The sequence below is a fragment of the Ruditapes philippinarum genome, unplaced genomic scaffold (genome assembly GCF_026571515.1).
Source record: "Ruditapes philippinarum isolate M1 unplaced genomic scaffold, ASM2657151v2 ctg964_1_1_1_1, whole genome shotgun sequence".
NCBI lineage: Eukaryota > Metazoa > Mollusca > Bivalvia > Venerida > Veneridae > Ruditapes > Ruditapes philippinarum.
The window spans coordinates 17,658-149,564 of NW_026866351.1; the positions used below are offsets into that span (position 1 = coordinate 17,658).

A 131,907-nucleotide genomic window follows, 5' to 3' on the forward strand; every position below is an offset into this window, starting at 1 on the left:
TCTAGTCTTTTTTCTCGCTAACTTATGTAACAAAGCTCTGTCCACAGACTGCAACCTTTTTGTTCGTTAGAGAAAGAAGAGGCTATATACCGCCTCCGTGGTCGAGGGGTTAGAGTCGATGACTTTAAATCCAGTTACCTCTCTGGCGTTGGTTCGATCTCCGGGAGATGCTTTGGTAGTTTAGCGCGGAGGAAGGTAGTCTAGTACTGGTGGAACTCTCCAGGAACGATTGTTGGGAAACTACCCGCCTATATGACTGAAATACTAGTACTGTTGGAAAAAGGCGTAAAATGAAACAAACAGACAATCAAACAATATCACATTAGATAAGATAAAAAATTTCCATATCTATACAGTTTGGATGCCAAAAAACGTAAATATTTTTTTTTTTTAATGAGACACGTGTGTTATGACATTAAGTTTGCACTTACCACAATCGTCAATGAACACGCTAAGTCAAACCGAGGCTGCAACATATAAAGTTTTGCCGTTTTCGGTGTTTATATTTTATCTGCAAATAAAATCCCTTTCTTATGTGTCCTTTAAGTTATGGCGGGAAGTAGAAGATGATAATGATGATGATGACAACAGTTATTGATTTACAACATTTATCTTCTTTAGACTAGCAATACAGCAAACACAATTATTCAGAGCATGATTCGAATCATATAAGTGTTATGTACTATAAATCAAATACCTAAATCTAATTTCAACGTAAATCATCGTCGAAACATGTTTTCGATTCCGATTTATGTAGCTTAATCAGCTATTCTTTTTAAGTGACTATTTAAACAGATATTCTAGTAATTTCAGTGTTTAATGTTGGTTGTTACGCCGATTTTAAGACATTTTCAGTCATACCTCGGCGGATGATCCACCTAACTGGCTTTCCTTGGTTACTCACCAGTAACAACCAGCTGGCCAAGTGGCCAACAACAAATCCCTTATGACTTCTAAATCCTCAGTGAGAGACAAATGGCTTTTTGGCTCAAGCGTCACGGGAAAATTTCGCCTCTTCGGAGGATCGTAATAGCGCCACCTAGATTACAGAATTAAGCGGGCGGACTTTTGTTTGGGTATCATTGATTCTAGTGTTCAAAAATGAGTACCTCTCAAGCCGGTGCTAGGGGCCTTCAGGGATCCTGTACTTATCTATTATCTCTCATGTACAAACTCAATCAAACCGAGTCTGTAATTTTCATGTAATGTTGTTGGCATCACTCTTTCCCTGTCTTTTTTTAGCTATAAGATGTTATTCAGTGATAGGGATCTCCCGTTTACACATGTTCGTTGGTTCTTAAATTTGTGGACTGTTTATTTATCCATAGGTGACATGTAAATTGTGCTAAGCAAAATAATCTTACGGCACACGAAATGAATTTTCGGCGGATTTTAAATTCTTGGATTGACCCATCAACGAAAATCACAAAAATAGTGCCCCATGAATAATAATGACTTGGCCGTATTCTTATTATTTAGTTTAAATGTTTTTTGTTCATGAAGTTATGGAGAACTGAATTACATCCCGGAGTCAGAGAATAAATAAGGTAGCGTATATGTGTTCCCAAACGATGTACATTTGCTGCTACATTAACAATGAATTGTGAATCGCGGAGGTGATAATAAATAATACATTCTGGTCAAAGCTTACGTAAGCAAAAAAGTAAACGCAAGCAATAGACAATGGTTATGGCATATAATCTTAAAGGTACATTACCCCTAAAAAAGGAATCCTTTTTCTCATTACAATGCACAAGTATTTAGAAAGGACCATTTCAAGGTGAAATATAGCCCAAAAAGGAATAAGTTTTGTCTTCTTTTGATAGGCCAAAATGAGTTTTAAAAAGGTTTATAAAGTTTGAATAATGGTTTTAGTGCATGCAAGATGCTGATTACCTAAAGAAAGTAGCGCTAAATGTGAAATTAGTTGTCGTAAAAGTAGCAAATGTAAACGAAGTGGTATTTTGACTGTCATATAATATTTTATACCTAAATAACTGAACTTATTCCTAGAAAACAAAAGAGCTAATTATGCTTCAGGTGATTGGTCAATGAGTAACCTTTGCGAAACTTTAACAGGACGTCAAAAACAAAAAAAGCTTGTCAGCAATAAAAATAAAAGCATTATCGAGGCATAATGAGCCTTTAAAGTGCATGTGCCACTCAGAAAGTCCTGTTATAGTGCAACAATGACTTGTTTACTTCATTGATGCTAATTACGTAAAATGACAAGTTTATTAAAACATTTTAACATAACACTGATGCTTCAGATATTAAGTACTTTTTTAATTAGTTGCATGGCTGATTTAATTTCTTGATCAAGAAAGCAGTACTTTTAAATGTCGCTCGGGGAACGAAAAAAAGAAATAATAATGATACAGTGAACGCTTTCTGAGTGTCTATGTCAGATAATTATAACCTTAATATACATTTTAACATGACTGTTAAGATGATTTTACCCGATGAAAAAGTGGTGTTTATTAACAGGCTGTTTCTTGATGAACCATGCCTTCAGGTAAATTCAGTTTATTTTTCACATAAAGAAACATTTTTTCATAAATGTAATTAAAATTTTTTGTTACAATAAAGATGAAAACTATTACAATTTAGAAGAGCTCGTTTTCATTAAGAAATAGAGAGCCGTATCTATAGAAAAAACAATAACAACAAAACAACGCGGTATCGAATACTGGCGGACATGTTTAACAGTAGCAGTTTGGATTTACGGCGTGTCAACTGTATTGCATATCGTTTTGCTGTGAAAAACAAACAACAACAAAAAACAAAACAAAACAAAACAAAACCAAAACAATCGCTCCGTCGCAGCTTAAATTATTGCGTCTGAAACAATCGTCGTATGATTTTAAAGTGTGAACGCTTTTTAGATTTCTCTTATTGATTTTGAGATCAGTTCTGCCGATAAAACAGTATTTAGTTATTCTTTTCACGTTTATTAGCAGTTATGACTCGTATATCCCGTCAGCCGACTTAAATGGTTTTGTATTGAGTTAAGCACAGCACCGCCAATATAAATTAACAAAACCCCATGTCAATTAAACGATGAAATATTTAAAATTTAACGGAATACTTTTAGCAAACCTATTGTTTAAACGAGTTTCCCTAAGTTCTCATTTAAATGCATGATTTCTCATGAATTGTTAGATCGAAGACCGATCACGAAGCTTCAACTCCGAGATCATCAATGATTAAATGGTTTTACCCACGTCCCTGCAACCCTAGAAATTACCCATTAGAGCGTTCAAATTGCCAATTTAAATCCATTTAATTCTACAACGCTTCATTTTAAAACGTTGGTAGCATTTCGGTTAATATTTTATATGAATTATCAATCTTGAGCAGTTAATTAATGAAATGTAACAGCTCTCAATACACAATTGTCATAAAATGCTTATCGTACCTTTCGAGCAAAACACATGTATCTCATATTATTATTTTGAACGTAGTTATCATTATATTGCACACAATAGTTGAAACTTATACCACTAATGATTTATCATATATTAGTAATAGTTAATGCGTCTACTTTGTTTTGATTATATTGCGTAAATTTAGGCGTCGACTATCTGTGATGATACGATAGCTTACAAAGTAAGATAAACAAGTTTAAATAAATAAGTGATTGCTGGAATAAACTCAGAGGAAAAGATTCAATTGTCCATAAAGTCATTACTTTCCTATGAAAGTGAATATTTATGAAATATATAGGTAAATTATTTAAGTTGAAAGTGAAATATAAATTAATAATTATTTTGAAAATGTCTGATTCTAAGCCTTGCAAACGTTACAACTGTTATGTCATTAAAAATCTGTCTAAAATGCATTCATTTCAATTAAAAGTATCAACAATTCTTTCAAGTTTAGTTCAAGGTAACAATGGCGAATGCCTGCATATTGATGTCATAGTGACGTCATCAATGCAATTATTTCGACACACTTCACACACATTACCTTTTTACCACTATATTTTTATGGAAACATATTTTCATGACTATCTAATGACCAAATTAAGAGCAAAATTAATCGACTTAATGAATTAATTTTATTGCTTTTTTCTTATTATGAATTCAGGAAGAATTAAAAATCAATATTCTGTAGAACGCGTGAAAAAATGAAGAAAAATGTTAAAAAAATATATCGGATAGTATCTGACTAATTTATTAGCGTATGTGTAAAATAAAGAGCGAATTCGTGCATACTAGTATAAGCGTCAAGGTCTTTAGAAATGAAAAAAGTAATTCTTTTATATTTGAAAACTTTATATATCACATCGACACTGTGATATTTTAGATTAGTCTAGTTACCCGAGGTTTGTTTCAAATCAAAATCTATCCGGGCCACATTGGCATTCTTCACAGCTACTCATTTACCGAGGTACTTTCCGCAAAAGAAAAAAAAAAAAAAAAAAAAAAAAAAAAGAAACGGATGTTACCTTCAAACAATAAAACATACCTATTTTCTAGCACTTGACTGACTAAAACTTTTATTTTTTAAAAATTATGACTTTGCAGAAAGTAGTTTTAACTACTTGAACAGTTTGTAAACAAGAAATTTATTTGAATCACATAAGTACCCATTGCCAAATTGGTTTTATTTTCAAACTCATCCTATCTCGCCAAAGCACTTGACCAAATTGAAAAAAAGGGTTTGTCAAATTAAAAAGAAACATGTGGTAGTAGGTGGACTTGAGAAATACAAAATCAAACCCAGTGCACATATTTCATACATTCAATTGATTACTTAACCATAATCCGTCATATTGTCGAATATGAATAGGAAATTTTAATCCTCATTAGGATTGAAACATTTATTAAATTTTACTTTTCAACCGGTGGCTAAATTGTCATGAAATTACTTCCTTTAAAATTCACAGCGATAATCTTTTTCTTTGGTCAATTAAGATTCTTTCTCCTTTCGCCACAAGAAATCTTTTACTATACCCCATACTTGACGCCTTAGGTCGCGCTGCCAGATGAGCGAACGAAAAAAAATACTCACTGTGTGTTCTGAATAAAATGGTTTAATTCACTTACCATGCAATTGATGTTATTAGTCAGTCATAACCATGTTTATTTTTTCACAAGAATTCATTCGGTCACAGTTCATAGGTAATAGTAATCAAATATTACTGCTATAAACGGGGGTTTTATCCGCTGACTTTATTTAAAAACAAGAAAAAAATATTGAAGACATTCATTCTACTTCAGTCTGTAGCATACATGATAACAAGCAAACACAACAAAAGCGTATGTATGTGTGTATATGGAAATAAGTCTTCGTTTGTGCCATTTCTGTACTCAACTATGTCCATGCTAATCACAGAGAGGTTTCTGACTAAATAAGTTTTCATTTATGCCATTTCTGTGCTCAACTATGTCCATGCTAATCAAAGAGAGGGATTTCTTATTTGACTGTTTCTTTAGTGTAACAAATTGTATTTTAAATCCAGGGGCGTTGATTAATATTTTAACTTTATTGACGTTTCATTCAATTCTGTCATTTTATTGAAGAAACACAAATTGGGTTCTTTTAGCTATGTTAGTTGGCCACTTAATAAACTTGTTTCCTTAAAACACAGCATTTCTGAAAACTTTTAAAACATTCAAATTAACTTTGTTTAAGCCGTTATTAATATTTTTATAATCACGTTTATAAGGCTCATAGCTCCTGTCAAATATTTTAATTTCAAACAGTCAACATTCATATAACCTCAGCTATACTAAAAATGGATAACATGTGATTGTAATAACGTGTATACTACATAATTAATATTATTATAAGGTTCATACCTTCTGTCAAATATTTTAATTTCAAACAGTCAACCTTCATATAACCTCAACTATACATATAATGGATATCACATTATCACGTTCACTTGTGTTTAGTTGTATCAATTTTATGTGTCATAAATGTACTCAATTTGACCGTTTTATTGGTATTAAAAATATTCTAAAAGTTTTGTTGTTTTATCTGTTTAATCTGTTTTTCAATCTTCCCAACCCGTATGTTAATAAGATTCTTAATAACTGGTCGAAGCAACCAATACAGTGTAATGCATCTGCCACGGATTCAATTAGAAACGGATAAGTAACTTGTAAATTGACTCATTCTAATAGAAAAACTGATTTACAACGCACTCCCGTGTCATATCTATGACAAACCTTTGGAAAAAGATTAACATGGCTTACTGCGAGGAAGTTAATTCCCACAAGGGCACAACAATGGTCGCTATGAAAGGTATTTACCTGTGAAAGCACAAGTCAAGCATCATCTTTATATCGGCAAAGAAACATCTGTGTACGTTGTGGCAGCGAACCGTTTTAATCGGTGATTTTAATGCAATATCAGGCCCGTCATTTATACTTGGTGATATGAATAGTATTCAGTGGTTATTTTTCTTCCCTTTTTTGTAAAATTGATTATTATTATGGTTTTTGGTGAACGAGTGGATGAAATGAATTGAAATGAAATTTGTCAACAAACTCTTGTAATTATTTTTTCGTTGCGGTGTATCACACAAAAAAATAAACAAAAATATGAAGGCGTGTCTTAAATGGTCGACATGTTTTTCATTTTTGGTATGTTCTAAATGTCATGTTTATGATATTCTTCTTGCAATTTTTCATATGATATCTGAATGTTTGTCTCAATCTCATTGTATGCATTCCTTCTATTTGTAACATTTAGTATAATAATGAGATAGATTATTTTGATAGGTAAGGTTCTACACTCTTGTGAAATGCGTCATAGTTCCAAAAACATACATTTAAATAATACCCGATGATAGACCGTTTAAAAATGAATTATCTTCGAAAATGTAAAATATTTACCCCCAACAGACCGAGATACAAGTGTTAAAATTCTAACAACTATCTATGTAATTATTGAATATTAGTTTAACCAACAACCCTCAAACAGATTAGTCCATCAAAAGACCGGCGACAACGAGCAACTTTATTATAATTTTATAAATGACTCTTCCTAAAATTACTGTAATTTTGTTATATATTTACGCATTGTCCGTTAAACCGTTTAAGCGCCAATGGAGTAATTACTTAATTTTGTAATTTTGAATTTCCCTTACATTGTTTAGAATGATTGTAGATACTTCGATAAGCGACACGCAAACCCTTTTCAAGTTTTTTTTCCGCCTGATATTGTTTTCATTCTATTTTCACTTCATGTAAAGTGTTCAGTAATTCATTGCCTTATAATTGTGATTCTACCCAACTGTGCGCCGCCCCCGTAAAATCCAATATTCATTCAATTCGCTGTTAAACTCTTTAAGGCGGACCTTAATTTGGTCGATGACAGCTGAAAACACTGCGCATTGTAATATCAATAGGAAGAACTCGCCATCTAACGTGAAAATCGATGCCATGCCAATAATACTGCTTTAGTACTTGTGATTACAATTATTACGGGTGTCATCTACTCGAAACCTATCGCATTTTTAAGCTGATAGTATGACAAGTTGGTGACTATTTTAAAACGCTGATATACGCATTGCGGTAGTTAACTATTGTCAAACAATTGAAGTAACTTCAAAGATTTTAAAACTAGATAATCACAGTGAAGAAGGTTAAAGTGTTAACATATTTTGTTCAAATAAGGTGCAAGTTAGGGACATAAGACATTCATCACCTGACAGTGCGAGCGTGAACATCGAGGGGAAAGTGTTTGGGTACTTAAAAGTTTAAGACTATAGAGGATACAAAGAAAGTGACTTACTGACTAAGTTGTTTTGATTAATAAACAATGATACACCGGAAAGTGAGAATGAATTCTACAAATGTGTCCGAGGAATCGGACAGCTACTCTGAAGTTGAAGATCACGTTGATGTCGAATCAGATGGACAGGACGTTTCTGGAACGGCGACTGATCTTAGAATTCAAGAACGTCTCCATGGTGTAACGGATATTCAGAACAATCACAGCAATCCTACCAAAGACTCAAATTGTGACATGTTTACTAAACGTTCCGAAAAAGTTACTAAACCTGCAGTAAGACCATCATTTTTAATAACAGATATTTTATCAGACAATAAACGTACAGATTCGGAGACGGACTCGTCAGTTGGAAACACACCGTGCACGCCCTGTACGCCGTGCACACCATTAACACCAGTATCACATACAATTGACATTCAAAAAACAGCTGCAATATTAGCCCAAAGACAGTCGTCTGCATCTTCAAGACTTTTATTGTCTCCTTCTGAAAGATGTGATTCTCCGGACTCAGATGATGGTAAGTTCATCTTATTATTATCGTACTGTTTCTTATTGCAAAAAAAAATATTTATATAATTTATCTTTTAAAATATACATGGGTATATCACAGTATTCAAAATGTTATATCTTTATAAAACATACCAAAAACAGAATTTTATTACGTTATACAATACAGTGTCCCATAACATAAAACATAGATATATATGGTGATGAAAAAGTCGTATCGTTAAGTAAGAACATAAGATGCCACATATATAATATATTAGCATGATATTGATATGCAACGGGATTCAACTTGTATTGTATAGTTAAATACTTTTTACCATTAACTTTTGTATTTACAATCAACTAAACCATCAAAATTTCGATTTTCATTGGAACAATTCTATGCTTGAGTACTATTGTAATTTTAGTTTTTATTACCTTATCAACATTTACGAATTATAAGTTTTATCTTAATAAACATTCACCTTATCTTAACTGTGCCTCTTGTAGGGAATAGGCATTAGACACATTCTAATATATGTTCATACTCGAGATGAAGTCTCTATATTTTCTATATTTTATGACTCAATTGTTTATTTCTTAGACAAATTGTCATACTATGTTTGGTACGGGCACTATCATTTAGACATAAATATCATATATTTATCATAAAACAACATTTACCGAATAAAAAACTCGAAACTTGCTACTCAGATTTTAAAAGAATAAGATAATCGTGTTTTGAGCGTGTATTATGTCTTTCTTTTCATATTACACACTATTTGATCGGAACCAAAACTTTGGCAATATTGTAAACAATATACAATTGTAAACTATATAGAATGTGAATTTTTAAATGATACCTATCCAGTACATTCATGTTAGTTTAAAGGTTTCAAAGAGTGAACAAGTAAAAATAATATGAATTCATTGTACACCAAAATGATGGAACCCTATTAACAAAAAACACCACTACCCCCGACAACAACCACAACAAAATATATAGATATATAAAAAAGTCAACAAATAAAACAACTCATAATAGAAATAAAATTGTCTAGCGGACGTTCATTTTCAATTAGGCCATGATTGTGAACGAAATAAGAGAACAGTAAAGATACTAATTGAATTCTAATTCATCAAATAAAAGGAAAAAAATCGTCTTCATCAATTAAACATGACCGCTTTCATGTTACCACATACGTTCACCATGTATTAAACAGTCAAACAATAGAGTGAATTAATTGACTAATAAAAAAAGTAAAATAGTTTTTCTTCTAATGGGTTAAAACAAGAGACTAAAATGTAATGGAATAAAACAATTGTTTGGGAGGGATAAATATGCACAATGCTACATATGGCTAGTATGCCGGCGAAGATCATTTTGCATTATGGTACAAAACGCTTAATTAAATATTTAGGACTTTCTAATAGTATTTACACATTTCATAACTTTCTCTTGTCATCCGTTGAAAGGTAATAATTTATTCATAATTAAACCTTAACAGACAGTGAAATTAAAATGGACGGCGTAATGGAACGCTTTTCAAAAAGTGCTTGAAAAAGACGCAATAGAAATGATGTTTACGCGGGACAAATTATGGCATCAATTAGGTACCACGCAAAACAATAGCCATTTAAATTTATGAAACTTGTCAATATTCATTTCATGAAATATTTGTTGAAAATTGGTAGCAAGAAACAAAGCAACACAATTGTAGAACATTTTTTTATATAAAATATATATCATAAATCATTTATCAGTTCTACCATAAAGCATCTGTAATGACATGAAGTAAAATACATTCTTAAATAATTATAGAAAATGCACATTCAGTTAAGTAGTTACATGTAATAAGGAGGGTTGAAATTTATAAAAAAAAACTAACAGATTTGTTGCGAACAAAAAAACCGATTGTTATCAATGCTCTTAAATAGTTTCTTTTGTCAAACAACATTATTGTTAAAAGTTGCAAATTTACGAACATCAAGATCGTTGAAAGATTAGACACATAAGATAAATGTAACCAAATCAACTCCTGATATAAACAAAGGCAGTGACGAGATAGACAAAACCATCAGCTAATGCGGCAGTAATTCTAACAATTCAGCAACCACGTAATTTGATCAGGAAGAATTAACCTTTACAGGGTATTAACGAGCTGTAAGGAAGACCTGATTATTTTGCGTATCCTCCCATTGTGTCCCTTAACCACAAATCGTATTATAATTTACTCAGCCGAATCCCAAATTGGCGACAAGTTATATCGACGTCGGGGTGTTTTTCCGACTGCCTGAATTTCTATTGTGATGCTGAAGATATCCTTATCTAAGTCCCTCTCGTGATTTCCCGGGGTCTTCCACAATTTTTGGGCTATCATAAATCCGGGAGAATGAGCCTTTTCCCAATAAATGTTGCACTTAATTATTTTTTTCCCATAGAAATTAAAGATCATTTTCGGCATTTGTATTGGTTAAAACAAATGAATCATTTTTTTTATCATTCTTACCTATCAAATCACATATTTATTTTTTAAAAAACAATTGGAATATCAAAAATGACACATATATTGTGCCAGTGCCAAAACAAATCTATCGGAAACGTTTTAAGACATTTTAAAATGCGTAGAATATGATGAATGTTACAACTTTGTAGATTAAATCAACTTTTTATCATAAACTATTATCAAACAATCATGTGGTAACAAAATTGAATACCTTTGTTGTTTTTCTTTTGTTTTGTGTCATCAGTATTATAATATTTTTTTTGTAGTTTTTAGTTTTATAAATGAATATAGTACAAACAAACTATTGCATATTTAAATAATAAATAATAATAGTAAGTGGAATGAGATATGCAAAATGATAGAATTACTGGTGGTAAAACAAAATTTAAAAAGCATCTAGTAATGTTTAAGATAGAAAACATAAATGCGTTTTGTTGCAAATTAAAAAGCGATTTTAGGTATCGATATGGACAAATTAGGCGAAATGAAAAAATATAAAGATATATTTCTTATATGTTTTTTATTCAGACTTATTTCAGAAAAAAACATGCAATACACGGTACCCCCAACTTGCACCCTTAAATTCATTATCTATTTACACGATTTCTTGAACAAGATGAGATAAAGGTATATCTTTTCAAGCGGTGGAACAGTAAACAAATAATCAGAAAAGGAGCACAAACACAAATACTATCTCGTTAAAGGTTTTGTTACAGTTAAAACAATACTGAGACAAAGTTAATTGTGAAGTGTTAAAATAGTTTCACATAAACAATTAGTGTTATCGTGCTGATTTGAACTGTTCATACACGTTCGTGTTTTGTTACACTATCTCAAGATTGTTACTTAACCCTGTTTAAACATTGGACAATACAACTGCCACGGGTCGTGCGTCCATTGCGTGAAACTGTATCAAATGTAACAAGAAACACCCAAACAGCCCAAATTTTGTTAAAAATGGAAACATTCTTCAGTTTTAAAACCACAAAATATTTCAGATGAAATAAATAACTTTCGGTTACAAGATACCCGGAGTATTTGTGATCCGATGATATGATACAATGCAGAAAGATGTTAAACAGTTTTGCTAAAATTGTATCTTTTTTTAAGGACCGATAAAAGATAATTCAATTTTCAAAAAGAAACAAGCAACGTCATTGCCAATTAAATGGAAAAAACTTACTGCTAACGAAGATACCATTATGATAAAAACAAAAAACACAGAAGTTATGATAACAAAGTGTGGTTTAAATTAACGCTAAGATGCCTTAAACGATTAAAGATAGAATATTTTAAGTTTATTGTTGAAAGTAAGTCATATGGGTCATTAGAATTGTACACATTACTCAAATACTCTAGCGTCGTCGTTAAAACGTTATCGTTGTACACAAAGTATGAGAGAAAATGTAACGCAGCCAAAATTTTCGTTTAATCTTTGTCTTAATTAATTTGGTTTCTATTACAAGATGAGAAAAAGGAGCAAAGAAATGATAAACAGATAAAAAAATTACCACAGTACAAATAAAAAAATAAAGCAGACTGAACTCTTAAGATGTCCTCAACTTATTGTCACGTGTGTATTTACGATATATGTATCAAGAGAGTTTACCTTATGCAAAGCAAAGGGTCTTTTATATAAAATGATTTCCGTTGATACTTTAAACAATATTTTATTTCTTTATTTACAGAATCAAGAGACGGAAGTCCTTCCCCTGGATCAGAAAACGGATCTCTCAAATCAAGCAAGAAGTCACGAAAAGCAAGAACTGCATTTACAGACCATCAGTTGAATTCTTTAGAAAAAAGTTTTGAGAGACAAAAATACCTCAGTGTGCAAGACAGAATGGAATTGGCGGCAAAACTGAACCTTTCCGATACCCAAGTTAAAACATGGTATCAAAACAGAAGGTAAAAACATTCACTTTATAAAATAAAAGTATTTAATCACCTTTCTCTCTTTTTCATCTAATGTACTAGGAAATATTTAACTTACATTGACATCATTTCTAGGAATGCATAGAAACTAATATTTTTTTAGCAATAACGATCATCATTTGCGTTTTCTCCAAAACTACCTTGATTTTTTAATGAATTTTAGATGAAGTAATAAAATCATTCATGTTGGAAAACATTGTCGTGTTTGTTTCGAGTTTTCATAAACGGTCACCAACCTACGACATAAGGTTTCATTTGACTATCTCGAATTAAACGATCGATATGAATGCATGATTAAAGTGATGCGCCCAGGTTAATTGCCTGGAGGTGTGGATAATATTTGATACCGATTCTATCAAGGAGAACTGCTATTAAAGAAAATAATTGTACAGTTATAATTTGCACGACATATTGCCCGACATATGGCACCGTTTACCTGTAGAAAGCAGTTTCCTTTTTCCTGTCACTTAATTCTTTATCTATTCTCATTGAATGCTATTTTTTAGGCAAAATTTATTCATCAGTTATTAATGTCTTGGAGGAAAATAATAAAATGAAATTAATGATGGCATAAATTATGATAGTTTTAAAAAAAAATGGAAAAAGGCAAGCAATTGTTTTTGCAGTTATCAGTGATATTTATGCATAACAAGGGCTTTCCAAGGAGAATACAATATCTAATAAATGCGTCATGATGAGACTTTCATCGCCGAAATAACAAACAAAATTGCGTGTTTTTTTTGTAGCACATAACAAATGTTCAAATTTTCATATAATTTTGCATTTCTAAATGAAATCGGATATTAGGTATAATTACATTTCATATTTACGCTAAATATCTATATTTATTTTATTTTAGATATTCGAAACATAATAATTATGATCTGTTTCTCTAAATTCAGAACAAAGTGGAAGAGGCAAACAGCAGTTGGTCTAGAGTTATTGGCAGAAGCCGGAAGTTACTCCAACATGCAGCGCATGATCACATCAAGTCCTTACTGGGCGTCGTACCCTGGCTCCCACGGACACAACCCCGCCCTGTTATCAGGCATTGACTCTCTTTACTTCAGACAGGGTGTATCACCCTTGTCTTCACATAGACAATTGGTGTCCAATCTTTATTTACAAGGAATGGGCCGCATTTGATTTGATTAACATTCTTTCTGGTTCAAATGTGCCATTTTATTATGTATTTGATACTATAGAAGACTCTACAATGACGTTGTATGTATATTTATATTGAAAGAATAGAAATAGTGCCATATTTTAAAATTGAAAGAAAACGTCTTTTAATAGTATCATGACATTATTGCATTTTTTATCGCCTTTTTAAATACCAAAACATTTCTGTTCTAAAGTGTTCAGCCTATATTTAAATTTGTATATTTTATTCATCATACCAGCAAGTAAATTCTACGGCATTTTGTGCAATTCTTTATAAATTCGTTATAAATAAAAATAACAAATTTGTTTTTGCTATAATTTAATGCATTGTGTTCTCAGTTCTCATCAAAACATTTTCATCTTTATTCAGTTTTTGTAATTTTAAAAGAACGAACATTTTAATTTCTATATCGCTAAGTATGGTAACGGATTAATTAAAGAACAATACATGATGATATGTTTTCGTTGAAAGAAAAACACCTTATATTATTTATGAGTTTAACCTGTTTTGGTATATTATAAAGTAGTTTTGATATTTTGACGAAAGAGAAATTTATTTTCTTGACATTAGCATCCTTTTTTTTACTATAACTTTATATTTTAAACTTGTAAAAGGCAGTATAAAATCATCAGTTACATGACTATTACAAGATATTGTAAATCAGTAGAATTTTATGAAGTTTTTGAAAAATAAAAAGTTCACTATACGATTCACTTAGTACCTTATGACATACATAGGGCTGTTTTTTTTTCTAAGTGTATAATGTTTTTTCCTAAGTGTATAATGTTTTATGTTTTATTAATTTATGTGCTTCTCAATCATTAATACTTTGTTGTTGTTACTTGAACATTATTTTCATCATGGGAAAAGGAAAATAAATCTATAAAACTGAATTCTTTGTTTCTTGTTTTAATAAGGTCATAGAAGGATATACCGTTTAGATAAATAATTAAAGAAGGTCGAAACGAAGCAAAGAATCATTTTATTAAAGTCTGAATAAAAAAGCCTAAAGGTCCAAACATCTAAAAAATTCATCCGTAACATCAAACGTGAACCTGTAATTTTTAATTGTAACGCAAAAACCTCTAGTGCCGCAGACAACAGTCTGGAAAGTTTTTAAGAAGATTTAGTGTTTAATTTGTTATTTTCGAAGAAGTGTTATGCACATATGGTTATCATGTGGAATGATACCGATCAAAACTTTAAAGGAAAGAATAACCTAAAACAAGACAGTGGTTCACGTATACTGTACACAGAATTAAAATGTATAAGTCCATAATAGGCACATTTTCATAAGATTTTCAAATACATGTATTGATAAAACAATGTATCATTTGGATATTTTTCGTAAGAAAATTTCTAAAGCATAAAGGTATTGATAGTGTCCAGTTTAGTTTAATACGGATATATATATATAGTTAATAATAATAATCTCAAAAACCACAAAAAACAACAACAACAAACATATTAAAGGGACTTGTCAATGTGAAAAATACACCAACATCGTCTTTTTACAATGTATTAGAGAGTAAAAGACAAATGCATTTACACATGATATTAATTTCTTAAACAAAAGAAGGAACAAGAGACTTGGTCATAGTTGATGATGACATAGAACAAATAGACCGAGCATGACTGCACCAAAAGTTTGAAAATAAAACTTGAAACAAAAGGGTAATGTCCCTCTTACCAAATTTATTATAGAACAGAAAATTCTTTTTGCATATATCTCATTTGAAACAGAAATAATGAAATGTGATAAACAGTTAAACAGATGAACTATAAAACATAATCTAATAATAAGGACTCTGATCAAAGGAATTATTGATTATTGATCAGAATGTAACAGACTACAGCAGAACATTGAAATGCTTCAATGAACAAAGATTTGAACAAACGATTTTGTCCTATTGCTTTTTCAATTAGTGTGATGATTATGTTTTAAAAAATATGTAATACCATTTAATTTCAAATCAACTTAAATGCTATAATGTATACAAAATATTTAAACACAAGCCTATGATCAAGAAAATATTTTTTGTATCATCACTTTAATATAACGCTTCATGAAGTGTAATAATGGTATGCAACCTCATCCTAAAATGCTGGTTCATTTTAAACAAAATTATCACATAAATACAATAACGCTTTGAAACTGTTTGTCAATATCTGTCACTTTAAGTTGCTGCTAGTCAAAGCTGAAAATAAAATCTTGCATAATCAAAAGATAAGACATGAAAAAGTATTAATGTAAAATTTAAAACATAAACTACAATATAAGTGTTAAAAACGAGTATTACCTCTGGTTTAGATATAAATTATGTTTGTAATAGAAAAGCAATCTTGCAACATATAAACATAGCTCTGTAATGTTCAAGATCCGTCTGGAGATTTTGGATTTATTTTATATGAGGAAGCTATCCAGCTAGTTTACGGAATGTCGGTGGTTTTATATTGATGCTCGCTCGTGTCTGAAACAATGCACGGAGGGGCACCTGTGGTTTTTCTCCACCAGTAAAGGTGAAAAGCCGCCATATGACCAGTACTAGGTTGGTGAGAGGTAAAACCCAACCAAGAATGTTTTAGATAGCTACCGACTTGCAAAACTGACTATAAAAAAGCAATCTCAACCTATCAAAATCTATATTTAGACAGATCAATGTATCCTAAAGCTACCGTAATAAAGATGGGTTAATGTGAAATCCAGGCTTCATAACCTCTGAACCCTTTCAAAATTCAATAATGTTAAGTTAAATCCGTTATTTTCTCGTTTTCTTTTTACTATTGGACCATGATTCTACTTAAGCCGTTGCTAGGGGGCATGGACGGTAACCTGCAAATACCACTTCGTTCCATGTACTGGCTAAATCAAACCGAGTTTGCAACATTTTCATTTGTGTTATTTTTGTGCCTCCTTTAGGGATGTAAGTTCATATTTCAATGACTGTTAAATCTTGCGTGCATGTACAAGGAAAATATTATCTTGAACATTTTGATGAAATCTCTATACTCGTAATTGATCATAAAACAAATGACATTCGTCAGCTTACAAAAGAAAAAAAACAAGCTATGTACTTCATTTGTTTTCTTTTTACATCCCTAAAGTTATTACATTTACCTACACAAATGAATGCAAATTTTCTTTAAAGAAAAGGCAAAAGTGTTGTTTGCTAAATTCTTTTACTTTAGAAGTAACAAAACAACTGAAACCTAGTGGTATTTCATCTACTATATTAAACATTTAACTTTTTCTTTAACTTTTAAAAGAGTCATAAAACGAACAATTGTTCAGCAAGATGGTCAATGAATACAATTTGAGAAACTGTAACAGAAAGCCTAAAATACATTATGTTTTGAGAAAATAAAATTAATGGTCATACAACGCATCCTTTTTCATATCAGTCTATAAATGTCTTATATAAATTATTACAGCATTATTTGATTTGACTTTAACTTGTCTTAAATTTGATTAACCACTGGTTGCTAGTACTACCTTGAAGTCATGAGAAAGTTGAAGATTGATGCATTGATATTGACGTCATGTATTGTTATATTGATGGAAAGCAAAAAACAAAAAAAAAACAAAAAAAAAACAAATGGTTTGATGCAAATTAGCAAGCAATCTGACTTTATACTCTGTTGGTCAAACATCCGAAAAAAATGAAAGCCAAACAAAACAAATTTTTATTTCGTGCTATGCCGCCTAATCACTCAGTCAGATTAATTTTCATAAATAAAATATAGAAATCAAATTTGATGCGACCCGAAGTTGAAATTTATTGGTTTGATTCGCGTTTTTAAGCAGAATATTGTCACTTTATATCAACACAGTCTCAGAATATTGACACAATCGCCTGCCATTCTTAAAAAAAGTGGTGAACTCAATAAAAAAATAAGGAGACGCCTGATGTTAACTATTTTGTAATTGTACACACTAAAGTCTCCTTTAATAGAAAACGCGAAGATCCTGCAAATAATGTTTAATTAAGGAATCATTTATACAGCAAAATAACTTAAAAAGTACATTGAGACCATTAACCAGAGCAAGGTTCAAAATATCTAAATGTCGGCTTGCCGAGAAAAAATACGGTAATGTTAAATCTTTGACAATGATTTGCATACACAAAATAGTATTTGACTGTAAGCTTGAACGATATTGTCTTTGTTAAAATAACATTTATATTTTCATTCTTATCAACTGTCCTTGTGGTTAACCGATAATTGTATACAGTGTGGTAACAATTATATGATTTTGTACGAAATGCATTTGATTTGAGGTGCATCAATTAGTGCTTGGTGTTGTGTTAAAATATAGTTGAAAACATACAATCAGACAATATAATCACGTCAACAAAATGTGTTCACGAGAAAGTCTATAATAAAATAATATGTGTAATATGTTTATTACCAAAAACAATGAAACTGTCTGTGCTATAGGAAAGTTCATGAAATACTAAAAAGATATATCCTTCTATTTGAATACAGTTACATCGTCACACAAATTTATATAGCTATGGTTCCAACTATCTGTATGCAGTAATCAAATATAGACGTTATCGATGCATGGAAATGATTATTCACACAAAAAAGACGTAAACTGTGTTATTAATATAGCATTGAAGATGAATTTTATTACACGTCATCGTTTTATACCATCTTCAGCACTGCTTAACCGACACATTTATTCTTCATCAACGCAGTGTTTATATAGTAAACATACAAAGTGTCCTGCATTATGCAAACATAATACACAATGCTTCATTATTGTTCTTTGCGTTTAGAGTACATAGTCAAAGAAATGGTTTTAAGAATGACATTACTTGACACTTTGAATGCATACCCAGTGACCTTTCAAGTATAGAAAATATATCAATTAATCATTCTGAACTATCCATTGACAAATCCAATGCAATGAATCAATCAAAAGGTCAGACAGTGAATCTTGTATATTCAATATGTGGGGAAATTATACCCATAAAATACGGTTCACTTTGTCTTTAAATACCGTCAATTTGATCCGTTTTTATCATAGATCTACGCTTATCGAATCACTTCACAAGTTATATTAAAACAATGAAGCCACTTTCTCGCTTGGTGGTTATGTCCGAATTATCAATGTTAAAATCAGACAGAAATTAAACGGTGAACAAAGGTTAAAACGCTTAATACTTCATAAACCATTAACTGTTGGGTGTAGTTTTATACAAAATTATAATTACTAATATAATTATCAAAGAAGCGAAACTTGAGAAGAAAAAACAAACAAAACAACCTTTAGATCCCATTAATCTAGATATGCACTGCAAGACCTTTTTGTGCTTAGGTTCGTCTCAAAGTACTTAAAACCTTAGAACATGAGAGACATGCAATAGTAAAAACCACATTTGAAAGCGTACCAACCATTTAAATTATCATTTAATAAAAGGATGTTTAATTTTATTTTTATATACAATAGATAGAAAGGAATATTTGCTTTGTAGTAAACTTGGGGAAATAATCAAATGATCACTCTCAAACTGAAAAAGAAAACAACTTAATATAAATAATGTTAATAGTTTTTCGCATTGCTGAAACGCAATGGACAAAATACAAAATTTACTCATTCAAAATGCTTTTTATTTTCATTTTCCATTTGCCTTACAAGACTTATCTTGTACTTTAACATGGCTTAATATAGTCACGTTACTACATACAAACTTTATTTCAAATGTCTTTGTCCAATGCTATTGTAAGTTTACTTGTCTATTTCAGTCTGGATAAGGGGAAGATCCCCCGAAAACAATAGAAAAAGTTGAAAGGTTTAAAATGCAGTTTCGTTTGATCGAATCTGTTCATGAGTGATTCGGAAATGTGCAAAAATGTGTCATGTCCAACTGGCACCGGTTTTACAAGTATTCAATCTTCAAAACATTTAAGCATTGTAATCACTGACACCAAAGGACCAGAACGGCACCGATAAAAGTACGAGGTAACGTTTAAAAGCTGCCGCATAGCTTTTACTTACAAGGGTTCAAATCCACACACGTTTTATATGTTTTCAATATTCGTCGATAGATCCATACGACGGTGTGAAACAGTATACATTTGTCTTTCCATTTTTAATAATAACTATGCTGAAATTCAACAGCTTTTATGGAATTTATATAAGTGAAAGAGTTATTCAATAACTTGAAATTATCCTTTGTTCTACAATATATCTGGACTGTTTTTAATCGGATCTCGTAATATCAATTTTTCAACGTTCACATCCGTCCGATATGTGCATGTTATCAAATAGTAAAACTTTGCTTTATATTTTTTGTATTTATTTGAGTAATTGGTATTAATTCAGAGCTTACAATCTAGCCAGTGTGATTTGCAAATTATGTAATTTCAATCATTACATTTCCTTGCATGGAAAAAGCCTTTAAAATCATTTTAATTCTTAATCTCTACATATAAATGTTATTATTAAATCTGAACAATTTTATTGCTTCTATTTTTCTCCCCGTTTTTTTCCTGCTCTCTAGATGTTGGCTGCACATGGTTTGTTCTTGTCATTTTTTATATTCTTTTCTCTGTGAGCATGTATAACCGATATGTTTTCAAACTATAACAAGTTCGTGTTCAAACAGATACAAATAACGATTCATCTATTGACACAATATCAATGAATAAGAATAAAGATTATTCATATCAAAATTCAAATTCCTTTTTTAATAATCAAAAATATGTTCACACCTGTAGAATCTATTTAGAGTTTTTGAATGTTAGTCATTTGAAACTCGGGCAAATTGGTCTTATTAATATCAATAATGAATCATAAAACGTTTTTTTCAACCACAGCTTTGATGGGTAAAACATGGAATGAAAGACATTCATATGAAAGTTACAGGTGTATAAAGGTAGATCAAATGTTTATTGCGGAAACTAATGGTTGTTGTAATTCAGGGTCATCATTAAAGACAAGATATAATAGCAGTTGTTTAACGGATGGACTGAAGAGATATCTTAATCGTGCAATTTAATGCAATGCTTACCACCCATTTAACTTTTATGACTTTGAAAATAATGCGATCTTTAGTGATGAAATTACCGTTTTACAAATGTTTAAACCTCCCGGTTTTTATAAAATGGGATATAATTAATATCGAAACAATTTCACCAACAAATTGCCTGGGAACACGCTATGGTATTTAAAGTTTACGGGACAGGAGCGTAAGAATTTAGCAAATGTCATTCTGAATCACCATGGGAAGAAAAGACATCCTTGGCGGACCCTGTTCAATGGACATAAATATGATTATTCTTCTACCGTAAACAATATTCATCAAAATCGGTCATAAGCCCAATTTTGTTATGAGAAAAAAATCCTAATAATAAGCATACATTTTTGTGGCTTTGTACAGACAGTATTTAATTTTTCTGTGAAATAATGATTTTTTTCTTTTGAAAACAATATGACATGCATAGTGAAAATTGCCTTTTTATTTTATGTTGAGACAAGTGTATTTATGTATGACTGTTTATCTATTACAGCAAAGTCTCGCTTTACGACCAACCGTAAATCGCAGTCCCGATTTTTTGTATAAACAAAACGTGTAAGTTCAGGTAAGAGAATCCAAAATCTGTAGTGCGGTAAGCTCCTAAGAGGAAACCTTCTAAAATTCTGTAATGAGCGGATCCAGTTTGAATTTGATTTTAAAGAATACATGTATTTGAAAAGTGTATTTTAAGCATAGAAATTTAGCCGTAAAAAATAAATGTAAAATGAAAATACAAGAAAGCTAATATCATAAGCGTACGTGATTTCATGAACATATACGACTTTGAAAATAAATTAATGTCGTTAGAAAGGCGTATTAAAAATGTTATAAAATTATTTAAAAGAAACCATAAGTCGGTGCTAGGGAGCGTAGGCGGTATCTTGTATTTATCATTAATCATTATCGTAAAGATGCAACAAAACAAAAACAATAAAACGGACTTTACTTTGATTTTACTTTTATCTTCGACGCAATAAACAGAAACATTTTTATGTCGAAATTTTGAACTTCCAACATGAATGACAGGAAAATTTGCAGGCGAGATTTGATTGAGTCTATTCGTGATTTGTATATGTGAATGAGTCTCTCTAGCAACAAATATACAGATATCAACACAAATGTAAATATAAAAATGGTATAATTTAGAACTATCCCCATGTACAGCGGCTACCAAGGATTCTTCAATGTCACACTTTCGTGCCATTCCATGTAAAAGAGCGTGTGGTAGTAAAATAGAATAATTCGTGGGCTTGAAAAGAATTTCTGTCAGTCTTTTTAATGTACTAAATTCATGCTGTTGAACATGACCATATAAGGAAGGATTTTCAAATTTATCATAAGCAATTTTGCTATGGTCAATTAAAATGTCCCTTGAGCATTTGTATGTAAATGACACAATAAATCGTAAATGTTAGTCTTACGAACAGGTGTGTACAGACAGGAAATATCACTATTTAAAGTTGGTTATACTAATTTCTTCGATTGTTTCCAAATTTATAGGTTTTTATCTAATTCCATAGTAAAAGCTATGGGATGAAATTGATCACTTAAAATTACCAACTTATAAACATTAAAAAGCATTCGTGATCATATTGCCATGAAATTGACTACAGGTGTTTGAGCTACGAAGACGTTGTATAGGCCTAACAAGCGATGGTCCACGTGAAACCCGAGCAATGATAATACATTTATTTCCTTCTTTTGCTGAAGAGCTATTGCTCCGTGAAATTTAAGTAACATACGAGATTCATAATCAACGTATTCGAGATGAAAATTAATGCGCCACAGTAAAGTATAATCACAGGATAAGATATGTCAAAATAACAGCTTGTCGATAAGATGCGAAGCATTCCGAAACTACGAGAAGTAATCGGGTTGAGATGTGATTTATATTAATTTGTTTTTATCACTTTCATCTCCCTAACATTTACTTTCACCATGGCGTTGAAACCTTAAATTACAGCTTTTGTTGGGGGATATTTCAAGAAACCTAAGAAATTAATGAGAGAAATATTCGGATAACTTTGGGCGGGCGCAATGTTTTGTTGTGCCCGGATTTTTATTGTCCGGGTATCAATTTGGTATTGATTTAATTTTAACTTCCTAAGTGGAATATTTAGTTCTTCTGAATGCAAGTGCTTTTGTGTCTTTACCTTTTTATCTTCATTGCAGGGCAAGATAGTTGGCTTTCTAAATAAACTGTAATCAAGTTTTAGGTTCCGAGCATCTTTCTTGTAATTAAATACAATTAGCTGGTAACTTAGTAACAGAAAAGAAGTTTAAACACAATGATTACTTGGCTAATATAGAAATATAGTCTGCGTTAAAACCACCCAGACAATTACAAAACCGCATAAATCGTCCTTTAAATAGAAGCGAATTTAATAACAGACCAGAAGAACAGTTCCGTTCTGTTCTTATTTTAAAAAAGAACCAAAGTCTCAGAAAAGGCAACTCAAAACAAATGTTTTTTTTTTAATGATTCTTATCATAAACCGTACTTTTTATTTATCAATATTTCAGATTTAATTTACTTTATATGTACTAATAACTTTTGCATGCATATCTCCTAGCTTTACAGATAGTTATACTGTTAAAATTTCTGTCATTACATAAGTCATTATTTTTTTTTAAACAATTTGTACAGCCGTTGAAAAGTTTGCCCATACTTCATTTCATTGCTATGCATTTCTGATTCTTCGGGCTCATTGATTCCAATGCCTTTAATGCTGAGTATTGCTTAGGGCGGTGCTAGAGTGCATATGTGAAGTGTTTTTTATTACAAAATATATCTCATGAATAGACTCACTTGTCAACTCATTTGTTTTCATTGTCCATTATTGTGTACGTTTTTTAAGTGAAATATTTGATAATTTTGTGTGACATTTCATTAAATGTACCTCAACTCAACACCAAAAGTCACTAAATTATGTCTTCAATTGAGTAAATGGTCCTAGGTTGACAACCCTTCATATTATTTCAATCTATGAATAGGAGATTTAAAGATGTGAACTTAATTAACATGTAATAAAATATGAAGAATATATTATGACGGAAAACTGAACAGGTTTTATTTTTTATTTTCTACTTCTTCATCTTCTTTCTCTCATTTTCTTCTTCTACTTCTTCTCTTTCGTCTCCTTCTTCTTTTTTATATTCTTCTTATTCTTCCTTTTTTCTCATTTCTTCTTTTTTGTGTTCTTCTTCTTGCATTTCTATAACATACATTATAAACAGATCTTATGACTCAATTGGTTCTCTTTAATACAAAATAAGGATTTACAATTTAAAAATGACAAGTAAAAGTCGTAAAAATTTGAATCTTCTTTCATTGCATAAACTACTCCAGTCCACTACCTTGATTGGTAATAAGTATTTTTTAAACAGCAATCGTTTAAATTTTCTTTAAATATTTTTTCGCTTTTCTTCATACTACCAAGGACATGTGTTATCTCGGTGAAGATCGGGTCTTGCCTATTTAACACGTGATTATAGCCAATAATTTAAAACGTGATAATTTTCATTCCTTTTCGGTAATCATCGGCCTTCAAATGTTAACAGATAGCGCCGTTTTGAAAGAAATTATCGCCCGATTAGAAGAAACAAAGACGAGAAAATGTGCCTAATTTTCCCTAATTTTAACAGTTAGGCCGCCGCGTTGGTCCAAGGAATTTGCTATTTGTTATCTTATCTCCTTCAAACCTTTTTAGACAATTCGTTTTAGGAATCTTACTAACTAGGTCCTGGTTTTATAGACAATGTCCAATTAGTTTAAAGAACTGAAATAGTCCAGGTTATCTGCCATTTGTGTTCCTTTCATCTTGCGTGATTCACAGCTCTTACGTACTAATAACTTCATATATATATAGTATAGTAAATAGTTTTTAAAGTCTCCTTAAATTATCGTTAAAAATAAACGTATTTTCTTTAATTTTAAGGTAAGTGAATAATTAACAAAATGACAATAACATGTTTTACTTGCCCTATAAATACTTTTTAGAAAATTAGCAAAAATTATATCATGTTTATTGCCTTTAAAGTTTCAGAAAAGACGGACAATACATTTCTTTTTGCCTGTGACGTGTACAAAAGAGTACATGTGCAACAAATTGACATTATTTGTGCCAAATAAGATATTCGTATTTTATGAAATAAAGCATTTACTTTCAAACATATAGGGTTATATTTTGGTTAAATGTATTTTTTTATATCTGGCAGTACTAAAATTGTTTCTGATAATGTAAAGCAATTTTATAATCTAACTTATTTATTATTAAGATTTGTTATTATTTTCACACAAGTTTAATAACTACAATAAAAATAAGTTTTTTTTATTTTTTTATCATGTATTTTGTGTAATTCATACCTCTTGTCTAAGTGTTTGTGTATTTTTATGATGGACCATGCATGTTTTCTCATTGCATATTCAAATAAATCACTTATTCCCAGTATTGAATTTGATTAATAGCTATTTTCCAATATTATTTTGAATCAATTGCAATTTCGTTAATATTTAAGGAAATGTGTGTTTCATTTTAACCATAACAAAATACAATCATTTTCATACACGTTAGGTGCCAGTTGTTATGTATTTCCGTTATTTTTGATGTTGAATTATTGTAAATTCGTGTTTTACTTTAGCATTTGCATAATAGACAGGCAGACAGACTTATACTTTTATTTACAATTAGGTTCTACATTACATATATTTAAAGATCCCTGGAATTCTAATGAATGGTCCGAAGTTTGCTATCATTTAGGTTTGAAAATGTAAAAGTTTTCCGAAGACTCACATTTTGCCCAGTTTTTTATGCATCACAATAGAAGATGTGAAGTGCTTTGTGGCAGCTGTAAAAAGTTGCCCTGCACTTCACTTCGGTGTTGTTATATTTTTCTGGTCCTTCGAGATCATTGAATCCAACACATTTAGGTTTTGAAAATTGAGTGCCGCTCAAACCGGTGCTGGGGGGGGCGTGCGGGAAGTTGCATTTGTCATATTATCTTTCATGAACAGACTAAAACAAAGCAAGTCTGTAATTTTCTTGTAATTTTATTTTGTTGTGACAAATGCGTCCGAGGGATCATATTTTGTCCAGATTTGTAAATCCTAGATATATCAATTATGAAAAATACTTGGACAAAATACTACAAAACAATTATTATGTTATTAAAAGATAATTAATAAAAAAAACACCCAGAAAACCGAAGGTTAATGCTGAATCCACACCAATGTCTCATCATCCCGGCAATAAATTCATGGTGATCTAATTTCCTATGCCTCGCTAATAATCAGCGGGCGAACAGTCTTCGTAGAGTCTTTTAGATTTCAACGTCCATTTATGTTAAATACAATTTGTCTCAAACGCTAAACTCGGCCTCTCAGCGCCATTGTTTCGCCGACAAGTTACACAAATACGGCCTCAGATCTGCTTTATTTAACATGACGATTTCGCCGTAATGCCTTTTAAAATGTTTCCAGAGTTATCCAAGTGTGGTGTTCCTAGATTAATTCTATTTGTTTCGCAGAATGCGCTGAATCCATTATTGGTACAAAAACGGGATAATTCAGTTATTGAAAAGTTTTGTTGGATAAATTCATTCGCAATTTAGTTTCAATTAAAGCAGCATGACACTTTTTGGACGTCATTTACAGACGTGAAGTCCCCGGATGTCGAAGGCTTGTTACATTAATGGCGGTGAAACATCTAACGTGAGTTTGAATTAATGAGGCAACGAAAGGATATGGTCCATACAAAAGCTTGGAATCTTAATTAAAAGTTGTGAAAAAATAATTGCCTTTATACAGTTTTGTACATACATGTGAATTTACACAATAAATCAAAATAGAAGTTTAAAACTATTTCTGATAAAATATACGAAGTTTAGACAATATCATTTGGTAAAGAAACAAAAGAATAAATCTAGTATTGCTACAAACGGACCAAATTTAAAGGAAAAAAATATGAAATGAAATGAAACGAAAAGATATTTCCGCAACACTAACTGTCATGGAAATTTCTTTTCCAGATTCCGAATTTGTTTTTATTATTCCTTCAAGCAGAACAGTTGAAAACCGTTGACGAGGTTTGAGTATGGTAGAATCAGTGGGGCAAATTACTTCCTGACAAATGAAAACAGTTTATATATCAATGAACATAGTATATGATGGTATAAAATCATATGTTATTATTTATATAATGTTATCTTTTATGCTTTTATGTTAAGCTTTTTTAGTTTTTACGCCGCACCAAATCAGTATAGTTTATACATAAATGGTGAGTTTCCAGCTCTGGTGGAGGAAGATCTCATGTGCCCATCCGTGCATTTTTTCACCACCGACGTTCGAGTAAGCTGGATAGCTTCCTCTCATGAAGGATCCCGCAGCGATGAGGGGCTAGTGGTTTTAAGTTTGTTTTTGCTTTGTTTTGTTTTTTGTTTTTGTTTTGTTTTTTGTTAACTGCTAGTCACCAAGGCAGAGTAAGGACAAACATTTGCTGTTTTTCTCCTTCGTTTTAGAGACGACATCAAAATTAATCCCATATTTGCCCGATCTTACTTGCAACCTATACCCAATTAGATGAACTATTTAAATACATGTATGAGAATTCTCTGATTCCTTGATTGGGAGCCGTCATTGCATTTTAAACGACAAGATTCAGTTTGAAAAATTTTATACTGTTCATAGGTTCCAGGCATTAAATTCATTAAAATAGTTGGCAAAAAGCAGCATATCTTGTTTACCAGAGACATGTGTTTTGTTGATGAAAAACAAACTACACGTACAATCAATTTTGAACAGAAAATAACATGAAGGATATTTCAACATAGTGAATATGCGTTAGTAAATATATATATAATGCCATACAAAAGGCTATTTCCTTTTGAATTGTATTTTGATTTCGCTTTCAATAGTATCGTAGAAATCGGAGTAATTGTTTAGATATCGTAATTTTGAAAATAGAATCTCTAAAGATCGTCAAAACATGTAATTAGACTAAGGTGCGATAAAAACGATTTCTGTTCCATTATCAGTGAAAAAATAGACTGACATCGGCTTTAACCTGTACTATAGGTACAGACAGACCTTTGCTGAAGAGACAACCCCAAAAGAAAAGCCATTGTATTTTATTTAATATGTATTTATAAGATGATGTACTATGTGCAAATCTGAATTAATTATCTGTTCTGTTCTGTTCAGTAATGATAATGCAGTGAATGGTCTGACTAACTTGTTTTAAATGCTATTTATGCATATGTGACAAAGATACAACAAAAGTATAACCGTTAAGCAAAGGTTCAAGTTTCTGCAGTTTCGAATTCTCCGTTTATATCGTCGTGATGTACACTTGACTGCATTATCGCAGACCTCTCATATGCCCGCCTACTGTTTTGGAATGAGCACTGAATTTAGAAAATTCCAGCCAGTGTACTAAAACAGTAAAAAAAAGTATACTTTGAAAGAAAATTTCTTGATTTTAATCTCTTTTTGTCTTAAGAAGTTTTACAACTATTTTCATTTATTTTATTTTTTGAAAATATATGTTGTTTTTGTTGTAAAAATAAATATTATGAATGTTATTTTGACAGGGTTTAAATTTTAGCTTTTTTTCTGCAATATGAATAGGTTAATTTGTTCAAACAGCCTAACATGCATCATTTTCACCATCTTTAACCTTTCTGTTTCCCCAAATAATTTATGAATTGGATTGGATTTTGCAAAGCACTGTTTAGCAGTATTGTATAGACATCAGCCTTGTATAGACGGACAGTCGGTGTTTTAAAGATCCAGACACACAGAAAAAATAAATAGTAAACCAAATTACAGTCATGCATTATCAAGTAAAGTAGTTTTAAAAAATACAGTGATTTACGGTTAAATATCTACGACCAAACTGTCGCAGAGAAAATTTAACGGGACTCAAAAGACAACGCTTTTTTTCTCTCAAGAGAGAAATTGGTGACGCTTTAATAAGAGAAAACGATAGAAATGATCTGTTAGTAATAACTCCTTTTCTTCGTTTCTGTATGATGGTTTTATTAAACAGGTTTTACAGTAATCTTTTTTTTATTTCATTTTTATTCTGGGTGGTAATAACTGTATCTTATAGGTACATCAAGTAGTACAAAATATGCTTTTATTAAATTGTTTCTTTTATACTACAATAAGCGCATATTTTTCATACTTAAATATAAAATAGAAAACCACCGATATAGCTGTCAAACCCCGTGCACTTTAGATCTTATCATCTGCCGCCCTATTTATTAGGGTAAAATGGCGCAAAATGCAACAAAAATAAAAATTGAAATTTAAGATGCAACGATTAAAAATTTCAATAGTTTTCCTTGAGTTTTAACGTCCAAAAATTACTTGATATTGATCGCAAAACGAACCGTTTTTCAAAGACATCCCAGTCTTTGAAAAAAACTGACAAAATTACGCGAAAAATCATGATGGAAATCTATATTTTATTTTTTGAATATTTAAACGTTGTCAATACATCTAAGCGTGCTATTTAGTAAAGAAATATTGCTCCACGACACTCTGGCATTAAAGAATGAGTCACGAATAATTATTTGAGTAATTATTGCAATTATACAATTATTTTATCACCACTATATCTGCTTAAAGAAATAATCACAGTTAAGTTTATAAAGTGATTTCCAAAATAAAGAAGAGAGAAAAAAAGAACAGTTGATTAACGACGACGCTCTGTTAAAATTACAAACCATTGTGCGTCTTTTTAACGAAATGAGTATGAACAAACGAAAGGAATTTAAAAATGCGTTATTATTATCATCAATCATTTTACATGGTTTAACTCAAAATAACTTCTTTAACATTACTTGATATATCCATTAAAGTACACATTGTTTTTTATAGTAGACGTTATGATGAAAAAAATACATATTAAGTTCAAAATATCTTACAACAGAACAATTTATTTCTTGCTTTATTCTACAACTTTAATACATGTATTTTTTTGTAAATATTTGTTATCCTGTGAACTAACTTGTTCTTATTTGAATTTGGAATTCTTTATGGGGGTATTGTTTATCAAAATATCAAAATCAAAGTGGAATCGTCTACAACGTGTACATTTTCCATACATTTTTCATATATTGATAAAGAACAATATAAATGATAATTCAGATATTCCTATAAACGTTGTTTTGAAAAAAAATGTTGATATAGTTCTAATTGACTAAGAATGAACATTTATATAATCATTAATAATATTTTATTCCAGGACATTCTATTACATGTATTTGCTTTATAAATATAGTCATATATGGTAATGTATCTGACACTTACCAACAACATTCATATTATAGTTCTTACATGGTGTGTTGTTATATCTGATATTAAATACTTTCAAAGTAATAATTCATTGTATTACATACCTTCCATTACAGACCAATTCACTTTAAGCTGCCAGCTATTTTAAGAAAAGTAAAACGATCCAAGACGCAAACAATTATTTACATGTTATATCATGTAAATAAAAACTTCAAACTCGAAATATATGCGATTAAGGACTGATTTTGATGTATTTATCAACATTTTACTTCTAACATAGTAATAACTATTATTTGGTAATTTACGTGGATTATAATAAAGTGCCGTTTACGATGTGTAAATAACTATCTTTATTCACTTCACAATATTTTACTATTAAATACATTTTTTTCACGCAATTTGGCATGCTTCTTTAATGATAAATATGATCATTAAAGAAATGTTTTTTAAACAGTCAATCTTAATAATTACCCTTTAGAATAAAACATATGATATATTTAAATATTCAACGTGTAAATAATTTGCAAATATTTGCAAAAGGTACGTATAATGTGCAATGCGTTTGATGATATCCCATGTTTGTGTCTTTCTTATTTTCTACAAATATATTTTTATTTAAAAATAAAGACCAATATTAAGTTTAATTCAAATCAACAAGTCTTATTTAGAAAGAAACTATGAAAATATCTTGAGAACTTGAAATACTTCTTCCCTTTATTTCCCGTTACGTTGCTTATTCGATAAGTTTGAACTCGTCTGTTATTGTAGCAAATATAAAATTGCGCTGTACGAATTACCTCCCTTAGAACAGCTACATCAAAGATAATGAAAATGACTTTTAATTTGTAATTTAATTAGTCAATCCTCGCAAAAAAAGCTTTTTTGTTTAACTCATTGTTGTAAACACATTAATAATATCATAACCAAAGTGTGCAATTTATGCCTAACAACTCAGTTTTAGAAATTAATCACTTTTCTGTTGAACATTTTGTCTTTTTTTCAACCATATGCGGTAAAATCACATGCCCAGAGGCCTTTTCCGTGTTTTTCTTTGTGTAACATCAATTAACCATAGCGTTTCTAACCATATTGTGAGTTTTTTCCTCCTTTCTGAAGAGCTGTAATGGACAAATCACGTGATCAGGTTCGTAGACCAGACCACCCTAAAAGCGTCAGTACTTTTTGGGAAAAATTGTCTACGGCAAATTAGCTGTTAAGACCCCAAAATGTCATCAAGTAAATTTATTCATGTCATTTGTACGCAAGAAGTTCAGCAGGTAACATTCTATTCAAAGTTTTTAATATTCACTCTTACTTACAAATATGACAGCTTCCGTCAAGTATGAATACATCTGTTATGAACATTACTGCTTGGGTCCAAGTGAGTCTGATAAAACATGACCTCCTATGAATGGGGGTACATTACTCGCTAGGTTAGGATGCTATTCAAGCATTTATAAGCGGTTGCTTAACAGTATCGATTCGATTGAAAAGATGGCAATGTATTTGAAATATGTCAGTTCAATTTATGTTACTATTTTTAGATACATTCTTCATTGCCCGGATAATAACACTGTCTACAATGTAATCATGTGTAATCTCTAATTATTATTTTTCTTTTCTAGGGGATGTCATCAGCTGGTGTTTTCTTGTTTACGTTGTTGTTGTTGTTGTTTTTATTTTCATTTAAGGCGACATGCCTCTAGATAAAATAAATAAGTAAACGAATAAATGAATAAATGAATGAATAAATGTATGAATAAAATAAAATAAAAAATAAATAAATAGCTCAATCAATCAATCAATCAATCAATCAATCAATCAATCAACCAAACAATCAACAAATAAATAAAAAATATACATGAAAAAAAGAGAGGAATAAATGAATATATATTTACGATCCAAGAGAATCTTTGAATAAGTTGTGCAAACATAATTTGCAGATTTAAGTTACCAAGTTTCTACCACAGTAGTAACGTGATACGAGAAACGTCTGCATATTTTGACCAGTTGTAAATTTGGAGGCTAGGCGTGCTGGGCGTTCTGGGGAACATTTTACGAGATTAAAAACTGAGCATCATCATGATCATCATCATCATCATTATCATCATCATCATCAGCAGCAGCATTAACAGCATCAGCTTCATCATCATTATCATCATTATCATCATTATCATTAGCATCATCAGCATCATCATCATCAACATCATCATTATCATTAACAACATCATTATCATCATTATCATCATCAGCAGCAGCAGCAGCAGCAGGAAGGGAGGAGAGGAAGAAGAAGAAGAAGAAGAAGAACAACAACAACAACAACAACAAAGTTAAGTCCTTGCCACAAGATCAAGATAATAAAAGAAAGAAAAGAAAAGCTACCTTATGACATCAGGATGATAAAAAACAGTCATTTTTCCTTGTATGTGCCCTATACGCCCTCTAATACTATACTCCCCCGCTTAATATAAAATTAATATGTCTTTCAAAAGGGAAATTTTTATATCAAATTTTTATATTACAAATCAGTACATTTTAGTACTATATTACGGATTTTATGTTAACCTGTAAATCCTATGACGTCTTTTCAAAATCAGAAGGATGTGTCTTTTTTAGTTTTTATATTTTTTTCCACAAAACAACAACAACAAACAAACAATGTAATCATCATATCCTCCATAATTTTCAAGGAACAAAATACGTTTACCATCAATGATTAAATGCACGTTTTTTGTGTGTAAAATTGCTTCGCAACAGTTTCCGCATTCGCCAGTCAAATTCTTTTAAAGGAATTTATTCATTAATGTATTGTTTTAGCTAGAATGTTTGAAAATAATTTACAATTCTTGACTTTAGTGCAGTAACGGGATAACTCCTGCAAAATTATTATAGGAGTTAACGAGTTACTGCACTAAGATGACAATATGTCTAATTTTTTTTTATAAATCTGTTGATATGATATTTGATTATAAAATGGAAACGCTCAAAAGGTTTTCTTCTTTTTTTATACAATACATCAGGGATGCGTATATCAGGGATGCATATGCTCACATTTAGATTAAGCGTCATATATATAACAAAGGTGAATCTTTTTTGTTTGTTTATTTGTTTTACGTCGCAAAAAGAATAGGTCATATGGCGACTTTCCAGCTTTACTGGTGAAGAAAGAACTCGGGTAACATTCCGTGCACTATTTCAGGCACAAACGGGCACCTGAGTAGAACCACCGAGGTCCCGTGAGCTAGCTGACGAAACAGTCCTAAATTCCAAATGTCCTTTTTTTTAAATTATTTAATTTCGTAACGGACTCTTTACTTTAGTAAAATTCATGCGCAAATATTATGTAACAAAATAGCTTTATTTTTTCTTCAAATTCTTGGCACACGAGCCACACTTAGTCATGTCAAGGAGGAAAACAACTGTTACATTTTTTAATCCGAACATTTCTAGGGTAATAACACATCTAAAATAAAGAATTCCGCTAAGGTAATACGGCGAAAGAAAAGTAAAGATTTCATCAACAAAGTTATTATATTCACACTTGTCACACTATGGTCCAAAGAAGTTGCATGAATAGGAATGCCATACCAAGGGAATTGCCATTTTATGTAAAAGCTAACATGTCAACATATATTTTCTTTTTGAATTCAGCATAAAATTTTACTTTCTATATAAAAATGAAGAAAATTCCATGAAAGAAATTCTGCGATATCTACAGAATTAACAGAATTCATGTTTATTTTTCTCATTTTTGTTGAGTTAATTGTTGATTTATGAAAAACTAATTTTGTAAATTATTGTTTGTTTCATACATAATCAAAAGATAAAACTATCTATGTAAAAAATCATGATTGTTGTTTGTATTTTTAAAGTATTTTTTTTAATCATCTATAAGAAATTATGGCTATTTGACAGTTTTTATACGGTTACCATTGAAACTACATTTTACATAAAATCCAACATGTCAACATATATTGTTCTTGTTAATTTTGAATACACACAAATTAGGAAATTCTATGAAAGGATTAAATTTTCTTAAAACAGAAGGGATGAAATTTTCTTAAAACGGTAGAAAAATGTCTTTAATCATCTATTTCAAAGTGTTCTAAAAGACCATCATTATCAGAATGTTATTCTATGATTGGGATGTGAACTTTGATAATTTACATGTTGCAAAATATGTATACTGTGTATATAAAGGATACTGAATGAGTGTATGTTTGATAATGAATTTATTGAACGATTTGAATAAACTCATATGCGAGCCTCTGGCGAGCATAATATTTTTTTTTATTCAACGAGTTCAATAAATTTAGTAATGAACTTTCACGAATTAAATATTCTATTTATTACATACCAAAATTAAAGACCTAACGCTTTGTTTATGTAACGCAAATGACATCACGTCAAAATATATGTACGGCCGTGCAATATCGTTTTTAAGGAATCGCAAAATCGGCACGGGTATGTGATAAATATTTTTATGAGCCAATGAAACGTTCTTCCTCTTCTTAATAGATGTATGTTCTGCCTCAATTGCTCATATTTCATTTTTCTATTTTACAAGTTTGGAAAACGTTCAGAATAAAATGAGTTTTAATTTTTTTGAATCTTTCAGTAATTATTAGGCAAGATGCGTCATCCATTTAATTGTTGCAATTTCATTTTATTCGTTATGAACAGTTTTGCTCGACAGATTTTCTCGAAAGGAAATCAAGTAAATTAGCAAACAAAAAGTTTCTTGCGTCAGAACACTAAAGCCATCAATAAGCTTTGTTTGAGTACTTTGAAATTAATTCAATATTAACTAATTGGTAAAAGAAATTAAACATAAGGTGTCTTCGTAATTAAATGACCATCCTGCAAAAAGTCATCACAAAAAATAAATCGGCCAACAACCTTTCTTTAGATCGTACCCATGTCAAACAAGCGAGAAAATCCAAAATGTCCTTTAATTACTTTAAAACGTCCATTAATGTTCATATTCCACACGCTTCATTAGATGTAGGGAAGTTGATTATTTATTACCAATTACTGTTAAGGTACTCGTTACGCTTCATTTGCTATTAGTTGTGTTTTTATAGTGACAATTGCATTACGTGCTGCATCAAAATTAACCCCAAGAGGAAAAAATGAAGAGACCCATTTTCTAACATCTGTGATAGAATGAACATCACGTAGATTTGTGCGTTTGTTGATCTAAATTAATTACTTTTAACTGTTTTTCAAATGAACATGAAGGGTAACTGGGGAATTCAAACCATAAAGTGGCCATATGTACCTTGTCTGATTGCCATCAAAAGTTACATTCATACGTCCGACCATCAGGTGATTGTTCGGGAAGTTCCCACAAAACGTACAAAAGTCATCTAGTCTAAAATGTTCACTTACTTTTAGTTAATGCTGTAAAAACGTGTTATAAAATTGATAGAAACCTGAATTTGCAAAACAGTCAAAGGCCAGCTCTTTTTAAGTACTTTGATGTCATCAGGTGTCAATCTAGAATAAATATGTAACAAAAATTAAATGCATTAAGAAGTCAAAATGATGAAAAGCTCATACATGTCCAAACAACTATCTGTTACTGTTATATATTGGAAGGAACATTAAACTTAATAAACATATCTCACCAGTTTTGAAGACATAAATGCATACGATTTGGTAACGAAACTTCATTTCTTATTTTATATATTATACTTAAACCTTTGGACAATTCACAAGTGTAAGGGAGACAACCTGAGTATAAATGTTTATCTTATATATTTCTTTCCCTTTACGCTACAGCATATCTATTGATTTTAACTTAAATGGTCTTCCATACAAAACATACTCTCAAATCTGAGAATAAGTAAATGCCGGAACATTTTTTTCGGTGTTCCTTAAAGGTTTATTATGTCTAGAAATGCTTTTACGTATTTCTATTTTTTTTTAATTATTCTTATTTTGGTTTCCAGTTTTTTTTATCCTTTTAGCCACTTTGCACTTGATTTTAGTAATAAGTAGATTTCTTTTATGTGTGAATGATTTTCTTGTCTCTTGTAATTCTTATATAGAATAGCTGTGTACATGTCTTATGATATTGTTTGTTTGTAATATACTATATGTACATATATGAGACACAAATAAACAAATATAATATATATATATATATATATATATATATATATATATATATATATATATAACATTGTCCAGTTACCTTAACCACTGTTTGCTTATGATGTCTTTGAGTAGTTAGTAAAGATAAAGTGATTTAAAATCGTGTATGGAAGTCAAAATACTGCTCTGTTTACGTTTTGATTCTTTTTTTATTTGGACAAATATGTTCCGCGCAACTTTCCTAATGCTTTAATAAATTCAATATAAGCATCTCACATACCCTTTTTTTAATAAACGTTAAAAACTCATCTTTGCTTTTCTTAAGAAGATTAAAATTGATTCGTTTCTGAGACATAATGTGCCTTTTAAAAATCGAAAAGAATTATTGTACAGATCGCTGAATTTTACCTAATTTTAGATATGCATGTTACAAAACATGATTGGTTCTTTGCTACACATGTTCAGGCTGATACCATAAGCACTGTGCTACTTAAGCAAATAAAGAACTAGAACAAACAAGATTTTCCATAGTTTCAAAAAGAATAAAATTAAAACAAATTAGAACAATTATACGTTTCTTCACCCCTATCACGCCAAATGTTTTTAATGGACATACTAGTATTCATTATTCATTCTGGACAAAACCATTAATCATTTTTAGGGAAAATTTTATAGTCGCACAGTTCGATTCTGTTACTGCCAGCAGTCTAAGGGTTAATCAAAGAGAACCACTTTTTCTTAGTTTGATTTTTTGTACCCTGAGTTTGTATCGTGTCGCTAAATAATTGAACCCCAGACTGTCAGGGTAAGAAGTTCGATGCTCATATTTGTTTTTTTTCATATATTTCATATTTGAAGTATAACAATACAAACATACACATAAACATACAATTCATAGACTCACACCTATATTTTCAAAAACAAAAACACTACAAAGTTTGAACATCCATTCACTCCATATTTCTACCATATATTCAGTCATTTCGAATCATATAAAGCATATTTAAGATAAAAAAATGAAAATTTAAAGTTTATTCAAAGACATTTTAACATGTTTTGGAGAAAATAAAAAGAGAGCGAAACAAAAGAGGAAAATTCGAAGTATATTCAATAACATTTAACATTATTTGGAGTAAAAAAATGCTCATAATTGATACAGAGTCTGCTGGATGATTTTTCAAATTTTGATAAAAAAATTAAATCCCTAAAACCTGTATTAAATGAATATGTTTATATATTTACGTTTGAACTTTTTTAAGAATCGATCATAAGATTATGGAGAAAACCCCGTAATTTTACCATTTATAAATTTCAAAAAATATTTATTAGATAAAGCTTTATACCTTTAAAACCTATCCATATTTTCATTACATTTGTTCATTTTAAAATAATTTATATTCAATATTCATTATTGTTCATATTGACGTTTGTTTCGTCTCGACAATTTCTTTATTAGTTAGGAACATGACATGTTTAATAACAGAGACTCTACTATATTTTACCAAGGACATATTTCATATTGTTCAGCCTTCATACTTGACAACTTTCATTGCAGACAAACAATAAAACAATTGACAAGCAATAGTCTTATTTTTAGGTACACGTGTAGGCACGTGCCCATTGCTATGATGAAAATTTATGAAAAGAGTTACACGTGCTTTGTCTTGGAAACTTGAATAGAGTGTTTCCTTTACTATGGTAACCTTAACGGGATGTTTCGACATCTCAAATGAATTAGAACTTCAGACTAATTAAACCAAGCGTCTAATGTTCACATTTGGATTGTTACAAATTTATACGAACTAAAACGCGATAGGAAGCACGACAGATCTTTGGTGATTTAATAAGCGCTTCAATAATGCAGATTAGCCATCAATCGCCGGATATGAGGCGAATTACAAGCGTAACAATACAAGTTATTTATAGACTTCCAGCCAATCAGCGGCGATTACACTAAGACGCTTGAAAACCGGAAGTGATAAGTGTTTTAAGCTATCTTGATAAGCAATAAACGGATTGTAATACTGAATCCTGAAGAAATGTTTTTTGTGTGGAGCACTCGTTAATTTGGTTAGATTTATATCATTAGTAGCTAATTAAGGACGTTCAATGGTTTCTCGGCAGGACGTCTTAAAATCACATCCAGAAAAGAAATAAAGTGAATGTTTAAGACAGTGATAATGCCGGAAGTACATTAAGGAGCCTTTGCCCTTCTCAGGCAGTGTAAATGCGTGCAAGTGAGAAATTGATAAAAAAAAAACAACTTAAAATGACAATTATATCGCGCACGATATCCCGCAGTGTAATTTTACGTTTGTACCAATCCATTTTCAAAGTTATATCTTACCGATTTAACTATAATATAATATAAAATAAAAGATCAAAATGTAATTAAGTAATTAATTAAGTAAAAGTAATAAAGTTCATCATATATAATTATATATATGTATATAAAAGTAATCAAGTTCATTATTTTGATAACAGTGAAATTATCAAAATAATGAAGTTAATGACATTTATATACATAGTTTTTAAATCGAAAAACTTTTGATTTAACAAAGATGGTTATTTTTTCACATTTTCCTCCTTTTTAAAAGTTAAAGGCACATTATGCCTCAGAAATAAATAAATATTTCCTCCTTTAGAATTGACAAACTTGAATTTTATAATGTTTAAATAATGGTTTAAGTGTATGTTAGATACTTGTTACCTGAAGAATGTAGGGATAAATGTTTAATGGTATGTCATTAAGGTAGAAAAATGTAAACAAATTAATATATCGACTTCCATACAAAATTGTAATTCACTATAACAGTTTTTACTTTACTTATTGCCAAAAACCAACAGAGGAAAATGGTTATTGGCCAATGAGTAACTTTTTGAACACTATATAAGTACACCAAAAATTAAAAGGCTTTTGAGAAATAAAAATTAAAGCATTTGTGACGCATAAGGGGCCTTTAAGGACATAAGACAAGACTTACACTATTTAACACAACTATTTCAATATTGATATAAAAAGGTTGTTCGAAATTTAATTAGAACATTGCTTTAATCGTGACGAATCTACATATATATTCAGCTCTTCGTCACAAGACCTACACAAACAAATAATTCATTTAATTCGTTTCCATTTGCAATAATTTAGAATAATTTAGAACAGTCCCTTTTTCCTCTTAGCCTATTTTTGTTTTGAATGAGATGAAATATAGAGAATTGTCGTGATTTAATTGTCGACAAAATATCTCAGCTATTTTGTATCCCTTGTAAACATGGCGACAAAGAATCAGAATTACCACGGCAAATTTAATGGGTAGAATCACTTTAAGTGACGGTGCCTTACCAAAATTTCCTGTTTCCGGTGTCAAAGATATTTGAGAAGTGGAAGCCATGTCGCTTAGTCTTCCAATTTCCGAAACAAGTTGTGCAAATCGAGAGAAATCGTGGAAAATCATCTTTAACATTCACGCTATCATGCAAAAACCTCGAAATTATTCACGAAGACGATTATTTGAGTCTGTAAAACAATAGATACTGTTTAATTCGATGATTATAGTGCCGTAAATGCGTAATGTTAAACCAGAAAGACTAAAAAGGGCTGTAATTAGAATTTATAGCCAGTTTGTTTGTCTAAGAATTGACTGTCTCTTAGCCATCCGACTAAAATGACAGTATCATTTATGAAGAATATCCACATTTCGATGTTCTTAATGGAGTTTTGGAGAAGCATCAATGCCTATTTGACGCTCCCGCAGAGGATGATTAAGTGGGGATTGAAAAGACAAAATATATCAACTTGACAAGATTGTATAATTTCTGATGTGAAAAAAAAAGATGAAAAAAGTGTACAATTGTTTAGACTGTATAATTCTTATGTAAAAAATAAGATGTAAAATGTTTACAAATGTACATGTTTAGCCTGTATGATGTCTTTGTTGTCAAGTAAAAAATAAAAAAGGATTAAATTTGCACCAGTTTTGTATTCCACTTTATTTTACTATTTTTATTGTTGAAGTTTTTAAGTTGTTTTTTTTAGCTAATTTAGATTTACATATATTACTCTTTTATAGATTTGGTGTTTACAAATGATTTAAACAGCACGTGAAAGAAGAAAAATAAAACAAATTGGCAATTGAAAGATCATCCTAAAATATGAACTAAGATTTATAGGTGTGTTTTTACTTCAATGAATTCGATTAAATTTTATCGGAATTAAAACATATTTTTACAGCTAATTACTTTCTGCAATCAAATGGAAAAATTAATTATAACAAAAAAACACCAAAAAAAAAAAAAAAAAAAACCAAAAAAAAAAAACAAAAACAAAAACAAAACAAAAACAGAAAACAACAACAACAACAACAACAACAGAATGACCGTTGAGACCAAACTAAATGTTTTGTGTGCATGTTTAAGACTTTTATGGTAACACTGTCTAACTTCAAATCCAGGCCAAGCTTATCCAAACGAAGATACCAATAAGTCTTTCAAACCGAGGTGAAACCGAGGTAGACCAATGTCATGAAATGGTGTATTTTCATAACCCGTTACATAATCCCAAAAAAAACATAAAATGACTGTTTTCGGAAGAAAGTTGCACATATTTTGAGTACACTTAGAATTCAAATTTAAAATACATTTGTTAAAAGAAATATTAATATCTAAAATATATAATTTTAAAGTAAATATTAAAATGTTCCGATGGGATTGACGTTAAAGAAATGCGTGCTATTATGAAGTGTTGTTTTTATATTTCAGCTCAGAATTAAATTTTCATCTTAAGGTCATGGCAAAGATTACAAGGTCAACTAAACATTTGTCTGCAGCAAGCTCGCACTTAGAACAACAGGGCTGTTTGGAATGCAATTATTTTTTCTACTAACGACATAATTCACGTCTTGTTACGCACTTACAAACGCCATCTAATTTTGAAAACAATTATAAAGTGCATGAATCCTCATCAATTATTTTCTTTGAATGATGTTAACATCTTCAAAACACACATCATATGATTCAATAAATTGATGCACTGCTTGATTTGCGCGGAAGAATACAAACTTACGGTCTCTCTAGAAACCGCACTACTTCATCTAATATCCATCCGCGGGATTTGTTCTCTAAGATGTTCTGAAAGCATCACAATCGAGCAAATTTCTATGGTATTTTGAATCTAATTTTCCGACAGAAAGGCTTGCTGCCCGATTAAGTTTCTTATTCATTGTTTACCAGGTTGGAAGTGCTTCGAAAACTCGAATCCATTATGTACAGAAAATATCTTTTATTGAAGTAATGAGGAGATGATGGCGATTTGAATGTTATTCGGGAAAATATTAGCGTATTATTGCATGGCCGAATGGCGAAATAATTGAGTCACGACATTTTCCACTCAGACTTTAAAGGCACTGTAAGACAAGCAATTATTCAAATTTTCGCTTTTCTGTCAGATTTACTTAGCGTAAGCGATAAAATTTCATTTATAGGCGAAATAAGCAATGCGTTTGTGATTAAAGATGTTTATTCGATTTACATTTTTTCCAAATGGCTTTTGTGACTGTCTAAGAGTGTTTGTGGAGATTTTGTCATGTATTAAGTCCAGTAAAGAAATATGAGCGTCTATTGTTAATTCTATGTTTAATACAGTCTGATGTTTTGAACCAAGAATTACCGTTTTCTTTGCCTTAATGTTTCCAAGTGTTTCCGCAATAAAAGAAAAACATTTTCGAGTTTATTTAAGAAATAAAATTACAATTTAATGTCCTCGCAAATTGAAATATAAAATAAACACGTTATATCAAGAAATATACATAAACATGTATACCCTTTTTGCTGGAAACCGTGATTCGTGTGTTTAGTGTGCATTAATAGGTTTGTGTTGAATGCATTCAAATAAGTGACAGTAGAAGAAAACGCAGGATACAGAAATTACGCATAAAATGGCAATACACAAAAACAGTGAGGATACATTGACATTTCAACTGAACTCGTGAAGTTAAAATCGGGAATTCGTGAGGTTAAAATCGTGAATTCCGTGAGCTGAAATTGTGAATTGATAAAGTTAAAATTTTGGATTCAGGAAGATGAAATCGGGACTTCATATTAAGTTGAAATATCCCCACAGGTCTTTCGTAAATTTATAACATACTTTTTTTATAACGTACTGTATATCTTTGTTATATATTTCTCTACTTTTCTACTTTGTATGAAATAATTAAATTGAATAATGAAAAAGCCATTTATAACCGTATTATAAGACACTTGTTAAGAAGCTTACATACATGTGCATTGTATTTATTTGAACGTTTTTTTCTTCTTCAAAACTAGAATAGTTTGGCTGAATATATTACAAGAACTTCTAAAAGAACCCAAACGTAGATCAGAATTATAGTTTTTACTTTGATGTTAGGTCAATAGACCCAACATTCGTTTCTTATGAAAACGCTGAACAACTATCGGCTACCATAAATGTCATTAAAAATTCAAATATGCAGAACGATGTCTGTTTCACGAAAACATCATTAATTGACATTGCGCCTGGTTGCTTCATGGTAATTACCAGGGCAACTTTAACAAGGCTAGTTTGTAGCGGCGCCCATTCAATTGTCACATTTTAACACATCAGGCTCGCATCATTGGTCAGTGATGCCAGCTAATGTGTGAAGGAAATCCGCTAAACTTAATCAAATGTTGATTACCATCTCGCCATGTGCGAGAATTCCCGAGACCTCATCAAATTTATCGGTAAATATGAGTTTACGATGCGTAAGTTTAATTCCCTGTTGCCTCGTTTCTGGAGCGAGGCATATGTTTGAAATGGTCTGAAAATGAGTCCGCCGGGAGCATATCAAAGAATTGTGTGGTAAAAGAGTCCTAATTAGTCGAAAATGTTATTCAATATTCATTATTTCATCCTAAAGCAAGGTGAATACTCTAAAACAGAAGTGAAATTTGTTTTTTTCTTGGCATTTTAACACGAGTTTTACTGGAACTTGCTAAAACAATGAAAAAGCAATCATTGGTCATTATCTATATAGTTTCCAAACATGAAACAGATACTCATCTCGTTTGGCAAAGCAACTTTAATGTTACATGCATAGAGTTACCCTTTAAGCTATGCTACACCTTTGATGTTTATTTTCAGTCCATCTTTATGTAATGAGAAAAACCACCATGCGACCTTGTCTTTGATTAGCTATCAGAATCAAAGATGATTTTATTAGATAGTTGTTATTCTAAATATGATATGCTTAACTTTAGACAGAAAATTTTATGATTATATCCTCTTTGAAACTTATCATTGTGTTTTGACGATGGTAAGGACAATGCAATGACAAGTTTTACATGTATATTATTTTATTGGTCAACAATTTTGTAACATTATTGGACCGTGATTTGGAACTAAGCCATACTGAAGAGACAATTTCAATTTCGAATACTTCAACAGCACCTTTATTTCTAAAAAATATTTGCTTTATTATACATCCCTTATAAATATTTCTGACAGGTAATATGGCCGTATATAAACGGTTGTTTGTAATATAATCGTTTATATAGGGTCATATAACCTGTCAAAAATCTTTATAACTAAATATATATATATAAGGAAACGCTTGTCTTTAGATGTGCAAAATAAAATTTTGAAAGAAAAAAAAACGATTGAGAGGAAAATATGTTTGCATTTTCAAAAAAAAAAAAAAAAAAAAAAAAAATAATAATAATAAAATAATAATAATAATTATAAATAAAATCAAAAAAATCATAATCATGGTGAAATTATTAATGATTTAAACTAGTACAAAAATCATTGTTAAGCAGCAGATAAACCTCTACAATTACTTTATACATTGTATTTTCCTTTTCTAAACTTTGAGAAATATACTCTGATATATATATAAAAGCTGCAGTAAAAAAAGCAGGATACTCGCAACTGTAAATATTATAGGATGTGATCTTGTGTTTGGATTTTTTTTTTTCATTTTTTTTAGAATTTTGATAATTTGTCATCCTGCTTGTTTCTTTCGACATTTATTGTTGTAAATTTTGACCTTTTTCTGAAAAAAAAAAAAAAAACAACACCAGCCGGTGAGAATACGGAAGTGTACGGAATATTGCGAAATTTAGCGATTGCGACCTTATTTTTTTGTATTCTGTGAAGCAAACAGGAAATTTATGAAAACTCACGGTAATGTCAACATATCATTTAATGATAAACAATGCTCAAATTTCATATTTGAGAAATATTGCTAGTTGCTACACAGTCCCTTTGTAAGCATAAAATAAACATGTTTTCCCTTCCACCAGTCTACACATTACATCTGGACACAATAAAAACACAGGCAGCTTTTTTTACAGAAAGGACTAACTTTACCTGACCCGTAATAGGTAATGCAGCTTCCCATATATAATGTGTATGGTCTTCTAATCAAATTAAAATTACATAGATTTCATAAAAATATTTTACTCAAATATGAGCATAGTATATCTTAAACCATAGTTAAAATAAATCTCTTTTTTTCCTTTTTTGTTCGACGCATGTACTATGTTGTACATGTATAAACCTTATGTAATACCTAACCATCATTGTACTAAAATAGATGCATGAAAACAATGATGAGTTAAAATGGTCAAATTAATTTTTATACAAACAAAAGAAAAGTCCAATAAAACGAGAAATATTTTATTTTATTTTCTTGATCATTTCAAAGCTTTATATCAAGTTATATTATTTTGAACTTTAGGTCCAGACATCCTGTACATAATAAATGTAAAAGTTAAGATAATTGTATGAGTATATTTCGTGCTCTCAGATAAAACATTCAATACTCAATAACACTTAAAATTCTAGCCTTTTTGAAATTACCAATACATCACCATTTGGTGTTATTGTGAAACTTGGAAGAATAAAACGGCGAGAGAACGCGATATACAAAAAAAGCTCCCCCCAAAAACAATTCATTCTAAGAGAATGACGATTATTTTACATGCCATTCTCAATTTACATGGAGTTTCAATAGCTATTAATTACCATTAGTGAGTTACTTAAAGATATGGCATCCCCACCCGCACATAAATACTAATATGAAGAAACAAGCTAATTACCGGAATTGAATGGCCTATCTGTTTGAATGATCATTCCAATTGGCTACAGATATCGACAGTTCTCCATCAATATAAAACCATTGTTCGCCTTTTGCCTAACAAAGTTAATTTATAAAGTGGATGAATATCGCATTATTTCGCGAATAATTCTTGATAAAAGAGCGCCATTTGGGACTATTTTATTCCGCGGAAGCTCAATTTCATTAGTTCTGATTAGTCAGTAATGAATAATTGATAGGCTCCGTACAATATGTTTTGCTTGTTCTTATACGAAAATAAACAAGATAATTACATTCTTTAAGGCATTACTTCGGATGTTCTAAATCACGAGATTTCACTGCTTGATATGACCTCCACACACAACATTGTGTAAGAATATAGAGCACTCTTCAAAAATTCTATATTAAATACCAATGCACAAGAGCTTAAAGTAGTTCTATATCAGCCATTACGTGAGCTCATCATAATCAATTTGTAGATCCGAATGAGCAAAACTCGTATCAATCTCTATTAAATCTTGTTTTTAAATTAATTAGCTTCACGAGGAAAAAATAAAAACGTATGATGTTCAATATTAAAATAGGAGGCGGAGCCATCTCGATGTTGTTGGCAAAATGGATGTGGAACCATGTACGTGTAGATTTCTTTCTTTTATGAAACGAATGCGCAAGGACGATCAACTATAAATTTGACTTGACATGTTACGTCCAAAACAGTCAAAGTTTGCAAACTCATGTTACAAATAGATATTTTAACCTGACAAAACTTTGCTGAATATTTTTGTTATCTTTGCCAACACTTATTTCAGCTAATATAACAACATATGTTCTTGTGGGTATCAAAAATTGTAAAACTGGTAGGAATAGGAGTTTAGGTTGGAGTTCGATTCCGAAGATATTATCTAGTAGTCAACCGAAACGCAACTCAAAGCATTTCACCAATAAGTGCTTAAATGTGCACAGTTCATTACATCATTTGTTTCAATATTTGAAAATGTTATCAAACAATACATTTGATTCTAAACCATCTAAGAAATGTTCATTCTCATATCAATCTATGGTTTGTCATCTGACTACACAATTACTAGTTTTATGGATAAAGCATTCAAATTATCATCTACCTAACAAGATATGAAAACGAACTTTTGTGAAACTGTTTTACGAATAAGTTAATAGTTTGAAGTTTTCTTTAATGATAAACGTTCATTCTGGTTTGAGCCAAAGCGGTGTCTCTCAGCCCCGTCATATTTCTTCTATGCATACAGTATGTGACACACTACTTGGAAGAGGTCATATGGAGACTTTCAAAGTTTCACTGGTGAGTAAGACTGAAGGTGTCCCTCTTTGCATTATTTCAGGCACGAACGGGCACCTGAGTAGAACCCCCGACGGTTTTGTTTGTGTTGGTCTAATTTGTCTTCGATATTGCCCGCAGCATGCCCACAAGTCCTATACGATGTTGTTAGATATAGTCATTATTTAGGACAAGTAAAGCAAAACAAAATAATATTGTTACAGATTGTAACATTACGAGTCCTTATATCTTGTTATTGTATATGATTGATAAAGGCATTAAAATTTTGCCAGATGTGTTAGCTGAGCATTAAAACTTAAAAAAAAATCCACTAAAAACAAAACACAGTATTTCAAGTTATAATGTTTTAAAAGTGCATTGATATGTATACATTGAGACTAAAGAGTTAAATAAACTTTTCGTCGTTTTACTATTTAATAGGGCTGTAAATAGATATGGTAATATTTGATAATTGGAGGCTTTATCCTATAAAGGTATTGCAATAATTTGAAATCCATCACCTTATTAATAAATATGAAAATACTACTTGATTACATATCTTTATAAAACAATGTAAAATTTCAAGGTAAGGGGCGTCCGTGGCCGAGTGGTTATAGTTGTTGATTCCCTCACCGGGTTCGAATTCCTATAGGTACTTTGGATTCTTTCATGCAAGGATGCTATCCAGCAAGTTTAAGGAACGTCGGAGGTTCTACTCAGGTGCCTGTTCAACCCAAATTTTGTCATTTATCATTAAAGATGTTCAATAACTACAAAGCGCTTAATCACACTACATCAGTTATGCGAAGGACGGTCAGAAAATATCCGGACTTTTCATGCTCCTCTTTTTCCACGTGCAGCTATATACACACATCATATATTGGTGAAAACTACATTCATTCGCCATAACGTGGTCAGTTTATTTTCAATGATAGTTGTGTATACACAGTATTTTTCCCTCTGATATATGATAGGTGTTTCGTCTATCATGGACTCTTTGTTAGAGGAACAACGCTCTGTAATAACGTTTCTGGTTGCAGAAGGTGAAAAGCCCTGCCACATCTTTCAGAGGCTTAAAAAAAGATTTTCTGATAAATGTGTAACACGTTCAACCTTCTACAACTGGGTTTCTCAGTTCCGTGAAGGCAGAACAAGTGTTTGTGACAGGCCTAGGACTGGGCGGCCAGCTGAGGCGGTGACCCCAACAATGGTAGCAAATGTTAAAGCTTTTGTCAACAAAAATCGTCGAGTAACTTTGGAGGAGGTAGCCATCAAGTTAAGCATCGGTAAGGCATCGGCACACAAGATTTTACACGAACACCTAGGCATGAGCAAGGTAAGTGCCAGGTGGGTGCCTAAACAGCTGTCCGCAGATCAAAAGGAAACTAGAGTAACCAATGCAAAAGAACATTTAAGTCGTTTTAATCGTGAAGGAGATAAGTTTTTGAACCGCATTATCACTAGAGAAGCAGTGGAAACGAGCTGGTTACCCACCTCCTAAAAAGTTTAAGCTGTCTCCTTCGGCTGGCAAAGTCATGCTTGTTGCCTTTTGAGATTCACGAGAAATGATACTTACTCATTTCATGCCAAAAGGTCAAACTGTCACCGCCAAGTACTATTCTGAAGTAATTCTGAAAAATCTCACAGAAAAGCTGAAGCAAATGCGTCCCAGGTTAGCACAGAAAAATGTCCTCCTTCACGATAACGCCCCCCTCCCATACCGCCGCAGATACAGTGGAGGTTATCAACTCTTACAAATGGCAATTGTTGTCTCACCCTCCTTATAGCCTAGACCCAGCCCCCTGTTACTTTTACTTGTTTCCAGAACTGAAAAAAAATTCTTGCTGGAAAGAAATATAAGACCAGGGCGGCTTTGATATCTGCTGTTACACAGTACCTAAAACATAGGTCTACGTCATGGTTCACAGCGGGAATACAAAAGCTCCCACGGAGATGGCAAAAGTGCGTAGACGTAGGTGGAGAATATTTTGAAAAAGCGTGGAAAGATTTTTTTTAAAATGTTAAATGGTTTTCGAGAACGAGTCAAAAGTCCAGATATTTTCTGACCATCCCTCGTATTTTTTGTAATTAAATAATATCATATACATTTAAAAGCGGACAAAAGAGTTAAGTTTGTACATAAGTTAAATGCAATTTGATTAGAAATTATTACTAATAAACGTCATTGTTTTCTATTGCAGTTATAATTATGTTAACTGCTTTTAAGTCATTATTCACTTTGCTAATAAATTCTAGGACTTCTAACGAAGCACGTGCTTTGACAATGTTTGAAAACAAATTGAAATCCACGATTAATTGGAAGAAATGGAACCTTGCAAAGCAGCACAAGGTGTTGCCCTTGAAACACTAAAACCTAAATTATTAAGAAATTGTTAAATTCTGTAATATTAGTTTCTAATTAGTCAATGCAATTCGCCTCATTTAGCAACTTTCAGGCGCCATAAAATACGGCCGATTACGAACGCTTTGACATGAGCAGTAGGAACACCCTCTGTAGAGTAATATTTTATCAGAAATTGGTTCTTATCAATAAAACACTACCCCATTGTTGTCACACGTTGCCATATGTCCGGGAGACATTATCAACGCTTTCTTCATACGTTTCTTGTTACCTGGGAAATACTTAATCTAAATGACACGTGACTTGAAAATAGAGCACGTGTTAATTAACGCGAAACAAGAAGCAATCGGCTTTCTTACAGAAATGTTTTTACACCTTGCATTAGATAATTTATTTCTTCAAAAGACGGTCCCCCTAATCTGATTGTGGCGGTAAACGCCATTAAATATAAAACATATCTAAGCCAATGTTGAATCACGTGTCAAACTTATAAATCGTCTCTTATAAAAGCACGTTGTTACATTTAATAGATTTTTTTAATGGTTAAAATTATACAGTTTTCTAGAATAAGTTGTAAAAGGTTGCTCCGCGTTATGAGCATTTTCAGTCCAAAGAAAACAGTTGACAGTTTTATAACAAAGAACAGACAACCTTATTTATAAATTCAATAAAATCATGCACTCATTTATTCATTTCAGTTATATGTTTAGTATTGTTTACGTTTAAAATAAATTTCTTGAATAAAAAAGACTGGCTTGTCTGTAACCGGTTAAATAACTGTTTCATTGTAATACAAATCATATAAAATAAATCTAATTGAATACAAAATGATGTTCTTAAATTTCCAACAAAACTGATGACACATGAGCGAATTATGACTTAATTAGCTACTAAAATAGCAGTTAAATGTTAATCATATAACGTTCGATTTAGGGGTCTATTTAATCTATAACGTTACATGTCATTTTTTTGTCAGTGGCTAAGTATAGCATAAGACTTTTAATACTACCTTCCATGTGATTATCATGGTATATTTACCCTATATTATATAACTCATTGATATATAATAAATCATTTGTATATAATTCTCTGTTAACCATGTAGTTGCCCTTATATGTTTGTATTATATATTGAAATGGCTATAAATGTTGTAACATTTAATGCTGAATAAATATTATGTTATGTTATGTTATATAACAATATGCTAGGAAAATACAACTCGTAAACCTAGATAGTTTTAGTAATGTTTGTAACACAATTGATGTTGAAGACGAATACTATTTCTATGTATTACTTTAAATTATTTCGGCGTATATTGCTATGGGTCTGGCCCTCCGTCCATCTATCAGCAATTTCGTGCTCGATCTGTACCTTTTGAACTGGTGTAAGGACTCTGACAAAAGTTAATTTCGGTACTGCTTTAGTTGTAGGCGGGATGTTTCTGTCCGACCCTTAAAAATACTCTCACTTTATTCGGATTATCGTCTGCCAAGAGGCTAGGCTTCTTTGGTATAGACTTTGACACTTGAAAATCTCGCTGCAGACTGAATGACAAGTGTCGATGCGGCGACATACTATTATGCAATATTAAATATATCGGTTGATGAGCAACGAATCTCTGTTGTATGGCATAACCATATAAATATGCTAATATCATCATAAAATTTGTCTAAGTCTGATTTAATATCAGGCACGGAACAGCCAAGCAATGTACGATCTTTACAATATGCTCTTTGCTCTTCTTTCAAAATCGTTTTCCTTGTCAGTGTACAGAGCCTTAGAAGTTTCATGTTAATCGTAAGTGAATTCCAAATTTATTGTGCATATACATTAAATATTATATACATGTAGCAGAGAGTGTAACCTTTCTTGACATATGTAATACTTGCCCGATAAGCACCAAATAGTGATAAAAATTAAGACTGATCAAAATATCACAAATGTCCAGTGACGGGTCTCTGGTATTTCAACAAAACAAAATGTCTGTTCATAACCATGTACACTGTGTTCTGTTCATTTATATATTAAGTACTTTGTTTTGTTATCCAATTTAGAATGCCAGTATGAGTAAAATAATGCAATCATAATAATCAACGCTTTACAGACCGAACAGACGTGTTTTTATTTATTTATGCGCACACAATACAGTCAACAGCTCCCAATAAATTGTCGCCTTCCCGACCATTTGCCAGTAATAAAAAGTTCATAAACTATCATTATTTAAATTGTTCCCGCTTCAATGCTATATCTGCAAATGTTTTTTTTGTTCGGTTAATTCACAGTTTCCAGAGAATTGGCAGAGTTTTATTACCATAGATTTATCTTTATTGTGCAAGTTAAGAAAAAAAATCAATTTCAATTAATTTTAAACTTTAACCATACAACGGTATTGTCACGAAATCTATCTGTTGAAAATCTATATATGGGGAAAATGTTGTGTATGTTCTCACAATATATTTTGCTAAGAAAATTAAAATTGTTTATATTTATATTTTATGCTAGCAATAACCCATCAGCTAATCACTGTTATTTACAGTGTTTTTACAAAAAGAGCACTAATCAAATAACATTATCTTAAAAGTAGATAAATAAAATAAATTTAATGACAGGCATTGTTTTTTTAAGTACAAGTCGACACATTTCCCTTTTATATTACAATAACAATAGCAACAACAAACAACAAATAACAACAACAGATTTTCATGGAACTCAAACTCTATTGCTGACAGGAGATATATCAAAGACAAAATAAGGGAAAGTTTAAACATATTTGTTTGTCTCGTTATAAATTAGAGTCTTTGTTAATCAGCACATATGAGCTCCCGCGGTCAGCTATCCTTAAATTTTTTAGTCAGATGCGTTAACCACTCGGCCACGCCGCCAAGATTTAGTTATCCCCTAAACTTTGAATTGGCCATTTTATATTCAAAGCAGAACATATTCATATTACATATAAAACAGTGATATTCATTAATGGGTAGGGCGTAGAATGGACTCGGATGCAAAATACTGGCATTTTATGTCATGTGCGCCGTTAAGGAAATTATTATTAAACCCATACAATGTATCAAAGTAATTGCATTTAATTTCAAACAATATGTGTATTTGAAAAGAAGTATAATAACAATTTCAAATATGATGTAATTTTATTTTTGAACGACGTTTATTAAAAAATTTCTCATCCAGTTTTTGTCGCAAGAAGGTCTACGAAATATGTTCACATTTTATCAACATTCAACAACGGTCGGCACTTGCTCTTTGATCTCTGTTAACCATTTAAGAAGAAAATACTCAAGCTCTTTAATATTCTAAATCAGGACATGCTGTATTGCAGTATTTAAAAGGGGAGTCCTTGACGCAAAGTGCAATTCACTTTGGCTTTTAACAACTTTGTAAAGTTTGCACTGAATATACCTTGTATAATTTGCTGTAAGTCTTCACAAAGTGGGGGATACAACTTTCACCTAAATAGCCTTTTCTTTTTAAAAGAAACAAGACACATGTGCACATTAATGTTGTAGTCCGATAGTAAAAATTGACATTTAGAAAATTAACATTTAGCGTTATGCTTTAAGGCAAATTCAGAAAAAAATGATTTGTCAAAAATCGTAAATTTGAAAGGCTTTAAACCTTTTATTGGACGATCGTTCATAATGTCATGGCACACGAAAAAACGATAAAATTACTGTAAGATATAAAACTAATAACAATAAATGAATAAAAAAAAGATAAAAGATAAAAAATAAAAAAAAAAAATAGGAAAAATGTATGAAGAAAAAAAGTTACAAGGATCATGGTCCGGTGAGAAAGACGAATATGAAAGCTCTGAACAATTTTAAAGACAAACCTTAAACAACAAATTATGTTCGAAAGTGGCATCATCATGTATGGGACTCCGTTCCCTTGAATACACTATCGTGTAAGACACTATCGTGGAAGAAAGTGAACGTTATGGAACATTTGACCGATGCACAGGGACATAAGTATATAAAAAAACTTTAGTCAGTCAGCAGGTCTAGGCTTCAAGTGAATGTTCCTGATTTTAAATATATCGTCACCTTAGTGCAGTAACGGGTTAACTCCTTATATGATTTCATAGAAGTTAACCAGTTACTGCACTGAGGTGACTATATGTCATTTTTGTGTGGAACTTAAACATAACTGTACAGCCGCCGGCATAATAATTGAACAGGAAGATAAGTTTCTTTTACAAATATAATATAGAAAATTTTGAAACCTTACAAGGCTTTAGGTTACAATTAATGGCTTTACTTTACATACTTTACAATCATGTATACTATACTTTTCTTTTAACACGCCCTTGTTGTTTGTAAAAATAATGTATATCACAATTTTATTGCCAGTTTGAAATTTGAAAATTCAGAGATTTGTATACTTAAGCTTCAATATGTATTACAGTATTCATTTAGAATTAAGTAAGCAATACTTAAAAGGACATTTATTTAAAAGATTACTTGTTCATATACATGTATTAAAAAACTTAAGATCATCCAATAGTCACTGTTCAAACAAAACAAGAATAAAGAAATAAAAAATAAGCAACTCTCTCAGTCCAAAAATTGTTTTTAATCGTAGAACGATAACAAAGACTGCATGGTAGTTAGCTTGGAACATGTTTCGAATTTCAAACATTACTGTAAAACATTAATTTTGTCTAAATGTATCTCATGATGATATTTGCATTTTAATTATCTGTTCTGCTGATGCTACTATGTAGCAATTGTTTATTATGTTTTACACTGTTGGAAACATAAGCTATTGGACTAACATTGCAAATAGTTTTAGAAATTTAGTGTGCAGTGCATAAATGTTTCGATTGTCAAAGTATCTCCATTTTAGTGCTTGAAACTGCTATATGTTAATCAATTCGCCAACTTAAACGATAAAATATTCACTTTAAATGCTTGTTTAGTTGACACATATTATACCTAAACATATATTCTCATGGATATTACTATCAGAATAGTGTTCAACCCAATAGTGGACTCTTTTCTCTACATTGTTAGTGGAAAAGAGTAAACAGTTTTCATCCTAGATTGAAATGAGTAAAACAAATGTGTAATGTGAAAAATTCAACAACAAAACACTGATTTGGAAGACATGGATTTTTAAAAATATATTCAAGAAAGATGCTAGAAAATGTAATATCTCCTACGAATTCTTACACTGGCTTTAGCTGCACTCAGTCCTCAACAATAAAAGTATTAGAATAAAGGATCCCGAGAGATCAGAAAAATATAATAACATAACGATATTATGTGATAAGGTAAGAAAGTTGATAAATAGAAAAAAAGGGAATTTAAAAAAGAAAAGAGAGGCAAATTAGGAAACCAAAATGAAAGAGGAAGTAGGTATTGAATTGTTAAAACAATCAAGTATTCATATAACTCTGTTAAAATATTCTTCGTAAAGATTGAAAATTAATGAACTTCAGTGCAATTATACACCCACTCTCAGCATATGAGATTAATCGAGAATCTGATGCCCATTGATGACATTATCAAATAACGACTCTAATATAATGTAAATTTGTATATGGTAATAAAATACTAATATTAATTTGATTTTTTTTTGCAGAAAGCGTTAGGGTCGACTTATCATTTTTGGCATGAATTACGTCAAATGGCGTCGAAAAAGGAAATATGATTGAAGCTTACCTCGGATGTTCTAAATTAAAAGCAACACCAAGAGTCAAAACTATCCCACCTGTTGGAATAAAGAGATGTATAGACTCCAGTAATTGGAACCCATTAAGTCGCCTCTTACGATACGATATATTGGACAAAAAATAATTAACTAACCAGTGTTTATTCGACTCATTACAAAATGCAGAAGACTACAGAATTATCTGTGAAAAAAAGATTATCGAGATTGGTTTATACAGAATTTATTTAAGTTCGATTGTGTAGGAAGCTATAAGCTTATAGACACACTTTCGAATCCGTTCATGGAACCAACCAGTACTGAGCAATGTGTGTAAAGTTTCTCGCTTAATGGAAAAACGACTTGCCCCTGACAGGGTTTGAACTCATGCGGCTAGCGATCATTATATTACTAGTCCGACGCGTTAACCACTCGGCCATGCCGCCACACTTTTAAGATTGATTATCTTATTTGATTTCACAGTTATTGGTTTATCCCGCTTCCATCCTTCCCCGTCCTTGCCTCTCTTTTCCAGTTTTTGAATCGGTGCCCTTTCCAACGTGACTGTATCGTGCCGGGAGCTGCGTTTTGTGAACGTTACATTGCCTTGTTTACCTTTGTTTTCATCGTTTTTAGACGATTTTCAGTATCTCTGCTATCTCGTTTATCTCGGTTGAATTCAACTGAAATTGTCTCATTTTGTTTCAAAATGTTCGAGTAGATGTAATTGTTCTGTAGGTAGTTGCATCAAGGATTATTGTATTGTCCGTTATATTTTTTTATACATAATAATACAAAGTTAATTACCTTCTTAACCCACTGGTTCAAAAAATGTAAATACACAATTTTGAAACTTGGCTTATGTGATATCAAACTCACATTTTAGTATAAGTTGGTTGAGCTATAATGTGCGCGGTTTCTGTCCCCACTTTCTTATTACATCTGAGCGTTAACGATACATCCTGAAGGCTATTCATGAAAATGTACGAATGCCACGTGGGTTCTTGTTATTGAATATTCATTAAATTGCAAAGAATATGGCATATTGTAAAACTTATTTTGACATTTACCTGTACTCGCAACATCTAAACTTGGATTGTCATAATGTCACTTTAAATATCAGAGTTACGAGGAATGAAACTAACGATAAAGACATATTTGCATTTATTGCATTTAACAAGAGCTTTTATCATAATTGCAACAATCTAAGTAAGTTTCACTACTTTACTCAACAGGTCAACGGTTATATCTCTCGGTTTACAGATCCAAAATTTGATAATTTGTACTTAAGAATATAAATTACTGAACAGTTTCTTTTAGCCCGAATGAATTTAAACAGATGCATTCCTTTTCTAAATGTTAACAAAATAGTTATTGGGGATATTGCTTGTAGACTTGATCTTTAGTTATATATTTTAAGTATAAATAATATAGTTACGTCCACGAAAAACAAAACGAACTATAATGCCGTTACTTACAAAACAAACGCATACAAACGAGAAATTTAGCCTTTTATTCCTATATTTCTGTTATTTATTTATATGTATCAACTGAGGAAGCTAAATAAAGCGAAACATGTTTTGATACTTAAATTTGTGTTGGTTTTTGATCCAATTGTCCTATATTTCTGTTACAAAGTTATAATAAGTTTGGACCAAAGAACCTTGTTGCATGCGCAAACGAGATGTCATTTTTAATAGTGACGAAAACTGATGGCATATTATATTCAATATTGATTCCTTCCATTATTCTTACAGATTGATCATTTATTTGCATGATCACCATTGTATAAGCGTCATAATATTCACTCAAACAAGAAATATATTTTCATACGGATCTTTTTGATCTTGATATATCATTTCACGCCGTATGAAAAACCTTTCTCTAACTCATTTCACGTTTCACACGCGCATTTCGGTTTAGAAATATCGTTCGTTTAATACGAACAAAAAAAGTTTCGCGAAAGAATGATTTCTATTGCTTTTATAATTAAAAATATTATTCGCACGAAGTGGGTTGGATTGTATGCGTAAATAGTTTGTTAATAAACATTCCGGTGGGATTTTGATAGAGTTGACTAAGTTTAATTCATCAGATGCCATATCATCAGTTACCTGGCGAGGTCAATAGTTAACCTGTGCAAATAAGGTGCATCCAATTCAGTCATCACAATGTTAGTGTGAACATCTTGCAAATAGAATTATGTGTCTCGTTCGAGGGTTAGATTAGTTTAAATCCATGTTCTGTGTCTCCATTGAGCAAAATACTAGTACCTGAATTTGACTGATTCAATTTTCGTTCCAATATCTTGTTATTTTTAAAAAATCAAACAGGATGCTGATGTTTTTAACTTGTTTTTATCTCAAAATATTCTTCATATCTGAACCCATCTGATTTCTGATCAGAGAAAAAATATGTTTAAATCTTTTATTGAAAACAATTCTGTGACATAGAATAGTTCCGTTTAAGCTTTGATCTAGTACACATTTTATTTAATTGGACATTAAATATTGAATTATGTGCACATTTTTTTTTATTTTCACGATGCGACGGAAAAGACGAATATTAATTGATCAAATATTGGTGTATAGTAGCATTTATTTCGTACATTGTACTTAATGTTGCTTTAAAGATGAAATGCTATAATAGCTATAATCGAAAACATTAAACAATCGTTGAGTTTGTTTTGTGTATAGTTTGCAACATACGCCTAATTGCACCGACTTGAATAATAATTACTTGATTTTCAAAACCATAAAGGTCATTTAAATTGACTTATCCCAATTGACAAAGCAATTACAACCTAAATGATTACAAGGGTCAGGTTGGTTGTTTATTTTTATTAAATTAGAAAAAAATGAAAAACACATTAGAAATAGAGTAGTGAATGTTTCTCCCAGTCAATGCAGATATTTTTGGTCCGAGTCCCAATAGGGTGACGGTCATGTTTCCTCATATGAAGGCAGCACTAGGTCGTGAAAATATGCTGACTCAAGAGTAGTATTAAGCTTTCACTACAATCAATCAAAACAGATATGTTAGAATAAAAAAACAGATATGTTAGAATCACACAGCACATTTCTCCAGTTCAAACTCGTAAACAAAAGTTTCATTCAATTTTAAACACATATTTATTTCCCAGAAATAAGAAAATATCAAGAAAAGATTAAACATTACGAAATAGACAATAACATATTAAACTCTCATTGCGTTTACCATTTGGTATCACCGGGTATACCATTTGGTATTACATTATATACCATTTGGTATTACAGTGTAAACCATTTGGTATTAACGGGTGTTCCATTAGGTATTACAGTGTAAACTCTTTAGTATCACCTGGTATATCATTTTGCATGACAGTGTGTACAATTAGGTATAACAGTATAAACCATTTGATGTCACCGTGTATACCATTAGTTTTCACCATAAGTCAAACACAATTAGGTATTACAGTATATACCATTTGGTGTCACCGTGTATACCATTAGTTTTCACCATAAGTCAAACACAATCAGCCTTTATAAATCTGTGAATAATAAACATATAGACACCTATCAATTAATTATACATTTCATTCAACATTTCATTCACATTTGTTATCATAATTGAAATCATTGTCTTACATATAACAGTCTAACCTTGATGATCAATAAATTTATAGCGAAAATAGCGATAACAATGTATAAATATACATACACAATACTCGAACACTTCTTTATATGTTTTTGTTTTAATTTTAACACATTGACTCAGTTCAAATCAGAATGTGTTTGAGCTTTTACAAGCAAATATTGTGCCTTCACTTTTTGTCAATTTCCAAATTTTTCACAAGTTATTTTTTTGGGTATTTTATACCATTGCATCTGATATATCAACAATAATTTAGATGTGTTAACTTGTAGTTCTTTGCAACAGGTCTCCGAGAGTGAACATATACACTTTCAGCGGCTCTATATCAGTTTTGGCAATCTACATTGCTCTTCTCTATCGGCAATCATATTCTGTTTTGACAGACAATAGTGTTGTGATCCAAAGGCTTCAACAATCAGCTGCACTGTCTTTATTGTATTGTTTTTAAATTATTTAAATTCGTTCATTATCAAGTTCTTTCAGACTAGTCATTTGACTAGTCATTTGATAATTTGATAGATTATCTTAAGTGCTTGCTTATCACACAGGTAAAACATTAACGTTTCTGATAAAGCAGGTTTTTTAGTTTATTTATCAATAAAATTTATTTGCGTAACAATTTCAGTTTCTGTTCTCTCCAAACATTCCTGGACTAGGTAAATGATTCACATGCTGTTGTAAGCCATGTATGAACATCCTTGGTAACGTTGGTCTCTGGCTCGCCTGGGTCAGAGTACTCTCAGTTTGTGGTCTATAGTACAATGCATCTAGGTTGGAAATGATGCCAGCTGCTTGTGGGTGGTATGTAAACCAGTACGGGTTGGTTTGGAGCATGCGTTGGACAGCTGCGTAGTTTCCAGCTTCTGCTAAGAGTTCGAGCCCGACTGCTGTTTGTCTTTTCCATTTTGTCCTGCAAAATGAACAAAATGTAAGTTTTAAATATAAAGTGTAAATAAACGTTTTGTAATCAATTTTGTCTCCTCTTTTTATGAAATAAGTATGGTTTATATCACAATGGTAAATTGAATTGAATTTGTACTGGATAGTTGAAGATGTTTCTTTTTCAATGAAACCATACAAAAGTGAGATATTGGGTTGTTGGATATTTAATGTTTTGTACAAATATATTCTAACAGAAATTATTATTATACGTTCAAATAATAATGGATATCTAAATTATACAATTTGTTGAAGGAGAGAAAACTGTTTGTCGTTTCTATTTTGTCCTTCAAAAATAACCAAAATGTAAGTTTTTTAATGTAAAAGTGTACATAACATTTTTGTAATATTTGTTATTAAATTAGTATGATTTATATCACTTCGCTAAATTTAGTTGAATTTGTACTTGATAGTTGTCGATGATTCGTTTGTAAAGAAATCATACAAAAGTGAGATATTGGATTGTTTTATATTTACTGTTTTGTACAAAAATACTCTAGCTGAAATTATTATTTTACGTTCAAATAATAATGTATATCTAAATTATACAATTTGTTAATGGGGAGGAAAGATTTGAACGAATGCAATGAAACGATTCGACGAAGAAAAGATTCTCCGAAAACATTGACAAATACATGTTCACACTGATTTGTCTTACTTTTTTTATTTCAACTCTATTTATGCCTAACGAACAGATTAGCTGTTACATGCATAGAAGTTTTATCAATGGAACAGAACACAGAGCAAGTAAGGTTAACTACAAGCCGTCACATAATTGCACAACACTTCTAAAAATATGTGCTTAATTAAAACAAAAAAAGTAAGTTCATGAAAGGAAAACGGATTGTAGAATTATTTGCACAGTCATAGTAGATCTGAGCAATTATTCAAATGAGAAGATAAGAGGGGATTGTGAGGCTGATTCACAAGTTGTTACAGGCTCCGTAATCATATTTAATGACCTGAATATTTGAACTATGACATCATTGCAAGACCACCAACGGAGTGGGCGTTCTACTCGATAAACTAATCTCACATTAATTCTTTCCACTTTTCCCCAAACAACCACCCTTTTTGCCGGCTTATAAATCTTTTTATATGCCCAGTTTTAAGAACAAGTGACGTATGTTTAATCGATGCAAACACGATGCTTGCAGATTAAGTACTCGATGTGGCAGCTGGAAGGTTATTTGGTACAATTGGCGCTGTACCCAGAGACCGGTATTGGTCTAATTTCTCTATAATATGCGGCAATTTCCTGATGAAAGGAAGCCCTTAACCAGCTGTTAATATAGAGACTGGATTTTCAATATATACAAATTAAGGCTCATTAAATTGAATGTGCTCTTTTCAGAAAAGGTAAGAGTACAATTTGGTTCAAACCACCGATTGGCTTTTTACAAAGTTGTTTCCCATGTAAATTCTAATACAAAAATGTCTTTCAGTCGATAGATTCAAAGCGGTAATTTGCATATGCTCATATGAGTTTTATTGGTTAATTTTGCCACTACTTTGCCTCTATTTTGTCGGTCGGTTCATTTACCTGTTTGTATTCAACGTTATAAAGATATGGTACTTGAAGAAAAAGAGGCACATGATTTCATGTATATTAATAGAAATGCATTAAACATTAGTTACCAGATGAACCACCTGACAAACTATTTTAAAACAGCAAATGCTTAAGAAAAGATCTTGCAGTATGCTAGACATTTGATTAGCGATATTTGCAACATTTTCTATGCATATCAAACAACTTGTGCAGAGTTTTTAAATTAAAACTATCTTTTACCATTTTGGCGGGAGTTTTGCGGAAAAAAATAAACAACAAGCATTTTGCGAAAAAAATAAGATTGTATGCTTTTCAAAATAACTCTGTTACTTTGAAACGATTGCTTACTTTCTCTAGAACCACAAAATGAAATAAAGTTTGATTTTGCATGTGTCAATAGTTCAATTATATCATCGACTTTTGTGTGCCAGACCTACCCTAGCAAACTAGTTCTTTTGAGGGTAGTTTTAAAACTTAGTAACTGGTCGAAATCAATTATTAATCCATTGGATTGTGTTGTTAGAAAGAATATAAGTATAAAAAATAATAATGTATATCTCTGTTTTGCTTAAAAAATTTATGAACGGGAATCATACTGTAACATATATATAAAAATCATACCTTCTGTTTTGATACCAGGTTTTAACTTGGGTATCGGTAAGGTTCAGTTTTGCCGCCAATTCCATTCTGTCTTGTACGCTTAAATATTTCTGTCTTTCAAACGTCTTCTCTAGGGAATTTAACTGGTGGTCTGTAAATGCCGTCCTAGCTTTCCTTGGCTTCTTCGGTTTTAGAAGGTGTGGTGGGCTATCTCTACCAGATGTGTTATGTGACTCAGAATTTTCTGAAATTTTTATAATATCACAAGATAAGAATTAAATGTTTACTATTTGTTCTCCTAATTTTTAAAATTGCAATAACTTTGAAATGCTTATGTTTATAACACAAGGGCATTTCTTTCTATAATAATGACTGAATGCGGTAAACTTTACATATACTTTTTTATATGTGCAATTTATTTTCATTATTTTTTTTAAATCTTTTTTATTCTATTTTCTTTTTACTATATTGTCATTCATATTTTATGGGTGGGGTGGGCGATTGGAGGGGGTAGGATTTGTAAGGGTCTAGAGAATTTTGCAAAGTTAAATGAAGTTTAATACATTGTCATGCTAATAAATTTATTTTATCAATGATTGTTTTGATGTCATGAGTTTACAAGCAAGCATTTTTATAATGTTTTTTTTTCTGTGTGTGTTTTTTTTTTTCAATCTGGAATTTGTTGTAATAAGAGGTATTACGAAATGATGTAGCCGTGTACATTACCATCCATTCAGCCCGCTCCTTTATTGCGTTACTAATGAATTAATCAAGTATAAAATATGAAATAATTTAAATGTTAAAATAGTTTACTTATAAATAAAATCTCTATCCTTTGATATAACGACCTCCCACATTTTACGAAATCCCTGGCGAGAAGGATAATATGAAAATTTATGCAATATCAGTTCTGTATCAATTTAGTGCAGTTAGAGTTAAATTTTCAAAGTCTTGCAATACGTTTTGTTTCTTCAACAGTTCTGACAATGTTAATGTTCAATAGCATCACAGTGTTATACTTAATTGACAAGCAAGCAAAAATGCATATCTTGACTATTTTCTTTTTTCAATTTACAGCGCTGTTCCATCTTGACTGTGTTTGTACAATCAAGTTAAAGATCTGCACCGGCATATTGTTTCTGGTACAAACTCAACTTAGATTACCTATTTTTGAAACAGTATATACAGATTTTATTGATTTTGATATTGTCGCATGGACATTGATGGTAAACTATCTAAACATTTTTCTTGTGATATTAAAACTTTGCTATCACTATCAAGTATGTATTGTTTGTCAAACGTAGGATTGAAAAATGAATAAAAGGTCACTATCTAAAGTACTTAAATCTTAAATAACTACAGCAAAAGGAGCAGCAATGTATAAAACCAATTAAGAATTAACAGAAAAAAACAAACTTATATATAAAGAAGTAACCAGTAAGTGAAAAAACCATCCGTTTAAGGATAATTCGGGATATAAATAGATGTTAACGCCGATGTATTTAGAAATTTGAATATTTGTACCCACATTCATACCTCAGACGATTTGCTCCTTAGTGTTTATATGAAAGCATTTAGCAGAGGATGAAGTAATGCTTTTTATACCCCAACAAACGCTACGGTACGCATGTTTGAAATCTATTTAACCAAACGATATTTTTGAACTGGGTGGCCTAACGTACTTTTGCTAAAAAAGGGGAAAGGAAATAAACAAATATCTGAAGAAATAGAAGGTTTTCACGTGTGAAAGATACTGAAAAGGCGTATATGTATGGGAATTTCACAAATTAGAAAGTGACTCATTATTCACATGTAAATCTCTTATACTAATGATTATTAGTAGGGTAACATTTGGGACCAAACCTTACACATGTAGATATAAATTAACTCGGGTGCAGTTTTGTTTTTAAAATTGCAGATTTTGTTTGATTAAAGGCAATTTATGCCTCAGAAATCCATTATGTTTTTAAAAATCTTTAGAATCGTCAAACATGTTTTAAAACTGTGTGATAATTGGATTAAGAGTATGTTAGATGTTTAACAACTGACGAAAATAGCGCTGAACTTGCAGTTATGTGTCGTAAAGGTAGCAAAGAAGTATTTTCAATTCAAAACACCAATTCAATATTATAATGATACCAACTTGCCAGCAGAGCAAAGAAAGCAAAAGATAGTTCATCATTACGGCATATGAATAATATTTTGGTGACTGTTACAAGATACATTTTTTTCTTTTTGAGAAAAAAAATATGAAAGCATATTAGAAGCCAATGGGCCTTAAAGTATATCTTTGAAACATAATGACAAATGTATCGTCCTGCACGCCCCACTAGCACCGTCTTAAACAATATTCAATCTTTCAATTTTTATAGATATGCAGATTTAAATACAAATATTAATTTGTCGTTTATTCTATTCTCACAATTTAAGAATCACATTATTATGATTAATTTGCATATGTTTGATGCGTATAAGCTGCAATTAATGTTAAGTGGAACTTAGACCGTCAACACAATAGTGCATTTGTACAAAAGTTTGCTTTACCTTTATACGGAGAGCACGACTTTCCCGCAGTTTTAATAAGAAAGAATCACATTAATGTTTTATTTGTGTCAGGCATGTCTGTGTAGAGAAGTGAGTTAAATTTCTAAAAAAAAACAATGGATAAATCTATAAACCATCGGTCGATATTTCAATCACTTCACAAAAACCAGTGCTTAAAAATGATTATCAAAATGTAAAGCGTAGTTAAAAGTTTTGCTTTGGTAAGTAACAACGCATCTCTACTGTTTTTCATTTAACTTGTCAGTCGATATTTCTAACCATTCAAATACACCATTGCTTATATGGTATACATTTCGAAACTGATGAAATGCTTTTATTGTGTATATGGACAAAATGTATTGGCCAGCAAGTTTTTCGTTCATGTCATTGTTTATTTAGTTTCGTCCATCCAATATATCATGTTAACATTCATGACATTGTACTTTTTATGCCATTATATGTGTATGCTTGTTAAATCACGAAAAACTTGTAGTTTAAATGATAAATAAAAGTTCTTTTTCTTTTTTAATTATATGTATATATGACGCGCATTTTTTCTTCATTTGAAGAATAACTTTTATCAGTTAGTATTATTCATTTACTAAATATCTATTTTGTTCAGTAGGTGGTATGGCTTTTGTCAATTCTTGAGAATAATTCAATTAAAAATAAGGAAATGATAACAATAATGAGAAATCTTTTTTTAAGTTCAATTATAATAAAAACAATGTATTATATTTTCAATTAGATGTCAAATTATTTTTGTTTAATTAGAGGACCAGTTCTTATTGTTCAATAAGTCAGTATAATTCAATGATTTTTACACTAATACGATAATCTTGAATTTTCTCATTTGCATTAAATAAAAACTTTATGCAGCCTAAATATATTGCATTTGGGACTCGAGTGAGGGTTTTGACATGACTTGACTAACTGTAACTTTTCGATGTTAATGTTCAATTTTATGTAAGTCAAGACTATAAGCTTGTGTTCAAAATTTCAGATAATTTCTCCGTTTTCCAGAATAATTATTCTTATTGTGAAAAGTTCGTTGCAACGCTTTACACTTAAACCAAATGAGAATAGTATAACGTACGATTCTCAAATTATTTTTGAGAATGTTCCTTAATAATAATTTGTGTATCTTCCATTTTAAGTGTTCCAACTAATCTGTGTAAGAAATTCAAATTTTATGTTTTTATGTTACATCGCAAAAATGACTTTATTTTACTTTTTATCATACATCGTTAACGTAGCCGTTGATTATGTGCAGGCTTTTCCCGCGCTTCTTAAAAAATCTTATAATGGATTATTTTATGAACTTGTCATCAATAACAGTTTGAGTTATTATTTAAAAAATACTTTTGAAATTGGCCAAACCTCTTCAAGTTTACAAGGCCTATGTAGGAGTAGATCAAATTATTGCTTAATGTTTGCACTATTTTCGTTTTAAAAAAAACTAAATTGACACATATGTACCTTTCCCAGAAAAGTTTTCACGTATAAATGTAACTAACAATTTTATGCCTTTTTTCTATAATTATGTTTTTTGTAATTGTACTGGTTGTATATGCCTTAATGCATACTAAAATGTTTTTGCTAGCGCTGCTGTTGTTGCTGTTTGTGATATTGGTATTTTAGAACACTAAATCTTGGTTTTTATAAGTATGTTATATTATCAATATTTTTTAAAAATAATTGTTTTAGCTGACCATCCTCTTTTTAAGCGTAGATTGCCAAACTATGTTATCTGACCGTTTTTACCCTTTTACACTAGGTGACGCCCCATATGCACCTCTATTCTTTCCCCAGTTTCCAATTGACAAAAAGAAGACCCTTTAAATACTAGTTTATCATATTCAGTAATTTTGTCTTGATTTATTGCATGTAATGCGGTTTTTGAATAATAAATTCCTTTCGTTTTTTTTTAAGTTTAACACTTTATTAAATGTCTCGTTAAAGTGTTTTGTCGCATTTACATAATTACACTTTCCATATCACATCACCGATACGAGAGATCATAACGACGGTGTCCTACAATTAATTGTACAAACACCTATAAATTTAACGTTTTCGTTTAAAATATTAATATTTTCGTTTAAAATGTCGCTCCGTAATTTAACACGACTCGTGACAGCCATTTTGTTTTATGAGTTTCTTCTGCTTTAGAAATGATAAATTGTGTCTCATTGTCGTACACCAATTAATAACCCATCCTACAGCATCATCTTTACCGTAAAAAAGGATAAATTTACAACTCGATCGTTTTAATGAATTTAAAACTTGCATTTCCTGTCAGCTTTTCTAAGGCAGTCTATTTTGGTTTTTTTTTGACATGACGGGACTGGAAATGACGGGACTAGATTTGTATACCATTTGATTTAGGTTTGCACCAATACCTTGTGTTTATTCCATCATCCATTGTTCCTAAAATTATCATTTTATTTGTGCAAAATGACCGATAAAGTGAAAAGCATACCCAAATCGCACATAAAATTGTACTCAATTCAATTCTAAGTATATTTCTTTGTTGTCCTTTGCAGATTATTCCATTTAAAGTGCTTAACTTGATCTATACCAGAATTTAAAATGTTATGTTTTTAGCCTTTTTGTCCTCTGTATATAAATAAGTATGTAAGACGCATACATTTAGAACAGTTCTAGAAATCTTTTATATGAAATGCAGGCGTTTTAATACATTCTGCAAGAATGACAAGAGATCATGATATCTTTTACGAAATTTTGAAAAAAAGGAAAGAAAACATTAAAAAAATGAAAATGATAGAACTGGTATGCAATAATCAGCATTCAAATTAATAAGGTATAAGTAAGTTACGAAATTCATATCCTAATCGTTCAGTAATTTCTCGATTTGGGTTACTTGATAAGATGTTAACATCTCTCTCATGGATAACAATATATATATTTTCAGTTAAATATCGATTTGCCTTGATTTGAATTTGGCAAAGAGAAAATTTAGGGTTGTCATCAATGTCATTTTATTTATTTATTTATTTATCTATATATCTATCTATCAAATAATAGCAAGAAAATAAGACTCCAGTCACAAAACAAAAACTTTAAATCAATTATTCATTTTCTTATATAGAGAAACTCAGAAAAATAAAGATAAACAGCAATATGGCTCCAAAGATCAATTTTCAAAGTTATAAACTGTGAACAGTCTTTTGTTTGCAACAAAACATCATTATAATCATCATCATCATCATCATCATCATCATCAACGACAACAACAACAACTAAAACAACAATATTTGTCGTCTTATTTTTATGAAAAAATATCAATTTGACAAACAAAACCTTTTGTATAAAATTGATATAACAAACTATTTAAAATAATTGAATTAAACACTCCTCTATGTGTAAATACTAAATACTAAATTTGCATTTGTAAAGCTATGAAATTACACTTTTTTCCGCTGTATTTATGGGATGTACAGTAAAATCATTAAATCTAACCACCTTATTATCAGTATGACACTTAAGAAAATTTGACAAATTTACAACAATTAGCGTGTTATCACGGTGCGATCTGAGTCGGTAAACTGATGCTCTCTTTGCTCATTAAATTCTATCTCTTGGTTTGAGAGGCAGATTTTGGGAATCGTCCGCTGACAGGGGCATTTTTCATTGAGTGAAAGAATTTTAGGCGTTTTGCATAAACACCATGTCGTACGGATTCGGAACAGTTCGCGATCAGGTCTTGTCTCTAAACAGTTACTTTTCTTAAATACTATATGCCAAAGAAAAACGCTAAAAAATAATAAATTAATGATTTTAAGTTTATAATTTTAAATGTTTAATTTTAAGTCTGTTATTTTAAATGTTCACATATGGATCAGTATTTTCTGGGTTTTTTTTTCAGACTTAAAATTTTGCATACCATCTAAATTGAATGGATTGGCAAGAACTTATATTATATAGTATTTACATATACGATTTTTGAAGTTTTGATGGACATACAATTTCATAATTACTTTAAACTGCCTTTTGTAACATTAATCAAATTTAAATAATATGAAGTAGTAAATAAACATAAAATGCTCTATAAATTTATATGTATACACCAATTCAAGTTAAGCTTCCAAACAAACTTTACTGTGTTTACCTTTTTGTACTGGATATATTCACACGAAACTTGATATCAGATTTAGAGAATATATTTCCTTGACATAAATAATTGTGATTTTTTTCTGAACCAGTTTGAAAGTTTCCCTAAAATTGTTCGTATTTTCACTTCCATCAGCATTGTAAGATATTTTAATAGCGCTAAGCATTATTCTAAGAAAATGATAGAATAATAAAAAATTGTATAATTTTTCTATAAAACATTTTTAACTGCTCTGATTTTGCTAAGGCATGGAAGAGGGGACTGTGCTAGCTCAAGATAATTACTTAAAAGTTTCCAAATAATTTAGTCATCATTTGTTAGGCTTATTCATTGTTGTTTTAGATTCAATTATGTTTAGAGATGCCATGGTATTATGCCCCAGAATTGATTTATCTTTTTTCTCTATATTATCAGAAAATAGTCGCCACGCCAATGATTTCTTGTGTTGGCAAATTGTCCAAAGGGAACATAGATCCACCGAGTGTTAGATATTCTTGACGATGGTTAAAGAGTTATTTTGTATTTTCATATTTGTGCCCAGCACTCGTGTTATATGTCTGACTTATGTGAAATTGGTGCCTTTTAAAGGTCGTTTCTTTCTTTCGTTTTGTTCTAACATAATCGAATTTTGATGAAAATCACTTCAAACCACCGTTCTATATTCTTGTCAGGCTAATTTAAATCAATTATCTGTTAAAAGAAAACAAATCAAATTAAAGAAAAAAGACCCTAGTTTAATACCAATCAACCAAACAACCAACTAATCAATACAAGAACATATGTAACTAACCTCTTTTAGACAGACATATCTTATCAGAATTTATTTACATAAAAAAACCCAAAAAACTGGTTGATTAGTATTATATAGCAAATATAGTAATAGTAGACACAGACAAAAATAGTTTTTACAGTCATTTAGATGATTACTCTATGATGCAAAATTGTCAATATAAATCAGACAAGTTTATGATAAGAAATTATCAAAGTAATTAGTTTATCATAACCTGTATCAAGATCATTTGTTTATGATAACAAGTTATCACAATAATAATTTATTGATTACAAAGAAGATAGAAAATTAGATTACCTTATAAAGTTATTGAAATAATAAGTTTATGATAATATGTTGCCTGTGTGTGCACAGATATTTTTATCTTACATATAATCAGACATGCACGTATAGTTGCAATGCATAATATCTGTAAAACATGTCTCAATTTAAAACATGCCTAAATTACAAACATGCCCAAATTCCTAAATTTCAAGCATGCCTAAATTTCAAACATGTCTAAATTTCATTCATGTCACACATTTTAATTATTTTTATATTAATATGATCACGTATCTAGATATATTCTATTTTCATTAAATAATTATGAACTGTCAAACTCTGAAATAATCGTACGACCTGTTTTATTTCACTATCATCAATGTAATACTGATACAAGTATGAGATATTTATTTATAAATAAATAACTTTAATTTTGAAAAATAATAAGGTAATTCTTCGATTGCATAACTTTCTAACTATACTATATTTCTATATTTTAAAATTAAAGTTAAATGCTTTAATAAACGTGTATTAAAACACAAAACGATGAAGTACTGAAAAACAATGACATCAACAAAAACATTATAAAATAACACGAAAAATAAACCAAACCAAACAAAACAAAACATTAGTAGCCGTGGCAGGGAACCTAGAAAAAACGATTTACAAAAATTAATAGCTTTGGAACTGAATACGTTTACTCCAATCTAAATGAAATATTTGCTTAAGTCTTGGAACAAATTTAGCATCAAATAACAAACGCTGCAATACCGGAAGCCGCTTATTGAAACTAATAGATTTGTAACAGAATTCATGTTACATAATTCCGAGGAAAATCCGAATGAAAGCGAAAATTCAATAGCGGTTGCATGCAGTCATCAAGCCGTTTTAGCATAATTTGTAAGCACTTTCTTTTCACAGGGCACAAAACAAATGGCTTTTAACCAAATCAAATGCAAATTGATAAACATTTAATATTAAATCTATTAATTATATTTCCGCGTTAAACTATGGTTTATTAAAAATTCAAAATCAGTGCACGAAAAGGCTTTTAAAATTTCTTTATTTCTATGATAAGTATGCGTTTTATCATTAGTTATGCCTTATTCATTTTAGGTTTATTTCAATTTTGCTTTATTTTAGCATAAAAGCTATGAATTTTTACTCTAATGTTTGGGTCTCCAACACGTTTTCTATTATATTCCTTTGTACCACAATGCTTTCAATTTACATCTATTTTAATAAAATGCTTTAATTTGTTATTTATTTGCTACAATCTATCTTTTGTACCGGTCACGGCCTTGATTGTACTGTTTAAAAAATTAAATCTGACACGTGAGTTTTACGCAAATGCAAATACGTGCAATGGTAGAAAAAAAATGTGACAAATCCTGAGAGAGATCGGTTCTTTAATGGACAAACATGAAACAAAAGTGTGATCTGAGCGATGCGTCGGAATGGTTTGTGGTGTAAGGCAAACACATGGAACAAAGGGTATTTTAAAAAGTACACCAAATCATGAAGCATATTAATTAATTAGGCACAATAATGAATATTCTAAAGATATACATGTACAACGCTCAAATTTCATATTTGAAAATAATTATTATTGCCGCAAAATCTCTAAAATAAATAAACACGTTTTGGCTGTACACAAAGTAGATGTGTTATGTTACTATAATGGGCACTTTTTTTCAAGAAATATTTCAAATATTAACAAAAAATCAATAGAAACATATCATTTGGATATAAGCTATTTCTTGAATCTAGTTGTACATGATCTAATATGACATTTATATGATGAATTATTAAAACTTTTAAAAGAAAAACATTTTATTGTCTACTATGTATATAATTATGCAATATCTGATCATGTTTCCCACTTTAAGCAACAACATCCACATATAATTCTTTATGGTTTGTTATCACATATGATACTTAATACTATCAACATACATATTTATGTTCTTGCATACTTTCCATCATTGATCAATTCCCTTAAAGCTCAAACTATAGATGAAAACAACATGAATGTAAAGTGTCATTAAAAACCAGCAGTTTCACTTTTTAAGAAAGAACCAACTTCAATTGGGAATGCGACTCACCATACATATATTGCACAGTCTTTTATTCAATTTAGACATAATCAGTATAGATATCAATAAATGAATTTTTCGATAAAAATATTTTACTCAAAGATAAGCATAGTATATTTACTGCTTTTTACAGCTATCAATAACATTAAATTGTGTTTTATATATATCATTTATATATGGTATTTATATTGTTTTGATTATGTGAGCTTATGCTAATGTGTCATCATTTAACTTTTTTTTTGAAGAAATATTGAATTGTCTCTGTGAGTTTATGGCTTTAACTTTTTATGTGTGCTGCTCTTTGTGTCCTTCTTCGTATTAGATGAGGTCTTTCCGGGCAAAAGGGCAGGAACGTCAAAACTTGTTAGCTAGTTTGATGACCTTGTGACACAAAATAATTCATTTTTTCCGAAAGAATTCAATCTCATAATTATAAGGAAATAGTTGACAAAAGTAATAAAAAGGCTTTCCAAAGTTATGTAAAAATTTCATATCTGAAAAAAATCTTTACTTCTTTATTAAAAAATAAAATGTACAGTGTAAATATATTTTGTTCTAGACAAAGAGCGCATTCATTTCCACCTTGCTAAACGATGTACATAAATTGATCACTCGCTTGTTGTTTATTTTTATATTTTCTGCTTGTTTCGAAAACAGATGTTGACAAAAATGTATCACTGTCAACAATTTGTTGAGAGCAAAACAGATCTGTCTCCCTTTATTTCCCTAAACATTTTTTTTTGCATTTGTTGAAATATTTATCCTAAAAAATATTGTATAAGGACATTAATTGACTATCACCAAATGTCAGTTGACTCATAAAAACATGATCTTTGCATTGTCAGAACTTATGCTGGCATCATTGTTGAACAAGAATAAAAACGGGAAACAGAAAGTTTCTGGATTTAAGGGGAAAATTGGCTTGTCATTCGTTGAAATGTCAAATTGTGATCTGGAGCCGTAAAGCTAGACCTAACCATTAACTCTTTAGTATGTCTTTAAATGTTATACATTTTAGCAAAGGCGGTGCTGAGTTTGTTTATAACTATATGTATATAACATTATAAACCTTGTCCGTCGCTTTTTTTCTATAGCTACTGAAACTTCTGAAAAAATTTCCTTATCCGAATGACCACTAAAATGTCTTTTCATCTTTTCTGATATCAATAATAGTTTTTTATATTTGACGTGCGAATACATCTTTGATGGAATAAATAAAACAAAGAACAGATTTACTTGTTAATACAATAAGAAATAACCTTTGTACGTATTCGCTGTTAAGTAAATTCGTAAACTGTTATCCTTAAGTTGCATTTCCCTTTCTATTAAAAATATTTTGTTAGATTCAATATTATTCTTTAAGCAAAAATTTGAATGTCAATTATGTCCTGGAAACATAAAGTTACTTTTTGCGAATGATGTATTTGCAGAAATTGTATTATGATTTATTTACACTGTGGGTTTTTCTTTCAAAACAAATGCGTAGGACACATAGAATAATTCAAAATAAAAAAAATAAATATTTTGTTTACTTAAGTAATTGTACTGCTAAGTAATAAGTGTCTTTCTTTAAATGTAATACAAATGCAACCAAAACTCTATTTTTTTTTATATTACAACAGTATCAGAATGAGCATGTAATGAAGAAAGAAAACGAAAACTCAAGACTTTTATTTTATAAAAAATCCACTCTTCTACATCATTGCGCCTGTTTTCAGTTCATAAAAACAGTCTTCTTGAAGAGTTTTTATTTTTCAGTTGATTCATTTGATTAAAGTGATAATCTGTCCGATACATGGCTTTGTTCAAACAATGATGCTTCGTCTTTTTCTCTGTTTTATATATTGAAGCAAGAGAATAATATACATCTATAGATATTATCAACTTACTTAATTTAAAAACAGGCTAGTAATTATCTCTGTATTGTATTTCTTTATATTGTTTGAGATCAAACTCTAGAAACAATAAATACCTTCATCATCATATCATTATCCGACAAGAGTATTGATATGCAGAGCAGAAGAAAGCAACCAGTATTTAGAGACTATCTGGAAACGAGTAATTTATTTACAACCCATTTATGTGTACAAATGCTTGTTTATTGTCGTCATCTGCAATCATGAGTCCACATAAGTGGATTTAATTTATGGTCCTTCATTTTTTAATAACACTCTTAAGGATGGTATTAGGGAGTATAAGTGTCCTATTTTTGCATTTTAAAACATGATAGCAAACATCTCAAACCATACCAACTCCACATGACAATAATTATTATTGTTATCATTTAACTTTATCTACTCCAATTTGAATTCGGCATTGTCACATGACACTAAAACTACGAGATTAGCAAAAAAAGGGCTAACCTTTGATATGGATACGGTTAAATATAGTGTTTTTTTGTATTCACTATGATATCAAAGTTACAGATGGTTAAACAAGACAAAATATGCTTTGGTGAACTCAACGTGGCCTACAGCCTTGAAACGGAGGGTAAACTACCAACACTACAACCACAAGACAGTCTAAATTACTAATAAAAAAAAAAACAAATATTCTTTTTAACGACGCATAAAACCATCAAAGATTTAGATGAAATGACAAATTGTTCTTTGAGAATGTAAATACAACTACGTGTACATGTTTTATATTATATAGTACCATATCACAAATATTACTCTATCTTTTAATGATAATTGATAAATGATACATTCATGACATGTTGTTTTCAATATTTTTTTTAGTGTCATCAATATTTCATGTTTGGTTTTCTATAGGTTAGATAATGTAACATTAATTCATTGACGGTGTATAATGCTCTTTTCTTGCACATGAATGAATTAAAAGCGGCTATAGTATGCTCTGTTTAATGTTTTCTCTAAAGTGGAACCGTTTTTAGAGAATAAAGGATAGGCAAATTCATTAAGAGCCATTGTAACAAGGTAGACATTAAAAGTCTGCAGTATATCATGTTTGTCCCAGGAGAGCAAAACTATCCGAATATAAGCAAATAGATCTTCACAAGCACGACACACCTTAAATACAGCTGGAACAGAGATGGCTGATAACATTAACACACTGGCATAGGAAAACGATTTTGGACATATAAACACACTTCTTGTAATAGAAAAATCGAGACTTCTGCACTTAAATATTATTGCCATGTGTTATCTATTGTCCACTCCTTGGAGCGAATTTGTAGGTACTTGTTAAGATAATTGAATGCTAGTTTTTCAATATAGATATGATACAAAGTTCACGCCATTTAACAACCAACCAAACTCTAAAAAGAAGTCTTTAAATGCATGACTGATTATAATAATGGAACATCTGAATGGATAGTTTTAATAGATGATATTTTAACTGATGAATTTTGGATTTTAAAACGGCACCAATACCAAATTCTACAAATTATCTTCATAAAGAATTCCAATGGATGCTTGGGCTTGGTGATTTTAACATTTTTTTTAGATTAATGAACAACAAAATAATTTTATTCTCCATTGAAATTAGAGATTCAAATGTAAATAATGTATGAATAATTTAGATTATAAAATCATAAGTGGGTGTCTTAAAAAAGAAATTGTATTATTTTATTTCATAGAATAACTGTGTTTCAGAAATATTTATTTCAAATGATCTTTTTATTTGATTAATTTATGTATGGCATGTCGCTTTAATGTTTTGTTTGTTTCTTTATTTTTTTAATTTCATTTTTTTTATTTAAAATAATGAGTTGAAAATTGCAAGGAACCCATTAAATTAGGGTATGCTGTAAACGATATTTTATTAATGTGATAACTTAAGTTATATATTATTTTCATCTACTATGAATTATATGAGATATACAATTCAAACGAAATAAAATGTCTATACCATTAAACTGTAGTTTTATCATCTATTTATTTATTTTATTGATATATCCCTTTTTTTAAACAATAGAAAAAATATAAATGAGCATTATTTTATTCACTATATACAAAGTTTATAGAAAATGAAGACTACGGTCATACAAAATATCACAAAAATTAAAGATTGCTGAAGTATTTTCTAAATTGATTTTAAGATATCGTTTTAATATTATTTCATATAAAAATTGACCATTTTATCATTATGATAAAAATGGAAAAAAAATACACTTAAACCTCAGAAAGCAAATAGAAGAAAGAAGTTAATTTCAAAATTACTAAACAAAAGAAGTAACTTAAAATAAAAATAATAACTCTTCATTGATAATATTTTGTAAAGAGACAAAAATATTTCCAATTTAAAAAAAAAAAAATTTGTATTTTTTTTCCTTGATTTATGGAGTTCAAAACATTTGAAAATTCAACATTAACAAAAAAGTGCTTTTTAAGATGAATTTCGTTTATCGTGTTATAACGCAGTAATAGAAAATAAAAAAATGCACACATGCAAACATGAGATTTATTTCTGCAGTGGTTGAGAACATTTTTTTCCTCATTATTACGTTTTTATTGAACTGATTTACGTAACATAAAATAGCAATATTTTTTATTTCTAACTATTTTAAATGGATACAGAACAAAATGATTAGAGTTTCGAGTTCAATAAAAACCGAATTAAAGTGACAATTAAAGTCAAACCAAATTTTAAACACAAACATTTTCTTTTAAATTTCATTTCCAATTATTATTTGTGAATCATTTGCAAGTGAGGTGTTTAGGTCAAATATGAAACCAAATATTACTGTAAAAACTGAAACCTGAATAAAGATTGTTTTCTCCATTATGTAGTCATATTACATTATTAATAAAATGATAATAATATTAAAAATTGATACTATGCCTACACAATTATGACTTTTTCAACTTTGAAATTGAATGTGTTAATTATACATGGGTCATGATGCCATAGTTGTCATAAATCATTACTTTGATTGGTTAATTAGAAATCGATTGCCTTGATACTTTATTAAATGCAATGCTATGTGATGCAACGGGTTTGCCTGTATCATTTGATTTAAATATTTTTGTGTATTTTATTTTTGTCTCATTCATACAGTTTTATATACACAAATATTACATAAAACATGCATACGACCATTTTATTTAAAACTTTCAATGAGAAATATATTGAAGACCTATTACACGTACACTAGAATCAAATAGTACAATTATAATGTAATATAATTCGAATATTAAAATTTACGTAACTATCGCTAATCGATAATTTTTTGAAGAAAAAAAACTACCCTAAAAAGATGATATTCAAGTAACTGAAAACTGTAAATCGGAGTCCTAACGCGCGTATAAAAACATTTTAAAAGATCGATTGGCATCCAAGTAAATGCATATGCAAAAGATGTTTCTAAACCTCCTTTGAGAAGAACTTACCTTCATTATCCGACTTATCCTCGTCAAAATCACTGTCGTCTGTATATCTGTGTACGGCTACACTTCCTGGATCGGACCCGCACGAACTGGCAGTCAACGGTCTGTCAATGAAATGTCGGTGTGGGAGAGAAAGCAACCTTGGATCCGAGAACACACTTTGGCAGACTTCTCTGTCCTTTTTATTGTTATCTGATGAAAGAATGTCAGTGATCATGAAAGAGGGTCTGTTGTTTGGAAGTTTGGGTTCGTCTTTAGAGACGTTAGTTGTACTAGAATGAGATGTAAGCGTAGAATTAGAACTGAAAACACTAGAAGAATGTTCAGACGATTTTGCTGAGCACTTTAATCTGTCCTCAAATAATGAGCTTATGGTTAAACTAGATTTAGAGTTAATAATACTGTTGATTCCAATGGCGGCGTTTTGTGCCGCGCTCAGTGTCTTTATAGAAGCGTCCATTGGAAACGTCTGCTCGATATTATAGACTGCAGACGATTTATCGTCTGTCCGTGCCCGTAAAGAATCATTTAAAAAGTTTTTTGACAACTCTTCACTAGAGTCAATTTCAGAATATTTTCTTTTCAGATAAGTGTCGGTCAATCTATGATGCACCGGAATAAAACCATTTCGGTCTCCATTTTTGGAGGACAGTTTCCCTGTGTCTTTCTCTTGACAACCGGAAGTCTTTTCGCTGTTTTCACTCCTAAGTTCATTTCCGTGCAATCTTGACTCTTTCTCACTGTCTCTTGTAGCATCAGCAGAAAGTTCGTCTGCTTCAACGTCTATATCGTCGGCTTCAATGTCTTCTTCTTTTGTTTTAATCTTCTCCATACTTGTATCTATAATTTCTATTCAATCGTTCCTTTCTTTAAATACAACTTCCGACACGTTAAGATCAACACTTTAGTATTTGATTTAGAGAAAAAAGCCTGATAAACAAGGCTTCAAAATTTGACAATCCTAAATAAATAACCTAAATGTTGCAAGTTCTTCTTAAAACTTTATGTCATCTTTTTTCCCTGCGAAAACGATATCCGAACAGAAGGCTTTTCTTTTTCTCTTTATTTCCTTTTCTAAATTGATACTTTTCAACTATATTGACACAGTTGTTTATTAATTCTGATAGGTATTTAGAGGTATCTGATACATTAATATAAATTTTCTCTTTTTTGTTTGCCCGACGATGGGTAAAATGTTAATAATTGGGAGTCAAGTATTTCTTTAATCGGAGAATCACTTCATAAATTAGGAAATTTTACGACATTAATCTCTCCAACAATACACCTAAATATGTCCTATTCTTCTATAAAGATGCCGTCATTTGTCAAAATGATGCTATCTCGACGTAACGTCTCATCCCTGTAAGTGATACCCCAACCACGGGGCCGAAACCATTTCAATGTTCCTTTTGTTGGAAAAATACAGCATTTAGCGACAACTATTAATAATGCGTCTATATTTTTTTGTTTGCTAAATATAATGTCAAAACCGGGTGAGATACTGTTTCTATATTTATTCTATAGTAAAGTAACCATTTAACTTTATACTTTTAAGAAATTATTTGATATATATTTATTTAGATGTCACACGGTGGAAACAAGATATTTGTTTAAATCATTAAATGTTTCACGTATCCAATTACAGGGTGTGCTTTCCTCACCGAGGTATTTATCAAGTGTTTAAACACCACACTGTTTTTTTTCTTTCTTGCGTTTTTTTTTTATTAAATATGTTTCAATATGTATAAATACGATCGTGCGCCACACTCAATAAATAGGCAGATCAAGTTATTATTTAGTTTCCTTTCACGAAAGTAATCAGTCGTCCGGTGGAATACTAAAAAGAATCATCCGACACAAGATTCATTTAAAGAAGCGTATTTCAGGTACACACCTTGTCCTCAATTATTGCTGATTTTACTGAAACCTAATGTAAACTGTTCCAAAATTTCTTCGAATGTTGTTTTCTGGTGGTCACGTCGTTCGTTGTAGAAAACACGTTCAACCTTTACGTTTTACGTTTATAGTTATCCTTAAGAAGTCTGTAACACTATTTCCGCGTCTAAATAAATCTCTCTCGGCGTTTTCTAAATTTTCGTTTGATCTTGGACCATTTGGTGAGATGTTTTCACTTACATGTAGATAGTATATGTACAGCATTAAGACCCCACACACTGCGAAGGATTCCGAATGTTCAGTAGTCCAAACAAGTATCGGATTAAGTGGTCATATAGGGCACTTTCATTTTCCATCAGTTTAAGGCGTGTTCATTGGCCAATAGCGTCTACTTTTGCAATAATTGGAAATTATGCCCCATTTACATACAAGCACAAAAACTCGATTTCTCCGGCGAACGTGAGGATAGCCCGCTAATGGTAATTATTGAACATCGGTAAAAACGGCCAATAGAAACTGTTCTTGCTGAAGAGGATTTTAATGATCTAATGAATATTCATGAAATAATTACTTCGCTTCTGAAAAGTCCGATTGAGTTGCGAAAAGATTGTTAATATTGCATTTAAATGACGAGAAAGAATTTAGAATGATAGACTACCGTGCATGTATTTATGAAAAGAGATTCCCCCATATGTTTGTAACAAAAAAACCAGTACAGTCGCAACAAATATGGTGTGCCAAATAGTGTTAGAATTTATTATATATTTAATTTAGCTAAGTTTATTTAATTTTCAATATGGATTTAGTTTTCAAAAGCACCGTTTGTGGACATTTGTGACTGATAATAGTTATTTCTTTACAGTTTTATTATATGCTTATTAATTTTAATGATCACATATGATATAAATTATAACTGTATTTCTGATAAGTTTACAGGTGTATTTATTACATTTTTGCACTTTATTTTATAAGTTTGTACTATATGTTTGAATATGTGTGTTCAGACGCGCAACGGTACGTTACGAAAACGAAAAATAATGTTTATGTTAACATATTTGAAACTGAAATAATGTTCATGTTAACATATATGTAACTAAACACTTATTGAACATAATTTTTTCCTTACCTTCTGACGAATAAAATCTGAAAACAAATATGAGCCGCGTCACGACAAAACCAACATAGTGCGTTTGCGACCAGCATGGATCCAGACCAGCCTGCGCATCCATGCAGTCTGATCAGGATCCATGCTGTTCGCTTACCAACTCTATTACAAGTAGAGAAACTGATAGCGAACAGCATGGATCCTGATCAGACTGCGCGGATGCGCAGGCTGGTCTGGATCCATGCTGGTCGCAAACCCATTATGTTGGTTTTGTCATGACGCGGCTCATATATGTAGATGTCAAAAATGTTTGATGTTTTTTTCTTCAAATCTTTGTATAGCCGTTATTTAAAAAGAAGAGAATCAAATTAATTGAGATGACATCAAGTTTTTACATTTTGTACTTATATCTATTTCAATTAAAAAAATTAAGTGAGTTCGTATTTGTTAAAATTTTTTACAATGATCATTAATTTTAATTACTTGACTAATTTAATTTATTCTTTGATATTTTTTCTTTCTAAAATATGGTTAAATATCGTCTGGACTTTAAACTTGATGTACCAATATTAAACAATGTGCTGTTTAATATATATACAAATGCAAAAAAAAAAAAAGAAAAAAAAAAGAAAAAAGAAGACTAAAAAGTTAACCGTTTACCGTTGATATTTTCGTTTAAAAAAACCAACAAAGTGATTAATGAAATAAATTGTTTTGCGCTTAAATTTTGCAATGCATCAGTTAATTTTTCAGTGACACTGTTGTTGCGATCATTGGAAGTTGGTTGGAATCCTCGAGGACTCGCTCGCCGCAAACAAATACAACCGCGAACACTGCGGAAACCTTCCTCTAACATATTTCCATCTAGCACCAAGTAACGGACAGCGGTTTAAGTGCTAGACGCTGTATAACTCTCTAGCACAAACCGGCACCTGAATAGAACCATTGACATGCCGCAAGCTCTCTGGATATATTTATCACATAAAATAAAAAGACACTAGCGCGGCTCGAACCTACAGCGGTGAGAGGCAAGTGGTTTAAACTCAACGTCCTTAATCACTCGGTCACTGACGCCCCCGTCACCAGCACACAGCCAAGCCACCATTCACGTCCGCATCGCCTAATCAGGCGCATTATTGTTAGCAGCCCATTTTTTTTTAAATTTGAAATTGAAATCCCTTTATTTGTATCCCTTTTTATTACATAAAATAAACAATGTTAAAAAATTGATAATTCATGCAATTAAATGTTGAAACAATAATATTACTTTAAAGCATATGTTATTTTTACTGAATATTGACAGATATTTGTCTTTAAATTTTAAATTATTCCCGCAAGATTGTAAGAGCTTTTTGATCTATTTGTGGCATGCATCTTCGCAATTGGCTGCTACGATGTATTTCATAGATGAAAAAAGTCAATATCGCGGAACGAATTAATGGCATTTTAAAAGAGAAGTTGATAGCTAAACATTTGAATTAACTCTGTTATTGTTCATTACTTTAATTCTTATTAGTTAATTACAGAACTTTATCTTAAAATGACGGAAGAATGAAAATGATATAAAGGTTGGTTCAATTAGGGTAAAATTCTTTAATCGCAATTTGATACTCCAATGTATGATTAATTCATTTTATATTAATAAATCAACATCAAAGATTCACGCAAAAAAGGCCCCCGAAAAAACATTAAATGCTGTACATTAACAGGAAAACATGTAAAGAGGATGGTTAAAACCATCTGTTTCGAACGAGTCGTAGAATTACCGGCATGCAATGTTTTAGCAGTAAATGCTATACATTAATTCAAATGGGAAATATGTTCAACAGTTCGCCCATATGCTCAGGTGAAAATTGCCATTCGATTGTTTTTCGCTGACAAACTTTAATTAAAGCGATTGTTACCATGCCTTATGCATAATTCACGGGCTGATTTCATCGGCAATAGTTCACTTATCTCTCAGTTACTGGATTTCTTTGACTTTAATTTGAGAAGAGAACCAGTAAAGACACGTTAACGTCTCATGAAAATTTCATGCGGCAGCCAAATTGGTTTCTTTGAATTACACTTGCGCTCTGTTTGTACACATTTGGTTTATTTCTTGTGGATTAGGGTAAATAAAAAATGGAGCCACTACTTATCATGCGATATTGCATGAATCGGCTTGCGGACCCAAAAAAACGGACAAAAATATACTAGTAGTTGAAGCGGCTCATTCAAGGTTGATTTACATGTACATGTATTATCTAGAACCGTTAAAATTTGTTCATTAATTTTGACTTGAAATTTTTTTTTTCAAACTTTTTCAACTTTTTTGTTATTATAGTATTAAACACATCTCTTACAGGCACAAATGGGTTTTTGTAGAGAAAAAGAAATATTTTTAGAAAAAGAGGAGACTGAAGAGGAGACGACGACGACGACGAAGAAGAAGAAGATCCCCCCAAAAGAAAAAAGAAAATAAACACCAAAAAAAGCCCACAAAACCATGACAACTGTTTCTATTATCACCAGGTATAAAATAAAATAAAGGTCATTTCATATTTCTTTTTTTTTTAGGATTCGTCTATATTTTCTTTCTGCCAAATAGTGCGCCATTAAACAATTTTTGAAATCAGATTCCTTTCGTTTTCACCGTAAAGATTTGCCTATAATTTTTTTGCTGCAAAATAGTGCGCCATTAAACAAAATTTGAAATCGGATTCCTTTCGTTTTCATCGTAAGGACTCGCTTATATTTTTTTGCTGCCAAATAGTGCGCCATTAAACAAAACGTACTGTAAAGTCATTTACATAGAGAGATGTTAGTGCTAATTAAATAAGAGTGTCACGCCATCAGATATAACGAATCAAGATAATGGGAGGGAAAAAAAGTTTAAATTTCTCCAAAATAGTTTGATGACTTAATTTATGTAGAAGACATTGAGTATTGAAAATCCACGTGTTTCGGGTAGAAAGCGTGTTGGATAATATTTTTATTTTATAATCCTTACATTTGAACACTGGTATTTAATTATTTAATAAATCTTTTTTTGTAAGAACGAATTTCCTGCAGCATATAAACCTATCAATTTCAAAAGTGGGTTTATTTACAAACAAAACCGTCTATTTATTAGAAGCATAACGGCCATGAACTTCCAGCGGAAGTGTTTCACTTTGTAAAATCGTTGTCGCAAACATTCTTTTCAGTATATCATGTCTATCAAATTATTACTGATGTCAATCAAAGTAAGAGACATCTTTGTGCGGACGTCTGCTTTCATATACAAATATGACAATTTTACCTATATTCCGTTAACACGAGAACTTCTTTTTTCACTGCTACCATTTGTGCTCTAAAATTATTCACAACCTAATTAATATCACTGAAAAAAAGCGATGCGGTTACGTTTTAACTCATTTTTGTTACAAACTTTCTTCTTTATCGTCCTAAGACACGTAAACTGAAAAAGTACCCGCACTCCTGTCCCCATTTGCTTTTGTTGTGTGTATTTTAACTACTTTACCTGAGTTTGTATAAAATTATTTAGTTTTAGATATAAAGTCTTTTAATACGTCATGAAAATAAATGAAAGTGTTTCTTGTTTATTACAATTCATTTTCTAATACGATTTTTCTTTTCTCTTTTGCCGTGTCTCATATTTTGCGTGTATGAACCGTAAGGTCATTTTGTACGGTAGATTAGATTTTTTCTGTATTTGTCTTCACCTTTGGTCACGGCGAAACTTAAACTTCGTAGAAATATGCATACATTTTAATGCCTGTTAACTTTATTACAAGTTCATTTAATGAACATTTTATTAACAGCGAACGAATGTTGTGAATACGCGATGGTCTACAATTGTCAGGTAGCAATTCACTTTTGATATTTAATTTAATTTTGCAAAGCGGACATATGGAGGTATTGACACTTGCCCTAACAGTATTGTGTCTATAACCCTAAAATCTGTAAAATTCGCCGCGATAAGCCTAATTTGATAAGAATTTGAAGTGGAGATTTGGCTATCTATTTCAAAAGGAGTTTAATTATTTGTTTGCATAGCCATTGTGGTGTAAAATACCCGGGTTTTAAATGTTTAAAAGTGTCGAGGTTGTCACCTGAATACTTCGATATCCATTTATTGGATACCACTCTAAAATATAATGAGCGCCTATAAGGAGTCTGATGACAAAATTTATGGCGTGAAATGAACACGGCGTGATGTTCACAAGTTAATTTTACGAGTTAAAAGTTGACAGTTACTGTCACGATGAGAAAGACGAGCATTTGAACGGATTATATGAAATCAGACACCACTTTAAACATCTTAAGACACCTTTTCGATAAATTGGCGACACGTGCTTTTGGAATTTTGAAGGGAACATTCTGTTTTGATTAAAGAAAGTAAATAATAGCAGATTTTAAAATCCCTTTAAAAACCTGCGAATAAACAACAAACGTGTTTTATTAATAATTGTAATGTAATAGCGAAACAGAATGTTTAAATTGATGATAAGTTTGTATGCAAACAATATTTCATCGTTGTTAATAATGAAAAGATTTAGCCATATGTGAAGTAATAAAGAACCTTCTCAAACAAATGGTGGTTGCCGTTGATGAATATTTCATCAGACCATTGATAAACATGCGACTTTAACTTTACTTCAATTTTAAAATTCATTCGTTCGATTAGTTCAATTAAAACTCAAAATTAAACTATTTTAACCGTGTGTTTAAATTGTGTTTTTATCAAAACTTCGAATTTATTCATTAGTAATTAACTACTTTAAAATGATTATTTTGCAATTTAATACCATTATTTTCCGTTATCTGGTGAGCTTTTACGCAGTCCCAAAGGAAAGCTTCTAAGAATGATTGTGGTGTGAAAGTATCCTGAGCGAGAGTCTTTGAATATGATTGTAAAAAGTTCCGAGACGACCGAGCGCAGTAATTTCTTAATGTACATTGACATTATGAGTTTTCTGTTGAGAAGTCTCCAGTAATTAGACGCAGGAAGCTGTTTCTCTTTATTTTCACTTGTAGGCAATTTAATATTGTTGCCAACAGACAGTATTCAATTAATTAACGCTGATCACCGTTAAGTGATGATTTTAGCCGGGAATTACATCTATTAAGGCAATTGAAAGCTCTCCCTTTGGGAGTTAAGAAAAGTAATTACAATATTATATCGCAGCGTCACGTTATCGCATAAAGCAACACTTTCTGGCCAATTAGTACGCGGACAGTTTACACCTTAACGACACCGCGGCGTAGAAAAGTAGTTCGCTATGTTTACTTGGTGGTCGGGAAACATTGAGAATTAATCGGTAATTGAAATTGGAAAGTGATGCAAAAAGAACAACGGCGGGGATTCAATACTGTAATGAATTTGATAATGGCTAAGTAGTGAACGTAAAAGTGTCAGGTCAGGCGATGTAACAATAAAGCGGGTTCCCCTGATATTGGCGGAAGAAAGGAGATCTCTGTAGACTGATTGCCGTTAGTAAAAGGTCCGATACAGCTTAAATAAAATATAACAACAGTCGTTAAGTAATTTCCCATGATGCCTTGTAAAGTCAAAATGGCGAACGTTCAAAGAAACCGAGGCGTAATTGATTATAAAGATATCAGTTTTTCTTTTAATTAAACTTACATGTAATTTGGCAGTTTGTGTTTCCACGGACAACCACTCTTTTTGCTTTTGTTTTTTTACAGATGACTCTTGAATTTCTATCGTCTGCTACATGGGAATATTGCATGTTACCATTGTCTTTTCATGTTACATTGCATTTTTCATTGTTTGTTCAACTGGCATGCATGACAGAAATGTTGACGAGATAATGTCGGTATTTTCAAAGCAAAGAGGAAAGTTTTCAGAGGAATTTTCAAAAGCCGCCCACAACACTCATATTTCGCATTGAATTCTTTACAATAGAAATAGGGGGGGGGGGCATGTACTAAATGAAAGCTTTTATTTGTTTACATGGTTTCAATCACCGTTATTTCGTTTTTTTTTATCTCTAAAGATAACATGATAATGAAAATTTAATGACGCAAGATTTATTTGGTAACCTCTACTCGTTAAGGAATTGTTTTGAAGGCAATTGCAAACGAACTTTTTTATAGTACATGTAAGGAATATAAAGGTTTGCAAAAATATTTGTATGCAATATAAATAAAATTAATCTATTTTAAATGTCAAGAAATTATAAAATAAATAAATGAAAAAAAATTATTGAAAAATAAATAATGATAAAAAATAAATTATAATAAAAAATAGGAATAAATAAATATAAAATAATTAAAAATAATATTCTTATGGAATTAATAAATAAATAAATAAATAAATAAATAAATAAATGAATGAATGAATGAATGAATGAATGAATGAATGAATGAATAAATAAATAAATAAATAAATAAATAAATAAATAAATAAATAAATGAATGAATGAATGAATGAATGAATGAATGAATGAATGAATGAATGAATGAATGAATTAATATGAACGAATGAATTAATGAATAAATAAATAATTTTTTTATATTTTTATTTTATATTATAAATATATTTAAAACTAATTTTGTTTTCTCAAAGGTGATAAATACTATCATCTAAATAGACCGTGTCTACTGCTTACAATCTATCTATTGAACAATAATTATGATGATGAATATAATGATGACGAACAAATTTCGATGATAATGACAATAAAAATACTGCTTCTGCTACTGTTTCTTCTTTTGCTATTGCTGCTGCTAAGTGCGGTGCTGCTACTTATAATAATGCTGTTATTGCTACTACTACTACTACTACTACTGCTACTACTACTACTGTTGCTGCTACTAAAACTGTTGCTTCTACTGTTAATGCTACTGTTGCTGCTACTACTGTTGCTACTTATACTGCTGCCACTGTTACAACTGCTACTGCTACTGTTACTGCTACTGCTACTTCTACTGCTATTGTTACAACAGCTGCTGCAGTTGCTACTTCTACTGCTACTGTTACTGCTACTTCTACTGTTACTGCTACTTCTACTGTTACTGCTACTGTTAATGATACTGCTACTGCTACTTCTACTGTTACAACAGCTGCTGCAGTTGCTACTTCTACTGCTACTGTTACTGCTACTTCTACTGTTACTTCTACTGTTACTGCTACTTCTACTGTTACTGCTACTGTTAATGCTACTGCTACTGCTACTTCTACTGCTACTGTTACAACAGCTGCTGCAGTTGCTACTTCTACTGCTACTGTTACTGCTACTGCCACTGCTACTTCTATTGCTACTGCTACTTCTACTGTTACCGCTACTGCTACTTCTACTGTTACTGCTACTTCTACTGTTACTTCTACTGTTACTGCTACTTCTACTGCTTAATGCTACTACTACTGTAACTGCTACTTCTACTTCTACTGCTGTTGCTGCTGCTGCTACTACTACTTCTACTGCTACTTCTACTGTTAATGCTAATGCTGCTGCTACTTCTGTTGCTACTACTACTGCTACTATTTCTTCTACATCTTTCTATTATGAAGTTCAACGGCCTAAACGTTCCGGTAAGTCCATTTGAAGACAGCTGCTCGTGACGTCATTTAATGTTCTTTCAGATTAGCGAAAAAGATTTATTCAACAAAAAGCAGTATTTAATTTCATCAAACAAAACACTGAAAAAATATAATCATAACGAAAGAATTTAATTTAATGCTCAACCACAATACAGATTTGAAAAAAAAGAACACGCTTCATCCGGGGTAAAAAAAAATCAAGCGTCCCTGATTTTTCGATTCTTATTGTAAGAGTGGTATATACATCAGTCTAGATTTTAGGGCAGAATAGAAGTTAATTGATCGGACACGTATCGTCTGGGGTTTCTACATTAAACTCATTTACGTACGCCTTGTCAACTTGTAAATGATTCTAATGGCAGTCTTAAATTTAGAAATAGTAACTTCTAATTTGAAAACCTGGAAACATGCCTAATTACGCAGTTAGTTCAGACCAAGAAAAGTCTATCATTTGTTGATATGAACTCGTTGGTTGTTTTTTCTTCTTCACCATCCTTTGTTAAAGTCGCTCTTTAGATTGTAAGTATAGATTAAGTTCTTGGTGATACTTTTCTGTAGAACAAATCATTTGGGTGGGCATACCTTCTTCTGAAAGAAAATGTTCCATTTTGTATATGAATATTAGTTGACGAATTTATATAATTTATCAACGCAAAGTTTTTAATGAGTGAATAAAGTATTTAAAACGTAAAATTTTTAAGAAATAGACAAATTTTTTTCATTATAAATTATTTAAGGAAGAGTGTTTATAATTAATTTTAACGTTGTATTCGCAATTAAATTAAAACATTGTACAACGGTAACTTTGAACAAATGTTATCTATAATTCCCAACATGGTTTTATTTATTTGCATGTATCTTTGGAATTTTGTATTCCTTTTTCGTGACACCTATTTTTAATATCGCCATTAATTCAATGTACTTGTTATTGAATGTGGTTTTGTTGTTTACCATGAAGTAAACAAGCATGGAAAAAATGGGGAAAAGAATAAGAATATTCACTTGGTGTATTAAAATAAAATCTTTTACAAACATATATAGTGACACAATCTATATTCATTAACGCAGCGAGCTACTTTTGGTAATGAGCTGCAGATAACACATTTTAAACGACAAATACCATAAATCTAAGAAATCTGTGACAAGATTACAGTATAAACTATTTAAGAAGTAGCTCTTATGTATAATATAACGCCAAGTATTCGATTAAATTAACACCATTTTTGCAACATCACATGTTAATGTAACACATTACGCTTCGTGTCATCACGTAATATTCCACGACAGGCATTATATTTATTTGCAGTAATCTTTGCATTATGTATTCCTAGTTTTCGTGACAAACCTATTATTTAATTATCGATAATTTCAAATGTATTGTTCGTTAAAAAAAACCTAAAAAGAATCCGTCTAGTAAATCATACAATAAAGTTAAAAGCCAAATTAATACAAAAAAGTCAAATGTCGATAAAAGCAGACGACATGCTTTGTAATATATAACAGAGCAGAACATTCATTTCACTTGTACATCGTGCACATAAATAACACATTTACACAACATTAATATAGTCACACAATCTATATTCATAATTCTGTAAGATATTTTATAATCTTTGTTCTATTGTTTGTAATGTATAAAATCGATTAAAAAACAATATTTCAAATAGTCTGTGAGGCAATAATAACATGAATTATACTAATATTTAATTCGTCATATTTTATAGGGAAAAATACCATTATTTTTTTCAGAATCATTTAAGGCAAGACACTGCCTATGGAAAACATTGCTTTTCGCAGCAATAAAGTCTCATACACGGCTGCATATTCTTGATAAATCGCTGAAACATCTTGGAATAAATTTCTGGCAACTGCTTCGAGAACAATCATATGCCCTTTCATGGCCAAAAACGGTGAAAAACGTGCCATTTGATCTTGCTGTTTCCCCCATATTGTAAGGGAGATAATCATGTATCCGGAAGTAGTAGACTGACAGCTTATTGAAATAGTATCTAATGTTTTGCTAGCGTAACGGTCACGTGATGTCGATTAATGCGCGCGATATTGTAATCTGTAATTGGCCGGAAATGTAATCTTTCAGATTTATTGCGTGTACGCACAGAAGCATGGAAAAATGAGACTTCTCATTTCCCTTGCGATAAATATCGAGGTTCTACGAGTGAAGTGGTATTGATAACATGTTGACCAGTGTCCAGTCAAATATACATCATGTCATGTCCGAGTAATCTTGAGATATGATCCAGCGCGGGGAGGTCGTGGAGGAACAAGTTGAAAGTGAAAAAGTTTTATTTAAAAATAAAAGATATTGGAAGCGTTTTAAATTTATTTAGATTTTTTAAATTTTTTGTTTTCAACCAATCAATACATGTGCAATTAAATCAATAATACACCATCCAGCAACAAATGTAAAGATAAACGATTCAAATGGATCGAGCTACAAGTTATAAATACATTTCGAAAACCCTCTACCGGCCAGTATAAAACCATGTGTTTGAAGAAATTCTCAAAGCAAAACGACTTTAAATATTGATAACTGACACAATGTTCTCTTGGTGCAATAAATGGGCTTGATTTTGTAATTTTGACACGTTGAGATAAGTGTCCAACAAAACGGTTCTTAGTGTCGGTGAAAATATACCAAACAGTGCTTGTGGCGCCGTTCTATGCGCAATGTCGCGCTTGCGGCTAAATGTCGCACCATTGCTTATGTGTCTTATTAATACATGTACATACATACAAAGAATTTGTCCTTTTGCGATAATTATTCAGTAGTATTTGTATATCCTATTAAATAACTAATATGATTTTAAGTTTTATTTTTAAATGGAAATATTTGAATAATAAACTATTATATAACATTTAGTTTGATTTTTTTTCCATTTGTATATATCTGTTTTTGAATTAATATAAATTATAACTTGAATAATTTAAGTAGTGATTACAAGGACGCTTTTAATAATAACTTATTTTATTTGAACTACAAACAGATTATCCGACAAATTAACAAAATACTCTGCAAACTAATTGCAAGTATTACCATACATGTGTAGTTCTAGATAAGAAAAAAAAAGATTAACTGGCCGCCATTACGGGCCTCCAATAATGTTAGATCTTGAATCGTTCCAGAGTCGTAGAGAAAACGGAAATTTTCCGTATATTTAATCACAAAAGGCCAAAGGGCTGCGATGGTGATCGCTCTTTTATTCTCAAACGCTTGTTGAACGTCGCCACAACATGATCCATGTCTTACAAACGCTCCTAAAACAATATGCTTTATTTGTAATCGGTGTAAATTAGGCGAACGCATATTGGGAAACTGGCATATATGTTCTAAATGGTTGGTTTTCAAAATTGGGTGTTTTGAAATAAGGACAGATTTCGTGAGGAAATATATTACGAATTGTATGAATTATGGTTTAACGATCGTATTCATGGGGTTTATTTACGAAAGAAAGCGAGATTTTTTGAAGTCTTGTAATATATGCATGGTTGCGTTTCCAAATTGAAAGGGTTGAATTACTTTTTGCTCGCGTGCTCCATAAATGAATCTGTGACGCTTTGTTTACCCCTTCAAATGGAACGGACGTTTAATAATTGCAAATAGATTCATATATCAGACGCTGAATATTACACTTGTTTTTAAATAATTGAATAGTTCCTAGTGGAAAATTAACATGGAACTATTTTATGAAACGTATATATCATGACGTCTCAACTTATTGATAAAATAAATTCAAAAACTCGGCCCTGCCTCGGTTTTCTGTGCTTCACTTTCTTATTCAAGTTTTCCGAATATTTTATTTCAAAATATTTTAGTGTCAAGTACTCATTTGTCGGGTAATATTTGGGTTGTTTCTTTCTTTGAATATTAAAAGCGTTTGTCACGCTTTTGGGAATTGATTTTAACGTAGGTTTTCAATGAACAAATTCAATTTTGTGTTGTGCTTTAAATGATGCCACCAAGAGGGGGTAAGAGGGGTAAATGGCTTTTAATAAAATTATTGAACTGCAGCAATAAAGTGTTACCTAAAAGGATAAATGTATGTTTACAGCTTTTAATATTTCATCGATTGTTTTATATTAATCCGCTATCGAATCTCATTAATATCTTTGTACAATATGAAAATGAAAAAATGTATATCATCTAGGCAGAAATCACTGACCACCCAAAGCTAGCTGGAACATCGCTTTAAAGAACCCCCATGTCTCTGCCAGGATTCGAACATGCAGAGATTCGATAGGAGCAGCTGTTGCCAATATAATAATTTCATTGATTCTTTTTGACGAAAGTAGATGACAATGCATGTTATTTCTTATTCCTTTAACAATTTGCTCAAAAGTTTTGTTCGAGAAAAGTGCCTGTATTTAAAGCACAGCAATTGACATTTAAATTTGACAACCGTTTTATAAATTTTCAAAAATTGCCTTAAACTGTTTTCTATGATATATGTTTAACTAACTACGTGAATCTTGTGAAGAAAGTCCAGCAACCACGGTGAATATAAAGGCGTAAGAAATGTTAAACCCAACAAGGTCACCTGTAGTATAAATTCAGACAAAGTTGCGATGTTATTTTTGTCTTCAAATCATCACAAAGGTGCCGTGCAAGAAATAAAAATACCAAACGTAAAAATCTAAAATATTGCCACGCAAATCACTGCAGTGCATATACTTTTGATTATAGACATGATTTTGCTAAGCTATGTGAAACATTTGATAAATGTACAAAACCCCCCAAAAACAATGGACACAATATTCATAATATTAAAGAATGAAACGATATAACCCTGTGCATGCTTTAATATCACTTTAATAAATTAAATTGTTTTCTGTAAAAGTTTGTCTTCCAAAGACACTAAACACACCTATCACATTACACAGTTTAATTCGATTTGTTTAGAAAACCGGCACATGGCATCACAACATGGTAGTTTTTATTGGAACCCCGTGCGTATTCTAAATTCGCTATACATTCACTAAAATACCGTAAACCAGACTAGCTAATATGGCGCTTATAAAAACCGGAAATTGTCATATTTCCATGCAATTTAGGTTGACACTCGGATATTACATTCACGGGCTATTGTTCATCCTTCCACAGACTCGAAGTCTATGATGATTCCCGGTAGAGGGCGCCACACGCCGTATTGTCATCTGTGAATATATACAGCTTTTTGGACCAGCAGGATCGCAGTTATATTAAAGTGGCCATAATTGGCGACAACATATTTCAATTTGTTTCGGTGATACTATTTCGTCAGGAATCGCCATGCTGTTTTGATTTATGAATTGCCAATTCATATCATTGTTTATACATTTACATATTTGAGTACAGATCACGTACAATCAATGACATGCCGTGATACGACAAAGTGTGAATGTCGTAAAATCCCAGCAGCAGACGACCCTGCTTGGAATATCATATGGAAAACCATATTGGAGGCAATTATAACGTCTCGGATCTGTTATAATTGTAAAACTGCAAATAATTGTCAGTCCGTGTAACAATATTATGATGAATTGTTACAGAGCTTTTTGATATTTTAACGCCTAATCAAAATGACTGTGAAGGTAAAATGAAAAATAAAATTAAAACAGATTAACTATTCTGTTGAGGTCTCACATATAACTTTAAATTCTAATTTAATGTTTCGGACATGAAATATAATTTTAAGAGAATGAGTTCAAACGCTTGTTATGAATAGATCACCGATTCCAATCTTATCTATCAGTTTTGCTTTTGTTTAATTAATACACGTATTTGGATGCTTCAGTTTTATTGATTTTTAAAAAAAAATTTTTTTTGGCATTTCAATCAGAATTCGACAAGGCAGTTCTTTAAAGCGATCAGTATGTTAATAGATCTAGTTTCACGCTTTTTCATGCTCCGGTCCCCAATGCCAGTTATAAATGGGCGGTTTGATTTGAATGTAAGTTCATTTGTCGGGTTAGCGAACAACATAACGTTTGTTTAGACGCTCACAGCGCCTCCTAGTGGCGAGAAATTAGACAACTCCTATGACCAGAAACGATGCGCAGTTTATGATAAATTTTCGAATATTATCTATTTATAGAAACAGCATGAGGTCGTATATTTCTTGTTGCTCCTGACGGTGTGCAGTGAGCATGAAATGATAAAATTAAAACGATTTGGCGCACCTGTCATTCGCTGATTTGTCTAATGTAAAGGTTTCGTGTTCAAAGTATCCTCTCGTTGGATTTAAACTGTTTTTTCCACCCCACCATTATCATAACAAAACGCTCGAGGAACACCATTAATGGTGCACATTTTCTGTTATTCTATGCACGAATGTCTTTCCCTTTTAGTCCCAAATTCATCCATAACGCTCGCTGAGAAAGTAAGCAAACACTAAAAGTGATAAAATGTATAGATTATAGTGAAAAGATTCTTCAGTATTTTAAAATTCTATGCAAACCTACCTTTTCAGATGTCAGGACTTGAAATTTATTAAAGGGGAAAATGCTAGGATAACATTTGATCTGAAATTTTGGTATATTTTATAGAAACAAATGGACTCCATGCGGTTGCACCTTGTTATTGTCCGATATAAACAATATTGGACAGAATCATATCAATTTAAACATGTTTTCCTTTTCTAGGTCCAGAACATCTATATCAAAATCATAGTGTACTCCATCTAACCTTTTTAACTCGTTTTTTATAATTTTTTTCGAGTAAATAACTCAGTCTGTCGTCGGTGACTTTTGCACAAGTTATCTCTCTTTATATCCGAGGCAAACCCAATGACTAATGTGCATTGACGTAACAACCCTACACGATACGTTTTAAACCGTCTTATTCAACTCATACTCGGGCAGATACATTTTACACCAATTTTCTGGCAGATATATTTTACACCCGCACTCTGACAGATTCAGTTTACACCCACGCATCGACAGTTACCTTTTACAACCATACTCGGATAAATACATTTTACACCGATACTTGGACAGATTTATTTTTCACACATTCCCTTTTTTCATTTTGGAACAGTTTCAGAAATGCAATCTAATTAAGATACGTTTTTTATGGTCAAACATTCAAACTAATGAGAGAAATGGTGAAAACGAATAACATTGTTTCAATTAAAGGGTTAATGTTTTTGAAAGATAATATTCCTCTTTAATTAAATTATAATATCGATGATAATAATAATAATAATAATAATAATAATAATAATAATAATAATAATACATATATTAATAATAATTAATAATAATTATTATAATAATTATTACTAATAATAATAATAATAATAATAATAATAATAATAATAATAATAATATAATTATAACAACAACAACAACAACAACAACAACAACAACAACAACAACAACAACAACAACAACAACAACAACAACAACAACAACAACAACAACAACAACAACAACAACAACAACATTAACAACAACAACAACATAACAATAACAATAACAATAACAACAAAAACAACAACAATAACAATAAAAATACAAATAATAATAATAATAATAATAATAATAATAATAATAATAATAATAATAATAATAATAATAATAATAATAATAATGATAATAATAATGATAATAATGATATACGCGGCTAGACAATCTTTATACTTTATTTCTTTTAAATGAAATAGATTGAACTTAATACAATGTATGTTTCCCTCTTGAAATTCGGTAGTGAACCGAGGTTGGTTTCCGGTAATTTAAAAGCTTAAAGTTACCGTAAGATCTTACACGTGAATGTTAAACAAAATACCCGAAACTGATCTTAAAGATAACGAACGGAAACATTTAATCTTAAATCGCAACAATCTTGCGTGTGATGATAAAAGGGAGATTACTACGACAGTAGACTCCGCGTTAAAGTGTATCAAAGTGTCGCCCCCGGCGTTTGTGATGAATGACGTATTTTGTATAGAACGTTGGATGCAGTTTAGTTTTTTCCTTCGTTATGTAAAATAGACATCAATAACATACATGAGATGTGCAATAACATGGAATTTCTTATTATAATGTAAGTGTTTTCTTGACATGTATTTTAAAATTATTTTTATTATTGTTTATAACGTTTGTTTCGGTTTGTTTATTTTATAAACATAAAAATATTTTTAAAAAATATTTGATGTATGATTTTACAACCAAGAAAGAGTCAGCATGTTAACAATAGTTTTTTAAACGTATTAATAAGTTGTTTTGTTTGAAAATAGTATAATAGCTGAATTAATGTTTTAAAACCCTACTGTTATTTAGGAAAATATTATGCATCACAACACATTTTTACCGTTCATTTTACATAACCATTTATACTTGATTTACGATCTACGGAAAAAACGACCAATGTTCCGTGCACGTGTTATATTTATGTAAACATTCGATTGATGAGACCACGTGACAACGTAAGTCAGGCACACACTATACTGATAAAAACAAATTATATAATAAAAACAAAATTATTTGCATTCAAATTAGGATTAAAGGAACTCCACTGACATCCGAAGGCATAAAAACTAAAATTTGAAAAAAAAATCTTACAATTATTAAGTAAAGCGCTTTAAATGGCAAAGTCTGTGAAGAAATATACTCAGAATTTAATTTAATATCGATTTGTGTGCGATTCTTAGCCGACTTATAACGCTGTAACGTTTTTTTATTTTTGAGTCATTTTGCAGAATGTAAATGATTATTCTGGAAAAAACGGAATGAGGGACATATCTTATCTTTTTTGTTATAACCAAAAGTTATTGGTCCAGGCCTTCATCAGGTAGTACACAAATCGGGGAAAAATATTTCCAGTCCCATTATGTCGAAAAAAATCGCAGTGGAGTCCCTTTAACGTTCATATTTTTTATGCAATATTAGCAGAAAATGATTGAATTAAGGTAGAAATGGCTCAATGACTATATTAATGTTGCGTTAACACTTGGTTAAAATATACAAAGCTGTATTGACCTTTTTATAATTTAGTGGAATAGTTTTCTTTTGTATCTTGATTAAAATCATACCACAATAGAAAAAAAATACCGTAAAGTTTCTTAACAGAAATTTATTTAATTTTAGTAAACTTATCAGGAAATCCGCATACACCTTTTAATCCCCCCTTTCGCGATATGTTGTGCGTAAATTTTTAATTCGTATACATACACAGTAAAGTGACTAATGATTTGTTATGTATTTTGAGAAAGAAGACAAAGTTAACTGTGGAGTTCCATAACTGTTATTCTTTTTATTTTCAGTAAGTTGGTTCTTGGGCTGATTACCATTACAAACAGTCATAAATCATATTTGAAGCGAATTCCGAATGGAGATTACGTGCCGAATCCGTGTCACCCAGGGGAATTATGGGAAGGGGTGGGACATCTTAAACCTGAAGGTTATGGGAAGAGGAACCAATTCGGCCATGATTTTAAAAAGCATGGAAAGGTATAATAAATTACAATTTGTCACAAAAAGAAACAAACCAATAATCCCAGTGCTGTACAAACGAACCAATACATCCTTTGAATTATTGTATTGAAAATTGCTGTACACTTGTTATCTTTCTTTACTAAACAGTGCTGAGCTGACGAAAGGAAACATTCGTTATCTTTCTTTACCCTAACGACCCAATACATTCGTTATCTTTCTTTACTGAACATTGCTGTACTAACTAGCCAATACATTCCTTATCTTTCTTTATTAAACGGTGCTGTACTTACGAGCCAAAGCAAACGTTATCTTTTTTACTGATCGTGAACAGTGCTGTACTTTAGACATCAATACATGTTTTTAAGCATTGATTCTGCCGTGGTAAATCTTATAATGCTTAATCGATTTTGTTTACAAAATACTAAAGCTGTATATAAAATACCGGTCCACTGTTTGGGGATTACATGATACGTGCAGATGTTGACATGTTAATTGTATCATTTACTCTGATTGTTTAACCTTCTACTGACCTGTCCGATGTAATAAAATAGATGTAAACAAAAGTATCTTACAGTGAAAGCTCGAGGCTAAGGTTAATTGGCAACATCTTGAACGTCCCACTCATTTGACTAATGCACTTATCTAAGAAAAGAAATATTTTAAATAAATTGAGACATCATTAAAGGTACATGATACCTCAGAAATTCAATTTTTTTGAAATTTCTATTGAAATGTCAAAAATGGGTTTAATAATGTTTTATTTTAATAATGGATTTAAATGTCAGATGTTATATAACCCTGAACATACGTGTAGTTATATGTTGTAAAGGTAGCAAAATGTAAACAAAGCAGTATTTTGATTTCTATACAAAATACTGATTCACTTATAAAAAATACTGATTCACTTGAATCAACAGAGAAAAAAGTAGCAAAGATAGTTCACAACTATAGCTTATATTTTTGTGGAAACTGTAACGGATACCAAAAATAGTTTTTGAGAAATTAAAATTGATAGCATTTTTGAGGTAAAATGGGCCTTTTAGACAATTCTTTTTCTGTTTCGTTAAATTAAATTACAAATTTGTTAATTTCATACGAGCGTGAAAAATAGTAAATTAAACATTACATTTATAACGAACCGACATGGATAAAGGGAAATAATCCGTTCATTAAATAATTCTTTTTTTTAAATGCATTAACGCTCTTATTTGTCTCTTATTGTCATTTGAAATATTTCCTGTTTCGAGTTGGATTTTAAATCTAAATTCCACGTACGCTTTTTAAATATGCATTCCATAATAAATTCTTGATGCCCTTGCCATCCAATCTTAATTATATTGTCCATTGTTTTATAGAAATGGTCACGTGATTTTTGTTTGTTGGACTCGGACGGAGACGGTCGGACAAACGGTGAAGAGCTCGGTGACCCGGACTGCCGATGGCACCACGGTGTTGGGATGAATGCTACATCAGAAAATATAACACATCCAGGTTAGTGGTATAACGTAATGCCTTGTAATAGAGTGTATATTTTGAGATTATTATCTACAACGTTGATTACATATATAGGCTATTCAAATGTGATAAAGTCCAATAGAACTCAAAAATAACTTTTTATTCCACACGACCAATTCTAAGCAGAAAACATAATTACATTAGCCAAAAACTCTAAAAAAATCCACATATTTTTTTGTATTCTGTTAAAGTTAAAAGTAGAGTCACTTATAGTAAAGTATGGCTCTTTTGGACTCTGTAATTAAGAATTAGGCTAAATGGCGTACGATATAGATTTTTATAATATGATTTTTTTTTGGACTCGGAAAATGAAAACGACCCTAAATTGATAAAGTTGGACACAATAATCATAGGTTCTTTTACATTGAACTGTACAATGCGGAAATATATTTTGACGAGCACACAGCTAGTGAAACCATATTGGACGAGCCGCCAATTATGTTAATTTGATTTCTTACACTGTGTACGAGTTCAAAGATATTCCCATATTGTACCTGTTAAACGTTTTATAACCTGTTTATTCTAGATCTAAATTATATGGTGGAAATGCAAGATGTGACCTAATACTCGTATTATTATGGTGTCGTTTTAGCAAGACGGTTTAAATTCTTTTATCATTAACGAAAATGTCAGACCACTCAGTTGCCCAAATACAGGATAACTATATTGGATGCTACAGCGTCCAATATGGATATGTGTATTGGATGGTCACGTGGTACAATTTTAATGCAGCGATTGAATGTTAATACTTGATATAGAATTATGACCTATGTTTAAATATGCTGGAAGCTCTTTAGTTATATTTTATAAAGTGTGAATTAAGATAATTTATTGGATTGTTCTTATTTTTTATTTCTTTCAATTTTGGTCAATTTTACTCACGAAAACATTTTGCAATATTCCCCAGGGGCGACTAATCTATATAGGCTTATTAAATGTAATGTTCTAGTTATCTCCCCTGATAAAATCAATGCTGATGAAAAATTACATCGGTATAATAATAATAAAAAAATAACATAGGTCTCTCACGAGTATTTTTCAATATTCGGGTTACTAATACGCACTCTTATCCTGAGAGACATGTGCTCTTTTTATCTTGTACGTTTCTGCGGAAAAAAATGATCAATATTTGCAAAAAATAGCATTTTCACGAAAAAGATACGAAAATTGTAAACAATCTCTTTCTTTTAAAAATGTAAATAATGCAAGATCAACTGCAATTCAAACTTGAAGCATATACTCAGTCAGTATTATAATGATTCCGTTTCTTTGTTAATCATTATTGTAATAAAGAAAGACAATGATTTAAGTCAAGATGTAAGTGAAAATCATTAAAATCTTAATATTTCAGGTATTTGCGAGCCTTTAACTTCAAAACATTGTAAATCAATTAACAAATGGCTTAAATGCGACAGGACCGAATTCAAGTGTGACGTCATCAATGACCAAGGTAATCGTAGATTCTGAACATTTTCTTTTGTATTATTTGTTTGTTGATACAAGACAAATTAAGGCCCTCTCACTTGAGTGTCAGTCGGGCTCAAGGAACCGTTTTCATATTTTATTTTCTGAGGTAGCTTTTGCTAACAAAATGTATAATTAAGAGTTGGATTCATTGAATCACATTACCTTTACATAAAGCTATACACGAATTGTTTTATACCCATACTTTTCACACCGACAATATAACGGTTATATGGAGATTTTCCAGCTAATCTTGCGGGGAAGACCTCAGGTTTTCTCCAACAAACACTAATTTAGGAACAAGACAGCACCTGGGTAACACCTCCGACTTGCCAAAAACTAGCCACATAGCCACCTCACATTGAAGAATCAAATGTTATTGTTCCTGGCGGGAAAACAGCAGTAGCAGCAGCAACAACAACAAGGGGGTGGGGTATAAATGATGACAAATACCAATCTAGTAAACAAAATATGCTGTGTACTATCAGCACACTAGGAAACTATATTCTACTATTCTACCATTCTTACTTATTCATAAAAAACATTTCGTGTTTTTAATTTCAGCTACGAAAAACTTTACCATCACTATTCCTAAAATGAAGATTCCCGTACAGACAACGACTCACAAATGCATGGTGTTTGATTTCCCCCAGGATGGAGATTTTCACATGGTTGCGACAACCCCGCACGTTGACAACAAAATGGTCTTGCACCATGTTTTGATTTATGGCTGCGATGAAAACAGTAAGTTTTAAGGCGACGCTGAATATATGGAACGCCGAATATGTCAGTATTTTTAAATCCTTTAATTGTTGATTCGCACTTTCATGGATTTCGTTTTAAGTTTGCAAAGATTGAGATACCAGCATTATAGAGCCTGATCAGACTGCACGAACATGCAGGTTTGTGCATGTCTGGCTCTACACAGGTGGCAAATTCTCGAGGGAAATACAATTTTACACAATCAATTTGAGCGATACAAACCCGACTGAATAGCACTTTAATTTAATATTCCAAACTCACTAGTTTTATGCCTTTTATAATAACGTTATTTCATATTCCTTGCTGATAAAACTTGTTCTTTTTACTTATTCTATACTTTTTACAGTAGCGTTCTTTTATAGTCCTTGTTGATGAAACTTGTCGCTAAAAAGAACTTGCCTTATCATTATGGTTTCGGATCATATTTCCCTCATTCATACAATATTCTCCCATATATCCCTTCAGCAATCACAAGTTATATAATCACAATTTAAAATAGCGGTGATTAAAACAATATAAGCACCCTTGATGATTTCATATAATGAAGTTTGATACTTTTTGGCTTGATTTTTTTAAACACTGATATTTCTACCCTTGTTTTCAGAACAGCCAAGACATGCTGTGAACGAAGTGTATGACTGCAATCTAGCATTTGATCCGGCTTGTACGGATCTACTTTCAGTGTGGTTGCTTGGAATACCTGGGGAATGTATGCACGAAAAAATGGGATTTAGAATCGGGAAATTCGGATATAAAAGGGGTGGAATACAAGTATGAACACATTTTGTTTTACATACTGTATAAATAATCTGCATATTTTTCGTTTCAGTTTCATATTATTTTGAAGTTCATGCGTATTGATGAGATTCGAATAATTGTCAACAAAATAGGGTACACTTTTAGTTTTATCATACGAATATCCCTTTTTCGATTGATGCAAAATTTTAGTATAATACGATAACAAGTCACAAGAATATTACAGTAATCTTTAAATATCAATAAAGTTTTGAAGTTTATTCCTATTTGATTCATATAGGTACATTGGGAAAACCAGCAGCTCCTCCCAAATCTATTTGACGGCTCAGGCATGACGTTGTACTACACCGATCAACTGCGCATGCACGACGCCGGTGTGCTATTTATAGGACAAGATCACATGGTCATACCTCCCGGCAAGAAGAGTCATACGGAAGTCGGCCATTGTTATAAGGAATGTTCAGAGAGGAAATGGGCGGGAGATTTACACGTAACAGTTGCAATCAATCATATGCACTATTTAGGTATACTGTTTGAATTCATTTGAATTAATTAAAAAAAAATTCAATAGAGCTTTTAAAATGTTAACGATTTTCTGATAAGGCTTAAATCATACCGGAAATGCAGTGTTATATTATTTGATAAAATTTACTCGTATCAGAGACCGTGTAAAATCTTAATATATTCCTACACAAAACTGCGAAAGTCTGACAATACAATGTATTGTCTTGTTATTATAGGCCGTAGACAGACGATTGAACATTTAAGAAATGGTGACGTCATTAATGTCATCACAGACGAGCAACATTATGATTTTGATAGTCCAGAGCTTCACGTGTAAGTAGATGTTGTCTTGTAACTCTTGTTAGTAACCTTGACATCATTTTTGACGTTAACTTGCACTCATAATTTAAATTCTTTTCCCAGTATTTCCTTATTAAACAAATATTTAGCTCTTCACTTCGTTGTCACACAATATGTTCACAGAGTTTTGAATGGAGCTCTGACACGTCATACGACGTCAGTTTATATATTTTTTTTCATTTTTCATCGGTTATTTGATATGTGTATTTTTTTCTAACACAATCCGTATAGATTTCTATATTTATATCATGAGAACTTCATTTTTGTATCCGAACGTCGTGGTTGAATACCAATAAATTCTTTAATCAAACACATGGTACCTTTCAAGATAACTAAAATGGATAGTTTCAGATATTATCATATAGAGCTATTTCTCAAAGGTTTCACTTGTCAACTTCACCACTGTCAACCTTGAATATTTATTTTACATGTGAAAACTTTATCAGCTTCATTTCCGTTAAGGTATGTAAATGTTTTCTTAAATCTTAAAGTTTTCAGGAACCGGTGACCATCAAACCTTCAGACGAACTTCGTACTACATGCGTTTACGACTCGAGCTCGCGTGACGTCACAACTAGAGCCGGATCTGGGTACCAGGATGAAATGTGTTTCGGATTCCTCACTTATTTTCCTAAGCAAGCAATAAATAACGGGGCAACAATCTGCACTTCCTGGAAAACATTACCTCACTGTAGATTTGAATTAGGTGAGTACAATATATCAATATACGAGATAAGCTGAGTTTGACACTTGTATTTTTCGGGAACGAGTAAACAAGCTATGTTTATAAATTTTTATTATTTGAGTATTTTGTTTACTCATCTGAAGGCAAACCGTTTTAAAGCGAGACTGAATTATGAAACAATAAAATAATACAACGTGAGAAGTTATTTTATGTAAATAAAATTTAGAGGATGATCTCATTATGATCTAATTATGATCTAATTACATTAAACAGCTTGCTGAACGTCGGTGGTTCTACTCACGTGCCAGAAATAATGTGCGAAAAGGAAACCGAGGTCTGCCTTCGCCAGTAAAGTTGGAAGGTCGCCACGTGTATGAAGCTACATATCTGCAGCATAAGTTGTATTTGAATTTTGAAAAAGAACACTTTCAAAATACCTTCATGAAAAATATGTATGTTTCTAAAAAAGAATGGCGCACGTTCGAAATCAATGTTGAACAGTTAAAATGCTACCTAAGTGTAACTGTGACTTTAAACCGCAAACAAACAATCTAAATAAACATATGTTTATGTAAATCATTCAAATGACTCATTTTCTTTTCTTTTCTTGGCAGACGATAAAGTTTACGAATGTGATTTCAAAAATGTACGGAATATGTCACATCCGGGGACGAAGGAAATATTTGATAAAGTTATGAAACACTGTAGACCATTTGGACCATGTTATAAAGATTGCCTTGCCGTTGTCAAGGAAATATCAAAACTACCTTGTTACCATGGTGACATGTGGGACTGGCAGCGTAACAAGATTAGCGGACCTTTTGATTATAAACCGGAAACAGCCGAGTGGTACCGATTTTATTCAGCGTTTGATTCATGTTCGCAGGAGTTAAATGCTTGTGGAAACCAGTCTGATATTTTATTTCATGAAGTTAATGGTGGCATTAAACAATCAGAGTTTTATGTATCTTTAACATTGACTTTATCAATGTTATTTACTAAGTCAATTAATTTATGATGAATATAGTGATTTTTTCATTTAAATGGCATTTCAAGTTAAAGGTTGCTTAGCAGGTTTTCTGTAAGAATTTTGAAAATGGAGGTAAAATCTTTTGGTTTTATTTCTTGATAATATATAATAATCCTCTCAGTGCGAGAATTGTAATGAAATTGTCCGGATTAAGTTGATACCGAAGACATATGAGCCGTGTCACGACAAAACCAACATAATGGGTTTGCGACCAGCATGGATCAAGACCAGCCTGCGCATCCGCGCAGTCTGATCAGGATCCATGCTGTTCGCTTACAAACCCTTTAACAAGTATAGAAACTGATAGCAAACAGCATGGATCCTGATCAGACTTCGCGGATGCGCAGACTGGTCTAGATCCATGCTGGTCGCAAACGCACTATGTTGGTTATGTCGTGACACGGCTCATATTTGGTATGAACATACTTGTTGCTTTCTCTTAAAAACGTTAAAATACAACAATACAATAATGCAAATCAGTCGTGGATAAAGGATTTTTTTCAGAGTTGATAGCAAATTTCGACAAATGGGAATGCTTATTCCAATAGGGCTTGACTTTTATATATCTAAATTTTTAAAAAAGATCATCAATATTTTTTTTGTGCTAATTTTCACTATTTTTGTGGGATTTTCGCTAAAAACAAACAAAACATATAAGTTGTTGTCAATCTCAGAGGGGTTCCACATTCTAGTCAAATCCCGGGGGAATGAAGGTAGCGAGGGAGGGCGGGGAGGGTCAAAACCCCTTTTAGACAACTCTGGTTCCGCGCATGCAAAACAAGAGGGTGTATGTAGATCTCACTGCACTTGTATATGACGTAAGTTTCTATAAATAACATACTAAAAATAAATCTTAACTGTAATGAATTTTGATTGTGATAAAAATGGAAGGAATTGTGTTTGTTGGTTTTCTTTTATTTTTTTCATTATTTTTCCATTTAAAATTTATCATTTTGAACCGATTATAAAATAATATTCCCTTATCCACATGCAAAATTGTTTCTCTTAAATCAGAAACTTCGCCATTACTATCACATTGTGTAATTAAATTCTGGTCCAAGTAGTTCAGTTAATCGTTCATTGTAGGGTCTATAAAATTCTGTAAGAATTCGTCGAGTTTCCGGCAACATGTCACCAAGAAGTTTGTCTCCCCCTGACCTTGTATTGGCCGGGCTGCTTGTCGTTATATTTTTGTTTAACTCAGGGTCCGCAACTCTGCCTGAAAAAAGTTAGGAACACTTGTAACCATGACAAGTTTAAGTTTTTTTAACTTGTAATGGATAACTGTGTCTGATATGATAACTCTGTGACAAAAATGATTATTATGCAAGTGCAAGATTTTAAGCTGCCCGCCTTAAGATGAGCCAAAATATTTCAAGAAAACTTGATAAAAGTGTTTAAGAAAAATAAAAAAGATTCAAGATTCAAGTAGTTATTTCTATGTCATGTGCAATTATTGACTGATGACTGATTTCACAGTATTTATCACCATATTTGTGTACTGCATGACTAACGCACTTAGGGCTATTTATGCATATTTTGACCTCATTTTGGTAATTTACATGCATTTAAAGTGCAGTTTGCAATATGTCAATTCTTTGTTCACTTCAAAACAGTGTGCTTTTAAATACATTTTCAAAATTTCCATGAAAATTAGCATTAATCTGGAGGCATGTCTTAATCCAAAGACAATTTTGACAGAAACAGAGCCTGCCAGTTCTTATGCCATGGTCTTTCCTTATTATATTTTCCCAATGTTGCTGGGCATATGACTAAAAACCAACTGAACAAACATAGGTTTGCTCATTGTTTGATTTTTTTTTATACAGATCAGAGAAAATACATTCGACTTTTTGTTTATGAAATGAAGAAAAGGGTAATAATAACAATAACAACAATAATAAAATGAGAATAAGAACAATATATACCTACCCACGTCAAGAAAAGAGAAAATTTTATTCATAGTTTGGTTGATGTGGTATGAGTAATTTTCAAGTTTTATGATCAAAATTTGTTGTCGACCAAAAACCTTTATAAAGTCTTCCAGAAAAACATGGTATACCCCAACTTGTAATCGAACCTGTAATAAAAGAAATGTCTTAGTGAGATTGCTCTTCCACTTTAATTTGACGCATGCGCACTTCTTAGGTGAAAATGAATAGTTGATAGTCGCTTCTTCAACACCTTCATTGTAGCTTGATTGCAATTAATAATAATAAGTAATATTTGCCACTTAATCATTGGAATCATTTGGTTTCATTTAAGGAAACATGACATTGATCGCGACCTTCATACTGCGTGAATTCACACTTCCGGTTTTAAGGGATAAACCAAAATGAGCTATAACTACCTTCTACTACTGTTGTGTCACATAGCGACACATTAAAGATTATACTAATCATCACGTTTTTCTATCTCACTGGAATATAGTAATACGTGCATAATTTTTTGTTCAAAGTGTCGTATTTATCAGGTTTGCTATCTTATGAAAATGTGTAACCTGTATTATAGAGAACAAAAGTGGAAAACTTGTATTAAAGAGAAAAACGTGGTGTCCTTTTCATAGAAAAAATCAAAAGGGATAACTTGTGTAAAGAGAATAAAATAGGTTTACTTGTATTGAGGAGCAAAATAGGTATAATTTATGGTGGCTGATATGGTGGCTTTATGGTGTCATGTCGTATTTTCGCTCCGCCAGACGCCAAATGAAATCATAAAAACACGAAAATACAAAAAAGTGATCACTTTATCGTACTTTTGCTACGCTGGGTTCCAGGCGAAAACACGAAAATACGACAATATGACCACTTTGGTATCCTTTCGCTGTCCTGGGCGCAATGCGGAAAAAATACGACAAAGTGGCGTCCCGCGGAGCGAAATAACGACATGGCATAAATCAGTCACCTTAGTAATTTGAACTACAGAAAAATACACCAATGTGCACTTGTATTAAAAAGAACAAATTAAAAAGGTTTCCTTAAATACAAAATACAACTATTACCATTTCAGCCTTTCTGTGCGATGAATTAATTGGCCGACTGTAAATGCAAGTTCGTAAAGTATCAGTTTGTAGACACGCTGACATGTTACTTACGGAGTTAACAACACGTTTATGGAACTCCGTTGGATTGTTATCAGCACCGTTGAAAAACAAATACTCGGAATATACTCTGAAAATATACATAATTTTTCTTTAAAATAAGGTTAACCATTGCCTCCCACATCCCCCAAAAATTGGTTAAGAATCAAACAGATTTTTATCTGAAAATCAGCATCATAAAAATGCTGAATGAAAATGCTGCACTGAAGAATATGAAAAAAAATCAATAAAAGCACAAATTAACTACAGTTGCCTTGTAGAAGGAGTACCATTTTTAGTAAGTACCCTGTACTAAATAAGCAAATGATAAATGTGAAATAATGATCATGTAATGCTCCCTTTGTGGCTGAAGGAATCTCTTTGAGAATTGATGCATTAGAATTGCAGCCACCGGTTATCCTCCCAGCGTGATTGTAAGAGGCGACTAAATCGGTTCAATTTACTGGAGTCTATCCCCAGCAGGTGAGACCCTGGTGTTGTTTCAAATTTGTAAAATCATCTTTTCTGTTCCGGCGTCATATGACCTAAATCGTGATGGTGCGCCGTAAAGCCAAACAAAAACAAAGACCATACAATGCTCTCAGGACTAACTAATTATTCGACATTTGTCTTAATAATATACAGAATCTGTGAATATACAATAGTTATAATACCTTTCAACAGGATTTCGTAAAATGACGATGATTTTAGAGTTTGGGTTTAGATGTTTTATTATTTCGGCGTTAGAGAGCGGCTCTACTGTCTTGTTGTCCCGCTTTGCTTGTAAAATCATGTGACGGTTATTCCAGCTTATTGACGGCGTGCAGTCCCCTGTCATCAAAATTATTCTCTTTAGTATTCAAATATCTCTAGCAAAAAAGTGTAATAAAATGGTTAAACTGTAAAAGCAACTCAAACTCTGTATCTTTTCAATAACAAAATGATAAATTTATTTGAAGCAATTAAGTTTTTCTAGAAAGGACATGCACATATATTAGTACTAAATAGTTTTAACATTAATTTATTGGCAGTGTGGGCGGGTGGTTAATACGCCAAACTAGTAATCAAAGGATTCCTGGCCGTGTGGGTTCGGACCTAGTCAGGGGCAAGTCGTTGTTTCCTTGAGCAAGAAACTTTACATTCATTGCTTAGTACTGGTTGGTTCCAGGAACGGATTCGAGAGTGTTTTAATAAGCTTATAATATAAATAGCTATAAAAAGGTTCCGACAAAGTCGAACTATAAATTATGTAAAAGACTAAACTAAAACTTAATAAATATCAATAAAAGGAGAAAGAAATAAAAGAAATCAAAGATTTATACTTACCAAATATAACGTTATGAAAACCATCTTGATTTCTTTTCCGTCTTATATCAGTTTCAACAGCATAGTCAAAAAGTCTGAGGTAATTTGAAAGTTCCCGGAATTTACCTAAAATGTTTTATACACTGGACAAATTATTCTCTTACGAAATTGTTTATCATAAATAAGTTTTAATTTCAGATTCATGTCTTTTAAAGAATTAAAAAAGAAACGAGATGGAAAAATATAATATTGCTACTTTTTAAAATTCCTGTTTTATAATTTGCTACATTTCCCTGCATCACTTTTATCAATATTAAAATATATGTAAATTTGTAATAGAAATGCATTTTACTTCATCATTGTATCATGATTATCGAATCTAAATGACGTAAACCAATGATTCCCCTCATCACTTTGCCCGATATTAGAGGATTTGTGACAGAAATGCATTTCATTTCATTCTTGATATCATAAGTACCGAATCTGAATGACGTTAAATTGGTTTCCCATCATTATTTTGGAAACCATCATTATTTTGTTAAGGGAAACAAGATAGAATGTACTTTGTTTTATCGTTGTATCATGATTACCGAATCTATGACGTTACTTTGGTTTCCTATCATTGTTTTGTTAAAGGATTTCTGATAGAATGCATTTTATTTCATCATTGTATCATGATTACCGAATCTAAATGACGTCAACCAATGGTTCCCCTTCATCACTTTGTTCGATATTGAAGGATGCATCATAATCCTACGACAGAGGTCAGTGGTTCCGCATTTAGGAACGCCAATGACGTAATAATAAGGTAGACAGTGTAACTTCTTCCCGAGCTCCGGCGCGGCTTCATACCAACATGGGTTCTTGTAGTTCTGTGAAAATGGTAGTTTTTCCTGCCAGAAATATAATACACTGATTAGATCGTAGTCACATCCGTTAACCTGTCTATACCAACATCTGTTTACGTGCATATAACGTATGTGCACTTTACTGCATCACTTTAAACATGAAGGAACTACAGATATTTGAAATTAACTAACTTTATAATTATTTGTAAAAAATAAAAGAACTTGTAATTCTTTTTTATCACATAATATTCCTTATTTAATGCTACTTGCAAATATTATTCAACGGTCATCGTGTCACATAACCAACAATAGCCCAATGTAGTCTACTAGTATTTCAACTGACTTATTCCATAAAGAATTCAATGCTCATTCAGTAAACTCGTATCTAATAAGAAAAAAGGAAAACAACTAGTTAGTTTTAGTCAAACCGTCAGCTCTGGCGTAGTGTCTACTCTTTTAAACACAGATGTCTTTTGTTTTTCATTCCCAACCAAAGAAGCACCTGCAAAGGTAACAACATATCTAATTGACCTATACTACCCTAAATTGACTTGTCCATCTATCAAACTAAACAAGACCATTCATTATCATATGGGAAATTACGAAATATGATATGACTGAAAACTGAACAGAGCAGACTATAATTAGATGACACAGACCCATAGACGTTGCTACACATGCTCAGCCAAAGAATCACGTTTTACAGTGAGACTTTAACTTTTTTACATTAGTCATTATCTATATAATTTTGTTTCTAACATACATTGATTGTCATTCACTTTGGTTAGGTAGGGGAGATAATAGCTACACATTTAATTGTTCAAGTATTTTTCTGAAATTCGTAAATTAGATTTAATTATCTAATAATATATTATTTCTATTTTGAAGCTAAAATATCCTTAAAAATTGCCAACAAGTAAGAAAAAAGTACTATATATATTATACGTACTTGCAGAAAATAAGAGTGTGTCAACAATATAAAACAGCCCAAGACATGTTGATGTGAGAAATATGAACAGCAAATCTTTGCTTTTCGTCATGTCAATGCCCTTAAAAGAAAAATACATCTATAAGAGTAATGACAATGGGACTTTGATATTGATCTTATCTATTATAGAGCAGACTTGTCATTAAAAAGTACGGTCTTCCTGACCAAATAAATTTTGACCGGAACAATAAAAAATTGCCGGATCAATTACAAAATAACTTTTTTCCTAACATGCTTCATATTGGAAAAGGTGATTGTGAAGTCCAATTGCTTTTTAATGTGTTCACCATAGTCTGTATACGTTGTGAAGTGCTGTCTTGTCAGTGAACATTTAGGTCAGTCTGTTCATTTAATGCTGTCCGGTTATGTACTCTATACAGCCATGCCAGCTGTTACATGCATGCTACATGGTAAATATAGACTCGGGACAACTTGCAAATACATTATAATGTAGTCAGAATCTTTACTCTTTGGTGCTTGTTTGGTAATGAGGTTCCCGGAATAAGCAAATCAGTTGGAAGACATTATACAAGGCAAAAAATTCATTTCCATTTTGGATGGGATAGACCATAACAACACATGCTTGGTTTTAGTATTAAAAAAGCAACGTATAAATGCGCTATGCACATATTATTAAATCATTACCTATAAATGAAATGCTAATTTACTAATAAGATGAAATTTGTTTTATTAAATAGTAAAAGATTAATGACATAAAATGATAACTGATGAATGAAATGATAACTGATACATGAAGTGCTAAATGAATTACAAATTGATAGTTCCTTAATGGAATGATTACTGATACATGAAATGATAACTGTATGACGAAATGATAACTGTATGACAGAATGATTACTGATTAATGAAATGACAACTGATTAATGAAACATGTTTTATCAATGAAATGATAACTCATTAATGAAATGATAACAGACTGATAAATTGATTACTAATTATTGAAATGATATCTTAATGACAGTATGATTATTGATTAATGAAATGACTTATTAACTTATTAAGGATAACTGAAAGACGATATGAAAAATGTTGTTTAAATGAAATGATAACCGATTACTTTAATGATAACTAAATGATGAACTGACAACCTGTGAAAGAGATGAGAATTGATAAATGAAATATTAATTTGTCAATTAAATAGTAATTGATAAACGACAAAACAACCTATTAATAAAATGCCAACAGATCATTGAAAAAGTAAATGATTAATGAATCACTCGTAATTACAATATTGCACTAAATGAAAGAATAATGAATAAATCATAAATGATACACTTACCGTCTATGTAGTTATTATTCCCATCATTTTCATGTATATAAAACTGTTGCTTATAAAACGAATCTACATTTTAAAAAAAAATCCATTTTTTATGAAACACAGTCTCATAACTTTTTATGAAATTTAACAACTTTTTCTTTATTTATATAGCCACGAAATATTAATTACAAAAATTCAAATATAAGGACAAAAGAATATATTAACTTAACCAAGTTTCTTTTCAAGCACAAAAAAATCGAATTCACTTGTAACACGTTTTCATACAAGCGGTCTCAAACTGTCTGTGTCTTGTTTGATAGAAACGTTTGCCATGCGATCGAAGCCCTTATTATACTCGACTTATGCGCTCCGGTGCCCTCGTTCTTGATGTTCATTGCGACACTGAAGCTTTTAACGATTCACATAAGTTGATCATCAAGGCAAACGTAAACAAAATTGTTGAAACAAGGAATACACGTATACATGATAAAGATCGTTACTTTCGTGTTGTGTTCACATAAAATGTAAGCTAGTTTCGTATTCTGTGTAAAGCTAGCTGAATCGGAGATGAATTTCACTATTTTTTCAAAATCTAAGATATATACAGGAGTAAAATGCTTTGTAGGTGTGAGATAAATTATTGTCATATTTACAATAATTATTTTGGGATAGTCCAGCTTCTTTGTCTTAAATAATCATCAATTATTCCCAAAAGGGGATAGTACTTCGTATTAACTAGTATTTCATCATGTGAATTAAGGGAAGTATAAGGTTATTTTACACACTTAGTTCATTTGACCAAAGCCAACACATCAGTTCTTTACGCATTCGTGCATCATTTTAGTACTTATTTAGAAAAAGAAAATAAAAATAATGGATTGAATATGTCATATGAATTTCAAATTTACAAATAACATTATTTCAATTTAGGTACATAACTCTTTTTTGAATGAATTCAAATACGAAGATATAGACCAAATCCTTCAGTAAGAAAGCACGCCACGGTGTTGTTACATTGTTGCTCATATAACATCTCGTCGGAGACGTTGGAAAATATTATAATTGTTGTTCGTCCGTCTGACTTTCCGGCGTCCATCACGAAATTAAATTGAGCATCAAACTTAAACTATTTCATTTAGAAACCTAAAACCCCACACGTGGTTACTTGTCATAGAAAGGAAGTGCTGTTTCTAAAGACAATAACCAAGAATCATATTTTATTGTTTCTATTGCATAATTTAAGACTTAGACTCTTTGCTATTTTCCCTCTTTTGGGGTGGGGGGGGAGGGGGGGGGGGATGGAAAAAATCTAAAATATTTCAGGTTTCAACATAAAAATGTAATTAAAATATGAAATATGATACACTGCATATAAACAGTCACTCTACTTTTGAATATAATGAGATGTACATACTACTAAGAAGCATCGATTAAGTAGTGTAATTCAAAATTGTATCATAGTTTGGGGACCTTTCTGTTGAAAATGTGTCAGAGTTAAATCGTACACATATACATGCACACTGCTTTAGTTACCCGCACACTAGAGCATGTCCATTTAATTGGCTCATTTTTGCTGGGGTATACTTATTGCGAACGCAGGGAAATGGAAAGTGATAGAAATATCATATTCAGATGCTCGTTCATTGGTTACCTTTTCTGGGATTTCATATTGTAAAAACAGGGAACGTGTTTTTTATGTTTGACTATGATACAAAAGAGAAAGAACATCAAAACACTCGGCAATTTGATTGATACTCGTGGGCTATGCCCACTCGTACAAATCAGATAGCCTTGTGTTTCGATGCTCTTTCTATTACTTATTCACTCAACGGGGGTTATAAATTCAACGAATTTGCTAGTTGAGTTTTAAGTCTCTCTACATCATATGATGATTTCCGGCTCTACTGAAAGATGAACTCGGTCGCCCTTCCGCATGAGAGCGCATCCAGGTAGCAGAACAATCAACAACCAGTAAATTTACGTGAGAGTTCTTTATATGAAAAATTGTAGCATACGTGCAAAATGAACTTGCTCAAGCCGATGCTAGGGGGCGTAAGGGATGTTTCACTTTTTTAATATCCCTTATGTACACACTCAATCAAACCGGGTCTAAATTTTCATGTAATTTTGTTTTGATTCAAACTTCCAAGGGATCAACCTTTTTTCCAGATTTTCTTACATTAGTTTCTGCATAATATGTATTAAACGGTGAACTCATGGGCATGCTGCTTACATATATTTCATGAATGAATAAATTTAAAAATACAAAACAAACACGAAACAGGTTTATGCTTGTGTAATGTTGATATGATTACAAAACAACAAAAAACAACAAAAACAACAACAAAAAAAAAATATTACACTACTCGTAAGTCATCATCTGTTGTCGAACTGTTGTTGAGAAGAATAAGGTCTCTACAAAATTAGGAGAAAGAAAAATAATAATTGTGATAAACCTACGATGAGCCTTTTTCATGCTCTATTACACTATTACTAACATTTTCTCATATAAAGGCTTCAGTTTAATAAGAAATCTATGATTATAGCATAAATAACTCTGATCCAAGGGCAAGCGTACAATATACATTTTTCTAACGTTTTGGTCCGTAAGGAGATTTGGAATTTGTAAGCTATAATTGATCCATCATCCATAATCTATTAACGTCACTTTACAATCTAACGTTTTTACTTTCTTCTAACTTCAAGTATACTGATAGAAATTCCATTTATTATAATTGGAAATACTATTTTAGAACGTTTGTACTTTTCGACTGATCCGGTTACCAATTAAAATGTTGCAATGGAATCTCGTGTATCTGTGTACAAAAGGGGAAGGTACTCGCACACTTACTTACGTAAATATTATCTGGCTATTATAAGAGCTATTGCAAATTAATACAAACATTCTCCGAACAACCCTCGTAGGTATCTATGTTTGAATTACTTGAATTACTTACATAATCGTGTCGTTGTCTGTTTCAACTGAAGGGTATGAAGGTCCAGGGCACCGCCTTTCCAGAGGTTGTATATACGATCTGTTTTAAAGATTAACATGAGATAGTTCATTAGCATCCTTTAAAGAATTATGACAAATTGATGAAAAAAAAAAGAAAAAAGAAAATAGAACGTTATGTAACTAAGTAAAATGTGAAGTTCTGACTAATATGGTGCTATGGTGCAAGTGAACGTGGGCGGTTGATCGCATACATTACTGCTATTGAACAGGCCCAATCAAATATGATAAACAAGAGCAACAAGAAAGAGCGGCGTCCAATGAACGCAACCTCCAAACGACCCAGCAATAAGAACCAGCGGCGAGGAGCCCTGGAGGACCCCAAACAAAAACAGGACAGGGTGCAAGGCAGAGCACGGACAGGATAATGACATAAATGATACTTAAAAGAAATAATAGTAACCGACAAGGAAATTAAACAAAACGAATAAAATCGAGGTTGCAAAATTTTCAAATTTGACGTTTTGTCGATTTTAAAGCTTCTAATTTACTATTGTTTTAACAATTCTTTCATTTTCAGAATTATCGCAAACAAAAATAAATATTCCCTATTTAAATGCTGTTGTAACGCCAGACCTAGGGGAGGTTGACAATTGTTTGCAATTTGCGCTACGGTCCATAACAAGCTTGCAACGTAATAATTTATTCTGTGGCCTTTCGGGTTGCCTGTTTTACTACTGTATGGACAGCTTCAAAAGCAATGGTCGCCAATATTTTTTTTCAGGATCCGATCCTATCAAACCAGCTTCTAATACAGTATTTAAGCCATTTAAATATGTATGCATAAGTATGTAAAACGCATGTTATACTTTGCATTATTTTTCATAACATGTGAGTAGAAAATTAAAAGTGAGGGAAATGAACAAGATTTAACTATTAAGAAAGATGTCATGGATGTGTTATATGCATACATGATAGGTGACTGTTAAGGTTTCATGAAACAATAGTTCAAATGCCAGACCGGCTTGTCACAGAATTTAAGCTCTAGTCTTGTTTACAACTAGATATTTTCAAGTCCAAGTAAGTTTGCTTAGTGTAGGTTTCCTTAAAGCTTTTCTGTGAATAAACATTTAAAGAAAAAGGGTATACATAAACAGGATTACCAAGAAGTTGTTCACAAGTGCCGGTATTACAAAGTCCATCTCCGCAACATGCGGTACACACGTTAACTAATGACCTTTTCCCAACATTTCCACATATATTGCTATCATGACTTTGCCTACATTCTTCCATTCTTTTCAAAGCTTCTTTGGTCAGCAAAGTACAAATCTGAAACAGAGTTAATCACGGACCCTTCGTTCTAATTAAGAATTTATTATTGAATATTGAATACTGTTCAGAGCACGTGGGAGATGCTGTACTTTTTATCTCATAAACTAGCGTGAATTATGCTTCAATGGTCTGTCCCCTTCTTCAGAATCAAGATCAACAAGAAAAGGCGGCGTTCAATGAACGCAACCCGCACACGACCCAGCAACACAGGACAACCGACAATTAACAACATCAGAACCTAAATAAGAACAGGAAAGGGCACAAGCACGAACGTGGTGACCATGCATTTACAAGTGTTTGCATTTCACTTGAAATATATTTGCAGTCTATATTTTCTTGTCTGGTGCATACATTGTATCTTTTTAAGTAAGCGGTAAGAGGACTTAATTCATAGATCATTTTTATACATACTAGTTTTGGTAAACACACATATCGATGACTGTCTGACCCTAAATAATCGTATCTTTGTACACCACATGCCTGTAAAGATACAATACAACATTTTTAATGACAAAATTTTGCTTTAGCGCATAGCCTCGTGGGTGACTCAGTCCAGCGGGAGGTTTTTATTTCTTTTTAAAATTGAATTGTTCAATGTACACATGAATACGTTAGTGTATTTCAGAAGAGACAACATGAACAAGTTGTAAGTAAAAGCAGTAAAGCAACAGGGACCGTGTCAACAGTATAATAGAGATAAATAAAAATCCGTAAAGAACGCACAAAAAATGAAAAAGTTGCAGGCTCGATTTGATTTATCCTGTTCATACGAAGCCTTCCGGGACCTTGGTAGACTTACAGTAATAGCATACTGTATACATTGTTGAAACACCAGCCAGCAGGACACACAGACACTATACAAGTATGTGGAAAGACTTTTGTGCAAGTAATAATCACAAATTTCTTGGATCGGTTGAAAGATTATTAATTTTATTCATGAGTCCAACGGCGGTCTATGACCAGGAACACTGTGTTTAACGTAATTTAATAGAATAAAACTAACGGAGTGTGTCCAGATTTACAATTAAAGGGATATTCAGGCAAAATAATGACAAAACTATCAAAATGATCTTATGTACTCAAATCACGCTAAAATGACATTTCTTAAAGTTCAAGCATGAATTTCTGCTGTTTAAATTCTACATATTTTGGGGTTGAAGCGTAAATATATCTATTTTATTGAACAAAATTTAGACACCAATAAAATCACCGAATAGTTTTAAAAACAAGTCATGTCACTTGAATAAACCCTTGAAGTTACAATAACAGATATTGTTGATATTGTAGGATTGAAACAAGTCTAAGTCATTCATTTGACATGTTCTTTAACGTTTCCGGAGTTCACCGTGACAACTATTGTGAAATCCTAATGCTCTAACCTGACCCACGCGAGTCAAGTTAGGAAACCACCATTTTATTCTTTATATGGAGAAAAGTTTTGCTCTTTTGACTATCTAATGTATTCATTTTGGGGGCATTTACAGAATGATGAATGTAAAATCCAAAACTAAGAAATGAAAATTTTGCCTGTGTCTCCCTTTAAATAGCATACCTCGTTTGATTGACACACAGACTGCGATATACAATCCTGGGGTTCATGTACATCACCCTGTCCCGATGAACTGCTGTCACATGAATAGCACGTGCTCGTATTTGTGTTTGCTTCAAAATAAGAATAAGTAGTTTTTTTGTGGATTACTTAATGTTGAGTATTTAGCATGTATTTAATGAGAAGACATTACAATAAATTAAATTCATAAGTACGGAAACCATCCAATCTTATGGACTCGACTTCATAATCATCTTTGGACGTGACTTCAGATGTGAACAAATACGGACGGTTTATGTTTTATTATCAAAACGAATGTACTAATTTTATTTTTTTATTAGAAAATAATGTCTATTTTGAAAAAGTCATAATTGCAAAATATGTCTAACAATCAGAATAAAAGAATGCCCATTGTAACCAAATCCGTAATATCATCATAATTATACATATAAATAATGTGCTTTTCCATGAAAGCATATTTCTAAGTTCCCTAAAGTAGACTTGAACGAATAGACAAGGACTAAATATCGCAATTTTAGTTTGCATATCAACAGAAACACATACTTCTTGAAAAGCTGGTAAAGATTCTGACTTCAATGTATTATTTCTTTGACTTGGATGGTTCCAGTATTTCTTACTTAAATACGGTTTAATATACTTTGTCTTGTTTTGTGAGTAAATGAGTAGAAAATCCGACCAGAATTGTCACTTGTCAAATCGCAACATATGAACATGATCAGTTTATATCTTTCATAACTTCATCAAATCAGAAGCTAGGAAGCTGAAACCCACTTCGAGTGCGTCATAAACATTGCCTTACGGAATGGGCATATTGATAAATTCCAATTAACATATATAGAAAATAATTGCAAGTAATGTAAATATTCATGACTCGTAGCCAGTTTGTCAAATTGCAACATTTATTCTCGCTCGAACCAAGTGTGCAACCACTTCACGTCCTGTACCTTGTTTTGCATATCTTTCTGTTCCCTGGCTTATCTATATGAATCCATCTTCACTTACAATAAAATAAAACTTCCAAAATAATCACCGTATTTTATGCCACACAGTCGCGTGTTACATTCTGGTTCTCCGGAATATCTTGGTCTATTACAACAAGCCGAGCACGCCACTAGATCCCCTCTCTTTTGAAGCTCGCGTTTTCCTACGATTGATGGTTTACTGGTCCCAGCATTGCACACCTAAAATGTATAATTACTTTGTATTATATTCTCGGAAAGAAAACATTTGTGTTTGGACAGTACGACTTTGCTTTCAGTTAACTTACTCTATGGCTTAAGAGCTTTTAAGCGGAATGCAACGTTATACGTTGCAATTACATAAGGCCCAAAATTTTTGTATGCGTACATCTTAAATAGTTTTAAGTTTTGTTATTTACTGTACATTGAGTGTATATCATTTGTAGAAACTTATCAATTAACACAATCATCACCATTCGACACTATTTCCAAATAAGGTGGATAGTGGCAGAATACTTTAATAGTTTTTTGTGTTACTGAAATGTCAACCGAGAAAAAAATGAAAGAATGCAACCAATCATTTAAGGATTTCTTTATCAACCTAACTCAAATAATCCGTTATATAGCAGGTTCTGTTGAAGTACATTATTTAAAAAACATAGTTAACTTTTTTTCTACAAATGTTTTACAAAATAATAAAAAATAAATAGTATTTTAAAGATTTTATACATACGTCTTTAGCTCGACAACCAGCATTGTATACCACTGTCTTCTGATCGGTTATGAGCTCATCCAAATAGCATATCTGAACAATATGAAGTATAAAAATAGCTTTACTTGAAAGTGGATACAACAAATATCAAAAAGCCCCCTATAGGTTTATGATATTCGGAGCACATTTGGTTAAAGAGGTAGCTATTTAGTTTTTTAACGCACTTAGCAACGAAACAATGATCTGCCTATTTGATCGGGTTTGTAAATGAAGGCTTACCTCATTGACGCCACATGTTATAGATCCGCTACATTGGTCTAGGCTAGAAGCTCTGTTGCAACTCCTACATGTCAAGGTCACCGTTGGACCGGTCTGTCCATTTGCTTAAATTTAAAGCATAACCGCTCTTAAATGAAGCAAAATATAAATATATTTGTTTTTTATTTCAAGCTCCGATATTCATGATGGCAATATTGCCTTGACAAAAATATGAGAGTTTTGTGTTATGCTGTTTATCTACTGCTGAAAATTATATTTATTTCCCTGTGTGTTAGTAATTGATATCAATATCTTTCTTAAATCGAGGAAAATATAAATAAAAACGTTAATGCTACCATCGGCGGCAAGATATACATTTCATGCACTCTGATTACTCCGTATGTTTTACGAAACATCTACCCTATTCAGATATTTGTGCCGATAAAGGTTTCGATGCTGGTCTATACATTTTATCTGTAATGGCTATGTAATGGTTTTTATATTGGTTTCGATAATTGTTTTCAGTAAAATGTTATCAGATAACAATTACCTGACTTTGATGTAAAATACACAATGAATAAAACATTTAGCACGAAACCTGAAAAGCAACATATCATGTTATGATTATACAATATATTATTTTCATTATATATACATTTTATATAGGGAATTAAATGAGTGTAAGCTTAATACTAAATTATTTGTCTACAGTTTAGGTTTTATTTTGTTTTACGTATAGCATAGCGTTTTCTCCAAAACTGATGGAATGAGTTGAATTAAAACATTAGGTGCGAGCCTTTGGGGAGCATAATATGGTTTTATTAAAGCAACACGCCTCCAGAAGATATCAGAAAAACTTTCGTCGTAATTATGTTTCAAAATCTCTCTTTAAAACAAAATATATATAGCTGAGAGAAATCGAAATGACACGTTAAAATGATCATATTTTAACATTTTCGCTTTTCCTCACCAACAGGATATCTAATACGGAATTATTTCATACGTTTTTTTCTCGCACCACGTAATGTTTTGCGATCTGTGTTTCAAAAAGCACGGAATCCGGGATCGTATAAAAAATTAGAGGGAAACGAATGAATTTCTTTGGTAATTATGATATTAATTTGCAGTCCTTAACGTTATAATTGAACAATTGTATCATATATATAATGACCAGTATATCGATTTAAACTTTAGCTTGAAATATGATTAGGGCCTGCTCATTAACGAACATTGATATACGACCCTGGGCGTACCAGATTCCGGGATTTTCCGAACCAATGTTGTGACACGTGACCATGTTGAATCAATTACATTTCATATTCATATGATACTGCATTACTTTGCGACAGTAGATTATGCAAAGACTTTTGACAACCTTCTTTCTTGAATTGAGATGTAATAATGGATTTTTACATCAAACGTTACAAGTCCAGTATTGACCGTTTACTTGAAATTTTCTTTTCTTTTTGTTTCTTTTCAATTTACTGTCTTTAGGCGAGTGGCTTTAAATGAGTTAAAAAATAGTGATAAACCTGCATGAATGTAAAACCATTTACCGTTTACGGTTTTACGGTATTGTAATAACGGAAAACAACGAAAAACGACAATAGCACTTAATGTATGTAATCACAAGCAATAAAACAGAAAAAATATATATCTTGAACATTGTACGTTACACTCGTATGTTAGCAATAGGCTTATCATTGTATGATATAGCTATACGTTTACTGTTAATAGTCCTACCAATTTTGGATTGCAGCATCTTGAGACTATCCTATGTATGTCAACGACCTATATTTTCCTGTTCGTAAAAACACAAATGTTAAACATTTTAAAACAGTTATATATGAAAATTCGAATTAAAAACATCACATTTTATAATACTGCACGTTTGTAACGTCGATGCTCATTGTACAATAAACAAATGGCACAAGTGGCACCCATCCTGTATATAGCATCGGAATTTATGTTTAAATGTTGAGTGTTTTCGTTCGAAAAATAAACATGAATGATGACATTTACTAAACTTTTCAGAAACTATTATCATTTTTTAATTATTGAAAGAAAAAAGAGATCTTATAATCTAAAGTAAGCAACATACTTTATAGTTTGCATCTATCTAGTTTTTGAACTTAAACACCTTTAATAAGTACCCGAAATTGAATAACAAACCCTAAAACGTATCCTTAATTTGTTACACTTTAATTCCTACATTACAAAGACCAGTCATACATGTACATGCATTTCATAACAACCTGCTTATCTCTGGTTAAATATAGAACCAACACAATCAATGTGTATCTGTGAGATAAGAAAATGTTTGGATGAATCCTCCCGTCAAGTTTAAGAGTTTAACAATAATTTACGTACGCGCTCGCCATCCCTGATGAATTTTTCTCAATTTTCAACGCAATTTTTGCGTCTACACATTACATATCACATATGTATGTAGTCGAAGCTGTGATAATTCGTTTATCTCTTCATGTGAAAGTGTTCCGGCCATTCTAATGTGTCGTGTTTCAGCCCAGAGGGTCGAAGCCGCGCAATTACAACGTACAAAAAAGTGATCAAGTGAACATATAATAGATAATAGCAATGTGTCCTAGAGTATTGATCACACCGCTATGGAAACATTGGAACCCATACAACTCTACTTCTATTCGCGTGAGAGTGCTTTCGACAATCAAAAATATACTATTAGAACGTTTAGCCTTATGTTAAACACCCGTTCTCCTCGATTTTTATGCCTACTTAGGTAAGTCTCCTTTTGCGACTTATTAACTTTAACTGTATCAGGATGTATTACGAACGGTGCTTATTCGAATATACAAATGTATATTCAGGTGCAAATGATCTGGCCACTCCAAGGTGCCACGTTTCAGCCCATAACGTAGTCGCTTCGTTGCAACGTACGAAAAAGTAAAAATCACGTTATAAACAATGGCGGTTTCGTCCTCAGTGGCACTATTGTTCGTCAAAGAGTCAGGAAATACTCTTTTGTTGAAAAGTTGGAACAAGTTAAACGTTACGTCTACTTAATATGTGAAAGCGATCCAATGTTTTTCTACACACCAGGATGTAAAATAAACATGCAATGCCCCAGAAAAAATATCGGTTTGAGCCCAGAAGCTGACTGCGCAATTTAAAAGTTCCAAAAACGTTAATTAAAAATAATAATATACAAACAATAGCTTTTTCGTCTGTCTTGGCGCCACTTTTCGTCCTGTGAAATGCACCTTTATGGAACCTAAAAACACGTAAAATCTTAGTTAACTGCCTGAAAATGCAATCCCAACACTCCAAGGTATCGGCATTCCGTCTGAATCTTAGCGCCCTATGTAAAAAACCCGTTTCGACATGTTTCTCTACAAAGTTTCTTGCACTTCGGCGCAAAATTTCGTGCTTGAATCTTGATCGTTCGTCCTAATCACGTTCGAAATTATAGAGGAGTATTTCTTTTCAACACTTAGAGCGGAGACCTCCAGTCAAAAGTAAAAAATTAACATACGTATACACCGATTTCAGGATTTCAGACTTTGTCAATTTAAAAAAAAAACGAGAGAAAAATCAAAAATACGATTGTGAAAACTCGAAATAACGTAACCACGATGTTGAAAGGTCGAAAGTACGATAGCGAAAACACGAAATTATTTCGTGGTTTCGTTATTTCTGCTTTTCACAATCGTATTTTCGACTTATTTCATCATCGTACGTTTTACATTTCGCCATCGTAATTTCGTGTTTAGTCATGTGTGCGTTATAATGGTTAATTTATAAAAGAGTGAGGCTGTTTTTTTTACAAATATATTTAAGGTAACTTATGTTATACTATCCTAAATCTTTGCCATTATCATTTATTGTCTCTATTATAATAGTCATTCTTTTACAAATATACAACTTATTTAACTCAGCTTGACAGTGAAAATAATTAGTATGTCATCATGTCTAAACTTCCAGTCGAAAATTGACGAACGTGCACATTACCCCGGATCACCGCCTCAACCACTTCCAACTCTTTACAGTCTTGAAGCGAGTTTGCTTCTGTCTACATGGTATAGCACCAGAATGAAGCACAAACGGTGCCCTATTGTACAAGTAATTCGGATGTTTGGTTGTGTTTTGGTGAACGTGCGAAGCTTAATACGTTTTAGATTATATTGTGATTCATTTTGCTGGTGCTAATGATGTCAACGCGATGCAAAATCATCTCAGGGAGTGCGCACTTTACCCAGGGTAGCCACACACGGTATTGATTTTGATAAAATATATTTAATTCTTTTTTTTTTAATTTTCTCCAGAAATGGTTATTTAGCAGTCATCGTAATTAATAACCAGTTGCTATCTAAGAACTATGTTTTAAAACTTAAATTTACTATAGTTGCGTTTCACTAAACAAAACGTGCAATTTACGCCGTAACTTTTAAACTTTTGTAAATTTTATAACGTTAATGCGTAGCTAAGAAAATTTAGTGAAAATCAAATAAAAACCTTAGTTCTGCTTACGCAAAAAGTTCAAACGTTTAAACTCGAGTTACGATAACGTAAGTACGTTAGTGAAACGCACCTCTGTACCATTTTTATTTCGATTCTGTGTAAATATTTTGCAATATCTTTTGCATATGTTTTTACTTATTAAGTGTTCCAGTGTTGATCTATGAAAGAAATTCATATTTAATGTTTTGTGTTTCCCGACCTCTATGGAGATTAAGGGATATCTTGGCTGATAGTTACAATACAGGTGTTTTTCAATTCATTTTTAATACGAGCTTACTTGTTTTTATGTGTGTTATAAATTATTTGATTCAGGAGTAAAAAATGAATGTTTACTTTCGAGTCATGTTTTTCAGTTTTATCCTTGTCTTTATCAAGTCATGATATTTCGTTTAACATAGGGAAAGGGTTTAAACAAGTGATGCGTATAAGAATAAATGATTATTTTATTGCTTATTTATAATGTTTATCAACCGTTTTCCGTAAAACAAATGTTTGAATGTCTAAATTACAAACAACACTCTTCAATTGATGCTGTAACTAAATGATAGCTGTACATGTATGTGGCATTTGATAAATAGTTGGAAACACGTTAATATAAATCATTAGTTCAATAGTTTGTCAATCACATTGTTTAATTATATTCTTGTTGTATTATATTCTGGTTTGATTTATAGAAATATTAATTGTATAGTTTTCCAAACGTACTTACAAATGTATTACAGACATGAGATTCGACTTCACATTAACGTAGCTTGACATAAGGTCAGGGTATCGCATTGTAACATGGCCAGCGATTGGCTGAAAAAAAGTGCAGGGAAAACCGTATGAGTCAATTTATACATGAGGCGATTGGATGGAAGTGGGGTATTTTTAAGTAAAAAAACTAATTTAAAAAGTAACACTACACTGTTTTCTGAAGAAAATGAAATATTTCATGAGTCTCTGTGATAATTTTGACTTGGATATTTGCATTCATAAAAAGTGTATGTCAGTCCTGTGATCAGCAGAAAATTTCAATGAAATGGGGGGTAATCCTCTCTGAAGTCATTTTGCAAAAAATTTGGTCGGCTACCCCTATATAACAAGAACATTTTCATGTGTCAGGCATTTCATTCTGCTAGAAAAATTAGCTCTTTAGCATGAAAACTCAATTTTAAGGTAGGATTAGGGACCATTTCTTATAATGTAAGTCTATTGAAATATCAATGTGAGTGTCTGACCTAAAGAGATGGAAATTGGAACTGTCATAATTCATTTGTAGTACTTTGTCTTCATTGATACACCATGAAAAGCTGATATTTTGGAAGAATGGATGTATACAGCCTGTCTAGGTTTGAAATTTCATTATTTCAATGCAACTGTTGGTGTTTACAGCAGATTATGTGTCAAGGGGGTCAATCTACAAGCATTGTTTACATATGAACAAGAGTATTAGTGTTCCTTAAAAGTTAATAATAATGGTTTGTATTTTCTTTAAACAGTGAATTTGAGTGATAATTAATTGGTAATATGTTGATGATGAATAATGTAGACCTTGGTCATTAAAAATATTTTTTCAGATTTCAAAGAAATGCTGTACATTGGCTATACACATGCCAGGTTTGAAGACTTATGTATAACTTGACAGGACCTGATGTAATCACATTGGCCACTTTTGATGGGTGTTGCAGGTATATCACTACAAATGCATATTGCCAGGTTCAAAACTAATTTATTAATACTAGAAATAGTCTAGGGTGCTGTTTCGGTTAACTTTCGACTTTATTTAGGGGCGGACATTTCTTCGCTCGGCACTAATTTTTTTCCATTTTGCTCAAATATTTACATAGAATGTCACAAATAAATTGCTTCTATGTCTGTTTCCCATATAAGAATGTTTTGTGTTTCATTTACAGGCATAGATAGCATAAAAGCTTCAAATAAATAGCATTTTAAGTCTTCTGTCTTAAAATTTACTTGGTTTCATGGCATGAATATCAACACATACTTTGAAATTGAAATCCATTGAAAAATGTAGCATAATTCAGTTAGGTAGCCTCTGAATAGCCTCTTATTATGTGGTTAAGATGCAAAATAGTGATAAAAATTTATTGTTTTCTATTTGGTAATACATATTTACACACTCACAATGTATAATGCCATAGTTTTTAGACTTTATATCTGTTTAATGCATAATTGAAATGAGCATCATAATGGCCAAGGGTAGAATTATTTTGTAGAAAAAGTTTTATTGATAAGTAAAAGTTGATCTACTTTTTCACAATCATATTAGGCACCAATTATAACACAGCTTTAGTGTCTCTAATGTGTCTATAAACAGAAAAAGCACTTATTCTGGTAGATAAATGTACACAAAGGGTGTGATTATGCACAACTTTAGTGAATTACCTCCCTTTATTTATTGAGAAACTTAGATAAGTGCATAAATTCTAGTGTCTGGCTACCTAAATGAGAAGAAAATACACAATACTATCCATTCCAAGTACATTTTGGTCTGAAGAGGTGATTTACATGGTAAAACACCTGAAAGAAGGTTTCAATTGTCATATTTGGCTCCAAATGAATGCAAAAATGGCCAATAAATTGAGTGTAGAAGTCAAATTTTAGGCTATTACTGTGCTGTTAAGTCCAGAGGAACTTGGTTTTTCCATATATTACATTTTATATATCCATGTAAGAGAGAGACAAAATATATATAAAGAATTTTGGCATTTTATTGACATTTAGGCTTGTATTTAAGACTATATAAGCAAATATTTGGAGTAGAAAAATACAGCAGGGGCAATTTTAAAATACCTAGTTACACCCAAAATGTTGCTATGTGTGTACAAATTACGTGTAATCCATAGTCAGGTCACTATACAGTAGTTATTAAGTATGTTTGCTAAGCTAAATCTTCATTCAGGAAGTCTATTGGTAATAAAATGTTGAAATTTGGGTGAAAAATCACTTATTTTGTTATGGGTGGGGTGATAAAATTGCTCCCTGCTACATCCTTTTGTTTAGAAAATTTAGTATTTTGAAGCACTTCTGTAATGAGAACAGTGTAGTGTTGCTATCTGAGTGATTTCATGGAAGTTGTTACAAAATTGGCTTCAGAATAATGAATTATGTATGAAAATCACATGCTAACATTCATTTTCAGAATATCCGGATTGCGGCATAACGGCGCTTGTTAGAAAAAAGGGAATTTCAAAGTTTTAAATGACTTAAGAGTGGTGAAAATGTATCCATTTAATTGGTAATTGTATATGCAACTTCATTTATTATTAGATATTAGAATACTAAACATTTAATATTCCCTTTAGGTCAGGGTATCGCATTGTAACATGGCCAGCGATTGGCTGAAAAAAGTGCAGGGAAAACCGTATGAGTCAATTTATACATGAGGTGATTGGATGGAAGTGGGGTATTTTTAAGTAAAAAAAACTAATTTAAAAAGTAACACTACACTGTTTTCTGAAGAAAATGAAATATTTCATGAGTCTCTGTGATAATTTTGACTTGGATATTTGCATTCATAAAAAGTGTATGTCAGTCCTGTGATCAGCAGAAAATTTCAATGAAATGGGGGGTAATCCTCTCTGAAGTCATTTTGCAAAAAATTTGGTCGGCTACCCCTATATAACAAGAACATTTTCATGTGTCAGGCATTTCATTCTGCTAGAAAAATTAGCTCTTTAGCATGAAAACTCAATTTTAAGGTAGGATTAGGGACCATTTCTTATAATGTAAGTCTATGGAAATATCAATGTGAGTGTCTGACCATAAAGGTAGCATTAGATGTAGCCTTCTATGATTTATAACTTAATGGTTTATGACATGTTTTTGAACCAATAATCAGTTGAAAGAAAACAAAATATACAAAGTAAGACTTTCATTTTAAGTAAGCTTTGAAATGATATAAAACATCATAGAGAAATGGCAGTAAAATAGAACAACTTTATTATTCATATTGTCATTTATATATTAACACATGTACATTTTTTGCTCATACAAATGATAACAATGGAGATACCATTGCTCCCGTTGATAGTGAAAGTGTCACATCTTATGCCAAACGCTTAAAAAATATTTTTACCAAATTGTTATCGCATCTCATTTTAAAATCGATATATAATGTCATCGTGCCTTCTCCTTTTTGAAATTATTAACGAATTCTTTTCCCATATACTTTAACTGATTTATGTTCTCCCGTGTTTAAAAAAGGTTTTACACCATCTACCTCCCATTCATCGTACATATGTTCATACAGAACATCGAATCCTTCTTTGTCGTAAATCTTTTTTGAAAAGTTTGATGAACCTTCCCCTTTGATACAAACATTGTCGATACCGAGGTTTTTGACCAATTCCATTGCAGCGTGAACTATCTTTGAAGCAAAGCCGCGTCTTTGATATTTAGGTGAAACAACAAGTGACAGAAAATGAAATGTCTCTGTAACGCCGAAATGATCAAAGAAATCAGCTTGTTTGTCACAGTACTCGGTAAAATCTAGAAGTATCTGCTTCTTTTATCATGTGGTTATTGTGGTGCTGATGAATTTGAAGAGGTGGGATTGTGAAGGAATGTCTGTCATAATTATATCAGTATATTTCTTTTGCATGATATTCCGTTAACATGTAATAATTATTCTAATTATACCTTACATAAACTTTTTACTATATAGCCTAATGTGACCTCACTCCCTGAAATTAATATCACCCGGTCAATAATGTTTGCAATATTCACCAGGTGCGGGTAATCAATATGTACTAACAAAACGTAATTTTCTAGTTCTCTCCCCTGGTCTCTATCCTCATGTAAACATTTAAGCAATATGTTTTACTATATTAAAATGTTGTTTCAATAAAAAATAGATAAAAAATAACAAATGTCTCTCAGGGTGTTATTTCAGTTCGTTCTTGGGTTGCTAATATGCACTATTAAACTGAGAGACATGTGTTTCTTTTATAATATTTAATATTAATCTGAAAGCCACGAGTTTACCTAAGAAATAACATCGGCCTGAGAGGTGTATATCGGCTATTTAACACCGGTTTGGAGTTTTGATGCGTAGGAATTGACCACGAAGGCCGGTGTTAAATAGCCGATATACACCTCTCAGGCCGATGTTATTTCGATTCTAACACGATAAAAAAGAAAAATCACTAATGTTATTTTTCAAGCGGAAATAACTTCCGGTGTCGATTTCCGTATAACGCTGTTTGATTTTCGCACCCAACTGTTGCGAAGATATAGAAATTATCAATCAAAAGAAATTATAAGAAAAAAACGTTATTTTATCAAGTTTTCAACAATAAAAACTTAGTTGTATTGTGTTTACATCAGTGCCCCATTTATCATTCTTGTATGTATGAAATAACGTCAGCTTGTTTATGAATGAGTTGTTTATTTAGGATGACGTCATTACGCTGCTTACGGATTGGCGCCGTTTTGTCAAAATATTTATTAACTGATATGGATCTAATATATGGCGTAAGTGTATGTGAGATATTATTTCGGTATTGTATGAAAAGAAAACATTATACGAACTGAAAATATAAATAAAAATGCTTTTTATTGTTGCTTTAAAATGCTTTGTAAACTATACAATCGAGGGTGAAAATATAACAGCGGATATACAAGTAGTCCCTAACCGATGTTTATTGGCAGTTTAACGCCAGTTTTTTTCCTTCTTTGTCTATAGTGACAAAATCACGTGAGTGTTAGAATTTTATATAACACAACGCTTGTAGTTTATTTTTCTGTTTAAACATAGTTCTTTTCTGTATATAATTACAACAAAAATAAAACGGGTAATGCTTATGTGTACATTAAAAATGCCCCGCAGAAACTGTGACACCTTCGATTTAAACTTTAACCTTTACATGTTTACAGTCAGATTATCTATAATTATCATTAAAACAAAAATCAATATCAAAACTGAGTTTTGATGAAAACAAGAAACTATTAAATCAACCAATGAAAATGCTAATTCAATGTAGATTAATGTCACACCGACTAATATCTTTCTTTCAGTCAAACAGATAGTCAGATAAATAAACTTAAAAAAATATTCCTAGATAAAATTGATAATAATCATGTTGTCATAGATTTAATTTATACGTTTTCTTGCTTGGCCTTATTATCATAAATGTGTCAGACGAGTAAATAACAATAAACATGTCAGTGACCTGGCTAATTGATATTTTCCATATGTTTGCATTTTAAAATTAAGCAAACTGTTCCTAACATAATCAAAAATAAATTAATATTTAAAAAACTAATTCGAAAGAAGCAATTAAAAAACTGCATAACAAAAGATGAGACTGATGGGTAAACAAACGTAAACTATAAAGCATAAGTTTAACAATACAATTTATTATATTTTACCCTTTGAATTCATCAGGTTAAGAAAGAAATAATTACCTTTTGAATTTGATCCTCTGTTAGGTCCTTGATGGAAACAGTCTGCGATTTAGACATCTTTGTTTAACTTTACCAAAATTAAAAACAAATGCTATAAGATCATTTAGCGAACTACGATACAACGAGCTATCGCGCGCCTTTTTATTCTGCAGAAATGATCGAACGTTGTACAGAGAGTTTACTTTGTAGCACACGGTCATTTTGAAGCACACACATAATATCGTATAGACTTAAAGTACAAGTAGGCTATACTCTATATATCACGTGAGTCAGAACAATAAACTTCGTTTATCAATGCGGAAAGTTTATATTCTAGTTCACTTAATGCTTGCTAAATAGTCGGTAGATAACATCGCTTATTAAAAAAAAAATAAGATCGTCTGAATTAAGTAATTAGCGTCTGTTATATTTCGTTTTGTTTGGTAAATGAAACGCCTGCTGTATTTTGCATGTTAACGTTAAACTGGCTACTCTTATGAAGGATTAATGAATGCCTTCTTCTCAAGTGCAGTTTTGATGCAACAATGTTGGATATAAAATACTATAAAAACAAACGAACCGCGGTTATTCGTTTCATGCATTTGCTGTAAGCTTTAAATTATACAGGTTCATTTTGAGCTCGCGTCATTCACACATTACACAGATTTGGCATTACTTTTGAAGAATTTCTTTGTTTTCAATGTTATGCTTTAATTATGGGATACACATGGTTTTGATTAAAAAAATAATTATCTCTAATTTTCGAATGAAATGTTCTTCCACCGACCCCTCATTTATTTTATATATGATAACACGCCTCAATTTCGTATATTTAAGGGTATATATGTAAGTTGGCTATGTATCATTCACGAATAATGTTATCAATCATCGGTACGGTAGAGTATACATAGTTTACTTTGTAGCACACAGTATTTTATAATGTATATCATATCCGAGTTGTATTATACTCTATATTCTCGGCCTCAACAGACGGTATGATTTTGCAGTACAACACCAAATAAAACTAAGATGTACAAGCAAATCTTACTATGTGAACTCTATTATTTCTTGAATTCATACAATTTAGTACTATATCTACAGGATAGGACATGTTATATCTATTAATACTTGTTGTATAGACCTCCCACGATGACAGATGACATATTTCCCACATTATCCCCTGATAATGTGTTTAATGAATGAAATTCCAGTGAGAGAAAGCCAGCTTAAAATGTATTATTATTATTTGATATGCATTGGAATATCACTACAATTAGACTTAATCTAAGGAATTTCTTAAGACTCAATTTATTGTAATGTGTTTTAAATCATATTTGTTTTTCTGTATTACGACTACACCATGTATATCTGAAATACTTGTGAAGATTGGTGTAACTAAAGTAGTTAGAAAATATAACAACTCAGACATTTCTAAAATGTTTATTTGTATTTTCTAATAATGAAATTCAATGCTATATACCAGCTTCACATTTACGAAATATGACGTCTAAATTTTAAAATTTGACGATATTCAAATGTAAAGTATTAAATGCAGTTCTGATATCGAAAATGATTTTAAAGCTGGCACAAGTTTCCGGTATTCGTAAATACAACATGCATATATATTTGTTAAAAGTCTTTATAATTGACAAGTTAATCAGTGAAAGTGACATAATGCCTATCAAAGAAAAATTGTGAGTGTTCAGGTAGAATAAAATTTACTTAACATGTCGTCACATTGGTTTTCATTTTCATAATATACGTCACTTGAGTAGTCAATAACCCCCGTGACCCACATTAATATCTATTGGCATTCATCGATAAAGTTTACTTTAAATAAAGAGTTGGACAGTTTTTCTTTTATATTTTAGGAAGTTTTCATCCTAAACATTTGTAATTATAAATTATTGTACAATAGCAGTTATGATTGTCAATCTTTTTGTTTATACAGTATTTATTTCATATACAAGTATTTCCAATATATACAATTATGTACAGCGACATGATATATTACAGGATAGAAAAGAAGGTCAAAGACTTATGTCAACTGTGAATATTTTAAGTAAAGCATAATGAACATTAACAATACGTATTTGTACACTAGT

General features: G+C 31.3%; 6 protein-coding genes across 7 annotated transcripts; 2 read left to right on the forward strand and 4 right to left on the reverse strand.

The window, feature by feature from the left end:
• The first annotated feature begins 7,399 nt into the window (after positions 1-7,399).
• Positions 7,400-14,735, forward strand: LOC132732232 (barH-like 1 homeobox protein). Its single transcript, XM_060718625.1, has 3 exons — positions 7,400-8,266; positions 12,431-12,650; positions 13,580-14,735. Exons 1-3 carry the CDS (start codon positions 7,777-7,779, stop codon positions 13,821-13,823), a joined length of 954 nt encoding a protein of 317 aa, XP_060574608.1. The 5' UTR covers positions 7,400-7,776; the 3' UTR covers positions 13,824-14,735.
• Positions 14,736-58,124: 43,389 nt separating this feature from the next.
• Positions 58,125-78,832, reverse strand: LOC132732237 (uncharacterized). Its single transcript, XM_060718630.1, has 3 exons — positions 76,578-78,832; positions 61,422-61,644; positions 58,125-59,222 (listed from the first exon to the last, which is right to left on the reverse strand). The coding sequence occupies exons 1-3, from the start codon at positions 77,404-77,406 to the stop codon at positions 58,934-58,936; spliced, it is 1,341 nt and encodes a 446-aa protein (XP_060574613.1). The 5' UTR covers positions 77,407-78,832; the 3' UTR covers positions 58,125-58,933.
• Positions 78,833-86,216: 7,384 nt separating this feature from the next.
• LOC132732236 (uncharacterized protein DDB_G0271670-like) lies at positions 86,217-89,075 on the reverse strand. Its single transcript, XM_060718628.1, has 2 exons — positions 88,941-89,075; positions 86,217-87,086 (listed from the first exon to the last, which is right to left on the reverse strand). The coding sequence occupies exons 1-2, from the start codon at positions 89,073-89,075 to the stop codon at positions 86,217-86,219; spliced, it is 1,005 nt and encodes a 334-aa protein (XP_060574611.1).
• A 5,938-nt stretch (positions 89,076-95,013) lies between these two features.
• On the forward strand, positions 95,014-104,483 carry LOC132732234 (DBH-like monooxygenase protein 2). The gene is made up of 10 exons (XM_060718626.1): positions 95,014-95,168; positions 96,388-96,574; positions 97,915-98,050; positions 99,426-99,524; positions 100,103-100,282; positions 100,905-101,071; positions 101,337-101,580; positions 101,797-101,893; positions 102,412-102,626; positions 103,220-104,483. Exons 1-10 carry the CDS (start codon positions 95,137-95,139, stop codon positions 103,621-103,623), a joined length of 1,761 nt encoding a protein of 586 aa, XP_060574609.1. The 5' UTR covers positions 95,014-95,136; the 3' UTR covers positions 103,624-104,483.
• Positions 104,484-104,529: 46 nt separating this feature from the next.
• On the reverse strand, positions 104,530-111,533 carry LOC132732235 (carbohydrate sulfotransferase 15-like). The gene is made up of 9 exons (XM_060718627.1): positions 111,156-111,533; positions 109,817-109,916; positions 109,296-109,369; positions 108,702-108,912; positions 108,041-108,145; positions 107,389-107,545; positions 106,637-106,805; positions 105,568-105,715; positions 104,530-104,854 (listed from the first exon to the last, which is right to left on the reverse strand). Exons 2-9 carry the CDS (start codon positions 109,905-109,907, stop codon positions 104,667-104,669), a joined length of 1,143 nt encoding a protein of 380 aa, XP_060574610.1. The 5' UTR covers positions 109,908-109,916; positions 111,156-111,533; the 3' UTR covers positions 104,530-104,666.
• A 1,924-nt stretch (positions 111,534-113,457) lies between these two features.
• Positions 113,458-121,191, reverse strand: LOC132732231 (uncharacterized). 2 transcript variants are annotated; one of them, XM_060718623.1, is made up of 11 exons: positions 121,091-121,191; positions 120,662-120,719; positions 119,469-119,516; positions 118,940-119,043; positions 118,682-118,753; positions 118,020-118,170; positions 116,972-117,081; positions 115,831-115,899; positions 115,251-115,416; positions 114,092-114,169; positions 113,458-113,549 (listed from the first exon to the last, which is right to left on the reverse strand). In XM_060718623.1, coding segments are annotated over exons 2-11 (819 nt in total). In that variant the 5' UTR covers positions 120,681-120,719; positions 121,091-121,191; the 3' UTR covers positions 113,458-113,547. The 2 variants fall into 2 exon arrangements, with proteins under 2 accessions (XP_060574606.1, XP_060574607.1); XM_060718624.1 differs by lacking the exon at positions 121,091-121,191 and adding an exon at positions 121,020-121,037.
• Positions 121,192-131,907: the final 10,716 nt, after the last annotated feature.

What these genes read in the sequence shown, in the direction of transcription:
- LOC132732236 (XM_060718628.1), bottom strand. Translation starts at nt 89,075, where the DNA reads ATGGGGGAAACAGCAAGATCAAATGGCACGTTTTTCACCGTTTTTGGC. An exon ending in TATCAAGAATATGCAGCCGT is followed by an intron (nt 87,087 to 88,940) that starts GTATGAGACTTT and finishes ACTTCATAATAG; the next exon opens with AAAGATGTAGAAGAAATAGT.
- LOC132732237 (XM_060718630.1), bottom strand. Translation starts at nt 77,406, where the DNA reads ATGGAGAAGATTAAAACAAAAGAAGAAGACATTGAAGCCGACGATATA. An exon ending in GGATAAGTCGGATAATGAAG is followed by an intron (nt 61,645 to 76,577) that starts GTAAGTTCTTCT and finishes TAAAAATTTCAG; the next exon opens with AAAATTCTGAGTCACATAAC. An exon ending in ACCTGGTATCAAAACAGAAG is followed by an intron (nt 59,223 to 61,421) that starts GTATGATTTTTA and finishes TTCATTTTGCAG; the next exon opens with GACAAAATGGAAAAGACAAA.
- LOC132732235 (XM_060718627.1), bottom strand. Translation starts at nt 109,907, where the DNA reads ATGACGAAAAGCAAAGATTTGCTGTTCATATTTCTCACATCAACATGT. An exon ending in TTTTCATAACGTTATATTTG is followed by an intron (nt 107,546 to 108,040) that starts GTAAGTATAAAT and finishes TTTTGATGACAG; the next exon opens with GGGACTGCACGCCGTCAATA. An exon ending in CGCACAGAAAGGCTGAAATG is followed by an intron (nt 105,716 to 106,636) that starts GTAATAGTTGTA and finishes CTTTTATTACAG; the next exon opens with GTTCGATTACAAGTTGGGGT.
- LOC132732232 (XM_060718625.1), top strand. Translation starts at nt 7,777, where the DNA reads ATGATACACCGGAAAGTGAGAATGAATTCTACAAATGTGTCCGAGGAA. An exon ending in TTCTCCGGACTCAGATGATG is followed by an intron (nt 8,267 to 12,430) that starts GTAAGTTCATCT and finishes CTTTATTTACAG; the next exon opens with AATCAAGAGACGGAAGTCCT. An exon ending in ACATGGTATCAAAACAGAAG is followed by an intron (nt 12,651 to 13,579) that starts GTAAAAACATTC and finishes CTCTAAATTCAG; the next exon opens with AACAAAGTGGAAGAGGCAAA.
- LOC132732231 (XM_060718623.1), bottom strand. An exon ending in ACTGTGTGGCATAAAATACG is followed by an intron (nt 117,082 to 118,019) that starts GTGATTATTTTG and finishes CTTATTTTGAAG; the next exon opens with CAAACACAAATACGAGCACG. An exon ending in ATGTGTGTTTACCAAAACTA is followed by an intron (nt 115,417 to 115,830) that starts GTATGTATAAAA and finishes ACTCTGTTTCAG; the next exon opens with ATTTGTACTTTGCTGACCAA.
- LOC132732234 (XM_060718626.1), top strand. Translation starts at nt 95,137, where the DNA reads ATGTGCAATAACATGGAATTTCTTATTATAAT. An exon ending in AGAAAATATAACACATCCAG is followed by an intron (nt 98,051 to 99,425) that starts GTTAGTGGTATA and finishes TTAATATTTCAG; the next exon opens with GTATTTGCGAGCCTTTAACT. An exon ending in CAATCATATGCACTATTTAG is followed by an intron (nt 101,581 to 101,796) that starts GTATACTGTTTG and finishes TTGTTATTATAG; the next exon opens with GCCGTAGACAGACGATTGAA.